This window comes from Petromyzon marinus, chromosome 39 (genome assembly GCF_048934315.1).
Source record: "Petromyzon marinus isolate PM22_M1 ecotype Great Lakes invasive population chromosome 39, UKy_Petmar_22M1.pri1.0, whole genome shotgun sequence".
Classification (NCBI taxonomy): Eukaryota; Metazoa; Chordata; class Hyperoartia; order Petromyzontiformes; family Petromyzontidae; genus Petromyzon; species Petromyzon marinus.
The window spans coordinates 2,189,918-2,334,096 of NC_133705.1; positions in this window are offsets into that span (position 1 = coordinate 2,189,918).

The following is a 144,179-nucleotide window of genomic DNA, read 5'->3' on the forward strand; positions in this document are numbered from 1 at the left end:
TTGGATGTCCTTGCATTGGGTGACCACCACGTGCAATAAATGGTGTAATAGCCATTGTGAGCATTGGAGGGCAGTGCAGAAATATATTTTCTTTTGCAGTCTCCCCAACCTTCACCAACCCACACTGACCAGCATTTTTAAGTATGGTTACATAACTCTCATCATCCATGAGGCATTTGGGAGGCCTTTATCAACCAGTGGAATTATACAAATGGGCTCTACATGAACAGGGTTAAGTCTGACGATTATGTTCAATGGAATAGTGGATTGAAATAAACATGTGTGAGTGGGTGAGTGAATGAGTGAGTGAGCAGATGCACAAGTGAGTGAGTTGGCAATCAGCGAGTAAATGAAGGGGTTTGCAAATCAACATGCACAAGAGTGAGTGAACTGGTACTGTGAGTGGGAAATGGTAATAATTTAGAGGATTAGTGATTAGTTGAGTTGATACATTTGATCCTTGTTCTAACCCCTCCAGGCCACCACCATCAAACAGACACAACAGCGACACCATGGACAAACAACTTAAGTGGGCTGAGATCTTGGAGCACTATGAGAGTAAGTTACATATACCTACATAAAATGGTTTGTTAGAATGATAATATTTATTTTTTATGGAGGATTCTGATGAGCTATAAACTTACTTTTCACAAATTACTAGGAAATGCAGAGGAGAACTCCCTAATAATGACATTCAGTAGAACTGGCTTGGTGGGTAAGGGATTAGACACTGATCCAACATGGCAGAGAACGTTGGTTAAGCTCTGGGTTTCAGCAACCTATAATTAAACTAGGGTCTCAAGTTTATGGAATGAATGATCTCAACATGCTCACAAAAATATGGCATGTAAAGTGTTACTGCCATGTGATGAATATTTCTCAATAGCAGGGCCTGTAGTGTGATAAGAGGTAACTAGAGGGATCTCAGAATGAGTTATGTGAAATATCCATGTGCTTCGTTCTCTAATCCATTACTCATCCTTTGAATTAAACGTCTGTGCTCCGTAGCCCGGAAGATGCAGCTCCAGTCGACCACGTGCGGGGACATTATTAACAGAGTTCACCCTTTCCCGAACCAAAGTGACAACAATAGCGACCAAAAGGTGTGTATGTGGTCGGTGAGGGTCAAACACACCTTCTCTACACAATAGCACACTATGCCACCACACGATCAAACTACAACATGACTACATATCACATCACCAAACCATCTCTCCACACCACCTTTCCCATCATACCACCCCACCACCCAGTCAATAAACCATCATAGAACCTCACCATGTGTCTACACCATCACATGACACGATCTCTCCACAACATTCCAACACATCTCATCTAAATACCACTACAGCATTTCCCGACATCACCCCATCTTTCCACCATGTCATGCCATATCCCACTCATGCATGCACATAAATTGGCCTTTTTCAGGCAGTGACACGACCTCTGTCTGTGAGCTCATTGGAAGGTGCTATTCCAGTTGCCCACGTTGAGCGCTGCAGTTTGATTTTTCCAGATTATGGGCAGCTAGATCCTTACAATGGAACATTCTGTTGGCACCTGTTGCCCGTGATGAATGTTGATAACAATCGCCATGAAATTATCGCAGTTGATCAAGGCCTTAATTGGGTTCATGAGGTCTGTGGGGTCGATAGGGGTCTGTGGGAATATATGAGGGTGTAACATGTATCATGAATTTGTAGGGTTTAGGTGAATTAGGGGTTAGGGCTACATTAATGCTGTGTTCAAAAGTACCGATTGGTAAAAGTTTGTTTAACATCAGGTGATTGTGTATATGTATGTGTGTGCTCAGCATATTTGGATGAGTCAAAATGTAGTGGTTGAACTTTACACGAACAACTTTTGTCTTTCTTCAACCACTTCTTTATTTTTATCGTGTAACACGTTCTTCACACTCCACCGTATCCCAGACACCGTGGCTCGCTCGCCGTGCTTCGCCCGTCTCGCTCACCACCTTGGTTCACAGTATCACGTCGCTTTGCTCCGCACACACGTCTTCAACTCTATTCCTACGCTCTCTCCACTGCTGGCTATCCTCCTCAGCTCCTCCGCTATACAGCGTCGTTGCACACAGCGAAACCCAATCTCACTTCTCTGTCTCCACACGCCTCGTCTCCAGCTCCTCTATTACTAAGCTCTCTCCACTGCTAACTGCTCCGTCTTCTTCAGCTTCGCTATCACTATGCTCACTCCACTGCTAACTGCTTCGTCTTGCTTCAGCTTCGCTATCACTATGCTCCAACTCTCTTCTAAACTCTGTTTCCGAACTCCACGTCTTCACCGCACAGCTCCCAACTCCAATCTCCCTCTCTCTCTGTCTCCCCCCAATTTATACCCATTCTCATTATCGCTAATTAATTGGTCCGCGTGCCTCCGCACGCCTCGCGTCTTTAACCACCTGCCTTTTTCCAGACACCTCGACGCCTCCTCGGCCCCAGCAACAGCACCAACCAATCACAGCCCTTCTGGCTTAATTGGCCCGACCGTTACCTCATCACCCCGGCCTCTTCACCTGGCTGTCCTAACACGACCCCACTGTTTCCGCCGTCTCCTCAAGCTGACCCCAGATAAACACCACACTGTCCGTGTGATCAATACAATCGCGCAGTTTCCCCAGCACACCTTCCTACTCCACTACATCACCCCCCCCCCGTGATAAAAAAATCTAGCCATCTCGGCTACGACGATATTTTGAACCTGGAGTAGTGGAGTACCACGGATATAACAACGAACAACACAACAACTTTGTACAAGAACCACAACATGCAAACCAACACAACAACTTTGTACAAGAACTGCGACACGCAAAGTCAATGGAAGGTCCGTCCTCGGGAGCGAGTTCCAGCTGCCGGCCCATTTCCCCAACACGGGAAACCGTGGGGCAAGGGCGGGCCTCGCTCCTCCGTTAAGCGAGGGCGCTCCTGGTCCTCGACACACACCCATCCCTGTCCCAGCGACCATCCGCTGGCGGGATTGTCCGTCGTTCATGCTCGGGCTGGACAGCATTTCGAAGTTGCGGCCACTCAACCGGCGTCCAGCCAGCAAACCTGCTCAAACCCCCTCGTCGAGTCAATAGGGATGGTCCTGCAGGCACACGGGGAGCAGATTTCTGAGGCGCGTACACATGCGACCTCCTCACAGGCTCGTCGGACACATCCAATACAGGCCGCTCTGGGATGGGAGATGACGCATCATATGGCAATACAAACTTCTTAAGGCGCGACGGGTGAACATACCATGTCCGATGACCGAATCGAATCCGTACACTTTGATCTCGGAGAACCTCAACAATCTCAACGGGCCCTTGCCAGGGCCAATGGAACTTTGGGGACATTCCCACCAGTACCATGGGGCAATGTAACCACGTTTTATCCCCAACACACCACGGCTCTCGAGGCCGCTGCGTACCATGCAACCGTTCATTGGTGGCTTGTCGTCGCGCCATGTTACTCAACGCGGCCTCCCGAGCCTCTCTCCGCGCACATTCATGGCATGCTTTTACATATCGCTGAATATCGTTATACATTCCTGGCCAATAGAAATATTTTCCCAAAGTCAATGCGGTCTTCTTCTCCCCCAAATGCATCAACTTGTCATGCGTATCACTAATGAGTTTCCCGCGAAACACAATCGGAACAACAATGCAAAACTTCTGTGCTTCAGCATCCCAGCGAACGAGGAGAACATCGATAAGTCTTAGAAAGGGACGATCTTCCGATTCCCTTGAGCGAGAGGCACGCAGCCTCATCCTGGTCAGGGAGGAGTCATCCACCTGCAATCGTTTCCACTGACCCAACGTCGACCCCAGCAAACCCGATTCCACCGCAGGAATCGCTTCTGGCCTAATTGAATCCGCTGCAGCGACCATTGACGGAACGTCCTGCAGCGGCAGACCGCAACGCAGCGAGCCCTCCGGACACCGACAGGAGTCAGTCGGTCGCGGCAATCTCGATAATGCAACAGCGTTAACATGACGCGTCCCCAAAAATTTCATACATTTCCCCGATGGCAATTCCAAACACCCCGTCTCTATCGAAATTTTAAGCGGCATCCTTTGCAAAAAATCCGTGCCCAGCAAACACGGTACCGCCAAGGCCGTAGAAACCAAGACATTCCTCGTAATGCTCACTTCCCCAATTTGAATCGTCGCGACCATACAACCCATAATACCAAGGCTGCCACCGTTTGCCGCTATGCACGGCCCATCTACCGGTTCCAGGGTCCGGGGCAAAGTCGGCAGCGATCAAAAAGTTTGTAACGAAATAAGGGTCGCAGAAGCCCCTGTATCAACAATAACCCTGACCATTACTCCTTGAATACGTGCCATCACATCCGACGACCCCGGCGCGGCGCCCAACACACGATGCACCAACGCGCCCCACATGTCTCGACCTTGCTCATACGAATTTGATGGGAACGGGTGAGATGACGCGGATGGGTGACGTGGAAAGAGCGGCCGTGTATTGAATGTATCGCGACTCACCTGGAATCCTCGGTCCTGGGGAAATCTCCGGTCGTGGCTGGTCGGCGCCCTTGGAGGGCCGCCCCTGCGCCGCCAGCAGTCGCGGGCGAGATGTCCTCTCTGTCCGCACTCATAGCACGTTCGCGCGTGCCACCTACATACACCTCAGGACGACGCAGCACGCTCGCGGGTGGCACCCCGGCCGCAGCTGCAATCGGCGGCGCCTCGTTCACCGCCACCATGCTCTCGGCCACGGCAGCGCTCATCAGCAGCGGCTGCACACCCACCACCGCTGGCTCGTCCCGGAGGTCGACGTTGACTTGGATGTTCTTGGCGATCTGCAGAGACGACATGTCGCCGTCATCGTTGCTGTCCGGGAGCGAAAGGACGATCCTTAGCTCCTTTGCCAACTGCAAAAGTTTATCTTGCAGTAAGGAATCTAGGGCCTCTTGGTCCATCGCCGGGTATGCCACTTGAGCGAGGGCCAACAAGGCGCTTCGGAATGCAAGAGGGGATTCCGTGACCTCCCGCTTCCTTTGCTGAAATCTACGTTTGGCGACCGACCGCGGCTCGTAGACCTTTCTCATTGCCGCGAGTGCCCCGTCCAGTGTTGACCTGATGGCGGCAGGGAGCCCATTAAATGTCGCCAAAGAGTCACCATCGAGGGCCATAGGCAGGCCTACAGCGCGGCACTCTCAGTCCACTCCAGAGATTCATAAGCCGCACGGAATCGTCGTGTAAACGCCGTCCAATCCCCAACTTTGGCCTCGAACCGCTGCACATGAAGTCGCCGGGCCGTTCCCGACAGCTACACTTCCTCGTCGTCGGATTCCTCCAATCGCTCCGATGCCGCGCAACCTCTGCTGGTCGACTTGACACCGTTGGTTGTATGCGGTTTGATGTCATAAAGTGGTGGAACTCCTCCGCCAGCGTCGCCATCCTGGCCTCCCACTGGGCCATGAGGAATCTCCAATCCCCCGATGGTCCCGGGCCTTCAGCCCCACTCGAACCGCCGTCTCGTTCTGTTGTTTCCCGATCGACCAGACTCGCTGGGGGAGTATCGGCCACTTGGCCGGACACGGGCAGCACGTCCTCATCGTTGCTGTCGTCGCACGAGTCCACCGGCACGTTCTTCCTCTTTGCCGCCTTCTTTGACATCTCGGCGTGGTTCGTAGCTACTCTGACACCAAATGTAGTGGTTGAACTTTACACGAACAACTTTTGTCTTTCTTCAACCACTTCTTTATTTTCATCATTTAACACTTTCTCCACACTCCACCGTATCCCAGACACCGTGGCTCGCTCGCCGTGCTTCGCCCATCTTGCTCACCACCTTGGTTCCCAGTATCACGTCGCTTTGCTCCGCACACACGTCTTCAACTCTATTCCTACGCTCTCTCCACTGCTGGCTATCCTCCTCAGCTCCTCCGCTATACAGCATCGTCGCACACAGCGAAACCCAATCTCACTTCTCTGTCTCCACACGCCTCGTCTCCAGTTCCTCTATTACTAAGCTCTCTCCACCGCTAACTGCTCCGTCTTCTTCAGCTTCGCTATCACTATGCTCACTCCACTGCTAACTGCTTCGTCTTGCTTCAGCTTCGCTATCACTATGCTCACTCCACTGCTAACTGCTTCGTCTTGCTTCAGCTTCGCTATCACTATGCTCACTCCACTGCTAACTGCTTCGTCTTGCTTCAGCTTCGCTATCACTATGCTCCAACTCTCTTCTAAACTCTGTTTCCGAACTCCACGTCTTCACCGCACAGCTCCCAACTCCAATCTCCCCCTCTCTCTCTCTCTGTCTCCCCCCAATTTATCCCCATTCTCATTATCGCTAATTAATTGGTCCGCGTGCCTCCGCACGCCTCGCGTCTTCAACCACCTCCCTTTTTCCAGACACCTCGACGCCTCCTCGGCCCCAGCAACAGCACCAACCAATCACAGCCCTTCTGGCTTAATTTGCCTGACCGTTACCTCATCACCCCAGCCTCTTCACCTGGCTGTCCTAACACGACCCCACTGTTTCCGCCGTCTCCTCAAGCTGACCCCAGATAAACCCCACACTGTCCGTGTGATCAATACAATCGCGCAGTTTCCCCAGCACACCTTCCTTCTCCACTACAAATATGAATTTGTTTGCGTCCATGCATAGGTGTGTGAGTATGCAGTTGTGTATGGGTTTATATGCATGTTTGCGTGCGTGTGGGTATGATTTTGTGCATGTCTGAATGTTCCTGTGCTCATCGTTGCGCATATGTATGAATAGAAGCAGCTCAAGTGTAGGCGCCCCAAGAACCAGAGGAGCATTCGGGAGGTGAAGAACCTCGGCGAGGTGAAGCGTCTCGAGGAAGAGAAGCACCTTGCAGAGGAGAAGCACCTTGCAGAGGAGAAGCACCTTGCAGAGGAGAAGCGGCTTGCAGAGGAGAAGCAGCTTGCAGAGGAGAAGCGGCTTGCAGAGGAGAAGCACCTTGCAGAGGAGAAGCACCTTGCAGAGGAGAAGCACCTTGCAGAGGAGAAGCGGCTTGCAGAGGAGAAGCAGCTTGCAGAGGAGAAGCGGCTTGCAGAGGAGAAGCACCTTGCAGAGGAGAAGCACCTTGCAGAGGAGAAGCGGCTTGCAGAGGACAAGACAAAGGAAGAAGAAACAGTGGTGGGGGAAAAGATGGAGGAGACAGACGAAGGGGAAAAGATAGTGCTGCAGGAGGGTGAGGAGAAGATGGGAGAGGAAGAGATGATGCTAATGGGACAGGAGAAGTTAGAGGAGAAGATAGAGATGGAAGGAGAGAAGATTGAGGTATAGGAGAAGCACCTCGCAGAGTAGCGTCTCATGGAAGTGAAGCGTCTCGAGGAGGAGAAGCGCATCACCAAATTGAAGCACCACTGCCTCCGGACCACGGCCACCAGCACCACCACCAGCACCACCACCAGCACCACCACCAGCACCACCGCCAGCACCACCACCAGCCCTGCCACCAGCACCACCGCCAGCACCACCACCAGCACCACCACCAGCACCACCACCAGCACCACCACCAGCACCGCCGCCAGCACCACCGCCAGCACCACCACCAGCACCACCACCAGCACCACCGCCAGCACCACCACCAGCACCACCACCAGCACCACCGCCAGCACCACCGCCAGCACCGCCACCAGCACCACCACCAGCACCGCCACCAGCACCACCACCAGCACCACCGCCAGCACCACTGCCAGCACCGCCACCAGCACCACCGCCAGCACCACCACCAGCACCGCCACCAGCACCACCACCAGCACCGCCACCAGCACCACCACCAGCACCGCCACCAGCACCACCACCACCACCACCGCCAGCACCACCACCAGCACCGCCGCCAGCACCGCCGCCACCTCCTCCGCTACCGCTACCACCACCACTACCACTCCTGTGCAGGGCCCAATCACACTGCACATTGGAGAAGAGGTCTTTAGAGAAGGAGCCGCTGAGCCAGGATAAGCAACTCTGCGTGTGTCCTGTGTGTATTTATTATGATTGTTTACGCAGGATAAGCATCACTGATTCTCAAGACCTTTTTTCAGCAGGGTTCTGCCAAGTTAGTTTGTAATCGGGAACAAAATTGCTGTTGTTTGTGATCCCAATTGAGTGATTTGCATTGCTTATGTGGTTTCAGTTATGGGGAGAAAGCTGCAGAACCCACCCAAAACAAGGGGAGAACACACTCCACACAGAGAAATTGGCCCAAGTTGGGAATCGAACCCAGATCCCTCTAGCTATGAGGCACAGGTGTTCCAGCTATGCCACCCGCACAAACACAGACAATGCAAACCTCACATGTACATTCGGCGATAGAAATGTTCTCCATAATTGGTTTCTGGGTGGGACCATGTAACAATGCGGCCATACATTCACCATGTAACCCTACATCCACTATATTGTTGCCAGACTAATGCCCGTTTCCTGGCCAACTACCAAGTTTATTTGTACTGCACAAGGATAGCTGCCATTGGGAGGAGGGGTGCCCCCTTTCAAATGCATTGAGACGAGAAATGCAAGATGTGAGTGGCTCATCACGTGTAAAGCGCTCTCAGGTACCATCCAAGTCAAAGGGGGCGACTCAGTCGACCACGAATCACCATAGATATTTTTCCACAATCGTGCATGGGTGAAGCGGGCCAGCGATAGCGGGTTCATCACTCACTGCTCACAGTTCCGCTCTGGCGTCCTGCCCTGGGTATTAGTGCTGCTGCGTTAACCACAAAGACACGCACACCCTCTCCTTCGTAGCAGACGTTAAAAATCTCCCCTGATGTCATTGGAAATGAGTAGGCCATTGTGTGCCAGGGATCAATTATAATACACATATACAAATGTCACTGCAAGTGATTCGATTGTATTTACACAGCAATGCCAGCCACTGCTGTGAAACTACAGCAGTCTGTGTTAGATTCAGCAGCATCTTTCTTCGTGCTAGCCTTGCATTGAGAGAATGACAGCTGCAATGCCAAGCGTACTCACTGATCGTGTTGTTTTGTGTGGTTATTAAATTCGAATTAATCCGCCACATGGTCCACCCACAGATTATAAGGAGACGACTGCGATGTCTGCCGTAGCAGGAAGGTTGAACGGTGTCATGCATCTCTCTTCACAGAGCGGAGCCAGCGCAGCAATCCTCGCAGGCCGTTGAAGAGAAGAGAGAGGTTGTGGAGAAGAAGATGAAAGAGGAAGTGAAGGAGGAGGTGAAAGAGGAAATGGAGAAGGTGGAGAAGGAGTTGGAGAAGACAAATGAGGAGATAGCGGTGGAGGACGAAGAGAACGACAATGAGTTGGAGGAGAAGGTGGCTGTGGAGGAGGAAAAGGAGAAGATGGTGGTGGTGGTGGAAGAGATGGTGATGCAGGAGGTCGAAAAGACGGAGAAAGAGAAGACGGAGGAGACAGAGGAGGCGACGGGGAAGGAGACAGAGGAGGAGACAGAGGAGGAGACAGAGGAGGAGACAGAGTGGCAGGAGGCGGTGGTAGTGCAGGAACGAAAGGGCCTGGCTCGTGTGGCGAACGCGATCCGTGCGCTCCTCCGCGGCATGATGCTGTTTGGTTGCGGCCGTTCGACCGCACAGTTGGGGTGATGGATGTGGTTCGGTGCCTACCATGACTGCTATCACCACATGCACCGCACCATCTACCCACCCACCCCGTGATACACACCACTCACACCACACACACCACACACACCACTCACACCACACACACACCACTCACACACCACACACACACCACACACACACCACTCACACACCACACACACACCACACACACGACACATACCACACACACCACACACACCACACGGTTCTCCGGAGAGACGGTGCCACTGGGACCGCAGCCGGGGAAGTAAACTGAGCAGCAAATGCCAGGACTGGACTGGACAACGACTGCTGCCAACAGACATACTCTGTTAAGAGTTAGGATCAATCCAATGCATTATGTAATCATTATCATTGTTGTTTTTATTATAAACTTCATGACATGAACCTATGAGGAAACAATGTAACGTTGCATTGCTTGTGAGTGCTGCCTGGGTTGGTTCAATGTGCCTTGGCTCGTGTCATGAGAGAAGTTTCAGGCAATGGCCCTTCTTCAGAACGTGTACAGGCAGTGGTGGGAAAAGATAATCAGGCGATTCGTCTGACACATCCGCCCCTTCACTGCCTCACTGCCCCACTGCCCCTCTGCCAAGCTGCTTCCGCTGTCCCGCTGCCCCAATGCCCACGGCCCCACTGCCCCACTGCCCCACTGCCCCTCTACCCACTGCCCCATTGCCCCATTGCTTCACTGCCCACTGCCCCACTGCCCACTGCCCCACTGCCCCATTGCCTCACTGCCCACTGCCCCATTGCCGTATTGCCTCACTGCCCACTGCCCCACTGCCCACTGCCCCAGTGCCCCATTGCCTCACTGCCCCACGGCCCACTGCCCCATTGCCTCACTGCCCCACTGCTCTGGTGCCACTCTGCCCTAATGCCCCGCTGTTCCATTGCTCCACTTTCCCACTGCCATCACATCCATCACGAAGCAGCGAGACGTCCACACCACCTCATTCAATATTACCCTGATGTGCACGCAGAGAGAGAGACCCTCGTTTAGCATTGCATACTTGAGGAGGCTGCTGTGATGCAATGGCTCGTAAACTTCACTGGTAATAGAGAGATTGCTGGTTCCACCTTCTGGCACAGCAGTGTGAGTGAGTAGGTGGGTGAGTTGGTGGGTGAGTAGGTGAGTGAGAGTGGGCGGGTGGGTGAGTGGGTAAATTAGTGGGTGAATAAGTGGGTGGATATGGGTGGGTGTGGGTGGGTGTGGGTGGGTGTGTGTGGGTGGGTGTGGGTGGGTGGGTGAGTAGGTGGGTGTGGGTGGGTGAGTGGGTGGGTGAGTAGGTGGGTGAGTGGGTGAGAGTGGGTTGGTGGGTGGGTGAGAGTGGGTGGGTGAGTGGCTGGGTGGGAGATTGAGTGGGTGGATGAGTGGGTGGGTGAGTGAGCGTATCGATATGTGGTGAGTCTGTCCCTGGTGAGTGTCTCTGGTATGTCTGAGGACCAGACACGGTTCTGACCATTCCGTCCCCTTCGAGCGCCTTGCTGGCCTTCATCGGGGCTCACTACCAGCACGAGCTACCCCAGATATGTATAAATAATCAAATCTGAATATGTAATCATACTGGAGGAATCCGATGAGCTATAAAGCTTTTTTCAGAGCTGTCCAGTAGGGACGGGTTTGAACGTTACAGCAACAAACAATAAAAAAAATACGATCGGAGTGCAAGGTATAGGAAAAGTAAACGAATCAATAAAAAATAAACTAAGCAATTTTTTTTATCTCATCAGGTAAAGTCCAATGAGGTATTAGCTTATTTTTCAGAAGCCACTTGACCACAAATGATAACTCATGTCTGGGGGCAGCTATTGAAGGCGGCCTGAGATGAACATGATGTATGCTGAACTTCGTTCGCACCGTACTTAGCCAACCGCGCTAATCCGAGGTGCCGGGGAAGGACAACAAAACTATTAGGTTAGGGGTTAGGGTCAGGGCTATAGGATGTAGGGGCACTGCAGGTTCTCCACAAGTCAAGTGATGCCCTCTAGTGAACAAACGCATAACTACAGCTGCTGCTGCAACGCAAGGAACAAGAAAACCGAGCTGTACAGCCTCCACATCGCCACTTCTCCACGCACACAATGGGAGTGGTGCTACTCAGCCGCACAAGCTTCTGAGAGTGCAACTCATCATCAACATTAACTCAACACAAGCAGCACCCTGAAACAGGCTTCGTCTCTCAGTGTCTCATCAGCAGTCAGGCTCGCTTGAACTGGTGAACTGCCAGATGTTGCTGACAGGGAACCATTGTTAGACTCGCCTTTTGACCGTCCAAGGACGGGTGTATTGCAGTAAATCTGAAACTTGCCAGCGAGAAAGCAGACCACGACGTGATATTCATGCTCTGTACTTTTGAGGCATAAGCAATTGGAAAATAACACTTACTACCCAGGAGCCATTTTTTTGTTGTTACACAGTGTTATTAATGAGGGGAGCTGTTTGATGTGGAGTTACGTCACCTGCTCATGATTATTAATGAGGGTGGAGGGCGCTCCATGTGGAGTGACGTCACACGCTCATGATTATTAATGAGGGGGGGGGGGTCCATGTGGAGGATGTAACCTGTTCGTTATTCTTAATGAGAGGAGCTGGTCGACGTGGAGTGACGTCACGGGCGTTACACACATACATTATTGGCTCATTATAGTAGGTCATAATGGGGGGGGGGGGGGGGGTCCATTTGGAGGACGTCACCTGCTCATGATTGTTAATAAGGGGAGCTGTTCGATGTGGAGTGACGTCACTTGTTCATGATTACTTGTGAGGGGGAGAGTACTCCTTCTTGGGTGATGTCACCCGCTCATGATTATGAATGAGGGGGTGGGGGGGGGGTCCATTTGGAGGACGTCACCTGCTCATTAATATTAATGATGGGGGCTGGTCGATGTGGAGTGACGTCACGTTAAGGACAGACATTCCTGGGTGATTAGAGTAGCTATATGGGCCCTGCTTCAGCACAGGACTGTGTAGGGCAGTGGCAGGAGCCTGGCCCTGCTGCTGCTGCCACTGCAGTGCACGGACACGCGGGTGCCCTCTCGTGGGCGAGTCTCTCTGGCTGCAGATTATTGGGTGAAGCTGCGTTGGCGGCTGCGCATGAACGCAATTCAAGACAACAAACTCAACACATTGTTCAATAACCCTGTGGCCTGAAGAGAACCTCGACAGGCGGACATGTCTCACCCGCTAAACTTTAACCGATTGTCCACTTCGTGAGGTATCCGAACTCTCTGGTAACTGCAATAGAATAAAAATCAACGGACATTCTGCACGCGTGACGTCATTTGTCCGCCCTCGCTGCTTACTCTTGGAAACCGCATTGCTTACGATCTATGAGTTTAGAAAGGTCTTTTACATAGTTCTAAGTGATCATATGGATTAAACATTTGTCGTGGTTATTTTATATGAGTAGAGTATAATTTCACAGATTTATAAATCACCTCCCGCTAAATAACCTAACCAAGATGGACGCGCAGACAAACGAGTGACCTTGTAACGAGTGCGTGGTCTCGGTGCGTGCGTGGCGAAGTCGGCCCGGTAGGTCGGGGCAAAGGGACGCGGCGGGCACAGACGCCTCCGCGTGTCTGGAGAGTCCCTCTCGCGTCTGTGGCCACAGCGAGACAGCCAAGTGAGACCTCGGGTCGGCGCTGTAGCGCCACCGTCTCGCCACGCGGTGATGCTACAGCGCGGCAGTGGCAGCAGTGGCACCGGAGTGATTTTTTTTGGGTCGTAGCACCGAAATAAACTTACTAAAGTAGCTACACGCTGTGTGGGCTCAGTGCGTGGGTGTAGAGGCGTTTGTGTAAACGTGGACCCCCCCCCCCTAATGGAACATCTGCGCCGGTTAGAAACGTTTAGGTTGTACCGCCTACGATCCATCCTGGGTTTAACCAGGCGGGATCGTGTGAGGAGCTCACAAATCCTTGAAAGATCTGGACAAAGTCCCATCGGTGAGCTCCTCCTGCAGGCAAGACTGCGTTGGCTGGGTCATGTAGCCCGCATGCCCAGCCACCGCATGCCCAAGCAGCTTCTGTTTGGCCAGATAGACGGGACTAAATGGGCACGACATGTTCTTTGGGTCTTTCGGTAAAGTCACGTAGATAGGTTCAAAGAAAGAAGCAGTCACGAAAGCTTTAAGTCAAGATTTTGGCACGACATGGGCGAGAGTAGAGATGGATTGATGCTGTACGGGAGAATGTGGAGCTGAGTGGACTTGTCAATGACTGGTACCAGCAGTGTCAAGATCCCGCCTCTATGGAGGAGGCTCGTGAAGGACGCTACTTGGCAGTTGGAGGCAGTCGCCCTTCAACAACAGAGGGCAGAGGAGTGATGCTCACAACAACGAATGGAGCTACGGGGGGATAAAATACAGCAAATTGGCACAATAGGGCATACAGTTGGTGCATCTGCCAGTCATCTCAGTGAGTCAACCCATGGCACCTAAGTCTGTTCCATGACCTCCTTTCAGCGAGCCTTCGACACTTCACATGGCCTCAAAGTGCACCTAGCATGGCACCAGCGCTGTGGTAACGTCACCGATATTTAGTGGCGAATAGCGGGTATTGTTGTTATTGCTAGTTTGTTGAAGTGCGTGTGTGTAGATGTATGGAGGAGTAGGTGTGTATGAGTATATAGTGGGGAGCGGGAGTGTCGCGGCTAGCGTGCTGCCCGACGAACCTGGCGAATCAGGTTTGATTCCCACTCACGGCCACACAAGTGACGATTATTTGAATCGGTCCAGGGCCTCCCCTAGGTCGACTCAGCCTCAAATGAGTAGCTGGTGCGATGTGTATACATTGCCATGAGGGAGACAAAGACGGCCGGGGGTGGTGTTGGCCACCCATCCCCTCGTGTGCCGTGCCGGCCTTTAAAGGTGTTCGCTAACAGCACTTGCCCCAACAATCTGTTAAGGCTATGCGGGGGATCTTTGTCTTTTATGAGTAAGTAGAGGTGTGTGTAGGTGTATAGAGGTGTAGGTGTGTGTAGGTGTGTGTATGTGTAGATGCATAGAGGTGTAGGTGTGTGTTTAAGTAGAGGTGTGTGTGTAGGTGTGTGTGTAGGTGTGTGTAATGGAACATCTTCGCCGGTTAGAAACATTTAGGCTGGCCTGCCTACGATCCATCCTGGGTTTAACCAGACTGGATTGTGTGAGGAGCTCACAAATCCTTGAAAGATCTGGGCAGGGTCCCATCGGTGAGCTCCTCCGGCAGGCAAGGCTGCGATGGCTGGGTCATGTAGCCCGCATGCCCAGCCACCGCATGCCGAAACAGCTTTTGTTTGGCCGGATTGAGGGGGCTAAGCGGGCGCGGCACGGGCCAGAGAAGAGATGGAGTGATGTGGTACAGGAGGACGTGGAGCTGAGTGGACTTGCCGATGACTGGTACCAGCGGTGTCAAGATCGGCCTCTGTGGAGGAGGCTCGTGAAGGATGCTACTGGGCAGTTGGAGGCAGTCGCCCTCCAACAACAACGGAGGGCAGAGGAGCGACGCTCACAACAGCGAGCGGAGCGCCGGGTGGCTAAAGCACAGCAGGTTGGCACAGTAGGGGGCACAGGTGGTGCATCAGCCAGTCATCTCAGTCAGTCGACCCGTGGCACCTGGGTCTGCCCTGTGACCTCCTGCCAGCGGGCGTTCGACACTTCACGTGGCCTCAGGGTGCACATAGCCTGGCACAAGCGTCGTGGTGACGTCACCTCCACTTAGTGGCGAATGGCGGTTGTTGTTGTTGTTGTGTGTATATGAGTAAGTAGTGCTGTGTGTGTAGATGTATAGAGGTGTGTGTAGGTGTATAGAGGTGTAGGTGTGTGTGTGTATGTAGAGGTGTGTGTGTAGGTGTATAGAGGTGTAGGTATGTGTGTGTGTATGAGTAAGTAGAGCTGTGTGTGTGTGTAGAAGTATATAAGTGTAGAGGTGTGTGTGTGTGTATGTAGAGGTGTGTGTGCGTAGGTGTATAGAGGTGTAGGTGTGTGTGTGTGTATGTAGAGGTGTGTGTGTGTAGGTGTATAGAGGTGTAGGTGTGTGTGTGTATGAGTAAGTAGAGGTGTGTGTATGTAGAGGTGTAGGTGTGTGTGTAAGTAGAGGTATGTGTGTGTAGGTGTGTGTGTATGAGTAAGTAGAAGTGTGTGTGTGTGTGTAGATGTATAGAGGTGTAGGTGTGTGTGTGTGTATAAGTGGGGAGCGATAGTGTAGCGGTTAGCGCGCTGCGCTATGAACCTGGCGACCCGGGTTCGATTCCCACTCACGGCCAACACCAGTGACGATTATCTGAACCGGTCCCTGGCCTCCCCGAGGTCGACTCAGCCTCAAATGAGTACCTGGTGCAGTGTGTAAACATTGCCACTAGGGAGACAAAGGCGGTCGAGCGTGGTGCTGGCCACCCACCCCCTCGTGTACCGATCCGGCCTTCATAGGTGCTCGCTAACAGCACTTGCCCCAACAATCTGTTAAGGCTATGCGGGGGATCTTTGTCTTTTATGAGTAAGTAGAGGTGTGTGTGTAGGTGTATAGAGGTGTAGGGGTGTGTGTGTAGGTGTATAGAGGTGTAGGTATGTGTGTGTGTATGAGTAAGTAGAGCTGTGTGTGTGTGTAGAAGTATATAAGTATATAAGTGTAGAGGTGTGTGTGTGTATGTAGAGGTGTGTGTGTGTGTGTATGTAGAGGTGTGTGCGTAGGTGTATAGAGGTGTAGGTGTGTGTGTGTGTGTATGTAGAGGTGTAGGTGTGTGTGTAAGTAGAGGTATGTGTGTGTAGGTGTGTGTGTGTGTATGAGTAAGTAGAAGTGTGTGTGTGTGTAGATGTATAGAGGTGTAGGTGTGTGTGTGTATAAGTGGGGAGCGATAGTGTAGCGGTTAGCGCGCTGCGCTATGAACCTGGCGACCCGGGTTCGATTCCCACTCACGGCCAACACCAGTGACGATTATCTGAACCGGTCCCGGGCCTCCCCGAGGTCGACTCAGCCTCAAATGAGTACCTGGTGCAGTGTGTAAACATTGCCACTAGGGAGACAAAGGCGGTCGAGCGTGGTGCTGGCCACCCACCCTCTCGTGTACCGATCCGGCCTTCATAGGTGCTCGCTAACAGCACTTGGCCCTACAGTCTGTTAAGGCTATATGGGGGATCTTTGTCTAAGTAGAGGTGTCCAGAGGTGTCCGGGTGAGTAACCTGGCAGTGCAACGCTGCTGGCGTCTCGTGCTGCCGCCTTTACCGCGCCTTGTCCACCAGAGGGCATCGCAAACCCACGGGTTGTGTGGCGTCAGGGTGAGAAGGGGGGGGAGGGGGGGGCTGCTGCAGCGGCTCCGCTTCATCCTCCTCCTCGCGGCACTCGCAGAGCGCGGGGGCCGCCAAACTCGGCTTGGTGCTTTCTGTGTGCACGAGGCACAATGCGCTTAGCAAGGGATCGTGTTTGGTGCAAGGGATCGTGTTTGGTGCACCACTGCCAATGCGGCATCACCAAATACTGTCCTGTGCCACCTTTGTTTTGTTCAGTCGCACTCTGCACCCTTTTGTTCCGCGTCATTCTTTATTGCATCGATCTATCTCATTCTTTGTCTCTGCTTCTATCTCCTTGCGCCCGAGTATGGACCGCTACTTGTGGTACCCTCTCTGTATTCATTGGAGCCACGTCCAAACCACTGTCTTCTCGTTTCTTGTGTGAGGCCCTCTAGAATATTTGATTTGATTATTTCTGCAAAAGGGCTGCTGCCATGACTGTGGAACAGTTAGCACGATTGACTTCAAATGTCGCGGTTCGATCTCCCAGCCTGGCTTTGAAAACATTGACCAGGATTCTTACAATTCTCTGTTTTTGTCCACCCACAGTCCATCGGTGGGTCGCGTGCAGTGGGCTCAATGGTGAGTACTCCCACCTCTTTCAAGACATAGGGTCAGTGTGGAAAAAGTTGGCCAAAAAATACCCACCGGATCAGCACTCTAGACCTCCCTCTAGTGGAGGTTCTTTCACCAGCAGTTGCATGAGCAAGTAATTGTAGGGCTGCACCATTATTAACCTTACGTGTACAATAGTAATATGGTTTACGTGCATTTCAGAACTCCTTGATCCAGACCCCAGCATCCCATTGGTGCAGGCTCAGTGCATCAGTGTCACCATTGCGCCGTTGCTTCTCTGCAACCCTGTGCCACCCGTTGCCGCTGCTCCGCCGGGACACCGGCTTGATGCTGACAATGTCTCAGGAGCAGGCCGTCTGCCTCCTAGCCAACGCCTTCTTCTGCACTTTCCCCCGGAGCAACGCCACCGGGGCCCGGAGCGAGTACTCTGCCTGCCCCGACATCAACTTCAACTGGTGCAGCAGCAGCAGCAGCCCATCACTGTGCATCACACACTGTACACACCGTGTGTCATGCAGTACACACACATATGCCATGCTCTCTCTATGTAGAGTATTTCTTGCTGTATATGTAGCGTCGGAAATACATAGCACACACCGCACGCGTCTATAGGGGGTGCCACTCTGAATTAGAGAGAGAGCCGGACCGTTGAGAGGCCGAATTCACCCCCCCCCGCCCCCCGGTGAGGGGTTGGGGGGTTATTTCAGAGCCCCCTAGAAGGTTCCAGAAAGGGGGCGGTACCGGGGGTGGAGAGTCCCCGAGTTGTGTATAAAAGACGGACCCCAGGACGGCTCGAGGCAGTGCTCTGAAGACGAAAACAGAAGACCAGCTTTGCTGGGACCCTGGAACCCGACGTTCTTTAAAGGGCCGGGGCCGAGCACGGAATAGTGGTCGAGACCCGCACCTTGGCTGGGTCGGGTCAGCATAGCCTCTCCTAGGCCACCCTTAGCCGGAGGACTCAGAGCCCGTAGCCCCACGTTAGCCCGGAGGCCATACCTCCCCAGGTAGTGGTAGTAAAAGGGGCTTCTGTTATGAGATTTAATAAAGCCGTGTTGCCTCTAAGCTACGTCTCCAGTCTCCGTGGGAACCCACTACATATACACAAGAAATGCTGTTCTACACATAACGGCCATGCTCCAGTGTTTCACACAGGCCACGTTTCAGTTCAAAGTAACGCTGCAGTACGTGCACAGGCTTTGCTCCTTTACACATACTCTGTATTATGCTGCACACACTTTCATGGAGCTGTGTACACGGTATATGATGCGTTACACATAGGCCATGCTGTATTATAAACTCCATGCAATGTATCCGTTTATACGTAGCCAATGCCACTACACATACAAAGATCCCCCTCATAGCCTTAACAGATTTTTTTAGGCGAGTGGTGTTAGTGAGCACTTAATGAGGACTGGCACAGTACACAGGGGAGTGGGTGGCCAACACCACGCCCAGCCGCATTTGTCTCCCTCGTGGTGATGTGTACACACTGCACCAGGTACTCATTTGAGGCTGAGTCGACCAAGGGGAGGCCCAGCACCGGTTCACATATTTTCCAGTTATTGGTCATGAGCGGGACTTGAAGTCAGGTAACTAGGTTAACAGTGCAGCGTGTAAACTGCTGGACCACCACTCCCCACATGCCGCTGTACACACTCACACCCCGGTAACGCTGAAGCTCAGGTTGGAAAAATAAGCAATGAGAGTAAACCTGAAACCTTTCTTACTACTGCACGCCCGCAATTGTTAAAAGGGGAGAAATTGCGCTGATGGTCCATACTCGCGACAAAACCACTTTTAATTTCCTGTGTCACATCGTGACGAAACCACTTTACATTTGCTATGTCACATATAGCTTGGTATATTAAACTTAACGCAACCTCACTGTCAGTTGCTGATTTACCTTATTGTGTAGGTCAGATTGATGGCATATACAAATCTGTTTCAGTTGGGAAAGTCAAATGCCAAAGGTCAATCGATCGGTTTAATTGCCCTGTGACCTACCACTGGTCCTTCCGATTCAAACAAGATTTCATTTGTCAATATTTGCTTGTGTCTGCGAATAATCTGCCGAAGCTTTTGCTTTTTTTTTATAAGTCGTATATTTTATTGATTTTATGGACATGCAAAGGCACATTTGTGAGATTTTCAAAAACATTGCTGCTATCACATTGCCTTGGAACTGGAACAAACGCCCACAACAGTTCGCCACAAAAAAAACAATGGGCAATGCTCCTGAGCCTCAACTGCCAGCCTCACTTTGAATGTGTAGCAGGTGGGGGGAGGGTGGAATGAGGCAGTTGTCGGTGGTGAACGGATGGCTGATAAACGCTACTGCCTTACAAAATTAAATGTTTAATTTCGTGCAGACGTACAAAATTACCCTGACACATCTGTATCTCCAAATAAAAGTCTTATCACAACCCATCAGCTGCACAGCCTTCTGGGAAGTACATACTTTTGTTGCCAGAAAAAAAAGGGGGAAACCCCTATTATTACATTTTGGTACTGGCAAAGGAGGTCTAATGATGTAGATGCTCACCCCGAGCCCTCATTACTTTTTATAGTGCATTGTCTTTGAGCTGTACGCCTTTTGGCGTCATCTGGTCGAGCACCAATTGGGTCGAGGCTCAAAAGAAAGCCGTCCCTTGGTGTGGACCAATCAGTTTCAAGGACAATGCATATATTATCATAGTATGTTTTTTTTGTTTGCATTTTGACTGCAGGTATTGTGGTTAATGCAGACATTAATCCTTGTAAAAAGGTTTTAGTTTTGTTGCTAGAAAAAAAGGGGGAAAACCCCTATTATTACATTCAGTGTCTCATCAGCTGTTGCACTTGCTTGAATCACCCCTCTTTACGTTATGGGGTCTAGTTTGATGCAAAGTTACATAATACATAACTTTTTAGATTGGGGCGAATTCTGTTGACGAATGCCTGTTTAGGTTCGAGCGACATACGAGGGAGTTATGTGGTCAGCATAACATCCAAACGCATTTGTCTCTCCAGTGTTCCCACACTGAAAATACTCAAGAAATTTCCGACACCAGATGACACAAATATAAAAAAAAGCCTCAACACATTTGTCAATAACACTGCCTTAAATAGAAAAAGGATGTAATTGGCAACGTTTCGGGCAATGGTCCATTTCCAGAGAGGCAGAGTGCAACTAATGTCACCTCTGGCCGAGAATCAAACTCGGGTCTCTAGGTTTGTAGCGCAGCACGGTAACCACTACACTACCGCCCTCCATATACAGACACACACCAGGGGTGGGTCGCCATTGCCCACCGTGCCCGGATGAATATTTAAAAGCTCACACGCATGCTATAATGATGCCACTCTAAGAAGCAGGGCGCTGACATTTGCAAAAAGACGCCAGTTAGGGCCCAAGTCACCAATTTGCCAAATGGAGGAATTTGCTGTTTTATTTGTTGCAATGTGCCGGCCCTTTTTAAAATATGGTATTAAAATGTGAGTGTTTGTATTCAAGCACTGCTGAGAGGCACTGTGGGCAGAACGCTGGACTCGCATGCAGAAACGTGTGAGTTCAACTCCTGGTTAGACAACGACCCATCCCATCGTAATCATCGAGGAACGGTTTCCTTCGGAATTAAACATTTCCCAACGGCGATGGGATTGTACTCGTTTCCATCAGCGTCTGAGAACATCGATGGACATTGCACATTCCTGCGCCGGGTACCAGTCCCTCCATAGGGCTTTCGCTCTTGACGTCTGATAAATCTTTTGAATCGAGATTGGAAACTCAATCTAGATGCGATTAGTTCGTTGTCCTTCCCCCGCACCTCCGACTACCATGGTCGGATATATACAGTGCGAAAGAAGTTCAGCAAACACACATAAAGCGGTGCGTATTTTATGAACCTCGAAACGATAATGGCCGAGTCGACCCCCCCAGAGCGCCATATTAATTTGGGACTCTTCACTCTGCTCGTCGATCTCTTTGCCGCAACGCCGCGCGAAACGATGCTTAATATATATCTCGAGTGTTATTATGCTATCCAGTTTGTTTACTTTAACGCAAAAGTTCTGAATTAAAACAATAACTTTGCTTGCATAACAAATGACCAAGTGTGAATGTAATTACTTTTCTAACTAAAATGCAGGCAAGCATACTGATATTAACGTCTAAAAAAAACATGTTTAATTTAATTGTATTATCATAGCTTAAACTTATTGTTTTCTGCAATTTCTTTCACCTTAATTAAAATGTATACTGACATTTTAGTGCATTAATAGTCTGCTTTGTCAATATATCGGTTGTTCCACGGATAGCCTTGCCCCTTTCATTGCAGCGTGGACTCGTCACTACGAGTGCAGCGCCACCATTGGTGATGAGCTCTGCCCTATGCTCGATAAAAGTGAGCATAAAAACACTGACGTTATTTATAGAAATCATTGTTTTTTCAGACATTTAAAAAAACATATTTTTAACATTTAAGGGAGCCGATTTAACTAAAATGTTAAATTTGTATTATACCAGGTAAGGCCTACTGAGCTATATGGCTCTTATTTAGAAGTGACCTGGCCACAAATTATAGCCCAATGAAGTAGCTTATCGAGTGGAAATTTATAGGAGACAAATACTCAAAATGCATGTTTTTAAATGTGGAGGGGAAAACCGGAGGACCTGCAGTAAAATCCATGCGACCATGGCGAGAGAGTCATGCAAACTCCAATATACAGGCATCAGGGTCTGGATCGAACCCACAGTGGGGTCGTCTGGTCGGGCAGCAGAGACACGAGAGGCCAAGCAACGACATTACAGTCGTGGGCTGAGCTCAAGGAGGGCTGGCTCGAGCACCATCCTGCGGCGGGGAAAGGAGGCGGTGCAAGCGGTTCAGCCGAGCCCACAACAGCCAAGAATCTGCTGTCTCTGTCTGGTGGGCGGGCTGTTCAACCCAAGCACATGGGCGAGAAGCCGTGCATGTGTGACGAGTGCAGCAAGACGTTTTCTCGCGCTCGGCCTACAAGTATATATATTTTTTTCTTTTCCGCTTGTGTGTTAATCTGTGTGTACCCCGGATATTTTAAAGATGGCAATTCTCCTGCTGTGTATCCTACTGCTGTCCCTCCTGGCCATATCTAGTGCCACACTCAACTCTACAAACGGCTACCCTCGTTACTTTGTGTCCATACTTGTTGCTCGATTTGCCACTGCACCTGCAAATAAAACAGCTTATAGACACTTCTACACTCCATCATTGTATCATTTTAAACCCTTTCTTTGTCCCATTACTTCACCAGCACTCCTTCCAAACTTCATTCTGCTCTTACAAATAACACCATCTGCGAGCTGCTGCTATTCGTCCAAGGTTCGCCGCTCTTCATCCTTTCACATAAAATACTTGTGCAAACTATTCATTCTACTTTTCTTATTTCTGGGTGGTATTGAGCTTCATCCTGGCCCAAATGTAAAGAACTCGTATAATTCTGTAGATTTTTCTGGCAGAAAAGGTGTTGGTGTTCTACATGTCAACATCAGAGGGCTTGTGATTAAATTGTCAACTAAAACTGGAAGTGGCAAACCTTGACCCGGACATTTCTTGCCTAACAGAAACATTTCTCACTCCTGCCATCAATGACTTGCAGATTACGATTGACTACAACCTTTTTCGGCTTGACAGAGGATCTAAAGGAGGTGGAATTGCCATCTATGTTCGTAATACTATTACATGTTTACCAGCTCACTCTTTGTTTAAACAATGTTGCTTTGAAGGTCTGGCTCTCAGAATAACTCTCCCAAATAATGAACAGATATTGGTAGTGTGCTGTTATAGACCGCCTAGTGGGAAGGATGTTGAAGCTGCATCTGCACTGAGAGAGCGTTTTGGGGGCCTCCCTAAAGGTGAAATAGTTTTAGTGGGTGATCTAAATTGGAATTGGCTAAACCCGCCGGCTGTGGCCACAAATTTTGCAGATGAATAAAACTTGTTTCAATTAATAAATGTACCCACAAGACCCAACCTAAAAAATCCGGGACAGTCATCTCTGCTTGACATCCTATTGACAAATGCCCCTCGCAATTTCACACTGACTGGTGTTCTGGGTAATAACCTTAGTGATCACTAATAATAGGGTTTTTCCCCTTTTTTCTGGCAACAAAACTGAAACCTGTTTACTAGGATTCATGTCTGTATTGTATTAACCACAATACCTGCAGTCAAAATGCAAACAAAAAACATACTATCATAATATATGCATTGTCCTTGAAACTGATTGGTCCACACCAAGGGATGGCTTTCTTTTGAGCCTCGACCGAATTGGTGCTCGACCAGATGACGCCAAAAGGCGTACAGCTCAAAGACAATGCACTATCAAAGAAATGAGGGCTCGGAGTGAGCATCTACATCATTAGACCTCCTTTACAAGTACCAAAATATAATAATAGGGTTTTTCTCCATTTTTCTGGCAACAAAACTGAAACCTTATGAGACCTCCTTTGCCAGAAACAAGATATAGGAATAGGTTTTACCCTTTTAACTGGCACAAAAACTGACACCTTTATTCAAGGCATCATGTTTGCAATAACCACAACACAAGCAGTCAAAATGCAAACAAAAAAGACAACTCTGATAATAATATGCACTGTCCTTGAATTTGATTGGTCCACACCCGAGACAGCTTTTCTTAGAGCCTAGTCTCCATTGGTGTTGGACCAGAAGACGCCAAAAGGCGTACAACTCAAAAACAGCGCACTATCAGAGTATTGAGGGCTCGGGGTGAGCATCACCCCGAGCCCTCAATACTCTGATAATATATGCATTGTCCTTGAAACTGATTGGTCCACACCAAGGGACGGCTTTCTTTTGAGCCTCGACCCAATTGGTGCTCGACCAGATTACGCCAAAAGGTGTACAGCTCAAAGACAATGCACTATCAGAAATGAGGGCTCGGGGTGAGCATCTACATCATTAGACCTCCTTTGCCAGTACCAAAATACAATAATAGGGTTTTTCCCATTTTTTTTCTGGCAACAAAACTGAAACCTTTTTACAAGGATTCATGTCTGCATTAACCACAATACCTGCAGTCAAAATACAAACAAAAAAATACTATGATAATATATGCATTGTCCTTGAAACTGATTGGTCCACACCAAGGGACGGCTTTCTTTTGAGCCTCAACTCAATTAGTGCTCGACCAGATGACACCAAAAGGCGTACAGCTCAAACACAATGCACTATCAAAGGAATGAGGGCTCGGGGTGAGCATCTACATCATTAGACGTCCTTTGCCAGTACAAAAATATAATAATAGGGTTTTCCCCTTTTTTCTGGCAACAAAACTGAAACCTTTTAACAAGGATTCATGTCTGCATTAACCACAATACCTGCAGTCAAAATGGGGTGAGATCATCAGCCAGAATCAAAGCACCCCCTAAATTGGTTGAGAAGCACTCTATTAGGCACTTCAGCACTCAGGCAGTTACTAATGATGTGCTTCACTCGGGTATTGACAAGATCTGTGATATCCCCAACCTGACTACAGCTTGGGAGACCTTCAGGTAAACGTTTCTCCAAATTCTTAACAAACATGATCCGTTGGTTAGATTTAAAACTAAAGGCAACCGCCCACCATGGTTTGACCCTTTGATTACAAAGCTCATGAAAACTAGGGACAAGGCTTGGGCATATGCTCAGAAAAGATATTTGGTCAATGACTGGCTAGAATACAAGATTTTAAGGAATGGATGCGTCAAAAAATGCCTACTTTTCCTCCATGCTCCTGGAATCACGTAGAAATGCCAGGATTTCTGGAAAACAATCAAATATATCGAAAAGGGATCCAAAACAGATCATCTGCCCGTTAAGCTTAACCGAAATGGGGAATCATTTTCAGATCCCAAAAATATAGTTGACAATTTTAACCTTAATTTTTCTGAAGCTGGTAATATTTTTGATAATGTATTGGAAGTCACCCCTGCTCATGCAAATTCCTACACCCCTGTCGAAACATTAAACTAATTTAGTTTCCAGCCAATCCACGAAAGTAATGTTCTGAAACTGTCCTACCTCAAAGGGTCCTCCTCTACCGGAGCAGATAGTATTCCCGTCTTTGTTCTACCAACTGTTGGTCACCTAATATACGTACAAACCTATAGCCCATATTTTCAACCTGTCCATCAAAGAAGCATCAGTTCCTCTAGAATGGAAACATTCCTATGTCCGTCTACTTCACATAGGGGGCCCTAAAGATGATCCAACTAACTACTGACCTATCTCAATTTTGTCCCCGTTGATGAAAATTTTGGAAAAATTATTGAACTATCAAATTAGCCTTTTGATTTAAAGCTATCGTGATTGCAGGGATTCATATTCTTGGTTCTTTCGGTAAAGTCACATAGAAGGGAAACAATAAAATAATAAAAATATAAAACAAAAAAATTCTCACGATGTTTCGAATACCAAATTAGCAGTTTCCTTTTTAAGGTGGCTTTCAGACCGCATCCATTATTTTTCGTCTCCCCCCTCCTCTTTTCCGAACATAGATGGACTCGTCCATCTGAATAAACTGTCAAATCGCTATCCGTGGTGCTAACGTTAAAAAAACCGCCACTTTTTTCAAATGTTGTTGTTGTGGTTTTCACACCTGATGATGATTGCTTGTGTTGCAGTCGAAACGCCGTGAGAATTTTATTGTTTTATATTTTTTATTATTTTATTGTTTCCCTTCTACGTGACTTTACCGAAAGAACCAATAATATATAGCAGTTTCCTGTCCACCAACAATCTACTACATCTAAACAATCTGGGTTCCGAAAAAAATACAGCACTACATCTGCTGCATTAAACTCTCTGAATCACATTTACAGTATTCTTGATAATAAGCAGTACTGTGCCTGTCTTTTTCTTGACCTGTCCAAAGCTTTTGATACAGTAGACCACAACACCCTGCTTAGTAAACTAAGTTGCCTCGGTTTTTCCGAAAACGCAGTAAAATGGTTAAAAAATTACCTCTTTTCTCGCACCCAAACTGTATTCACAGATGGTTGGAGGTCAAACAGTGTTAAGATAACAAAAGGGGTTCCATAGGGTTCCATCCTCGGCCCCCTCTTGTTCTCTCTATATGTCAATGACTTGGGCACCGACCTGGATCATTCCAGGGTAAATCTTTTTGCAGATGCCACGATACTGATTACTGCTGGCCGCTCTCCAGATGACGTGATTGCTAAGCTCCAGGGTGATTTCAACAAACTACAACATCAGCTAGTTGCTCTTAAACTAGTCCTGAATACCTCCAAAACCTAGGTGCTATGCTTCTCACCGGGACTAAAGCAGGAAGTTATTTTTCCCCAATTACATTCCTTAAATAATTTTCAAATAGAGCAAGTCAAGATCTATAAGTATCATGGGGTCATCCTGGATTCAAAACTGAATTTTGAAGATCACATTGATTATATTTGTAAAAAGACAAAAATAAAAATTGGTTTTCTGTATCGACACAAGCACTGCTTCCTCCCAATGTACCGTTTGGAATATTATAAGCTACCATACTGCCTCTAATTGATTACTGTGACATCGTGTATAAATCAGCCCCAAGTACTGTACTGAAGAAGCTTGATTCCATCTATCACTCGGCCTTAAGATTTGCATTGAACTGCCCATATAGGACTCACCACTGTGATCTCTACATTGGGTCAAACTTAACATCTCTTAATGTTCGACGGCTTGTGCACCAGATCTTATTTATTCACGATGTACTTACAAAAAAATCCGCAGACCACCTGCTGGATCTCCTCTCTGTTTCAAAGAACAAATTTGACCTCAGGTCTTCGCTCATTTACCAGCTTCACATTCCCTATTGGCGTACAAAAACTGGAGGAAGGGCCTTTGCTATTGATGCCCCCAGGGTCTGGAATGCTATTGCCAATAAACTGCAACTTGAATCACTACCTATGAGATCTTCACTCAAAACTGCTCTAGAGGAGTTGTACACCCCTAGCTGCCACTGCTATTCAGTGGCCTACAATAAAATAAAATGTTTCGCTCCGGATGACCGCTGCAAAGTATTATCTGTATTTTGATTTAGTGTTCTGATCTTAAAGGTGCATTGAAAAATTTGCTACTCCGACTGATGCTCCTGTTGTTGTGGAGTGACTCATGCAGCCAGCTATGGCTCTATGGTTTGGTGTTACATTTTATTTATGTAGTTTATTGTAAAAAAATAAGTCACAGTCCCTATGATCACTGTATTGCATTTATGGTTTTATTTTGGTGATTTCGAAAAGTTTTTTGGTTTGCCATGTTTGTTTGTTGTAGTACGGAGTTAAACTGATGGCCTTAATCTAAGTTGTCTTGTGGTTGTTGTTGTTGTTGTTTGACTTGCATCCCACTGGGATTTTTGCACACAGTGTTGGTGTACGGTGCTTTTTCAGGAATATTTTGCTGTTTGTTCCTGGATTTTCTGTTTGCACAGTCACATAGTCACTTTAATATGTTTTCTTGTTCATGTTTTTGTTTTTTGTGTTTGCACCCGAATCAAGAGCCGAATGGCTCACAGGGCTATACCAAATAAATGAAACTGAAAACTGAAACAGCCTCCTGTATACCGGGCAAAGTATCTAACATCTTGTCACCCTCCTGATTATCATAACCATTATCATACTCTTTGGTTCTTTCGGTAAAGTCACGTAGGTATAAAATATAAGAAATCACAACGTTTTGGGCGCAACACAAGCGTCCGTCATCAGGTGGGAAAGCCTTGGTGTGCTACTGAGGCACACTGTTTCAAAAGGTTAGAAATGCGTGTAGCCCAAGGGTCATAAAGAAGTGGCCAGGGCTAGTGATGTTAATGTGAGAAATTAGCATGTAACTGTAAGATAGGAGAGAATGTAGATATACCTGTACACACAATGTACAATGCACACATGCAAGAGACACATTCACACACGTTGTTGCACGTGCACACACGCATACAGTTACAGAGATCTTGTATGTCGCCTTTCAGAGACTGTTAGTGCAAGTACTGTTGGCGAGCACCAAATGGCAGATGCACCATCTGCATTTGCCATTGTGCCAACTCGCTGTGCTTTAGCCACCTGGTGCTCTGCTTCGCTCCCCTGCCCTCTGTCGTTTTTGGGAACAAACGCCTCCAATGCCCAATAGCATCTTTCATGAGTCTCTTCCACAGGAACCGTCTTGGACAGGTCTACAGAGCTCCCAAGTTCTCCCGCATAACATCAGCCCATCTGTCATCTAGCCCGCGCTGTGCCTGCTTTTCCCACGCTATTCGGCCAAACAGAACTTTCTGGGACATGCGGTGGCCATCCTTAGACCACACACGAACATTGATCAACCCCCCCTATTGGATCTTACTGCCAGATGAAAATTCCAGTGAAACGGAAGGCTTTTCAAACGACGTTAAAAAAAGCATACTTCCATAGGCTAATACAGCCACATGGACATATACAGACATATGAACTCATACAAAGATATATTCCCCATTCTACATTATTACGCTTGCCCATTATTTACATGGTCAGACATTATGCTTTGGGCAGCCAATCATTCTCCGGTTTTGACAACTTTTGCAAGTTATTTTGGCTTATGTTTGCTTAGGTGTGGTGCGTTGCTGTCTTCAGGATGAATCTGGATCACAGTGAAAAAGCAAACCACTGATAGCCAATTCTAGATTTGAAGCTTTCGTGACTGCAAGGATCCATACTCTTTGGTTCTATTCGGTAAAGTTACGTAGGTAAAAATAAAATAAAAAATCACGACGTTTCGGCCACAACACAAGTGGCCTTCATCAGGTGAAGGGACTGGACTGTCCAGAGGACAGCGCTGGAGTGAAGACAGCAAGCCCAGGTCGCGTCCTTTAAGCTGTGTGGGAGGAAACAAAAAACGCCTTGACAAAGGAATTAGCATAAAATGATGTACTGGACCGGCACAGTGGGGGGGGGGGGGGGGGGGGGGGGGGAGTTTACATAATGTTGGTGTGAAGGGAAATAAGCTCCTGTGAAAGTTTGGAATACCACTACTTGAAAAAATATACTGTACCATTGAAAATTAGTTTAATGTTTGGTTTGATTTAGAACATCTTTCCAATGATTGCTTAATTTGAAACCATCCTCTCGGTTGAAATTGTGTCTGTGTTTGTAAATCTGAATTGCCTCGTGGACAAATCTCTGATAAAAACCCGTGGGTTGCAGAGAACTTGGCATCACTGTTACAACGCTGTGGGTGATCACGATATAGTTTTCTCTGATACCAAGGTTCTCTGTATATTTGATGTTTGCATGTCTCTCCCCAGGGTCGCGTCGTTTTTCTTCTCCGGGTTCTCCCCTTCACATTTATAAACATGCGTTTAGAGTATTTGGTTGCTATAAATGTCCACATAATAAGCCATTTCGTTGAGCTATCAACTATGGCCAGGTCGCTTCTGAAAAAGAGCTATGTTACTCAGCGGGCCTTACCTGGCAACGTAAAAACAATAGTCTAGTTTTAGTTTCATTCTGATAATGATTCAGCAGGTGCAGTGAAATTAACCAATGTGGCCACTGGAGGGCGGAGGTTTACGCATCACAGCGAGTCGCGTCCACTCAGCCTGGGGTCAAACGAGATACAAGACACAGACTTCCCGTATTACCTTAACAGACTGTTGAGGGCAATTGCTGTTAACGAGCACCTTTGAAGGCCAGTCGCCTTTGTCTTCCCAGTGGCGATGTTTACACACCGCACCAGGTGCTCATTTGAGGCTGAGTCAACCTTGGGGAGGCCCGGGAACGGTTCAGTTAATCGTCACCTGGTGTTGGTGGCCGTGATCGGGACTCGAACTCGGGTCACCGGGTTCGTAGCGCAGCGTTAACCGCTGCACCATCGCTCCCAACACACGACAGACGCCTCCTCTCTCTCTGCCTGGCCCCCACGAGTGTGAAGCAAAAGTCGGGGGTGCAACTTACAATCCTGTATGTGTGTGTGGGGATACAAAGGCGGCCGGGCGTTGTGCTGACCAACCCAACGCCTCGTGTGCAGTTTCCGGTCTTCATAGGTGCAACTCGCTAACAGCACTTTCCCCAACAGTCTGTTACAGGCTACACGGGGGAGCTTTGTCTTTGTAGAGCGCTGGAGCAGTGGTTAGCGCACTCTACGAACCCGGCGAACCGAGTTCGATTCCCGCTCACGACCACCAACAGCAGGTGACGATTATTTAAACCGGTTGTGGGCCTCCCCTCGGTCAACTCAGCCTCAAGTTAGTTCCCGGTGCGGTGTGCAGTAAACATCGCCGCTGCGGAGACAAAGGCGGCCGGGCGTGGTTGTTGACCACCCGCCCCCTCGTGTGCCCTGCTGGCTTTCATCTTTCATAGGTGCTGCTTACTCGCTCTAACAGCACTTGCCCCAACAGTCTGTTACAGGCTACACGGGGGATCTTTTACTTGTCACCAGATTTGTGCGTCTTACTTTCTGACGCGTCTCATGGGTTTCGGGGAATGTGGCTGTAGGCAACCGTCTCTGTGATTTCTGTGCCTCTGTAGATTCACAAAACTCAAGAGGGAGAGTGCCACCGCGCGTTGCAGTCGGCTCCTGCCATTGTCTCTCCACTGCTGGATGAAGGCATCTTCCACCAGTCGCCCTCACTCACGGTCCATCGCTCCCACCGTCCGTCCATCTCTTGCACGTGAACTCATTCATCGCTTCGTCTCCACAGGGGTCGTCCTTTATGGTATTGTTTTCGGTTTATATTTTGTGTCTGGGTTGTAATGTACTGGAGAGTGGTGTAAAGTGAGTATTGTGTGTGGAGTGTGTCGTGCAGTGTGGTATACAGTGTTGTGTATAGTGTAGTGTCTGTAGTTTGTGGTTTATCGTGTAGTGTCTGTAATTTGTGCTGTATAGTGTGCAATAACGTGGATAGTACAGTCTGTGTCATATATAGTGTTGTGTGAAGTGTCAAGTATAGTATGAATACTGTACTCTTTGGTTATATTCGGTAAAGTCACGTAGGTAAAAAATGAAATAACAAAAATCACGACGTTTCGGCCACAACACAAGTGGCCTTCATCAGGTGAAGGGACCGTGCTGTCATGAGAACAGTGTTGGAGTGAAAACAGCCAAGCCCAGGTCGCGTCCTTTATGCTGTGTGGGAGGAAGCAAAACGCTTTGACAAAGCAATTAGCATAAAAATGAGCATGATGTACGTAGGAGGTGCATGGGCCATGATGGACCAGGAGCGGGTGGGGACCATGATGGACCAGCAGCGGGGGGGGGGGGGGGGATGTAGAGTGAGTGAGTGGAGTGAGTGAGTGGAGTGAATGAGTGGAGTGAGTGAGTGGAGTGAGTGAGTGAGTGGAGTGAGTGAGTGGAGTGAGTGGGTGGAGTGAGTGGGTGGAGTGAGTGGGTGGAGTGAGTGGGTGGAGTGAGTGGGTGGAGTGAGTGGGTGGAGTGAGTGGGTGGAGTGAGTGGGTGGAGATAAACAAGCAGCTGTGAAAGTTTGGGATACCACTACTTGAACAAATTTACTGTACCATTGAAAATTAGTTTAATGTTTGGTTTGATATAGAACATCATTCCAATGATTGCTTAATTTTAAACCATCCTCTCGGTTGAAGTTGTGTCCGTGTTTGTAAATCTGAATTGCCTCGTGGACAAATCTCTGATAAAAACCCGTGGGTTTTCAGAGAACCTTGGTATCGGAGAAAACTATATCGTGATCACCCACAGCGTTGTAACAGTGGTCAGCTACGGCAGAAGAATTCGTTCTGCCATGTTTCAAATCTGATTTGTGCTCGCGAATTCGGTCAGAGACATGTTGCTTCGTTTCCCCGATATAGCAATCACCACAAGTGCAGCTCAATTTGTAAACCCCGGGGTACTGTAAGTCAGGAACGACATCATTCACGGATGGGATCAGGTCACGGATTCTGTGTACTGTATTGAACCGGACCAGGATCTTGTGTTTGTTTAGAATTTTGGAAATCTTTTGACTAACGCCTGTTATATATGGTTCTGTGATGGTTTTGACCGGAGTATCAAGTGGTTGTTTCTGTATGGAGGGAGAAACAGCTTGGCGGATGGTAAGGTCAGAGTATCTGTTTCTCTTGAGGGCCAGGTGTACATGTTTTAATTCACTGGTCAGGTGGTGTTGGTCGAAAATGCAATTTGCCCTGTGGTAGAACGTTTTGTTGAGATAATTATTTTGAGCTGGGTGGTGGTGGGAATCAGGTTTCAAGTAGGAATCTGTGTGGGTGGGTTTCCTGTAGACAGAATGCCCCAGTGAGCCATCAGGTCTCCTCTCAAACAGAACATCCATGAATGGTAGCTTGCCATCTTTCTCCACTTCCATGGTGAATTTGATGGCGGGATGTCTAGAATTGATGTGGTATAGGAAAAGGTTGAAAGCTGCGAGGCCATGTGGCCAAATGCCGAAAGTGTCATCCACATATCTCTTCCACAGGGAAGTTCTGAGGGTGGACGTCTGGATGGCGTCTGATTCAAATTTCTCCATGAAAACATTGACTATCACTAGTGATAAGGGAGAACCCATGGGGGTACCCTGATTTTGTTTGTAGAAGGAGCCATTCCAAGTAAAGTAGGTATTGGTGAGGCAGTGTCTAATCAGCACAGGTGTATCGGGGTCTAGTCAATGTTGTACCAAATTTTCAATTATTTCAATGGTATCAGGTACCGGGACCTTGGTGAACAGGGAGACCACATCGAAGCTGACAAGGATATTGTCAGGGGACAGTGCAACGTCTTTGACCATAGAGACTAAATGAGCTGAGTTAAGTACTGCTGAGGAGGTCTTGCCAGTGAAAGGTAGCAAGGTATCTGACAGAAAACGGGCTAGCTTATAGGTAGGGGAGTTGATCGTGGATACGATGGGTCGTAGTGGAGTGCCTTCTTTATGAATCTTGGGGAGACCATAGAATCTAGGGAGTCTTGCAGCAGAAGGTTTTAAGGAGGGACGTTTAGTTGGTTTGATTAGGGAGGTCGAACTTGTGATGATCTTGTTGGTTTTTATAGTTAGCCTATTAGTAGGGTCATTTTTAATTTTATGAGTGACTTCCATCGTTGAGTAGGTTCTGGATTTTCTTGTTGTACGAATCTTTATCCATAATTACAGTAGCGTTGCCTTTGTCGGCTGAGAGGATGACTATATCACTTCTACATTATGAGACCTCCTTTGCCAGTAACAAGATATAGGAATAGGTTTTACCCTTTTAACTGGCACAAAAACTGACACCTTTATTCAAGGCATCATGTTTGCAATAACCAAAATGCAAACATTTGACTGCTTGTGTTGTGGTTATTGCAAACATGATGCCTTGAATAAAGGTGTCAGTTTTTGTGCCAGTTAAAAGGGTAAAACCTATTCCTATATATCACTTCTGTTTTTTTAAATTCGCGAGTTCAGAGCGTTCATTTTTGCTGATGTTGCTAATGGGTTTCTTAGCATTCTTAAGAATAGTGGCTATTTCAGCTCTCGCAACGTCTGCTTGGATGTGTCCTATGCCTTTAAAGGCCACATCGACCTGAGAGATGATATCATCTACGTTGTACTGTCCCCTGACGATATCCTTGTCAGCTTCGATGTGGTCTCCCTGTTACCAAGGTCCCGGTACCTGATACCATTGAAATAATTGAAAATTTGGTACAACATGGACTAGGTCCCGATACACCTGCGCTGATTAGACACTGCCTCACCAATACCTACTTTACTTGGAATGGCACCTTCTACAAACAAAATGAGGGTACCCCCATGGGTTCTCCCTTATCACCAGTGATAGCCAATGTTTTGATGTAGAAATTTGAATCAGACGCCATCCAGACTTCCACCCTCAGACCTTCCCTTTGGAAGAGATATGTGGATGACACTTTCGTCATTTGGCCACATGGCCTCCCAGCTTTGAACCTTTTCCTACACCACATCAATTCTAGACATCCCACCATCAAGTTCACTATGGAAGTGGAGAAAGATGGCAAGCTACATTTCTTGGATGTTCTGTTTGAGAGGAGACCTGATGGCTCACTGGGGCATTCTGTCTACAGGAAACCCACCCACACAGATTCCTACTTGAAACCTGATTCCCACCACCACCCAGCTCAAAATAATTCTATCATCAAAACGTTATACCACAGGGCACATTGCATTTCGGACCAATACCACCTGACCAGTGAAATAAAACATGTACACCTGGCCCTCAAGAGAAACGGATACTCTGACCGTACCATTCGCCAAGCTGTTTCTCCCTCCATACAGAAACAACCACTTGATACTCCGGTCAAAACCATCACAGAACCACTCCACTCACTCACTCCACTCACTCACTCCACTCACTCACTCACTCCACTGACTCCACTCACTCACTCCACTCACTCTACTCCCCCCCCCCCCCCCCGCTGCTGGTCCGTCATGGTCCCCACCCGTTCCTGGTCCATCATGGCCCATGCACCTCCTACGTACATCATGCTCATTTTTATGCTAATTGCTTTGTCAAAGCGTTTTGCTTCCTCCCACACAGCATAAAGGATGCGACCTGGGCTTGGCTGTTTTCACTCCAACGCTGTCCTCATGACAGCACGGTCCCTTCACCTCATGAAGGCCACTTGTGTTGTGGCTGAAACGTCGTGATTTTTGTTATTTTATTTTTTACCTACGTGACTTTTCCGAATAGAACCAAAGAGTATGGATCCTTGCAGTCACGAAAGCTTCAAATCTAGAATATGAATAGTGTGTTGTACAGTGTATATTGTGTATTGTGTGTTGTTTAGGTGGTGTTGCATAAAGCGTGTATAATAAATTAAATGTGATGGAAAGTGTAGTGTGGTGTCAAGTGTAGCGTATGTGGTGTGATGTATAGTGTAGTGTGTGGCGAAAAACACATTTCCTAGGAGTTGAGCCATACTTCATCACGCTGGTGAGTGCAGGGTGGTAGGATCGGTTCAGGTATCACGAGCCAGTGATGCTCCCCATAGCTGGCAATTAAATTGAGATTGTAGGCTTCATTGACTCTATCATGGAGCTCTTGTGGTATTGCAGCCACACACCGTTGGTCATTGTATATTTACGTGCGGAATTAATGCATTCAAATGTAGCGGTTGTAATCGAGCTATTTAGTCCATGGGCCAGAGCAGTAATTGGTACAATGTAAGGTAGCATGTTTAATCACACTTTCGGATAAATACGCCTAATGAGTGTGTTACTTGATACACTCGGCTACATATGGTGCGAAATAAATTCAACATGCATACAACACCTCTCATTTCAAATGTTTATCAAATAATTCACTGTTTTTGCCCCTACATTTGGAATTTGCAACCATTGAAGTGATGCCATCTCGTGGATTAAGTGGGTATCTGAACTGCATGGCAAAACAGCCATCAAAATTCACTACTTTATTAAACAGAAATAATGCAGTAGTCATTTCATAAAGTCACGTAGAATGAGAATAAAATAATAAATTGATAAAATAAAATAACACAATAATATTCTCACGACGTTTCGCCCACAACACAAGCGGCCTTCATCAGGTGAAGGGACGAGACTGTCTGGTAGGACAGCGCTGGAGTGAAAGAGCCACGTTCAGATCACGACCTTTAAGCTGTGTGAGAGGAAACAAAGCACCTTAACAAAGGAATTAGCATATAATTTAGCATTGAAATGGCTGAGTGATTAGCTTGTGACTGGTCACAGAAATAGCTATGTTAAAAGTTAAAGCATACACATCCGCAGAGGCACCCCTTGATAAATGAAATAGCATAGAATTTAGCATTGAAATAGCTAAGTTAAAGCATACACATCCGCAGAGGCACCCCTTGACAAAGGAATTAGCATAGAATTTAGCATTGAAATAGCTGAGTGATTAGCTTGTAACTGGTCCCAGAAATAGCTACGTTAAAGTCAGAGCATACACATTCACCGAGGCACTTAGTACAAATCAAACAGGAGAATTTAGCATTGAAATAACTAGGCGAATTTAGCATTTGAATAACTGAGTGATTAGCTAGTGACTGGTCACAGAAATGACTATGTTGAAGTCAAGGCCTACACATCTGAGCTATTCACAGTACTATATAGTGAACCAATAAAAAACTAAAATATAAATTACCTTAATGTTATCAATAAACTATATATTCACCAATCAGCTAAACTACCAACAATAAGTCGTTATATATCACAATGCTATATGGCGAAAAAATGGGTGGATTCTTACCCTCAACTTTAGTACCACGGATAGCTACGGGCCCCGTTCAGACGGACGAGTTCATCCATGGTCGGAACAGAGGAGGGGGAGAGAGACAGCTGCGGGGCGCTATCATACTCCATGTTGTGAACCATACCATTAACCGTGGTGTGAGAGGTATTAAGAGTCAATGCTGGCGAAAGAGCTGCGGTCTGAAGGTCATCGTAAAATACAATTAATTAAGAACAGAAATGATTTAAAACATCTTTCCAATGGTTACTAAGCCAGAATCCATCTTCTCGGTTGAAATTGCCTCTGTGTTTGTATATGTGAATGGCCTCATGAACGAATCTCTCATGGTAGCCGGTTGGTTTGCAAAGAACCTCCGTCTTGGAGAAGTCAATGTCATGTGAGCCCACTGAATTATAACAGTGATCTGCCACGGCAGAGGAGTTCGTCCTACCGTGTTTCAAGTCTGCTTTATGTTCGCGGATGCGGTCCGAGATATGTCGTTTGGTTTCTCCAATGTAGCTACTACCACAGAGGCACTTTAGTTTGTAAACGCCCGGGTACTGTATGTCTGGAACAGCATCTTTTACAGATGGAACTAAATCACGGATTTTATGTACTGTGTTGAATCGGACCTGGATCTTGTGTTTATTCAGGATCTTGGAGATCTTTTTAGTGACCCCTGCAATGTAGGGTAAGGTGATGGTTTTGAGTGGCTCCACAAGAAGATCCTTCTTCATGACTGGAGTGATGGTTTTGCGGATTGTGTAGTCGGAGTAACCATTAGCCCTGAGAGCCTGGTGTACGTGCTTGAGTTCACTGGTAATGTGTTCCTGGTCGGAAATGCATTGGGCTCTATGGTATAGAGTCTTGATGAGGGAGTTCTTCTGGGATGGATGGTGGTGGGAATCCGGTTTCAAGTAAGCATCTGTATGGGTAGCTTTCCTGTAGACAGAGTGGCTCATTGAACCATCATGTCTCCTTTTAATTAGGACATCCAAAAAGGGTAGTTTGCCATCTTTTTCGACCTCCATGGTAAATCTGATGGCTGGGTGTATGGAATTGATGTGGTCGCGGAATTGGTCTAGAGCAGGCTGGCCATGTGGCCAGATGACAAAGGTGTCATCAACGTACCTCTTCCATAAGGTCGGGCGTAGAGTGGCAGTCTGGATGGCGTCAGTTTCAATTTTTTCCATGAATACGTTGGCTACAACCGGAGATAGGGGGGAGCCCATTGGGTGCCCTCAGTTTGTTTGTAGAAAGTTCCATTCCAGGTGAAGTATGTGTTGGTTAAGCAATGTCTCACCAGGGGGGGTACATCAGTATGCAGTCCTTGATGAACCAGGTCTTCAATGATAGCGATGGTGTCAGGTACCGGGACTTTGGTGAACAAGGACACCACATCAAAACTGACAAGCAGGTCGTCTGGGGACAGGGAAATGCCTTTGATTGTCGATACCAGGTGAGTAGAATTTAGTACCGCAGAGGTGGTTTTTCCAGTGAAAGGTCGCAGTATATCAGCAAGAAAACGTGCCAGTTTGTAGGTGGGGGAGTTGATAGTAGAGACGATGGGACGAAGGGGTGTATCTTCTTTGTGTATCTTTGGAAGGCCATATAATCATGGTGGTCTGGCAGCAGAGGGTTTCAACGAGAACTGTTTGATCTCATCAATTAATGCTGTTGAATCAGAGATGATTTTGTTTGTTTTGGTGACCAGGCTGTTGGTGGGATCTCTTTCCACGTGTTGGTGGTATCTCTTTTTATTTTTGTATAGCTGCCATCGTTGTTGTGGCCGAAACGTCGTGAGAATATTATTGTGTTATTTTATTTTATCAATTTATTATTTTATTCTCATTATATGTGACTTTACCGAAAGAACCAAAGAAGATGAATCATTGCAGTCACGAAAGCTTTAAATCAAAATTTAAGTCATTTCATAGGTTCACGTTGCTGTATGGATGTCCCTTGGCTATTAGATCTGGACATGGCCTTACGAACTACATACAGAATCATTCCCAAGAATAAGAAATTGATTCAAACTTTTTTATTTTAAAGTACGTATTGTATTCACAAAATTATAAAATGTACACATTAACAATGGTAATAATCTTCTTTGTGGATGTGGTGCTGGCGCTGCTGGGCTGTGTTGTATCAGCGGTATTCATCAGGACCCGGTGTGCATCGCCCTTGCAGTGGTGGCAGCGGTGGTGGCAGGGGCAGCAACTTGACCACGTCCCTTGTGATATCATCCATCAGTGATGACGGTTGATCGCCGGGGTCGGGGGTCGTCGCTGCCGCCTCTTTTGATGCCATTTCCCATGTCCGCCGTTGATTTGACTGCACACGGGTATGGCCTTCATCTCTGGAGACCTGCACACAGCACATGGAACGACCGCTACGTGAGTTTCATTGGCCCAAAGGGCAACCTGGTGAACTTCCCGTGAGCTCAACAGAGATCGAGCCTTAACAGCAAAGGTGGAAGGCAACCTGCCCAACTTAGGTTAAAGTTATAATGATAACGGCGTGGCTCTCAAATTTCTTGCTCATGCCACTGCTGGCAGAGGATCCTCGAGTAGACAAACTCTGGATGATATTTGGTCTACTCTTCCACATTGACCACACTTGAGTGCATACCCACAAATACAACTCGTGGGTTACTCACCTGACGTAGAAGAGGATGTATGCCTGTTTCTCCATGACCACCCTGGTGTCGACCGGCGTCACCAAGTCGTCGTCCATCCGGAACCATCTCCCATCGCAGATCTGTATGCAAACAACATCGAAAATTAATTACGACGATTATCCAATTGCACCTAAACTCCCCATATATTCGTAAAATGACACATGCGGAACAGAGGTGATCCACTTATTCCACCTATTATTGTGTTGTTTTATAAGTTGAGTAATCAAACCGATAATCCATAAAATAATTGATTACATTTGCAAGTAAAAATCCTGGTTGGGCCTTCATTGGCCCATCATCTATCCAGGGTCAATAAAGTAACTACACATTTTTGGTGAAGTCATCAGTGGTGGTTCTATGCATACGCTCTCCCTCGGTCACAGGAAAGGGCAATTTTCACCACTGGCTGAGGCCTATAAATGGGAGATGAGCACCACCTCATGGCTCATAGGAGCAGGAATCGTTTTGATTTTATTCACTGAATCGAATTATTTAAAGGACCTACGCGTACGAATGATTGGCGTGTGATTGTGTGATAATGAATGCAGTACATCACCTTGTTGTAACAGTAGTAATGTCCCTCTGTGCTGCATTTCCCGGAGTGCACAAGGACTGAGTATAACCTGTACACTACAGGGTCTGCGTCCTCCTGCTGCGACATGAATGGCCGCACGTCCAGGTGCTCTGGGTACGGGCAATGCTGCAGTGGTGGGGAAGGAGGCAGTGATGCAGAAACAGAGATGGTGTTAGGCAGGGAAGAGGGGAAGAATGATGCAGGGTCGAGTTATTGATTATAATTTTTGTTCTATTTTTTTACTTTACCAGGTAATGCTGACTGAACTATATAGCTCTTTCTCAGAAGCGATCTAGCCACAAATGATAGTTCAACAAAGTGGCTTTTCACTGTGAATAGTTTTAGCAGCCAAATATTCTAGAAGCAACTGGAGGACCCGGAGAAAAACCCACGTGAATACAGGGAGAACATGCAAACTCCAAATATACAGGCATTAGGATCGGGATCAAACCCACGACCTGTATGCTTGGGGAGGGAGTTAAGATTTCACCGCCATAGAGCCCAGTTTAGGTAGATTAACCAGGTGGGCGCTCGAGAGAACATGAAAAGTCACATTTGTACGAGTGATCTCGGTTAAAACCGTGGCAAAAGAAATAACGCGAAATAAATCACAGAAATTACTCAAAAAGGAAGCAGCACAAAAACATGCAATGAGAAATTGGAGAAAATGCAGCCACATTTTAGGAGAAATGTAAAAAAAACTTGTATATTAACCAAACATTACCCGATTGATCTTGTTTCCAAACAGGTCATATCTCTTGATGGAGAGGGCCAAGACGTTCGGGAGATGGTGAAGGCTCATCCTCTTCGTGGCCTTCACCTTGCAACAGCACCTGCGCACCAAAAAGCAGCAGCGTCAGTTTAATGACCGAGATGCCCAGTGCAAAACTGTACAAATATGTTGGCGTGACAAAGTAGACAGACTCGCGTGACATTGACGTCGTGCCATACTCACCTTTGGCAAGTGTATTCGTCCAGTGTCTCTGTCTTGGTGAAATCTGCAAAAGCAGTCAGCAGATCTGGCGAATTCTGTCAAATAGAACGATGTGAAGGCAAATGAGTGCTTGAAAAGAACACTGGAAACATTTTGCAGTCGTTAAAACAGTGAGTCCTTATGTTGTACTGGCTGTTGTGTGACATAAGAGGGCATTATCATCAGTTGACAGTAATTAAGGACGTGCTCCCAATTTTCAGATTCATCCAATGTGCAGCATTCCAGACGATGGGCAAACTTAATGTGTTTGAGTGACGCGACTAGTGTAATGTACACGATCCGAAAAAGATCAAAAGTGTTGCTTGAAAATGAGAAAATATTCATCCCAACGTTTAAATTCGAAACTCGTCACGAGCAAAGATACCATTTAATTAAATCAAGAATTCCTCGATTCTCACGTTGATGTGAAGACTGATGTCCAGGCAGTTTTCGAATCTGTCCGAGGTGCAGGAACACTGCGTGCACTCCACTGTGGAACACAAGTAAACGCACGCGCACACATCCACACGTGCAATTAGAGGAAGTTAGCATTCTGATTAGCAGAATCGAATAAAATGTGTTTGTATCTGATCAAATGGGTTGTTGTGTCTGTGTGCTTTTGCATTTTTCTATTGTGCGGGGAGTGGAAACATAGTGGTTAGCGCACTGGTGAACTGAGTTCGATCCTCGCTCACGGTCGATTCAGCCTCAAATTAGTATCTGGTGCATTGTGTAACTTCAGCACTGGTGCTAGCCACCCGAAGGTGGCCGGGCATGGTGCTAGCCACACCACCTTGTCATGTGCCCTGTTGGCCTACATAGGTACTCGCTAATCGCAATTGCTCCAGCATTCTGTTAAGGCTTCAGGGAGATCTCTGTATTTGTGTGTTTTGCTTATGTCCTGCTGGGTACATGCGTATGAGTGCAGGGTTCATCTGCACTGTGCAGCATGCGTCGTCATACTCGGTGTGATTGCTACTTGCAGCGATGATTTTGCACATGGAGCTGGCACACACCTGTCGATTTTAGCTGCCCTGTGAAGATCTGGTGAATCACCGAGGTCTTCTCCACATGTTCTTCTGGCCTGCACGTGGAAATGAATGACATCACACATTCGGTGGCTTCCAGATGCATCATCTTTACCAAGTGCGCTCATGGGAGAGTTATACTCCTTTTTGTTTCGACCCTACGTTACTTTGCAGCCAAGCGCTTATTTAAATAATATTCTATAAACTTTGTTGTGAATTTTTGGTAACAGGTTGGGAACCAGTGGCCTAGGACGTGCACTACTTACTTGTGGTGGTTGATTGGGCAGGAGAGATGCAGAGCTTCTACGATGTAGCAGAAGAACTCATGCACGTCCTCCTGTTTGCCAAACTGCAGGTGTTTGGCGATCCCTGTGGGTAAATGGATGGAGGTCATAAGCGGTTTGAACACAAGGTTACAAGGGAAACGTTTTACCAATGCGCCACTCTGCCACCCAATGAATATGTTCTAAATTCAATGTGCACAATTGTGTTGTACTGAACAGAACTCACGTTTGAGGTTTTGGACGATTTCCAAGGGCTTGATGACCTTGCCCTTGGAGCTGAATGTTGCAATCGTGTGCCTTTCCATTATGCACATCATGCAAAATCCATTATATGTACCTGTGAAATGAGGCAGAGGTGGCACATGCTATCAGTACAACACCGATCAAACAGCTCAGCTGTAGGTGCAGCACACAGCAAGGACATCTTCACAGAACACAATTATTTTCAGCTTGGTATTTCAAAGTGTTCTGGGAACTCACATCTTCCTGAGTGGTGCCTGGAGATCAGGTAGTTTGCCAGTGGTGCGGTGTAAGTGAGGCACTGCAGGGTGGCATTGAGGAAACAGGTGTTCCCCATGTTGTCAAGGCCAGCACCCTCGCATGCGTTCCACTGCCACGTGAGGCTCAGGTTTTCCCCCGATTCTGGCGCGAGTCGTGGAGCTCCATTATCGTTGTTATCTGCGCACAAAACATACACGAAATTTTATCTTTACACTCGAGGCACTCTGGAGACTGGCTCGAAAGTTGCGTGGTGAAGCCAGAACTTGTGATATTGTTTTAGCGGTGCTCTTTATTAATCCTTTCACAACCATGTATTTTTCAACTCTAGGTGACCTTGCAATGAGCTGTTTTTTCACATAATTTCTGTTAACGTGGTCAGGGTAACAATATTCAACGGATAGGGCATAAACCTGGTCCTTGTCCAATATTTTGACTATGCAAATTTTGCCACGAAATGAACGGTTATCGACGGGCATCGATGGATCCTGGATATCACGTTGATTTTCCTCCATAAATTGTGTCTCATGGCTTCGTGTCACTTTTGCCATCCCGATTATACGTAAGTATATAACACAGTACATTGTGCAAATATCTGACAAACATTTTATCTGGAACTAATCCCTACTGCAGAATTGCTTATGAGATTGCAGTTGCACTACATTGACGTGTTTTTATCCACTGTTTCTGAACGCAGTCCCAAATGCCAAAAACGTCAATTACCCAGCAGGGAAGTTATAGTAGATAAGCGTTAACACCTTTTTGGGATTAAGCAAGGTTATAAGAACTTGGGAGAAGATACCATGAGAGCGAATTCCAAAGTCAAGCTAGTGGTTACAGAGTCACTTTGGTACAAGCTTACCTTCCACGGCAATCTTTTCTGGCACAGGATGGGCAGCTAGCTTCTGGGAGGTGGGCCTGATGATGGCAGACGCTGTCGATGGAATGGCGTCCTTCTGTCTGTCATCCGGCATCCTCCCATGAGCGGTATGCTGGCTGCCCCTCCTTCGGGCAGCTTGGCCACCCCGGCGTCTTGGTCTCCTCACTTGAGCGGCTGCCTGGCCTAACCCGCAATTTGCTGCCTCGCCTTGCCCTTGACCAGCAGACTGAGCACTCCCGCAACCTGGACTGCCCTGGTGGCTTGTAACCTGGCATCCCTTCCATTCAGCAGCCTTGTTGCTAGCAGCACGAATATCTTGGTGGCTTGCCATTGGACTCGCTTTGTCCCCTTCATCTTGGCTCGGCTCCCGATCTACCACAGGGCTTGGCCCATGGTCTGCCACCCGGTTTGAACCGCTGTCCGCTATTGGGTTGGGCCCATAGCTACCCATCTGACTTGCCTCTTGGCTAGGCACCGGGCTCGTCTCAAGGCTAGCCACCAGGTTCATCTCATTGCTAGCCACGAAGCTAATCTCACAATTATCTTCTGGGTCCACCTTGCGGCTTGCTTCTAGGCCCATCTCATGTTTATCTACCAGGCTTGCCTCATGACTTGCCACCTCGGTCTTCTCATGGCTAGCCACCGGGCTCATCTCATAGTTATCCACTGGGTCCAACTTGCAGCTTGCCTCTGGGCCTATCTCATGGCTAGCTACCAGGCTCATCTCACGGTTATCCACTGTGTCCACCTCGCGGCTTGTCTCCAGGCCCATCTCATTGTTAGCCACTGGGCTCGCCTCAAGACTTGCCACCTCGGTCTTCTCATGGCTAGCCACTGGGCTCGTCTCATGGCTTGCTGCAGAGCTCTGAACACAGCTGCTTGGCTCATAAACCTCATCATCTGAAACACTGCAGAAGCAACAGAAGATGTTCTTGAGATGTTTAATGAAGCCCTTTTTCTTGGCCTTCGACATTGTGGCGATGTGGTTGCAAAGTATAAAAATGCATCCAAAAACGTGTCCTCAAGATGATGATGGCTGGATTTGATTTTTTGAAAAATTTGCAACAGAAAACCCAGAACACGTCTGACCCTCACGGTGCCAGATGAGCAACTGAATTTGTGGGCGGATGTGACATCACAGTGATGTCATTGCACTGGAGTCACATGGTTGTCTATGTAATCGTGATATAATGGTGACGTCAGAGTGATGTCATTGCACTGGAGTCACACGGTCTATGTATTCGTGATATAATGGTGACGTCACAGTGATTTCACAGCGCACTGAGGTCACATGGTGCCCCGTGGGAATGTGATTTTCGTTGCCTGTGCAACAAGCACCCTCTATTCATTTTATGTCTGTAATTGAACGAATGTTAATAATGAATTGTTTTTAAAAGTAATTTATCTCAAGATAACATTCGTTGCAGGAAACGTATTTTAGTTTATATTGATCTATGATTGTGCCCTTTTGCATGCTTTGTCTCACGATATATTCAATCGAGATGATTGTTGTACTTTATGTTCTTGTATTTGTAATTTTGGTGACTTAAGTTACTCTTGCAAATGACACCGTCCTTGTCTCTAAGCAAAATAAATTTAAAACTGTCTTCAAATCGCTTCACTTAATGTAATAATCCCCGCAGCACTGGTGTAACGTCTAAGTTTGACTACGCAGCCACTCCCTCTCCTCTCCAGGCTTAACAGAACTCCAACTGCTATTTCTCCCCTATTTGTCTATTATCTCATTCCTGTGTTTAATTGCCCCAACCGGCAGCCTCGTGGCTGCCCGTCGATCACGCCGCACGTCACAGCCACGAGCTGTAGGAGCGTGGCTCCGTCCACTCAGTGGTGCTCTTAACATTCACATTCAGCAGCATGGGTCGGGAGTCTAATCTCTGCAGTTCCCCGTTGTGGTTCCACCTCCCTATGTCATGTAGCCTCTCAATTTCTTTATTCACGAGGATTGTGTTTCATCGTACAAAACGGTACCGGCGACCTTTTTACGAGATTTGGCGGCGACGGCCATCTTGGTAAGGGTAATGCAAAGCGCCAGCTGAACCCGAGACGCCCCAGTGAAGAGGCACTAACGGCCATCTTCGTAATGGAAAACAAGTCCCCTGAGAATTAAAAGGACCTGCCATCTTGGATAGGGCAGTGCAAGGGGCAGCATCACCAAGGGAAACAGGAGCAGGCATCTTCGTAAGGGAAAGTGGCCGTGGCATAGATTGGCGGGAATCGCCATCTTGTCGAGAGCTCGGAGACACGGACATTCTCGGAGATAGGAGCAATCGTGATAATGATTTGTGCCGCGATGAAAGTTACTCAACTTTTGTTCACAGTTATGGTTAACGTTTGCGTGAGTACAAGCGCAGGGAAAGTTGCCACTCGTTGGATTGTTGTCGTTTCTTTGTCACAAATTAATGTTTGCCTCAAATATTTGTTCAGCTGAGGTAAAATAACCACGTGCCCGTGGGCGGCGTGTAGGCACGTGGGAAGGCCTCGCGGCCTCTGTGTCGGTGTCTGCTGAGAGTAGAGATGAGGAACGAGAGACGCCGCGTCGCTCAACAGGGAGAAGAGTGTCGCGCGTCACAGTCGGCTTCTGCCATTGTCTCTCCACTGCTGGATGAAGGCATCTTCCACCGGTCGTCGCTCACGGTCCCTCGCTCCCAGCGTGCGTCCGTCTCTTGCACGTCAAACTCGTTCCGTCTCTCCGTCTCCGCCCCAGTGGAAAGGGCTGAAATCAAAGTGTCGCTTTTTGCGTGCAGGTACGTGAAATAAAGGGTCACTGGGTTGGTTTAATGTATTATACTTGGAGTTAAGTAGCAGTGGGATACGGTCACCACTTGTACGCATAGAGTTATTTGATTAAGGATTTAACGCGTCTGCAAGCGTTCTGAGGTAAATCTTTAATAACATTACAGATTAAAGTTGCTAATGTCAACATTCATAGTAACAGTTATATAGTTGAGGTAATTCTCAAAACGCGGAATTATGACTAGAATCAAAAGTCGATATGATTGGTAAGAATTCTGTATAAAAAATATTTTTGAAATAAATATAGCATTTATAGCTGTTAAAGTCTATAAAAGCATGTTAAATATGTGATATGTATATTTAAACACTCACAATAACATAGTTCCGTAGCTTACACGATAAAAAAAAACTCTTTTGCATGTTTGTATATGATTACAAGAAAATCGATAGGGAAATATGCTGTAATTAAAGTTTTGAGGCAAATCATTAATTATTTGTCTTAAGGCTTAAATCATAATACTGTAATGGTTTAACAATTTTACAATAATTCTATATTTCAGTTTATTTTGGTATAGCCCTGTGAGCCATCCAGCTCTTGAAGCGGGTGCAACCACAACAAACAAAAAAACAAGAAAAACATCTTAAAGTGACTATGTGACTGTGCAAACAGAAAATCCTTGAAAAAAAAAGCACCGTACACCAACGCTGTGTGCAAAAAATCCCAGTGGGATGCAAGTCAAACAACAATAACCACAGAAACTTAGATTAAGGACATCAGTCTAACTCCGTACTGCAACAAAACAAACATGTCCAAGCCAAAAAACGTTTTCCTAATCACCAAAAAATAAAGCTATAATTGCAACGTAACAGTGATCACAAGGGCTGTAACCGAATTTTTACAATAAACTACATAAATAACATGTAACACCAAACCCTAGAAACATAGCTGGCTGCATTAGTTACTCCACAACAACAGAAGCATCGGTCGGAGTATCAAATTTTTCAATGCACCTTTAAGATCAGCACGCTAAATCAAAATACATAATATTTGGCAGCGTCATCCGGAGCGAAACATTTTATTTTATTTTACGCCAATGAATAGCAGTGGCAGCTAGGGGTGTACAACTCCTCTAGAGCAGTTTTGAGAGAAGATCTCATTGGTAGAGATTCAAGTTGCAGTTTATTGGCAATAGCATTCCAGACTCTGGGGGCATCAATAGCAAAGGCCCTTCCTCGAGTTTTTGTACGGCAATAGGGAAGGTGAAGCTGGCAAATGAGCGAAGACCTGAGGTCAAATTTGTTCTTTGAAACAGAGAGGAGATCCAGCAGGTAGTCTGCGGATTTTTTTGTAAGTTCATCGTGAATAAATAAGATCTGATGCACAAGCCGTCGAACATTAAGAGATGTTAAGTTTGACCCAATGTAGAGATCACAGTGGTGAGTCCTATATGGGCAGTTCAATGTAAATCTTAAGGCCGAGTGATAGATGGAATCAAGCTTCTTCAGTACAGTGCTTGGGGCTGATTTATACACGATGTCACAGTAGTCAAGTAGAGGCAGAATGGTAGCTTTTATCAATTCCAAACGGAACATTGGGGGGAAGCAGTGCTTGTGTCGATACAGAAAACCAATTTTTATTTTTGTCTTTTTTCCAATATAATCAATGTGATCTTCAAAATTCAGTTTTGAATCCAGATCAGAAAGTAATTTGTTAAATGTTTATTTTATTAAAAGTGACTGCTGTATTAATTTATATGATTACTCGCGACCAATAACAGTGCGGATATTTGAAGCGGTCCTGGGCATCTCCTAGGTCGACACAGCCTTCGAATGAGTTACCCGGTGCGGTGTGTAAATATCAGCACTGGGGAGACACAGAGGCGGCCAGGTGAAGTTTTGGCCACCCACCCCCTCATATGCCGTATTTGTCTTCATAGGTGCTAGGGAACAGCACTTGCCCCAACAGTCTGTTAAGTTCATGTAGGGGTTTTGTATTGGCCCGCAAAAACTCCTATTCGGTCCTCAGTAAGGAAAATGTTCCCCACCCACTGCTCGCTTCAACGTTGATATATATAAACTTGACTTGAAGAACGACAGACCCATTGGCCTCATCACAAGGATAGAAATTGAAGACAAGCTGGGTTGAAAATGCATTGGCTCAGTTACTATGTAGACAGTCTTTGAGTACTGCAATAATTAAATAAAAATAATGTATAGTTTACAGCGCCTTTGTCAGTCCCCTGCTGGATGAAGACCTCCCCCACGCCATGTTGGCTATGGTTGATTTTACTTCCCCCACGGTGTTCAGTGTTGGTGAAGGTGAGCGGGGTGGGGGGGGGGGAAGGAGAAGTGGGCAGGATCGGTTCTAGTATTACTTTCCACTGTTAACCGTGGCCATAAATCAAACTCCGTTCATAACACAGCACGTTAACCACTGCACCACCGCTCCTCTCGCCAGTGAAGCCAGCCACACAGGACTCGTCACGAGAAGAGACGACGACCAGTGGTCGAGACTAACGACAGAGAGACACCAAAAGGGTGTGAACGCGCCCGCGGGGAGGAAATCCAGCGCGGAGATGGAGCGACGACATCAGCTCACGCGCTGGAGATGACATGGATTGTTGCGGCACCAGTTCGTGACAGGTGACGACGGATTTGGAGGAGTCCACCATCCAGCAGTGGATAGATCATAGCCGATTATTCTGATGGGTGGGTTGCCAGCACCTCGTCCGGCTGTCTTTGTCTGCCAAATGCTGGTGTTTACACAGGGAACCAGGTACTCATTTGAGGCTGAGTCGACCTAGGGGGTGCCTAGAACCGGTTAAAATATTCTGGACCCCCCCATGGACTCTTATATCCGCCTATTTTGGGTGCCGCGGTGGCGAGATATTAACTACCTCGCCTGGTGTGCAGGAGGTCGTGGATTCGATCCCGACGCTAACACCTTCTGTATATTTGATGTTTGCATGTCTCTCTCCCCAGGGTCGCGTCGTTTTTCTTCTCCGGGTTCTCCCCTTCACATTTATAAACATGCGTTTAGAGTATTTGGTTGCTATAAATGTCCACATAATAAGCCATTTCGTTGAGCTATCAACTATGGCCAGGTCGCTTCTGAAAAAGAGCTATGTAGCTCAGCGGGCCTTACCTGGCAACGTAAAAACAATAGTCTAGTTTTAGTTTCATTCTGATAATGATTCAGCAGGTGCAGTGAAATTAACCAATGTGGCCACTGGAGGGCGGAGGTTTACGCATCACAGCGAGTAGCGTCCACTCAGCCTGGGGTCAAACGAGATACAAGACACAGACTTCTCGTATTACCTTAACAGACTGTTGAGGGCAATTGCTGTTAACGAGCACCTTTAAAGGCCAGCCGCCTTTGTCTTCCCAGTGGCGATGTTTACACACCGCACCAGGTGCTCATTTGAGGCTGAGTCAACCTTGGGGAGGCCCGGGAACGGTTCAGTTAATTGTCACCTGGTGTTGGTGGCCGTGATTGGGACTCGAACTCGGGTCACCGGGTTCGTAGCGCAGCGTTAACCGCTGCACCATCGCTCCCAACACACGACAGACGCCTCCTCTCTCTCTGCCCGGCCCCCACGAGTGTGAAGCAAAAGTCGGGGGTGCAACTTACAATCCTGTATGTGTGTGTGGGGATACAAAGGCGGCCGGGCGTTGTGCTGACCAACCCAACGCCTCGTGTGCAGTTTCCGGTCTTCATAGGTGCAACTCGCTAACAGCACTTTCCCCAACAGTCTGTTACAGGCTACACGGGGGAGCTTTGTCTTTGTAGAGCGCTGAAGCAGTGGTTAGCGCACTCTACGAACCCGGTGAACCGAGTTCGATTCCGGCTCACGACCACCAACAGCAGGTGACGATTATTTAAACCGGTTGTGGGCCTCTCCTCGGTCAACTCAGCCTCAAGTTAGTTCCCGGTGCGGTGTGCAGTAAACATCGCCGCTGCGGAGACAAAGGCGGCCGGGCGTGGTTGTTGACCACCCGCCCCCTCGTGTGCCCTGCTGGCTTTCATCTTTCATAGGTGCTGCTTACTCGCTCTAACAGCACTTGCCCCAACAGTCTGTTACAGGCTACACGGGGGATCTTTTACTTGTCACCAGATTTGTGCGTCTTACTTTCTGACGCGTCTCATGGGTTTCGGGGAATGTGGCTGTAGGCAACCGTCTCTGTGATTTCTGTGCCTCTGTAGATTCACAAAACTCAAGAGGGAGAGTGCCGCCGCGCGTTGCAGTCGGCTCCTGCCATTGTCTCTCCACTGCTGGATGAAGGCATCTTCCACCAGTCGCCCTCACTCACGGTCCATCGCTCCCACCGTCCGTCCATCTCTTGCACGTGAACTCATTCATCGCTTCGTCTCCACAGGGGTCGTCCTTTACGGTATTGTTTTCGGCTTATATTTTGTATCTGGGTTGTAATGTACTGGAGAGTGGTGTAAAGTGAGTATTGTGTGTGGAGTGTGTCGTGCAGTGTGGTATACAGTGTTGTGTATAGTGTAGTGTCTGTAGTTTGTGGTTTATCGTGTAGTGTCTGTAATGTGTGCTGTATAGTGTGCAATAACGTGGATAGTACAGTCTGTGTCATATATAGTGTTGAGTGAAGTGTCAAGTATAGTATGAATAGTGTACTCTTTGGTTCTATTCGGTAAAGTCACGTAGGTAAAAAATGAAATAACAAAAATCACGACGTTTCGGCCACAACACAAGTGGCCTTCATCAGGTGAAGGGACCGTGCTGTCATGAGAACAGTGTTGGAGTGAAAACAGCCAAGCCCAGGTCGCGTCCTTTATGCTGTGTGGGAGGAAGCAAAACGCTTTGACAAAGCAATTAGCATAAAAATGAGCATGATGTACATAGGAGGTGCATGGGCCATGATGGACCAGGAACGGGTGGGGACCATGATGGACCAGCAGCGGGGGGGGGGGGGATGTAGAGTGAGTGAGTGGAGTGAGTGAGTGGAGTGAGTGGGTGGAGTGAGTGGGTGGAGTGAGTGGGTGGAGGGAGTGGGTGGAGTGAGTGGGTGGAGTGAGTGGGTGGAGTGAGTGGGTGGAGTGAGTGGGTGGAGTGAGTGAGTGGAGTAAGTGGGTGGAGTGAGTGGGTGGAGTGAGTGGGTGGAGTGAGTGGGTGGAGTGAGTGGGTGGAGTGAGTGGGTGGAGTGAGTGAGTAGAGATAAATAAGCAGCTGTGAAAGTTTGGGATACCACTACTTGAAAAAATTTACTGTACCATTGAAAATTAGTTTAATGTTTGGTTTGATATAGAACATCTTTCCAATGATTGCTTAATTTGAAACCATCCTCTCGGTTGAAGTTGTGTCCGTGTTTGTAAATCTGAATTGCCTCGTGGACAAATCTCTGATAAAAACCCGTGGGTTTTCAGAGAACCTTGGTATCGGAGAAAACTATATCGTGATCACCCACAGCGTTGTAACAGTGGTCAGCTACGGCAGAAGAATTCGTTCTGCCATGTTTCAAATCTGATTTGTGCTCGCGAATTCGGTCAGAGACATGTCGCTTCGTTTCCCCGATATAGCAATCACCACAAGTGCAGCTCAATTTGTAAACCCCGGGGTACTGTAAGTCAGGAACGACATCATTCACGGATGGGATCAGGTCACGGATTCTGTGTACTGTATTGAACCGGACCAGGATCTTGTGTTTGTTTAGAATTTTGGAAATCTTTTGAGTAACGCCTGTTATATATGGTTCTGTGATGGTTTTGACCGGAGTATCAAGTGGTTGTTTCTGTATGGAGGGAGAAACAGCTTGGCGGATGGTAAGGTCAGAGTATCTGTTTCTCTTGAGGGCCAGGTGTACATGTTTTAATTCACTGGTCAGGTGGTGTTGGTCCAAAATGCAATGTGCCCTGTGGTAGAACGTTTTGTTGAGGTAATTATTTTGAGCTGGGTGGTGGTGGGAATCAGGTTTCAAGTAGGAATCTGTGTGGATGGGTTTCCTGTAGACAGAATGCCCCAGTGAGCCATCAGGTCTCCTCTCAAACAGAACATCCAAAGAATGGTAGCTTGCCATCTTTCTCCACTTCCATGGTGAATTTGATGGCGGGATGTCTAGAATTGATGTGGTATAGGAAAAGGTTGAAAGCTGGGAGGCCATGTGGCCAAATGCCGAAAGTGTCATCCACATATCTCTTCCACAGGGAAGTTCTGAGGGTGGACGTCTGGATGGCGTCTGATTCAAATTTCTCCATGAAAACATTGACTATCACTAGTGATAAGGGAGAACCCATGGGGGTACCCTGATTTTGTTTGTAGAAGGAGCCATTCCAAGTAAAGTAGGTATTGGTGAGGCAGTGTCTAATCAGCACAGGTGTATCGGGATCTAGTCCATGTTGTACCAAATTTTCAATTATTTCAATGGTATCAGGTACCGGGACCTTGGTGAACAGGGAGACCACATCGAAGCTGACAAGGATATTGTCAGGGGACAGTACAACGTCTTTGACCATAGAGACTAAATGAGCTGAGTTAAGTACTGCTGAGGAGGTCTTGCCAGTGAAAGGTAGCAAGGTATCTGACAGAAAACGTGCTAGCTTATAGGTAGGGGAGTTGATCGTGGATACGATGGGTCGTAGTGGAGTGCCTTCTTTATGAATCTTGGGGAGACCATAGAATCTAGGGGGTCTTGCAGCAGAAGGTTTTAAGGAGGGACGTTTAGTTGGTTTGATTAGGGAGGTCGAACTTGTGATGATCTTGTTGGTTTTTATAGTTAGCCTATTAGTAGGGTCATTTTTAATTTTTGAGTGACTTCCATCGTTGAGTAGGTTCTGGATTTTGTTGTTGTACGAATCTTTATCCATTATTACAGTAGCGCTGCCTTTGTCGGCTGAGAGGATGACTATATCACTTCTACATTATGAGACCTCCTTTGCCAGTAACAAGATATAGGAATAGGTTTTACCCTTTTAACTGGCACAAAAACTGACACCTTTATTCAAGGCATCATGTTTGCAATAACCAAAATGCAAACATTTGACTGCTTGTGTTGTGGTTATTGCAAACATGATGCCTTGAATAAAGGTGTCAGTTTTTGTGCCAGTTAAAAGGGTAAAACCTATTCCTATATATCACTTCTGTTTTTTAAATTCGCGAGTTCAGAGCGTTCATTTTTGCTGATGTTGCTAATGGGTTTCTTAGCATTCTTAAGAATAGTGGCTATTTCAGCTCTCGCAACGTCTGCTTGGATGTGTCCTATGCCTTTAAGGGCCACATCGACCTGAGAGATGATATCATCTACGTTGTACTCTCCCCTGACGATATCCTTGTCAGCTTCGATGTGGTCTCCCTGTTACCAAGGACCCGGTACCTGATACCATTGAAATAATTGAAAATTTGGTACAACATGGACTAGGCCCCGATACACCTGCACTGATTAGACACTGCCTCACCAATACCTACTTTACTTGGAATGGCACCTTCTACAAACAAAATGAGGGTACCCCCATGGGTTCTCCCTTATCACCAGTGATAGCCAATGTTTTGATGTAGAAATTAGAATCAGACGCCATCCAGACTTCCACCCTCAGACCTTCCCTGTGGAAGAGATATGTGGATGACACTTTCGTCATTTGGCCACATGGCCTCCCAGCTTTGAACCTTTTCCTACACCACATCAAGTCTAGACATCCCACCATCAAGTTCACCATGGAAGTGGAGAAAGATGGCAAGCTACATTTCTTGGATGTTCTGTTTGAGAGGAGACCTGATGGCTCACTGGGGCATTCTGTCTACAGGAAACCCACCCACACAGATTCCTACTTGAAACCTGATTCCCACCACCACCCAGCTCAAAATAATTATCTCATCAAAACGTTATACCACAGGGCACATTGCATTTCGGACCAATACCACCTGACCAGTGAAATAAAACATGTACACCTGGCCCTCAAGAGAAACGGATACTCTGACTGTACCATCCGCCAAGCTGTTTCTCCCTCCATACAGAAACAACCACTTGATACTCCGGTCAAACCCATCACAGAACCATATATAACAGGCGTTACTAAAAAGATCTACAAAATTCTAAACAAACACAAGATCCTGGTCCGGTTCAATACAGACCACAGAATCCGTGACCTGATCCCATCCGTGAAGGATGTCGTTCCTAACTTTCAGTACCCCGGGGTTTACAAATTGAGCTGCACTTGTGGTGATTGCTATATCGGGGAGACGAAGCAACATGTCTCTGACCGAATTCGCGAGCACAAATTAGATTTGAAACACGGCAGAACGAATTCTTCTGTCGTAGCTGACCACTGTTACAACGCTGTGGGTGATCACGATATAGTTTTCTCCGATACCAAGGTTCTCTGCAAACCCACGGGTTTTTATCAGAGATTTGTCCACGAGGCAATTCAGAGAGAGGATGGTTTCAAATTAAGTAATCATTGGAAAGATGTTCTAAATGAAACCAAACATTAAACTAATTTTCAATGGTACAGTAAATTTTTTCAAGTATTGGTATCCCAAACTTTCACAGCTGCTTATTTCTCTCCACTCACTCCACTCACTCACTCACACCACTCACTCACTCCACTCACTCCACTCACTCACTCCACTCACTCACTCACTCCACTCACTCACTCCACTGACTCCACTCACTCACTCCACTCACTCTACTCCCCCCCCCCCCCCGCTGCTGGTCCGTCATGGTCCCCACCCGTTCCTGGTCCATCATGGCCCATGCACCTCCTACGTACATCATGCTCATTTTTATGCTAATTGCTTTGTCAAAGCGTTTTGCTTCCTCCCACACAGCATAAAGGATGCGACCTGGGCTTGGCTGTTTTCACTCCAACGCTGTCCTCATGACAGCACGGTCCCTTCACCTGATGAAGGCCACTTGTGTTGTGGCTGAAACATCGTGATTTTTGTTATTTTATTTTTTACCTACGTGACTTTACCGAATAGAACCAAAGAGTATGGATCCTTGCAGTCACGAAAGCTTCAAATCTAGAATATGAATAGTGTGTTGTACAGTGTATATTGTGTACTGTGTGTTGTTTAGGTGGTGTTGCATAAAGCGTGTATAATAAATTAAATGTGATGGAAAGTGTAGTGTGGTGTCAAGTGTAGCGTATGTGGTGTGATGTATAGTGTAGTGTGTGGCGAAAAACACATTTCCTAGGAGTTGAGCCATACTTCATCACGCTGGTGAGTGCAGGGTGGTAGGATCGCTTCAGGTATCACGAGCCAGTGATGCTCCCCATAGCTGGCAATTAAATTGAGATTGTAGGCTTCATTGACTCTATCATGGAGCTCTTGTGGTATTGCAGCCACACACCGTTGGTCATTGTATATTTACGTGCGGAATTAATGCATTCAAATGTAGCGGTTGTAATCGAGCTATTTAGTCCATGGGCCAGAGCAGTAATTGGTACAATGTAAGGTAGCATGTTTAATCACACTTTCGGATAAATACACCTAATGAGTGTGTTACTTGATACACTCGGCTACATATGGTGTGAAATAAATTCAACATGCATACAACACCTCTCATTTCAAATGTTTATCAAATAATTCACTGTTTTTGCCCCTACATTTGGAATTTGCAACCACTGAAGTGATGCCATCTCGTGGATTAAGTGGGTATCTGAACTGCATGGCAAAACAGCCATCAAAATTCACTACTTTATTAAACAGAAATAATGCAGTAGTCATTTCATGAAGTCACGTAGAATGAGAATAAAATAATAAATTGATAAAATAAAATAACACAATAATATTCTCACGATGTTTCGCCCACAACACAAGCGGCCTTCATCAGGTGAAGGGACGAGACTGTCTGGTAGGACAGCGCTGGAGTGAAAGAGCCACGTTCAGATCACGACCTTTAAGCTGTGTGAGAGGAAACAAAGCACCTTGACAAAGGAATTAGCATATAATTTAGCATTGAAATGGCTGAGTGATTAGCTTGTGACTGGTCACAGAAATAGCTATGTTAAAAGTTAAAGCATACACATCCGCAGAGGCACCCCTTGATAAAGGAATTAGCATAGAATTTAGCATTGAAATAGCTAAGTTAAAGCATACACATCCGCAGAGGCACCCCTTGACAAAGGAATTAGCACAGAATTTAGCATTGAAATAGCTGAGTGATTAGCTTGTAACTGGTCACAGAAATAGCTACGTTAAAGTCAGAGCATACACATTCACCGAGGCACTTAGTACAAATCAAACAGGAGAATTTAGCATTGAAATATCTAGGCGAATTTAGCATTGAAACAACTGAGTGATTAGCTAGTGACTGGTCACAGAAATGACTATGTTGAAGTCAAGGCCTACACATCTGAGCTATTCACAGTACTATATAGTCAACCAATAAAAAACACTAAAATATAAATTACCTTAATGTTATCAATAAACTCTATATTCTCCAATCAGCTAAGCTACCAACAATAAGTCGTTATATATCACAATGCTATATGGCGAAAAAATGGGTGGATTCTTACCCTCAACTTTAGCACCCCGTATAGCTACGGACCCCGTTCAGACGGACGAGTTCATCCATGGTCGGAACAGAGGAGGGGGAGAGAGACAGCTGCGAGGCGCCATCATACTCCATGTTGTAAACCATACCATTAACCGTGGTGTGAGAGGTATTAAGAGTCAATGCTGGCGAAAGAGCTGCGGTCTGAAGGTCATCGTAAAATACAATTAATTAAGAACAGAAATGATTTAAAACATCTTTCCAATGGTTACTAAGCCAGAATCCATCTTCTCGGTTGAAATTGCCTCTGTGTTTGTATATGTGAATGGCCTCATGAACGAATCTCTCATGGTAGCTGGTTGGTTTGCAAAGAACCTCCGTCTTGGAGAAGTCAATGTCATGTGAGCCCACTGAATTATAACAGTGATCTGCCACGGCAGAGGAGTTCGTCCTACCGTGTTTCAAGTCTGCTTTATGTTCGCGGATGCGGTCCGAGATATGTCGTTTGGTTTCTCCAATGTAGCTACTACCACAGAGGCACTTTAGTTTGTAAACGCCCGGGTACTGTATGTCTGGAACAGCATCTTTTACAGATGGAACTAAATCACGGATTTTATGTACTGTGTTGAATCGGACCTGGATCTTGTGTTTATTCAGGATTTTGGAGATCTTTTTAGTGACCCCTGCAATGTAGGGTAAGGTGATGGTTTTGAGTGGCTCCACAAGAGGATCCTTCTTCATGACTGGAGTGATGGCTTTGCGGATTGTGAAGTCGGAGTAACCATTAGCCTTGAGAGCCTGGTGTACGTGCTTGAGTTCACTGGTAATGTGTTCCTGGTCGGAAATGCATTGGGCTCTATGGTATAGAGTCTTGATGAGGGAATTCTTCTGGGATAGATGGTGGTGGGAATCCGGTTTCAAGTAACCATCTGTATGGGTAGCTTTCCTGTAGACAGAGTGGCTCATTGAACCATCATGTCTCCTTTTAATTAAGACATCCAAAAAGGGTAGTTTGCCATCTTTTTCGACCTCCATGGTAAATCTGATGGCTGGGTGTATGGAATTGATGTGGTCGCGGAATTGGTCTAGAGCAGGCTGGCCATGTGGCCAGATGACAAAGGTGTCATCAACGTACCTCTTCCATAAGGTCGGGCGTAGAGTGGCAGTCTGGATGGCGTCAGTTTCAAATTTTTCCATGAATACGTTGGCTACAACCGGAGATAGGGGGGAGCCCATTGGGGTGCCCTCAGTTTGTTTGTAGAAAGTTCCATTCCAGGTGAAGTATGTGTTGGTTAAGCAATGTCTCACCAGGGGGGGTACATCAGTATGCAGTCCTTGATGAACCAGGTCTTCAATGATAGTGATGGTGTCAGGTACCGGGACTTTGGTGAACAAGGACACCACATCAAAACTGACAAGCAGGTCGTCTGGGGACAGGGAAATGCCTTTGATTGTCGATACCAGGTGAGTAGAATTTAGTACCGCAGAGGTGGTTTTTCCAGTGAAAGGTCGCAGTATATCAGCAAGAAAACGTGCCAGTTTGTAGGTGGGGGAGTTGATAGTAGAGACGATGGGACGAAGGGGTGTATCTTCTTTGTGTATCTTTGGAAGGCCATATAATCATGGTGGTCTGGCAGCAGAGGGTTTCAACGAGAACTGTTTGATCTCATCAATTAATGCTGTTGAATCAGAGATGATTTTGTTCGATTTGGTGACCAGGCTGTTGGTGGGATCTCTTTTTATTTTTGTATAGCTGCCATCGTTGTTGTGGCCGAAACGTCGTGAGAATATTATTGTGTTATTTTATTTTATCAATTTATTATTTTATTCTCATTTTACGTGACTTTACCGAAAGAACCAAAGAAGATGAATCATTGCAGTCACGAAAGCTTTAAATCGAAATTTAAGTCATTTCATAGGTTCACGTTGCTGTATGGATGTCTCTTGGCTATTAGATCTGGACATGGCCTTACGAACTACATACAGAATCATTCCCAAGAATAAGAAATTGATTCAAACTTTTTTATTTTAAAGTACGTATTGTATTTACAAAATTATAAAATGTACACATTTACAATGGTAATAATCTTCTTTGTGGATGTGGTGCTGGCGCTGCTGGGCTGTGTTGTATCAGCGGTATTCATCAGGACCCGGTGTGCATCGCCCTTGCAGTGGTGGCAGCGGTGGTGGCAGGGGCAGCAACTTGACCACGTCCCTTGTGATATCATCCATCAGTGATGACGGTTGATCGCCGGGGTCGGGGGTCGTCGCTGCCGCCTCTTTTGATGCCATTTCCCATGTCCGCCATTGATTTGACTGCACATGGGTATGGCCTTCATCTCTGGAGACCTGCACACAGCACATGGAACGACCGCTACGTGAGTTTCATTGGCCCAAAGGGCAACCTGGTGAACTTCCCGTGAGCTCAACAGAGATCGAGCCTTAACAGCAAAGGTGGAAGGAAACCTGCCCAACTTAGGTTAAAGTTAAAATGATAACGGCGTTGCTCAAATTTCTTGCTCATGCCACTGCTGGCAGAGGATCCTCGAGTAGACAAACTCTGGATGATATTTGGTCTACTCTTCCACATTGACCACACTTGTGTGCATACCCACAAATACAACTCGTGGGTTACTCACCTGACGTAGAAGAGGATGTATGCCTGTTTCTCCATGACCACCCTGGTGTCGACCGGCGTCACCAAGTCGTCGTCCATCCGGAACCATCTCCCATCGCAGATCTGTATGCAAACAACATCGAAGATTAATTACGACGATTATCCAATTGCACCTAAACTCCCCATATATTCGTAAAATGACACATGAGGAACAGAGGTGACCCTCTTATTCCACCTATTATTGTGTTGTCCTATAAGTTGAGTAATCGAACCGATAATCCATAAAAATAATTAATTACATTTGAAAGTTCAAATCCTGGTTGGGACTTCACTTGGTTCCATCATCTATCCAGGGTCAATAAAGTAACTACACATTTTTGGTGAAGTCACCAGTGGTTGTTCTATGCATACGCTCTCCCTCAGTCACAGCAAAGGACAATTTTCACCACTGGCTGAGGCCTATAAATGGGAGATGAGCACCACCTCATGGCTCATAGGAGCAGGAATCGTTTTGATTTTATTCACTGAATCGAATTATTTAAAGGATCTACGCGTACGAATGATTGGCGTGTGATTGTGTGATAATGAATGCAGTACATCACCTTGTTGTAACAGTAGTAATGTCCCTCTGTGCTGCATTTCCCGGAGTGCACAAGGACTGAGTATAACCTGTACACTACAGGGTCTGCGTCCTCCTGCTGCGACATGAATGGCCGCACGTCCAGGTGCTCTGGGTACGGGCAATGCTGCAGTGGTGGGGAAGGAGGCAGTGATGCAGAAACAGAGATGGTGTTAGGCAGGGAAGAGGGGAAGAATGATGCAGGGTCGAGTTATTGATTATAATTTTTGATCTATTTTTTTACTTTACCAGGTAATGCTGACTGAACTATATAGCTCTTTCTCAGAAGCGATCTAGCCACAAATGATAGCTCAACAAAGTGGCTTTTCACTGTGAATAGTTTTAGCAGCCAAATATTCTAGAAGCAACTGGAGGACCCGGAGAAAAACCCACGTGAATACAGGGAGAACATGCAAACTCCAAATATACAGGCATTAGGATCGGGATCAAACCCACGACCTGTATGCTTGGGGAGGGAGTTAAGATTTCACCGCCATAGAGCCCAGTTTAGGTAGATTAACCAGGTGGGCGCTTGAGAGAACATGAAAAGTCACATTTGTACGAGTGATCTCGGTTAAAACCGTGGCAAAAGAAATAACGCGAAATAAATCACAGAAATTACTCAAAAAGGAAGCAGCACAAAAACATGCAATGAGAAATTGGAGAAAATGCAGCCACATTTTAGGAGAAATGTAAAAAAACTTGTATATTAACCAAACATTACCCGATTGATCTTGTTTCCAAACAGGTCATATCTCTTGATGGAGAGGGCCAAGACGTTCGGGAGATGGTGAAGGCTCATCCTCTTCGTGGCCTTCACCTTGCAACAGCACCTGCGCACCAAAAAGCAGCAGCGTCAGTTTAATGACCGAGATGCTCAGTGCAAAACTGTACAAATATGTTGGCGTGACAAAGTAGACAGACTCGCGTGACATTGACGTCGTGCCATACTCACCTTTGGCAAGTGTATTCGTCCAGTGTCTCTGTCTTGGTGAAATCTGCAAAAGCAGTCAGCAGATCTGGCGAATTCTGTCAAATAGAACGATGTGAAGGCAAATGAGTGCTTGAAAAGAACACTGGAAACATTTTGCAGCCGTTAAAACAGTGAGTCCTTATGTTGTACTGGCTGTTGTGTGACATAAGAGGGCATTATCATTAGTTGACAGTAATTAAGGACGTGCTCCCAATTTTCAGATTCATCCAATGTGCAGCATTCCAGACGATGGGCAAACTTAATGTGTTTGAGTGACGCGACTAGTGTAATGTACACGATCCGAAAAAGATCAAAAGTGTTGCTTGAAAATGAGAAAATATTCATCCCAACGTTTAAATTCGAAACTCGTCACGAGCAAAGATACCATTTAATTAAATCAAGAATTCCTCGATTCTCACGTTGATGTGAAGACTGATGTCCAGGCAGTTTTCGAATCTGTCCGAGGTGCAGGAACACTGCGTGCACTCCACTGTGGAACACAAGTAAACACACGCGCACACATCCACACGTGCAATTAGAGGAAGTTAGCATTCTGATTAACAGAATCGAATAAAATGTGTTTGTATCTGATCAAATGGGTTGTTGTGTCTGTGTGCTTGTGCATTTTTCTATTGTGCGGGGAGTGGAAATATAGCGGTTAGCAAACTGGTGAACTGAGTTCGATCCTCGCTCACGGTCGATTCAGCCTCAAATTAGTATCTGGTACATTGTGTAACTTCAGCACTGGTGCTAGCCACCCGAAGGTGGCCGGGCATGGTGCTAGCCACACCACCTTGTCATGTGCCCTGTTGGCCTACATAGGTACTCGCTAATCGCAATTGCTCCAGCATTCTGTTAAGGCTTCAGGGAGATCTCTGTATTTGTGTGTTTTGCTTATGTCCTGCTGGGTACATGCGTATGAGTGCAGGGTTCATCTGCACTGTGCAGCATGCGTCGTCATACTCGGTGTGATTGCTACTTGCAGCGATGATTTTGCACATGGAGCTGGCACACACCTGTCGATTTTAGCTGCCCTGTGAAGATCTGGTGAATCACCGAGGTCTTCTCCACATGTTCTTCTGGCCTGCACGTGGAAATGAATGACATCACACATTCGGTGGCTTCCAGATGCATCATCTTTACCAAGTGCGCTCATGGGAGAGTTATACTCCTTTTTGTTTCGACCCTACGTTACTTTGCAGCCAAGCGCTTATTTAAATAATATTCTATAAACTTTGTTGTGAATTTTTGGTAACAGGTTGGGAACCAGTGGCCTAGGACGTGCACTACTTACTTGTGGTTGATTGGGCAGGAGAGATGCAGAGCTTCTACGATGTAGCAGAAGAACTCATGCACGTCCTCCTGTTTGCCAAACTGCAGGTGTTTGGCGATCCCTGTGGGTAAATGGATGGAGGTCATAAGCGGTTTGAACACAAGGTTACAAGGGAAACGTTTTACCAATGCGCCACTCTGCCACCCAATGAATATGTTCTAAATTCAATGTGCACAATTGTGTTGTACTGAACAGAACTCACGTTTGAGGTTTTGGACGATTTCCAAGGGCTTGATGACCTTGCCCTTGGAGCTGAATGTTGCAATCGTGTGCCTTTCCATTATGCACATCATGCAAAATCCATTATATGTACCTGTGAAATGAGGCAGAGGTGGCACATGCTATCAGTACAACACCGATCAAACAGCTCAGCTGTAGGTGCAGCACACAGCAAGGACATCTTCACAGAACACAATTATTTTCAGCTTGGTATTTCAAAGTGTTCTGGGAACTCACATCTTCCTGAGTGGTGCCTGGAGATCAGGTAGTTTGCCAGTGGTGCGGTGTAAGTGAGGCACTGCAGGGTGGCATTGAGGAAACAGGTGTTCCCCATGTTGTCAAGGCCAGCACCCTCGCATGCGTTCCACTGCCACGTGAGGCTCAGGTTTTCCCCCGATTCTGGCGCGAGTCGTGGAGCTCCATTATCGTTATCTGCGCACAAAACATACAGGAAATTTTCTCTTTACACTCGAGGCACTCTGGAGACTGGCTCGAAAGTTGCGTGGTGAAGCCAGAACTTGTGATATTGTTTTAGCGGTGCTCTTTATTAATCCTTTCACAACCATGTATTTTTCAACTCTAGGTGACCTTGCAATGAGCTGTTTTTTCACATAATTTCTGTTAACGTGGTCAGGGTAACAATATTCAACGGATAGGGCATAAACCTGGTCCTTGTCCAATATTTTGACTATGCAAATTTTGCCACGAAATGAACGGTTATCGACGGGCATCGATGGATCCTGGATATCACGTTGATTTTCCTCCATAAATTGTGTCTCATGGCTTCGTGTCACTTTTGCCATCCCGATTATACGTAAGTATATAACACAGTACATTGTGCAAATATCTGACAAACATTTTATCTGGAACTAATCCCTACTGCAGAATTGCTTATGAGATTGCAGTTGCACTACATTGACGTGTTTTTATCCACTGTTTCTGAACGCAGTCCCAAATGCCAAAAACGTCAATTACCCAGCAGGGAAGTTATAGTAGATAAGCGTTAACACCTTTTTGGGATTAAGCAAGGTTATAAGAACTTGGGAGAAGATACGATGAGAGCGAATTCCAAAGTCAAGCTAGTGGTTACAGAGTCACTTTGGTACAAGCTTACCTTCCACGGCAATCTTTTCTGGCACAGGATGGGCAGCTAGCTTCTGGGAGGTGGGCCTGATGATGGCAGACGCTGTCGATGGAATGGCGTCCTTCTGTCTGTCATCCGGCATCCTCCCATGAGCGGTATGCTGGCTGCCCCTCCTTCGGGCAGCTTGGCCACCCCGGCGTCTTGGTCTCCTCACTTGAGCGGCTGCCTGGCCTAACCCGCAATTTGCTGCCTCGCCTTGCCCTTGACCAGCAGACTGAGCACTCCCGCAACCTGGACTGCCCTGGTGGCTTGTAACCTGGCATCCCTTCCATTCAGCAGCCTTGTTGCTAGCAGCACGAATATCTTGATGGCTTGCAATTGGACTCGCTTTGTCCCCTTCATCTTGGCTCGGCTCCCGATCTACCACCGGGCTTGGCCCATGGTCTGCCACCCGGTTTGAACCGCTGTCCGCTATTGGGTTGGGCCCATAGCTACCCATCTGACTTGCCTCTTGGCTAGGCACCGGGCTCGTCTCAAGGCTAGCAACCAGGCTCATCTCATTGCTAGCCACGAAGCTAATCTCACAATTATCTTCTGGGTCCACCTTGTGGCTTGCTTCTAGGCCCATCTCATGTTTATCTACCAGGCTTGCCTCATGACTTGCCACCTCAGTCTTCTCATGGCTAGCCACCGGGCTCATCTCATAGTTATCCACTGGGTCCAACTTGCAGCTTGCCTCTGGGCCTATCTCATGGCTAGCTACCAGGCTCATCCCACGGTTATCCACTGTGTCCACCTCACGGCTTGTCTCCAGGCCCATCTCATTGTTAGCCACTGGCCTCGCCTCAAGACTTGCCACCTCGGTCTTCTCATGACTAGCCACTGGGCTCGTCTCATGGCTTGCTGCAGAGCTCTGAACACAGCTGCTTGGCTCATAAACCTCATCATCTGAAACACTGCAGAAGTAACAGAAGATGTTCTTGAGATGTTTAATGAAGCCCTTTTTCTTGGCCTTCGACATTGTGGCGATGTGGTTGCAAAGTATAAAAATGCATCCAAAAACGTGTCCTCAAGATGATGATGGCTGGATTTGATTTTTTGAAAAATTTGCAACAGAAAACCCAGAACACGTCTGACCCTCACGGTGCCAGATGAGCAACTGAATTTGTGGGCGGATGTGACATCACAGTGATGTCATTGCACTGTTGTCACATGGTTGTGTATGTAATCGTGATATAATGGTGACGTCACAGTGATGTCATTGCACTGGAGTCACACGGTCTATGTATTCGTGATATAATGGTGACGTCACACCGATGTCACAGCGCACTGAGGTCACATGGTGCCCCGTGGGAATGTGATTCTCGTTGCCTGTGCAACAAGCACCCTCTATTCATTTTATGTCTGTAATTGAACGAATGTTAATAATGAATTGTTTTTAAAAGTAATTTATCTCAAGATAACATTCGTTGCAGGAAATTATTTTAGTTTATATTGATCTATGATTGTGCCCTTTTGCATGCTTTGTCTCACGATATATTCAATCGAGATGATTGTTGTACTTTATGTTCTTGTATTTGTAATTTTGGTGACTTAAGTTACTCTTGCAAATGACACCGTCCTTGTCTCTAAGCAAAATACATTTAAAACTGTCTTCAAATCGCTTCACTTAATGTAGTAATCCCCGCAGCACTGGTGTAACGTCTAAGTTTGACTACGCAGCCACTCCGTCTCCTCTCCAGGCTTAACAGAACTCCAACTGCTATTTCTCCCCTATTTGTCTATTATCTCATTCCTGTGTTTAATTGCCCCAACCGACAGCCTCGTGGCTGCCCGTCGATCACGCCGCACGTCACAGCCACGAGCTGTAGGGGCGGGGCTCCGTCCACTCAGTGGTGCTCTTAACGTTCACATTCAGCAGCATGGGTCGGGAGTCTAATCTCTGCAGTTCCCCGTTGTGGTTCCACCTCCTTATGTCATGTAGCCTCTCAATTTCTTTATTCACGAGGATTGTGTTTCATCGTACAAAACGGTACCGGCGACCTTTTTACGAGATTTGGCGGCGACGGCCATCTTGGTAAGGGTAATGCAAAGCGCCAGCTGAACCCGAGACGCCCCAGTGAAGAGGCACTAACGGCCATCTTCGTAATGGAAAACAAGTCCCCTGAGAATTAAAAGGACCTGCCATCTTGGATAGGGCAGTGCAAGGGGCAGCATCACCAAGGGAAACAGGAGCAGGCATCTTCGTAAGGGAAAGTGGCCGCGGCATAGATTGGCGGGAATCGCCATCTTGTCGAGAGCTCGGAGACACGGACATTCTCGGAGATAGGAGCAATCGTGATAATGATTTGTGCCGCGATGAAAGTTACTCAACTTTTGTTCACAGTTATGGTTAACGTTTGCGTGAGTACAAGCGCAGGGAGAGTTGCCACTCGTCGGATTGTTGTCGTTTCTTCGTCACAAATTAATGTTTGCCTCAAATATTTGTTCAGCTGAGGTAAAATAACCACGTGCCCGTGGGCGGCGTGTAGGCACGCGGGAAGGCCTCGCGGCCTCTGTGTCGGTGTCTGCTGAGAGTAGAGACGAGGAACGAGAGACGCCGCGTCGCTCAACAGGGAGAAGAGTGTCACGCGTCACAGTCGGCTTCTGCCATTGTCTCTCCACTGCTGGATGAAGGCATCTTCCACCGGTCGTCGCTCACGGTCCCTCGCTCCCAGCGTGCGTCCGTCTCTTGCACGTCAAACTCGTTCCGTCTCTCCGTCTCCGCTCCAGTGGAAAGGGCTGAAATCAAAGTGTCGCTTTTTGCGTGCAGGTACGTGAAATAAAGGGTCACTGGATTGGTTTAATGTATTATACTTGGAGTTAAGTAGCAGTGGGATACGGTCACCACTTGTACGCATAAGAGTTATTTGATTAAGGGTTTAACGCGTCTGCAAGCGTTCTGAGGTAAATCTTTAATAACATTACAGATTAAAGTTGCTAATGTCAACATTCATAGTAACAGTTATATAGTTGAGGTAATTCTCAAAACGCGGAATTATGACTAGAATCAAAAGTCGATATGATTGGTAAGAATTCTGTATAAAAAATATTTTTGAAATAAATATAGCATTTATAGCTGTTAAAGTCTATAAAAGCATGTTAAATATGTGATATGTATATTTAAACACTCACAATAACATAGTTCCGTAGCTTACACGATAAAAAAAAAAACTCTTTTGCATGTTTGTATATGATTACAATAAAATCGATAGGGAAATATGCTGTAATTAAAGTTTTGAGGCAAATCATTAATTATTTGTCTTAAGGCTTAAATCATAATACTGTAATGGTTTAACAATTTTACAATAATTCTATATTTCTGTTTATTTTGGTATAGCCCTGTGAGCCATCCGGCTCTTGAAGCGGGTGCAACCACAACAAAAAAAAACAAAAACACGAACAAGAAAAACATCTTAAAGTGACTATGTGACTGTGCAAACAGAAAATCCTTGAAAAAAAAAGCACCGTACACCAACGCTGTGTGCAAAAAATCCCAGTGGGATGCAAGTCAAACAACAATAACCACAAAAACTTAGATTAAGGCCATCAGTCTAACTCCGTACTGCAACAAAACAAACATGTCCAAGCCAAAAAACGTTTTCCTAATCACCAAAAAATAAAGCTATAATTGCAACGTAACAGTGATCACAAGGGCTGTAACCGAATTTTTACAATAAACTACATAAATAACATGTAACACCAAACCCTAGAAACATAGCTGGCTGCATTAGTTACTCCACAACAATAGAAGCATCGGTCGGAGTATCAAATTTTTCAATGCACCTTTAAGATCAGCACGCTAAATCAAAATACATAATACTTGGCAGCGTCATCCGGAGCAAAACATTTGATTTTATTTTACGCCAATGAATAGCAGTGGCAGCTAGTGGTGTACAACTCCTCTAGAGCAGTTTTGAGAGAAGATCTCATTGGTAGAGATTCAAGTTGCAGTTTATTGGCAATAGCATTCCAGACTCTGGGGGCATCAATAGCAAAGGCCCTTCCTCGAGTTTTTGTACGGCAATAGGGAAGGTGAAGCTGGCAAATGAGCGAAGACCTGAGGTCAAATTTGTTCTTTGAAACAGAGAGGAGATCCAGCAGGTAGTCTGCGGATTTTTTTGTAAGTTCATCGTGAATAAATAAGATCTGGTGCACAAGCCGTCGAACATTAAGAGATGTTAAGTTTGACCCAATGTAGAGATCACAGTGGTGAGTCCTATATGGGCAGTTCAATGTAAATCTTAAGGCCGAGTGATAGATGGAATCAAGCTTCTTCAGTACAGTGCTTGGGGCTGATTTATACACGATGTCACAGTAGTCAAGTAGAGGCAGAATGGTAGCTTTTATCAATTCCAAACGGAACATTGGGGGGAAGCAGTGCTTGTGTCGATACAGAAAACCAATTTTTATTTTTGTCTTTTTTCCAATATAATCAATGTGATCTTCAAAATTCAGTTTTGAATCCAGATCAGAAAGTAATTTGTTAAATGTTTATTTTATTAAAAGTGACTGCTGTATTAATTTATATGATTACTCGCGACCAATAACAGTGCGGATATTTGAAGCGGTCCTGGGCATCTCCTAGGTCGACTCAGCCTTCGAATGAGTTACCCGGTGCGGTGTGTAAATATCAGCACTGGGGAGACACAGAGGCGGCCGGGTGAAGTTTTGGCCACCCAGCCCCTCATATGCCGTATTTGTCTTCATAGGTGCTAGGGAACAGCACTTGCCCCAACAGTCTGTTAAGTTCATGTAGGGGTTTTGTATTGGCCCGCAAAAACTCCTATTCGGTCCTCAGTAAGGAAAATGTTCCCCACCCACTGCTCGCTTCAACGTTGATATATATATAAACTTGACTTGAAGAACGACAGACCCATTGGCCTCATCACAAGGATAGAAATTGAAGACAAGCTGGGTTGAAAATGCATTGGTTCAGTTACTATGTAGACAGTCTTTGAGTACTGCAATAATTAAATAAAAATAATGTATAGTTTACAGCGCCTTTGTCAGTCCCCTGCTGGATGAAGACCTCCCCCACGCCATGTTGGCGATGGTTGATTTTACTTCCCCCACGGTGTTCAGTGTTGGTGAAGGTGAGCGGGGTGGGGGGGGGAAGGAGAAGTGGGCAGGATCGGTTCTAGTATTACTTTCCACTGTTAACCGTGGCCATAAATTAAACTCCGTTCATAACACAGCACGTTAACCACTGCACCACCGCTCCTCTCGCCAGTGAAGCCAGCCACACAGGACTCGTCACGAGAAGAGACGACGACCAGTGGTCGAGACTAACGACGGAGAGACACCAAAAGGGTGTGAACGCGCCCGCGGGGAGGAAATCCAGCGCGGAGATGGAGCGACGACATCAGCTCACGCGCTGGAGATGACATGGATTGTTGCGGCACCAGTTCGTGACAGGTGACGACGGATTTGGAGGAGTCCACCATCCAGCAGTGGATAGATCATAGCCGATTATTCTGATGGGTGGGTTGCCAGCACCTCGTCCGGCCGTCTTTGTCTGCCAAATGCTGGTGTTTACACAGGGAATCAGGTACTCATTTGAGGCTGAGTCGACCTAGGGGGTGCCCAGAACCGGTTAAAATATTCTGGACCCCCCCATGGACCCTTATATCCGCCTATTTTGGGTGCCCCGGTGGTGAGATATTAACTACCTCGCCTGGTGTGCAGGAGGTCGTGGAGTCGATCCCGACTCTAACACCTGTATATTTGATGTTTGCATGTCTCTCTCCCCAGGGTCGCGTCGTTTTTCTTCTCCGGGTTCTCCCCTTCACATTTATAAGCATGCGTTTAGAGTATTTGGTTGCTATAAATGTCCACATAATAAGCCATTTCGTTGAGCTATCAACTATAGCCAGGTCGCTTCTGAAAAAGAGCTATGTAGCTCAGCGGGCCTTACCTGGCAACGTAAAAACAATAGTCTATATTCTTAGTTTTTTCGGTAAAGTCACGTTGAAGAGAAACAACAAAATAACAAAATATATATAAAACAATAAAAAATTCTCACGACGTTTCGACCATAACTCAAACGGTCATCATCAGGTGTGTCGGTTTGCATAAATGTATTTTGAAAACGGCATATTTATTTATTTATATATATAAAAATAACGTTTGCGTCACGCGCAACGATTGGCTGTTTGCCAGGACTAGTCCATCTATTTTTTGAAAAGAGGAGGGGGGAGACGAAATTTGTTTTTATGTATGCTGTCTGAAAGCCACTGTAAGCGTGAACAATCAATCAAGAACTGAAATGATTTATCAAATCTTTCCAATGATTGCTAAGATAGAATCCATCTTCTCGGTTGAAATTGTCTCTGTGTTTGTATATGTGGATAGCCTCATGAACGAATCTCTCATGGAAGCCAGATGGCTTACAAAGAACCTCCGTCTTGGAAAAGTCAATGGCATGTGAGCCTACTGAATTAGAACAATGATCTGCTACGGCCGAGGTGTTGGTCCTACCGTGTTTAAGGTCTGCTTTATGTTCACGAATGCGGTCCGAGATATGGCGTTTGGTTTCTCCAATGTAACTACTACCACAGAGGCAACTTAGTTTGTAGACACCAGGGTATTGTATGTCCGGAATCACATCTTTTACAGACGGAACCAGATCACGGATTTTATGTAATGTGTTGAAACGGACCTGGATCTTGTGTTTATTCAAGATTTTGGAGATCTTTTTTGTGATCCCAGCAATGTAGGGTAAAGTGATGGTTTTGAAAGGCTCCTCAAGAGGGTTCTTCTTCATGGTTTGAGTGATAGCTTTGCGGATTGTATAGTCGGAGTAACCATTAGCCCTAAGAGCTTGGTGTACGTGCTTGAGTTCACTGCTTATGTGTTCCTGGTCGGATATGCATTGGGCTCTATGATACAGAGTCTTGATGAGAGAATTCTTCTGTGATGGATGGTGGTGGGAATCCGGTTTCAGATAAGCATCCGTATGGGTAGCTTTCCTGTAGACAGAGTGGCTCATTGAACCATCAGGTCTCTTTTTAATTAGGACATCCAAAAAAGGTATCTTGCCATCTATTTCGACTTCCATGGTAAATCTGATGGCTGGGTGTATGGAATTGATGTGGTCGAAGAATTGGTCTAGAGCAGGCCGGCCATGTGGCCAGATGACAAAACTGTCATCCACGTACCTCTTCCATAAGGTTGGGCGCAGAGTGGCAGTCTGGATGGCGTCAGTCTCAAATTTCTCCATGAAAATGTTAGCTATAACTGGAGAAAGGGGGGAGCCCATTGGGGTGCCCTCAGTTTGTTTGTAGAAAGTTCCATTCCAAGTGAAGTATGTATTGGTTAAACAGTGTCTCACCAGGGGGGGTACCTCAGTGTTTAGTCCTTGATGAACCAAGTCTTCAATGATTGCAATGGTGTCAGGTACAGGAACCTTGGTGAATAAGGAAACTACATCAAAACTGACAAGCAGGTCGTCTGGGGACAGGGAAATACCCTTGATTGTTGATACCAGGTGAGTAGAATTTTGTACCGCAGAGGTGGTCTTTCCAGTGAAAGGACGCAGGATTTCAGACAAAAAACGAGCTAGTTTGTAGGTGGGGGAGCTGATAGTAGAGACTATGGGACGAAGAGGTGTATCAACTTTATGTATTTTTGGTAAGCCGTATAATCTTGGTGGCCTGGCAGCAGAAGGTTTCAACGAAAACTGTTTAGATTGATCAATTAATGCGGTTGAATCAGAAATTATTTTGTTGGTTTGTGTGACGAGGCTGTTGGTGGGATCTCTTTTTATTTTTGTATAACTACCATCGTCGAGTAATTCTTTAATTTTGTTGTTGTATTCTATTTTATCCATGATAACAGTAGCATTGCCTTTGTCAGCTGAGAGAACTACAATATCATTCCTCTTTTTTAATTTATATAATTCAAAACGCTCATCTTTGCTGAGGTTGCTAGCTGGCATCTTAGCGTTTTTGAGGGTTGCAGCGATTTCAGATCTTGCTACGTCTGCAGCGATGTGACCCAGGCCCCTGAGAGCAACGTCTACTTGGGCAATTATATCATTAACTGGTATGTGTTTAGGTGTGACTGCAAAGTTTAGACCTTTAGCTAAAACGGATTTCAGACCATCGGAAATAGAACTGTTACTGCGATTAATTACGACTTTATTAACGTCTAACTTTTTGGTGTGTGGGTCCGGTCTTTTGTTGAAGAGGAGGTTAAATTTGGAAATCAGGTTTTCCTTACATTTGGTCGACATAGTAGCAGCTGAAGAGGCAGTCATATTGTCTACATGTTCCCAATCCGATGTGGACATTATTGCCGTCAATGATAAGTGTGATTTGTAGAGTGTCTTGTCTAACTGATCTAGTTCTGTGCGTATAAGTCTGATTTTTTCTGAGATAAGAGCTAAGCTAGTTTGGAAAAGAATTCGTTTCGCATTAGAAGAAGTTACAGTAGCAGAGGTGAGTGTAAATGCGATTGGTATTACCCCAGAGTCGCGGCATCTCTTCAGGAAGGTGAGAGACTCGATCAGCTGAGCTTTCTTATCCCGGAGTTTGTTGAAGGATCTTAAAGTTATGTGAAAACCCTCCCCGTAGAGGCGATTAAATTTTGATTTAAAGCTTTCGTGACTGCAGTAATTCATATTCTTAGTTTTTTCGGTAAAGTCACGTTGAAGAGAAACAACAAAATAACAAAATATATATAAAACAATAAAAAATTCTCACGACGTTTCGACCATAACTCAAACGGTCATCATCAGGTGTGTCGGTTTGCATAAATTTATTTTGAAAACGGCATATTTATTTATTTATATATATAAAAATAACGTTTGCGTCACGCGCAACGATTGGCTGTTTGCCAGGACTAGTCCATCTATTTTTTGAAAAGAGGAGGGGGGAGACGAAATTTGTTTTTATGTATGCTGTCTGAAAGCCACTGTAAGCGTGAACAATCAATCAAGAACTGAAATGATTTATCAAATCTTTCCAATGATTGCTAAGATAGAATCCATCTTCTCGGTTGAAATTGTCTCTGTGTTTGTATATGTGGATAGCCTCATGAACGAATCTCTCATGGAAGCCAGATGGCTTACAAAGAACCTCCGTCTTGGAAAAGTCAATGGCATGTGAGCCTACTGAATTAGAACAATGATCTGCTACGGCCGAGGTGTTGGTCCTACCGTGTTTAAGGTCTGCTTTATGTTCACGAATGCGGTCCGAGATATGGCGTTTGGTTTCTCCAATGTAACTACTACCACAGAGGCAACTTAGTTTGTAGACACCAGGGTATTGTATGTCCGGAATCACATCTTTTACAGACGGAACCAGATCACGGATTTTATGTAATGTGTTGAAACGGACCTGGATCTTGTGTTTATTCAAGATTTTGGAGATCTTTTTTGTGATCCCAGCAATGTAGGGTAAAGTGATGGTTTTGAAAGGCTCCTCAAGAGGGTTCTTCTTCATGGTTTGAGTGATAGCTTTGCGGATTGTATAGTCGGAGTAACCATTAGCCCTAAGAGCTTGGTGTACGTGCTTGAGTTCACTGCTTATGTGTTCCTGGTCGGATATGCATTGGGCTCTATGATACAGAGTCTTGATGAGAGAATTCTTCTGTGATGGATGGTGGTGGGAATCCGGTTTCAGATAAGCATCCAATAGTCTAGTTTTAGTTTCATTCTGATAATGATTCAGCAGGTGCAGTGAAATTAACCAATGTGGCCACTGGAGGGCGGAGGTTTACGCATCACAGCGAGTCGCGTCCACTCAGCCTGGGGTCAAACGAGATACAAGACACAGACTTCCCGTATTACCTTAACAGACTGTTGAGGGCAATTGCTGTTAACGAGCACCTTTGAAGGCCAGCCGCCTTTGTCTTCCCAGTGGCGATGTTTACACACCGCACCAGGTGCTCATTTGAGGCTGAGTCAACCTTGAGGAGGCCCGGGAACGGTTCAGTTAATCGTCACCAGGTGTTGGTGGCCGTGATCGGGACTCGAACTCGGGTCACCGGGTTCGTAGCGCAGCGTTAACCGCTGCACCATCGCTCCCAACACACGACAGACGCCTCCTCTCTCTCTGCCCGGCCCCCACGAGTGTGAAGCAAAAGTCGGGGGTGCAACTTACAATCCTGTATGTGTGTGTGGGGATACAAAGGCGGCCGGGCGTTGTGCTGACCAACCCAACGCCTCGTGTGCAGTTTCCGGTCTTCATAGGTGCAACTCGCTAACAGCACTTTCCCCAACAGTCTGTTACAGGCTACACGGGGGAGCTTTGTCTTTGTAGAGCGCTGGAGCAGTGGTTAGCGCACTCTACGAACCCGGCGAACCGAGTTCGATTCCCGCTCACGACCACCAACAGCAGGTGACGATTATTTAAACCGGTTGTGGGCCTCCCCTCGGTCAACTCAGCCTCAAGTTAGTTCCCGGTGCGGTGTGCAGTAAACATCGCCGCTGCGGAGACAAAGGCGGCCGGGCGTGGTTGTTGACCACCCGCCCCCTCGTGTGCCCTGCTGGCTTTCATCTTTCATAGGTGCTGCTTACTCGCTCTAACAGCACTTGCCCCAACAGTCTGTTACAGGCTACACGGGGGATCTTTTACTTGTCACCAGATTTGTGCGTCTTACTTTCTGACGCGTCTCATGGGTTTCGGGGAATGTGGCTGTAGGCAACCGTCTCTTCGATTTCTGTGCCTCTGTAGATTCACAAAACTCAAGAGGGAGAGTGCCGCCGCGCGTTGCAGTCGGCTCCTGCCATTGTCTCTCCACTGCTGGATGAAGGCATCTTCCACCAGTCGCCCTCACTCACGGTCCATCGCTCCCACCGTCCGTCCATCTCTTGCACGTGAACTAATTCATCGCTTCGTCTCCATAGGGGTCGTCCTTTACAGTATTGTTTTCGGTTTATATTTTGTGTCTGGGTTGTAATGTACTGGAGAGTGGTGTAAAGTGAGTATTGTGTGTGGAGTGTGTCGTGCAGTGTGGTATACAGTGTTGTGTATAGTGTAGTGTCTGTAGTTTGTGGTTTATCGTCTAGTGTCTGTAATTTGTGCTGTATAGTGTGCAATAACGTGGATAGTACAGTCTGTGTCATATATAGTGTTGTGTGAAGTGTCAAGTATAGTATGAATAGTGTACTCTTTGGTTCTATTCGGTAAAGTCACGTAGGTAAAAAATGAAATGACAAAAATCACGGCGTTTCGGCCACAACAAAAGTGGCCTTCATCAGGTGAAGGGACCGTGCTGTCATGAGAACAGTGTTGGAGTGAAAATAGCCAAGCCCAGGTCGCGTCCTTTATGCTGTGTGGGAGGAAGCAAAACGCTTTGACAAAGCAATTAGCATAAAAATGAGCATGATGTACGTAGGAGGTGCATGGGCCATGATGGACCAGGAGCGGGTGGGCACCATGATGGACCAGCAGCGGGGGGGGGGGGATGTAGAGTGAGTGAGTGGAGTGAGTGGAGTGAGTGGAGTGAGTGAGTGGAGCGAATGAGTGGAGTGAGTGAGTGGAGTGAGTGAGTGAGTGGAGTGAGTGAGTGGAGTGAGTGGGTGGAGTGAGTGGGTGGAGTGAGTGGGTGGAGTGAGTGGGTGGAGTGAGTGAGTGGAGTGAGTGGGTGGAGTGAGTGGGTGGAGTGAGTGGGTGGAGTGAGTGGGTGGAGTGAGTGGGTGGAGTGAGTGGGTGGAGTGAGTGGGTGGAGTGAGTGAGTGGAGTGAGTGGAGATAAATAAGCAGCTGTGAAAGTTTGGGATACCACTACTTGAAAAAAATTACTGTACCATTGAAAATTAGTTTAATGTTTGGTTTGATATAGAACATCTTTCCAATGATTGCTTAATTTGAAACCATCCTCTCGGTTGAAGTTGTGTCCGTGTTTGTAAATCTGAATTGCCTCGTGGACAAATCTCTGATAAAAACTCGTGGGTTTGCAGAGAACCTTGGTATCGGAGAAAACTATATCGTGATCACCCACAGCGTTGTAACAGTGGTCAGCTACGGCAGAAGAATTCGTTCTGCCGTGTTTCAAATCTGATTTGTGCTCGCGAATTCGGTCAGAGACATGTCGCTTCGTTTCCCCGATATAGCAATCACCACAAGTGCAGCTCAATTTGTAAACCCCGGGGTACTGAAAGTCAGGAACGACATCATTCACGGATGGGATCAGGTCACGGATTCTGTGTACTGTATTGAACCGGACCAGGATCTTGTGTTTGTTTAGAATTTTCGAAATCTTTTGAGTAACGCCTGTTATATATGGTTCTGTGATGGTTTTGACCGGATTATCAAGTGGTTGTTTCTGTATGGAGGGAGAAACAGCTTGGCGGATGGTAAGGTCAGAGTATCTGTTTCTCTTGAGGGCCAGGTGTACATGTTTTAATTCACTGGTCAGGTGGTGTTGGTCCAAAATGCAATGTGCCCTGTGGTAGAACGTTTTGTTGAGATAATTATTTTGAGCTGGGTGGTGGTGGGTATCAGGTTTCAAGTAGGAGTCTGTGTGGGTGGGTTTCCTGTAGACAGAATGCCCCAGTGAGCCATCAGGTCTCCTCTCAAACAGAACATCTAAGAATGGTAGCTTGCCATCTTTCTCCACTTCCATGGTGAATTTGATGGCGGGATGTCTAGAATTGATGTGGTATAGGAAAAGGTTGAAAGCTGGGAGGCCATGTGGCCAAATGCCTAAAGTGTCATTCACATATCTCTTCCACAGGGAAGTTCTGAGGGTGGACGTCTGGATGGCGTCTGATTCAAATTTCTCCATGAAAACATTGACTATCACTAGTGATAAAGGAGAACCCATGGGGGTACCCTGATTTTGTTTGTAGAAGGAGCCATTCCAAGTAAAGTAGGTATTGGTGAGGCAGTGTCTAATCAGCACAGGTGTATCGGGATCTAGTCCATGTTGTACCAAATTTTCAATTATTTCAATGGTATCAGGTACCGGGACCTTGGTGAACAGGGAGACCACATCGAAGCTGACAAGGATATTGTCAGGGGACAGTACAACGTCTTTGACCATAGAGACTAAATGAGCTGAGTTAAGTACTGCTGAGGAGGTCTTGCCAGTGAAAGGTAGCAAGGTATCTGACAGAAAACGTGCTAGCTTATAGGTAGGGGAGTTGATCGTGGATACGATGGGTCGTAGTGGAGTGCCTTCTTTATGAATCTTGGGGAGACCATAGAATCTAGGGGGTCTTGCAGCAGAAGGTTTTAAGGAGGGACGTTTATTTGGTTTGATTAGGGAGGTCGAACTTGTGATGATCTTGTTGGTTTTTATAGATAGCCTATTAGTAGGGTCATTTTTAATTTTTGAGTGACTTCCATCGTTGAGTAGGTTCTGGATTTTGTTGTTGTACGAATCTTTATCCATTATTACAGTAGCGTTGCCTTTGTCGGCTGAGAGGATGACTATATCACTTCTACATTATGAGACCTCCTTTGCCAGTAACAAGATATAGGAATAGGTTTTACCCTTTTAACTGGCACAAAAACTGACACCTTTATTCAAGGCATCATGTTTGCAATAACCAAAATGCAAACATTTGACTGCTTGTGTTGTGGTTATTGCAAACATGATGCCTTGAATAAAAGTGTCAGTTTTTGTGCCAGTTAAAAGGGTAAAACCTATTCCTATATATCACTTCTGTTTTTTTAAATTCGCGAGTTCAGAGCATTCATTTTTGCTGATGTTGCTAATGGGTTTCTTAGCATTCTTAAGAATAGTGGCTATTTCAGCTCTCGCAACGTCTGCTTGGATGTGTCCTATGCCTTTAAGGGCCACATCGACCTGAAAGATGATATCATCTACGTTGTACTGTCCCCTGACGATATCCTTGTCAGCTTCGATGTGGTCTCCCTGTTACCGGGGACCCGGTACCTGATACCATTGAAATAATTGAAAATTTGGTACAACATGGACTAGGCCCCTATACACCTGCACTGATTAGACACTGCCTCACCAATACCTACTTTACTTGGAATGGCACCTTCTACAAACAAAATGAGGGTACCCCCACGGGTTCTCCCTTATCACCAGTGATAGCCAATGTTTTGATGTAGAAATTTGAATCAGACGCCATCCAGACTTCCACCCTCAGACCTTCCCTGTGGAAGAGATATGTGGATGACACTTTCGTCATTTGACCACATGGCCTCCCAGCTTTGAACCTTTTCCTACACCACATCAATTCTAGACATCCCACCATCAAGTTCACCATGGAAGTGGAGAAAGATGGCAAGCTACATTTCTTGGATGTTCTGTTTGAGAGGAGACCTGATGGCTCACTGGGGCATTCTGTCTACAGGAAACCCACCCACACAGATTCCTACTTGAAACCTGATTCCCACCACCACCCAGCTCAAAATAATTCTCTCATCAAAACGTTATACCACAGGGCACATTGCATTTCGGACCAATACCACCTGACCAGTGAAATAAAACATGTACACCTGGCCCTCAAGAGAAACGGATACTCTGACCGTACCATCCGCCAAGCTGTTTCTCCCTCCATACAGAAACAACCACTTGATACTCCGGTCAAACCCATCACAGTACCATATATAACAGGCGTTACTAAAAAGATCTACAAAATTCTAAACAAACACAAGATCCTGGTCCGGTTCAATACAGTACACAGAATCCGTGACCTGATCCCATCCGTGAAGGATGTCGTTCCTAACTTTCAGTACCCCGGGGTTTACAAATTGAGCTGCACTTGTGGTGATTGCTATATCGGGGAGACGAAGCAACATGTCTCTGACCGAATTCGCGAGCACAAATTAGATTTGAAACACGGCAGAACGAATTCTTCTGCCGTAGCTGACCACTGTTTCAACGCTGTGGGTGATCACGATATAGTTTTCTCCGATACCAAGGTTCTCTGCAAACCCACGGGTTTTTATCAGAGATTTGTCCACGAGGCAATTCAGATTTACAAACACGGACACAATTTCAACCGAGAGGATGGTTTCAAATTAAGTAATCATTGGAAAGATGTTCTAAATGAAACCAAACATTAAACTAATTTTCAATGGTACAGTAAATTTTTTCAAGTATTGGTATCCCAAACTTTCACAGCTGCTTATTTCTCTCCACTCACTCCACTCACTCACTCACACCACTCACTCACTCCACTCACTCCACTCACTCACTCCACTCACTCACTCCACTCACTCACTCCACTCACTCACTCCACTCACTCTACTCCCCCCCCCCCCCCCCCCGCTGCTGGTCCGTCATGGTCCCCACCCGTTCCTGGTCCATCATGGCCCATGCACCTCCTACGTACATCATGCTCATTTTTATGCTAATTGCTTTGTCAAAGCGTTTTGCTTCCTCCCACACAGCATAAAGGATGCGACCTGGGCTTGGCTGTTTTCACTCCAACGCTGTCCTCATGACAGCACGGTCCCTTCACCTGATGAAGGCCACTTGTGTTGTGGCTGAAACGTCGTGATTTTTGTTATTTTATTTTTTACCTACGTGACTTTACCGAATAGAACCAAAGAGTATGGATCCTTGCAGTCACGAAAGCTTCAAATCTAGAATATGAATAGTGTGTTGTCCAGTGTATATTGTGTACTGTGTGTTGTTTAGGTGGTGTTGCATAAAGCGTGTATAATAAATTAAATGTGATGGAAAGTGTAGTGTGGTGTCAAGTGTAGCGTATGTGGTGTGATGTATAGTGTAGTGTGTGGCGAAAAACACATTTCCTAGGAGTTGAGCCATACTTCATCACGCTGGTGAGTGCAGGGTGGTAGGATCGGTTCAGGTATCACGAGCCAGTGATGCTCCCCATAGCTGGCAATTAAATTGAGATTGTAGGTTTCATTGACTCTATCATGGAGCTCTTGTGGTATTGCAGCCACACACCGTTGGTCATTGTATATTTACGTGCGGAATTAATGCATTCAAATGTAGCGGTTGTAATCGAGCTATTTAGTCCATGGGCCAGAGCAGTAATTGGTACAATGTAAGGTAGCATGTTTAATCACACTTTCGGATAAATACGCCTAATGAGTGTGTTACTTGATACACTCGGCTACATATGGTGCGAAATAAATTCAACATGCATACAACACCTCTCATTTCAAATGTTTATCAAATAATTCACTGTTTTTGCCCCTACATTTGGAATTTGCAACCACTGAAGTGATGCCATCTCGTGGATTAAGTGGGTATCTGAACTGCATGGCAAAACAGCCATCAAAATTCACTACTTTATTAAACAGAAATAATGCAGTAGTCATTTCATAAAGTCACGTAGAATGAGAATAAAATAATAAATTGATAAAATAAAATAACACAATAATATTCTCACGACGTTTCGCCCACAACACAAGCGGCCTTCATCAGGTGAAGGGACGAGACTGTTTGGTAGGACAGCGCTGGAGTGAAAGAGCCACGTTCAGATCACGACCTTTAAGCTGTGTGATAGGAAACAAAGCGCCTTGACAAAGGAATTAGCATATAATTTAGCATTTAAATGGCTGAGTGATTAGCTTGTGACTGGTCACAGAAATAGCTATGTTAAAAGTTAAAGCATACACATCCGCAGAGGCACCCCTTGATAAATGAATTAGCATAGAATTTAGCATTGAAATAGCTAAGTTAAAACATACACATCCGCAGAGGCACCCCTTGACAAAGGAATTAGCATAGCATTTAGCATTGAAATAGCTGAGTGATTAGCTTGTAATTGGTCACAGAAATAGCTACGTTAAAGTCAGAGCATACACATTCACCGAGGCACTTAGTACAAATCAAACAGGAGAATTTAGCATTGAAATAACTAGGCGAATTTAGCATTGAAATAACTGAGTGATTAGCTAGTGACTGGTCACAGAAATGACTATGTTGAAGTCAAGGCCTACACATCTGAGCTATTCACAGTACTATATAGTCAACCAATAAAAAAAAACTAAAATATAAATTACCTTAATGTTATCAATAAACTCTATATTCTCCAATCAGCTAAGCTACCAACAATAAGTCGTTATATATCACAATGCTATATGGCGAAAAAATGGGTGGATTCTTACCCTCAACTTTAACACCACGTATAGCTACGGGCCCCGTTCAGACGGACGAGTTCATCCATGGTCGGAACAGAGGAGGGGGAGAGAGACAGCTGCGAGGCGCTATCATACTCCATGTTGTAAACCATACCATTAACCGTGGTGTGAGAGGTATTAAGAGTCAATGCTGGCGAAAGAGCTGCGGTCTGAAGGTCATCGTAAAATACAATTAATTAAGAACAGAAATGATTTAAAACATCTTTCCAATGGTTACTAAGCCAGAATCCATCTTCTCGGTTGAAATTGCCTCTGTGTTTGTATATGTGAATGGCCTCATGAACGAATCTCTCATGGTAGCCGGTTGGTTTGCAAAGAACCTCTGTCTTGGAAAAGTCAATGTCATGTGAGCCCACTGAATTATAACAGTGATCTGCCACGGCAGAGGAGTTCGTCCTACCGTGTTTCAAGTCTGCTTTATGTTCGCGGATGCGGTCCGAGATATGTCGTTTGGTTTCTCCAATGTAGCTACTACCACAGAGGCACTTTAGAACAGCATCTTTTACAGATGGAACTAAATCACGGATTTTATGTACTGTGTTGAATCGGACCTGGATCTTGTGTTTATTCAGGATTTTGGAGATCTTTTTAGTGACCCCTGCAATGTAGGGTAAGGTGATGGTTTTGAGTGGCTCCACAAGAGGATCCTTCTTCATGACTGGAGTGATGGCTTTGCGGATTGTGTAGTCGGAGTAACCATTAGCCCTGAGAGCCTGGTGTACGTGCTTGAGTTCACTGGTAATGTGTTCCTGGTCGGAAATGCATTGGGCTCTATGGTATAGAGTCTTGATGAGGGAGTTCTTCTGGGATAGATGGTGGTGGGAATCCGGTTTCAAGTAAGCATCTGTATGGGTAGCTTTCCTGTAGACAGAGTGGCTCATTGAACCATCATGTCTCCTTTTAATTAAGACATCCAAAAAGGGTAGTTTGCCATCTTTTTCGACCTCCATGGTAAATCTGATGGCTGGGTGTATGGAATTGATGTGGTCGCGGAATTGGTCTAGAGCAGGCTGGCCATGTGGCCAGATGACAAAGGTGTCATCAACGTACCTCTTCCATAAGGTCGGGCGTAGAGTGGCAGTCTGGATGGCGTCAGTTTCAAATTTTTCCATGAATACGTTGGCTACAACCAGAGATAGGGGGGAGCCCATTGGGGTGCCCTCAGTTTGTTTGTAGAAAGTTCCATTCCAGGTGAAGTATGTGTTGGTTAAGCAATGTCTCACCAGGGGGGGTACATCAGTATGCAGTCCTTGATGAACCAGGTCTTCAATGATAGCGATGGTGTCAGGTACCGGGACTTTGGTGAACAAGGACACCACATCAAAACTGACAAGCAGGTCGTCTGGGGACAGGGAAATGCCTTTGATTGTCGATACCAGGTGAGTAGAATTTAGTACCGCAGAGGTGGTTTTTCCAGTGAAAGGTCGCAGTATATCAGCAAGAAAACGTGCCAGTTTGTAGGTGGAGGAGTTGATAGTAGAGACGATGGGATGAAGGGGTGTATCTTCTTTGTGTATCTTTGGAAGGCCATATAATCTTGGTGGTCTGGCAGCAGAGGGTTTCAACGAGAACTGTTTGATCTCATCAATTAATGCTGTTGAATCAGAGATGATTTTGTTCGATTTGGTGACCAGGCTGTTGGTGGGATCTCTTTTTATTTTTGTATAGCTGCCATCGTTGTTGTGGCCGAAACGTCGTGAGAATATGATTGTGTTATTTTATTTTATCAATTTATTATTTTATTCTCATTTTACGTGACTTTACCGAAAGAACCAAAGAAGATGAATCATTGCAGTCACGAAAGCTTTAAATCGAAATTTAAGTCATTTCATAGGTTCACGTTGCTGTATGGATGTCCCTTGGCTATTAGATCTGGACATGGCCTTACGAACTACATACAGAATCATTCCCAAGAATAAGAAATTGATTCAAACTTTTTTATTTTAAAGTACGTATTGTATTTACAAAATTATAAAATGTACACATTTACAATGGTAATAATCTTCTTTGTGGATGTGGTGCTGGCGCTGCTGGGCTGTGTTGTATCAGCGGTATTCATCAGGACCCGGTGTGCATCGCCCTTGCAGTGGTGGCAGCGGTGGTGGCAGGGGCAGCAACTTGACCACGTCCCTTGTGATATCATCCATCAGTGATGACGGTTGATCGCCGGGGTCGGGGGTCGTCGCTGCCGCCTAATTTGATGCCATTTCCCATGTCCGCCGTTGATTTGACTGCACACGGGTATGGCCTTCATCTCTGGAGACCTGCACACAGCACATGGAATGACCGCTACGTGAGTTTCATTGGCCCAAAGGACAACCTGGTGAACTTCCCGTGAGCTCAACAGATATCGAGCCTTAACAGCAAAGGTGGAAGGCAACCTGCCCAACTTAGGTTAAAGTTATAATGATAACGGCGTGGCTCAAATTTCTTGCTCATGCCACTGCTGGCAGAGGATCCTCGAGTAGACAAACTCTGGATGATATTTGGTCTACTCTTCCACATTGACCACACTTGTGTGCATACCCACAAATACAACTCGTGGGTTACTCACCTGACATAGAAGAGGATGTATGCCTGTTTCTCCATGACCACCCTGGTGTCGACCGGCGTCACCAAGTCGTCGTCCATCCGGAACCATCTCCCATCGCAGATCTGTATGCAAACAACATCGAAGATTAATTACGACGATTATCCAATTGCACCTAAACTCCCCATATATTCGTAAAATGACACATGAGGAACAGAGGTGACCCTCTTATTCCACCTATTATTGTGTTGTCCTATAAGTTGAGTAATCGAACCGATAATCCATAAAAATAATTAATTACATTTGAAAGTTCAAATCCTGGTTGGGACTTCACTTGGTCCATCATCTATCCAGGGTCAATAAAGTAACTACACATTTTTGGTGAAGTCACCAGTGGTTGTTCTATGCATACGCTCTCCCTCAGTCACAGCAAAGGACAATTTTCACCACTGGCTGAGGCCTATAAATGGGAGATGAGCACCACCTCATGGCTCATAGGAGCAGGAATCGTTTTGATTTTATTCACTGAATCGAATTATTTAAAGGATCTACGCGTACGAATGATTGGCGTGTGATTGTGTGATAATGAATGCAGTACATCACCTTGTTGTAACAGTAGTAATGTCCCTCTGTGCTGCATTTCCCGGAGTGCACAAGGACTGAGTATAACCTGTACACTACAGGGTCTGCGTCCTGCTGCTGCGACATGAATGGCCGCACGTCCAGGTGCTCTGGGTACGGGCAATGCTGCAGTGGTGCGGAAGGAGGCAGTGATGCAGAAACAGAGATGGTGTTAGGCAGGGAAGAGGGGAAGAATGATGCAGGGTCGAGTTATTGATTATAATTTTTGTTCTATTTTTTTACTTTACCAGGTAATGCTGACTGAACTATATAGCTCTTTCTCAGAAGCGATCTAGCCACAAATGATAGCTCAACAAAGTGGCTTTTCACTGTGAATAGTTTTAGCAGCCAAATATTCTAGAAGCAACTGGAGGACCCGGAGAAAAACCCACGTGAATACAGGGAGAATATGCAAACTCCAAATATACAGGCATTAGGATCGGGATCAAACCCACGACCTGTATGCTTGGGGAGGGAGTTAAGATTTCACCGCCATAGAGCCCAGTTTAGGTAGATTAACCAGTTGAGCGCTCGAGAGAACATGAAAAGTCACATTTGTAAAAAAAACTTGTATATTAACCAAACATTACCCGATTGATCTTGTTTCCAAACAGGTCATATCTCTTGATGGAGAGGGCCAAGACGTTCGGGAGATGGTGAAGGCTCATCCTCTTCGTGGCCTTCACCTTGCAACAGCACCTGCGCACCAAAAAGCAGCAGCGTCAGTTTAATGACCGAGATGCCCAGTGAATAACTGTACAAATATGTTGGCGTGACAAAGTAGACAGACTCGCGTGACATTGACGTCGTGCCATACTCACCTTTGGCAAGTGTATTCGTCCAGTGTCTCTGTCTTGGTGAAATCTGCAAAAGCAGTCAGCAGATCTGGCGAATTCTGTCAAATAGAACGATGTGAAGGCAAATGAGTGCTTGAAAAGAACACTGGAAACATTTTGCAGCCGTTAAAACAGTGAGTCCTTATGTTGTACTGGCTGTTGTGTGACATAAGAGGGCATTATCATTAGTTGACAGTAATTAAGGACGTGCTCCCAATTTTCAGATTCATCCAATGTGCAGCATTCCAGACGATGGGCAAACTTAATGTGTTTGAGTGACGCGACTAGTGTAATGTACACGATCCGAAAAAGATCAAAAGTGTTGCTTGAAAATGAGAAAATATTCATCCCAACGTTTAAATTCGAAACTCGTCACGAGTAAAGATACCATTTAATTAAATCAAGAATTCCTCGATTCTCACGTTGATGTGAAGACTGATGTCCAGGCAGTTTTCGAATCTGTCCGAGGTGCAGGAACACTGCGTGCACTCCACTGTGGAACACAAGTAAACGCACGCGCACACATCCACACGTGCAATTAGAGGAAGTTAGCATTCTGATTAGCAGAATCGAATAAAATGTGTTTGTATCTGATCAAATGGGTTGTTGTGTCTGTGTGCTTGTGCATTTTTCTATTGTGCGGGGAGTGGAAATATAGTGGTTAGCGCACTGGTGAACTGAGTTCAATCCTCGCTCACGGTCGATTCAGCCTCAAATTAGTATCTGGTGCATTGTGTAACATCAGCACTGGTGCTAGCCACCCGAAGGTGGCCGGGCATGGTGCTAGCCACACCACCTTGTCATGTGCCCTGTTGGCCTACATAGGTACTTGCTAATAGCAATTGCTCCAGCATTCTGTTAAGGCTTCAGGGAGATCTCTGTATTTGTGTGTTTTGCTTATGTCCTGCTGGGTACATGCGTATGAGTGCAGGGTTCATCTGCACTGTGCAGCATGCGTCGTCATACTCGGTGTGATTGCTACTTGCAGCGATGATTTTGCACATGGAGCTGGCACACACCTGTCGATTTTAGCTGCCCTGTGAAGATCTGGTGAATCACCGAGGTCTTCTCCACATGTTCTTCTGGCCTGTACGTGGAAATGAATGACATCACACATTCGGTGGCTTCCAGATGCATCACCTTTACCAAGTGCGCTCATGGGAGAGTTATACTCCTTTTTGTTTCGACCCTACGTTACTTTGCAGCCAAGCGCTTATTTAAATAATATTCTATAAACTTTGTTGTGAATTTTTGGTAACAGGTTGGGAACCAGTGGCCTAGGACGTGCACTACTTACTTGTGGTGGTTGATTGGGCAGGAGAGATGCAGAGCTTCTACGATGTAGCAGAAGAACTCATGCACGTCCTCCTGTTTGCCAAACTGCAGGTGTTTGGCGATCCCTGTGGGTAAATGGATGGAGGTCATAAGCGGTTTGAACACAAGGTTACCAGGGAAACGTTTTACCAATGCGCCACTCTGCCACCCAATGAATATGTTCTAAATTCAATGTGCACAATTGTGTTGTACTGAACAGAACTCACGTTTGAGGTTTTGGACGATTTCCAAGGGCTTGATGACCTTGCCCTTGGAGCTGAATGTTGCAATGGTGTGCCTTTCCATTATGCACATCATGCAAAATCCATTATATGTACCTGTGAAATGAGGCAGAGGTGGCACATGCTATCAGTACAACACCGATCAAACAGCTCAGCTGTAGGTGCAGCACACAACAAGGACATCTTCACAGAACACAATTATTTTCAGCTTGGTATTTCAAAGTGTTCTGGGAACTCACATCTTCCTGAGTGGTGCCTGGAGATCAGGTAGTTTGCCAGTGGTGCGGTGTAAGTGAGGCACTGCAGGGTGGCATTGAGGAAACAGGTGTTCCCCATGTTGTCAAGGCCAGCACCCTCGCATGCGTTCCACTGCCACGTGAGGCTCAGGTTTTTTCCCGATTCTGGCGCGAGTCGTGGAGCTCCATTATCGTTGTTATCTGCGCACAAAACATACAGGAAATTTTCTCTTTACACTCGAGGCACTCTGGAGACTGGCTCGAAAGTTGCGTGGTGAAGCCAGAACTTCTGATATTGTTTTAGCGGTGCTCTTTATTAACCCTTTCACAACCATGTATTTTTCAACTCTAGGTGACCTTGCAGTGAGCTGTTTCTTGACGTAATTTCTATTAACGTGGTCAGGGTAACAATATTCAACGGATAGGGCATAAACCTGGTCCTTGTCCAATATTTTGACTATGCAAATTTTGCCACGAAATGAACGGTTATCGACGGGCATCGATGGATCCTGGATATCAGGTTGATTTTCCTCCATAAATTGTGTCTCATGGCTTCGTGTCACTTTTGCCATCCCGATTATACGTAAGTATATAACAGTACATTGTGCAAATATCTGACAAACGTTTTATCTGGAACTAATCCCTACTGCAGAGTTGCTTATGAGATTGCAGTTGCACTACATTGACGTGTTTTTATCCACTGTTTCTGAACGCAGTCCCAAATGCCAAACACCTCAATTACCCAGCAGGGAAGTTATAGTAGATAAGCGTTAACACCTTTTTGGGATTAAGCAAGGTTATAAGAACTTGGGAGAAGATACCATGAGAGCGAATTCCAAAGTCAAGCTAGTGGTTGCAGAGTCATTTTGGTACAAGCTTACCTTCCACGGCAATCTTTTCTGGCACAGGATGGGCAGCTAGCTTCTGGGAGGTGGGCCTGATGATGGCAGACGCTGTCGATGGAATGGCGTCCTTCTGTCTGTCATCCGGCATCCTCTCATGAGCGGTATGCTGGCTGCCCCTCCTTCGGGCAGCTTGGCCACCCCGGCGTCTTGGTCTCCTCACTTGAGCGGCTGCCTGGCCTAACCCGCAATTTGCTGCCTCGCCTTGCCCTTGACCAGCAGACTGAGCACTCCCGCAACCTGGACTGCCCTGGTGGCTTGTAACCTGGCATCCCTTCCATTCAGCAGCCTTGTTGCTAGCAGCACGAATATCTTGGTGGCTTGCAATTGGACTCGCTTTGTCCCCTTCATCTTGGCTCGGCTCCCGATCTACCACCGGGCTTGGCCCATGGTCTGCCACCCGGTATGACCCGCTGTCCGCTATTGGGTTGGGCCCATAGCTACCCATCTGACTTGCCTCTTGGCTAGGCACCGGGCTCGTCTCAAGGATAGCCACCAGGCTCATCTCATTGCTAGCCACGAAGCTAATCTCACAATTATCTTCTGGGTCCACCTTGTGGCTTGCTTCTAGGCCCATCTCATGTTTATCTACCAGGCTTGCCTCATAACTTGCCACCTCAGTCTTCTCATGGCTAGCCACCGGGCTCATCTCATAGTTATCCACTGGGTCCAACTTGCAGCTTGCCTCTGGGCCTATCTCATGGCTAGCTACCAGGCTCATCTCACGGTTATCCACTGTGTCCACCTCGCGGCTTGTCTCCAGGCCCATCTCATTGTTAGCCACTGGCCTCGCCTGAAGACTTGCCACCTCGGTCTTCTCATGACTAGCCACTGGGCTCGTCTCATGGCTTGCTGCAGAGCTCTGAACACAGCTGTTTGGCTCATAAACCTCATCATCTGAAACACTGCAGAAGCAACAGAAGATGTTCTTGAGATGTTTAATGAAGCCCTTTTTCTTGGCCTTCGACATTGTGGCGATGTGGTTGCAGAGTATAAAAATGCATCCAAAAACGTGTCCTCAAGATGATGATGGCTGGATTTGATTTTTTGAAAAATTTGCAACAGAAAACCCAGAACACGTCTGACCCTCACGGTGCCAGATGAGCAACTGAATTTGTGGGCGGATGTGACATCACAGTGATGTCATTGCACTGGAGTCACATGGTTGTGTATGTAATCGTGATATAATGGTGACGTCACAGTGATGTCATTGCACTGGAGTCACACGGTCTATGTATTCGTGATATAATGGTGACGTCACAGCAATGTCACAGCGCACTGAGGTCACATGGTGCCCCGTGGGAATGTGATTCTCGTTGCCTGTGCAACAAGCACCCTCTATTCATTTTATGTCTGTAATTGAACGAATGTTAATAATGAATTGTTTTTAAAAGTAATTTATCTCAAGATAACATTCGTTGCAGGAAATGTATTTTAGTTTATATTGATCTATGATTGTGCCCTTTTGCATGCTTTGTCTCACGATATATTCAATCGAGATGATTGTTGTACTTTATGTTCTTGTATTTGTAATTTTGGTGACTTAGGTTACTCTTGCAAATGACACCGTCCTTGTCTCTAAGCAAAATACATTTAAAACTGTCTTCAAATCGCTTCACTTAATGTAATAATCCCCGCAGCACTGGTGTAACGTCTAAGTTTGACTACGCAGCCACTCCCTCTCCTCTCCAGGCTTAACAGAACTCCAACTGCTATTTCTCCCCTATTTGTCTATTATCTCATCCTGTGTTTAATTGCCCCAACCGACAGCCTCGTGGCTGCCCGTCGATCACGCCGCACGTCACAGCCACGAGCTGTAGGGGCGGGGCTCCGTCCACTCAGTGGTGCTCTTAACGTTCACATTCAGCAGCATGGGTCGGGAGTCTAATCTCTGCAGTTCCCCGTTGTGGTTCCACCTCCCTATGTCATGTAGCCTCTCAATTTCTTTATTCACGAGGATTGTGTTTCATCGTACAAAACGGTACCGGCGACCTTTTTACGAGATTTGGCGGCGACGGCCATCTTGGTAAGGGTAATGCAAAGCGCCAGCTGAACCCGAGACGCCCCAGTGAAGAGGCACTAACGGCCATCTTCGTAATGGAAAACAAGTCCCCTGAGAATTAAAAGGACCTGCCATCTTGGATAGGGCAGTGCAAGGGGCAGCATCACCAAGGGAAACAGGAGCAGGCATCTTCGTAAGGGAAAGTGGCCGCGGCATAGATTGGCGGGAATCGCCATCTTGTCGAGAGCTCGGAGACACGGACATTCTCGGAGATAGGAGCAATCGTGATAATGATTTGTGCCGCGATGAAAGTTACTCAACTTTTGTTCACAGTTATGGTTAACGTTTGCGTGAGTACAAGCGCAGGGAGAGTTGCCACTCGTCGGATTGTTGTCGTTTCTTCGTCACAAATTAATGTTTGCCTCAAATATTTGTTCAGCTGAGGTAAAATAACCACGTGCCCGTGGGCGGCGTGTAGGCACGCGGGAAGGCCTCGCGGCCTCTGTGTCGGTGTCTGCTGAGAGTAGAGACGAGGAACGAGAGACGCCGCGTCGCTCAACAGGGAGAAGAGTGTCGCGCGTCACAGTCGGCTTCTGCCATTGTCTCTCCACTGCTGGATGAAGGCATCTTCCACCGGTCGTCGCTCACGGTCCCTCGCTCCCAGCGTGCGTCCGTCTCTTGCACGTCAAACTCGTTCCGTCTCTCCGTCTCCGCCCCAGTGGAAAGGGCTGAAATCAAAGTGTCGCTTTTTGCGTGCAGGTACGTGAAATAAAGGGTCACTGGGTTGGTTTAATGTATTATACTTGGAGTTAAGTAGCAGTGGGATACGGTCGCCACTTGTACGCATAAGAGTTATTTGATTAAGGGTTTAACGCGTCTGCAAGCGTTCTGAGGTAAATCTTTAATAACATTACAGATTAAAGTTGCTAATGTCAACATTCATAGTAACAGTTATATAGTTGAGGTAATTCTCAAAACGCGGAATTATGACTAGAATTCTATATAAAAAATATTTTTGAAATAAATATAGCATGTATAGCTGTTAAAGTCTATAAAAGCATGTTAAATATGTGATATGTATATTTAAACACTCACAATAACATAGTTCCGTAGCTTACACGATAAAAAAAAAACTCTTTTGCATGTTTGTATATGATGACAATAAAATCGATAGGGAAATATGCTGTAATTAAAGTTTTGAGGCAAATCATTAATTATTTGTCTTAAGGCTTAAATCATAATACTGTAATGGTTTAACAATTTTACAATAATTCTATATTTCAGTTTATTTTGGTATAGCCCTGTGAGCCATCCGGCTCTTGAAGCGGGTGCAACCACAACAAACAAAAAAACAAAAACACGAACAAGAAAAACATCTTAAAGTGACTATGTGACTGTGCAAACAGAAAATCCTTGAAAAAAAAAAGCACCGTACACCAACGCTGTGTGCAAAAAATCCCAGTGGGATGCAAGTCAAACAAGAAAAACCACAAAAACTTAGATTAAGGCCATCAGTCTAACTCCGTACTGCAACAAAACAAACATGTCCAAGCCAAAAAACGTTTTCCTAATCACCAAAAAATAAAGCTATAATTGCAACGTAACAGTGATCACAAGGGCTGTAACCGAATTTTTACAATAAACTACATAAATAACATGTAACACCAAACCCTAGAAACATAGCTGGCTGCATTAGTTACTCCACAACAACAGAAGCATCGGTCGGAGTCTCAAATTTTTCAATGCACCTTTAAGATCAGCACGCTAAATCAAAATACATAATACTTAGCAGCGTCATCCGGAGCGAAACATTTGATTTTATTTTACGCCAATGAATAGCAGTGGCAGCTAGGGGTGTACAACTCCTCTAGAGCAGTTTTGAGAGAAGATCTCATTGGTAGAGATTCAAGTTGCAGTTTATTGGCAATAGCATTCCAGACTCTGGGGGCATCAATAGCAAAGGCCCTTCCTCGAGTTTTTGTACGGCAATAGGGAAGGTGAAGCTGGCAAATGAGCGAAGACCTGAGGTCAAATTTGTTCTTTGAAACAGAGAGGAGATCCAGCAGGTAGTCTGCGGATTTTTTTGTAAGTTCATCGTGAATAAATAAGATCTGGTGCACAAGCCGTCGAACATTAAGAGATGTTAAGTTTGACCCAATGTAGAGATCACAGTGGTGAGTCCTATATGGGCAGTTCAATGTAAATCTTAAGGCCGAGTGATAGATGGAATCAAGCTTCTTCAGTACAGTGCTTGGGGCTGATTTATACACGATGTCACGGTAGTCAAGTAGAGGCAGAATGGTAGCTTTTATCAATTCCAAACGGAACATTGGGGGGAAGCAGTGCTTGTGTCGATACAGAAAACCAATTTTTATTTTTGTCTTTTTTCCAATATAATCAATGTGATCTTCAAAATTCAGTTTTGAATCCAGATCAGAAAGTAATTTGTTAAATGTTTATTTTATTAAAAGTGACTGCTGTATTAATTTATATGATTACCCGCGACCAATAACAGTGCGGATATTTGAAGCGGTCCTGGGCATCTCCTAGGTCGACTCAGCCTTCGAATGAGTTACCCGGTGCGGTGTGTAAATATCAGCACTGGGGAGACACAGAGGCGGCCGGGTGAAGTTTTGGCCACCCACCCCCTCATATGCCGTATTTGTCTTCATAGGTGCTAGGGAACAGCACTTGCCCCAACAGTCTGTTAAGTTCATGTAGGGGTTTTGTATTGGCCCGCAAAAACTCCTATTCGGTCCTCAGTAAGGAAAATGTTCCCCACCCACTGCTCGCTTCAACGTTGATATATATAAACTTGACTTGAAGAACGACAGACCCATTGGCCTCATCACAAGGATAGAAATTGAAGACAAGCTGGGTTGAAAATGCATTGGCTCAGTTACTATGTAGACAGTCTTTGAGTACTGCAATAATTAAATAAAAATAATGTATAGTTTACAGCGCCTTTATCAGTCCCCTGCTGGATGAAGACCTCCCCCACGCCATGTTGGCGATGGTTGATTTTACTTCCCCCACGGTGTTCAGTGTTGGTGAAGGTGAGCGGGGTGGGGGGAGGGGAAGGAGAAGTGGGTAGGATCGGTTCTAGTATTACTTTCCACTGTTAACCGTGGCCATAAATCAAACTCCGTTCATAACACAGCACGTTAACCACTGCACCACCGCTCCTCTCGCCAGTGAAGCCAGCCACACAGGACTCGTCACGAGAAGAGACGACGACCAGTGGTCGAGACTAACGACGGAGAGACACCAAAAGGGTGTGAACGCGCCCGCGGGGAGGAAATCCAGCGCGGAGATGGAGCGACGACATCAGCTCACGCGCTGGAGATGACATGGATTGTTGCGGCACCAGTTCGTGACAGGTGACGACGGATTTGGAGGAGTCCACCATCCAGCAGTGGATAGATCATAGCGGATTATTCTGATGGGTGGGTTGCCAGCACCTCGTCCGGCCGTCTTTGTCTGCCAAATGCTGGTGTTTACACAGGGAACCAGGTACTCATTTGAGGCTGAGTCGACCTAGGGGGTGCCCAGAACCGGTTAAAATATTCTGGACCCCCCCATGGACCCTTATATCCGCCTATTTTGGGTGCCGCGGTGGCGAGATATTAACTACCTCGCCTGGTGTGCAGGAGGTCGTGGATTCGATCCCGACCCTAACACCTTCTGTATATTTGATGTTTGCATGTCTCTCTCCCCAGGTTCGCGTCGTTTTTCTTCTCCGGGTTCTCCCCTTCACATTTATAAACATGCGTTTAGAGTATTTGGTTGCTATAAATGTCCACATAATAAGCCATTTCGTTGAGCTATCAACTATGGCCAGGTCGCTTCTGAAAAAGAGCTATGTAGCTCAGCGGGCCTTACCTGGCAACGTAAAAACAATAGTCTAGTTTTAGTTTCATTCTGATAATGATTCAGCAGGTGCAGTGAAATTAACCAATGTGGCCACTGGAGGGCGGAGGTTTACGCATCACAGCGAGTCGCGTCCACTCAGCCTGGGGTCAAACGAGATACAAGACACAGACTTCCCGTATTACCTTAACAGACTGTTGAGGGCAATTGCTGTTAACGAGCACCTTTGAAGGCCAGTCGCCTTTGTCTTCCCAGTGGCGATGTTTACACACCGCACCAGGTGCTCATTTGAGGCTGAGTCAACCTTGGGGAGGCCCGGGAACGGTTCAGTTAATCGTCACCTGGTGTTGGTGGCCGTGATCGGGACTCGAACTCGGGTCACCGGGTTCGTAGCGCAGCGTTAACCGCTGCACCATCGCTCCCAACACACGACAGACGCCTCCTCTCTCTCTGCCCGGCCCCCACGAGTATGAAGCAAAAGTCGGGGGTGCAACTTACAATCCTGTATGTGTGTGTGGGGATACAAAGGCGGCCGGGCGTTGTGCTGACCAACCCAAAGCCTCGTGTGCAGTTTCCGGTCTTCATAGGTGCAACTCGCTAACAGCACTTTCCCCAACAGTCTGTTACAGGCTACACGGGGGAGCTTTGTCTTTGTAGAGCGCTGGAGCAGTGGTTAGCGCACTCTACGAACCCGGCGAACCGAGTTCGATTCCCGCTCACGACCACCAACAGCAGGTGACGATTATTTAAACCGGTTGTGGGCCTCCCCTCGGTCAACTCAGCCTCAAGTTAGTTCCCGGTGCGGTGTGCAGTAAACATTGCCGCTGCGGAGACAAAGGCGGCCGGGCGTGGTTATTGACCACCCGCCCCCTCGTGTGCCCTGCTGGCTTTCATCTTTCATAGGTGCTGCTTACTCGCTCTAACAGCACTTGCCCCAACAGTCTGTTACAGGCTACACGGGGGATCTTTTACTTGTCACCAGATTTGTGCGTCTTACTTTCTGACGCGTCTCATGGGTTTCGGGGAATGTGGCTGTAGGCAACCGTCTCTGTGATTTCTGTGCCTCTGTAGATTCACAAAACTCAAGAGGGAGAGTGCCGCCGCGCGTTGCAGTCGGCTCCTGCCATTGTCTCTCCACTGCTGGATGAAGGCATCTTCCACCAGTCGCCCTCACTCACGGTCCATCGCTCCCACCGTCCGTCCATCTCTTGCACGTGAACTCATTCATCGCTTCGTCTCCACAGGGGTCGTCCTTTATGGTATTGTTTTCGGTTTATATTTTGTGTCTGGGTTGTAATGTACTGGAGAGTGGTGTAAAGTGAGTATTGTGTGTGGAGTGTGTCGTGCAGTGTGGTATACAGTGTTGTGTATAGTGTAGTGTCTGTAGTTTGTGGTTTATCGTCTAGTGTCTGTAATTTGTGCTGTATAGTGTGCAATAACGTGGATAGTACAGTCTGTGTCATATATAGTGTTGTGTGAAGTATCAAGTATAGTATGAATAGTGTACTCTTTGCTTCTATTCGGTAAAGTCACGTAGGTAAAAAATGAAATGACAAAAATCACGGCGTTTCGGCCACAACACAAGTGGCCTTCATCAGGTGAAGGGACCGTGCTGTCATGAGAACAGTGTTGGAGTGAAAACAGCCAAGCCCAGGTCGCGTCCTTTATGCTGTGTGGGAGGAAGCAAAACGCTTTGACAAAGCAATTAGCATAAAAATGAGCATGATGTAAGTAGGAGGTGCATGGGCCATGATGGACCAGGAGCGGGTGGGGACCATGATGGACCAGCAGCGGGGGGGGGGGGGATGTAGAGTGAGTGAGTGGAGTGAGTGGAGTGAGTGAGTGGAGTGAATGAGTGGAGTGAGTGAGTGGAGTGAGTGAGTGAGTGGAGTGAGTGAGTGGAGTGAGTGGGTGGAGTGAGTGGGTGGAGTGAGTGGGTGGAGTGAGTGGGTGGAGTGAGTGAGTGGAGTGAGTGGGTCGAGTGAGTGGGTGGAGTGAGTGGGTGGAGTGAGTGGGTGAAGTGAGTGGGTGAAGTGAGTGGGTGGAGTGAGTGGGTGGAGTGAGTGGGTGGAGTGAGTGAGTGGAGTGAGTGGAGATAAATAAGCAGCTGTGAAAGTTTGGGATACCACTACTTGAAAAAATTTACTGTACCATTGAAAATTAGTTTAATGTTTGGTTTGATATAGAACATCTTTCCAATGATTGCTTAATTTGAAACCATCCTCTCGGTTGAAGTTGTGTCCGTGTTTGTAAATCTGAATTGCCTCGTGGACAAATCTCTGATAAAAACCCGTGGGTTTTCAGAGAACCTTGGTGTCGGAGAAAACTATATCGTGATCACCCACAGCGTTGTAACAGTGGTCAGCTACGGCAGAAGAATTCGTTCTGCCGTGTTTCAAATCTGATTTGTGCTCGCGAATTCGGTCAGAGACATGTCGCTTCGTTTCCCCGATATAGCAATCACCACAAGTGCAGCTCAATTTGTAAACCCCGGGGTACTGTAAGTCAGGAACGACATCATTCACGGATGGGATCATGTCACGGATTCTGTGTACTGTATTGAACCGGACCAGGATCTTGTGTTTGTTTAGAATTTTGGAAATCTTTTGAGTAACGCCTGTTATATATGGTTCTGTGATGGTTTTGACCGGATTATCAAGTGGTTGTTTCTGTATGGAGGGAGAAACAGCTTGGCGGATGGTAAGGTCAGAGTATCTGTTTCTCTTGAGGGCCAGGTGTACATGTTTTAATTCACTGGTCAGGTGGTGTTGGTCCAAAATGCAATGTGCCCTGTGGTAGAACGTTTTGTTGAGATAATTATTTTGAGCTGGGTGGTGGTGGGTATCAGGTTTCAAGTAGGAGTCTGTGTGGGTGGGTTTCCTGTAGACAGAATACCCCAGTGAGCCATCAGGTCTCCTCTCAAACAGAACATCTAAGAATGGTAGCTTGCCATCTTTCTCCACTTCCATGGTGAATTTGATGGCGGGATGTCTAGAATTGATGTGGTATAGGAAAAGGTTGAAAGCTGGGAGGCCATGTGGCCAAATGCCTAAAGTGTCATCCACATATCTCTTCCACAGCGAAGTTCTGAGGGTGGACGTCTGGATGGCGTCTGATTCAAATTTCTCCATGAAAACATTGACTATCACTAGTGATAAAGGAGAACCCATGGGGGTACCCTGATTTTGTTTGTAGAAGGAGCCATTCCAAGTAAAGTAGGTATTGGTGAGGCAGTGTCTAATCAGCACAGGTGTATCGGGATCTAGTCTATGTTGTACCAAATTTTCAATTATTTCAATGGTATCAGGTACCGGGTTTTGGTGAACAGGGAGACCACATCGAAGCTGACAAGGATATTGTCAGGGGACAGTACAACGTCTTTGACCATAGAGACTAAATGAGCTGAGTTAAGTACTGCTGAGGAGGTCTTGCCAGTGAAAGGTAGCAAGGTATCTGACAGAAAACGTGCTAGCTTATAGGTAGGGGAGTTGATCGTGGATACGATGGGTCGTAGTGGAGTGCCTTCTTTATGAATCTTGGGGAGACCATAGAATCTAGGGGGTCTTGCAGCAGAAGGTTTTAAGGAGGGACGTTTATTTGGTTTGATTAGGGAGGTCGAACTTGTGATGATCTTGTTGGTTTTTATAGTTAGCCTATTAGTAGGGTCATTTTTAATTTTTGAGTGACTTCCATCGTTGAGTAGGTTCTGGATTTTGTTGTTGTACGAATATTTATCCATGATTACAGTAGCGTTGCCTTTGTCGGGTGAGAGGATGACTATATCACTTCTACATTATGAGACCTCCTTTGCCAGTAACAAGATATAGGAATAGGTTTTACCCTTTTAACTGGCACAAAAACTGACACATTTATTCAAGGCATCATGTTTGTAATAACCAAAATGCACACATTTGACTGCTTGTGTTGTGGTTATTGCAAACATGATGCCTTGAATAAAGGTGTCAGTTTTTGTGCCAGTTAAAAGGGTAAAACCTATTCCTATATATCACTTCTGTTTTTTAAATTCGCGAGTTCAGAGCGTTCATTTTTGCTGATGTTGCTAATGGGTTTCTTAGCATTCTTAAGAATAGTGGCTATTTCAGCTCTCGCAACGTCTGCTTGGATGTGTCCTATGCCTTTAAGGGCCACATCGACCTGAGAGATGATATCATCTACGTTGTACTGTCCCCTGACGATATCCTTGTCAGCTTCGATGTGGTCTCCCTGTTACCAAGGACCCGGTACCTGATACCATTGAAATAATTGAAAATTTGGTACAACATGGACTAGGCCCCGATACACCTGCACTGATTAGACACTGCCTCACCAATACCTACTTTACTTGGAATGGCACCTTCTACAAACAAAATGAGGGTACCCCCATGGGTTCTCCCTTATCACCAGTGATAGCCAATGTTTTGATGTAGAAATTTGAATCAGACGCCATCCAGACTTCCACCCTCAGACCTTCCCTGTGGAAGAGATATGTGGATGACACTTTCGTCATTTGGCCACATGGCCTCCCAGCTTTGAACCTTTTCCTACACCACATCAATTCTAGACATCCCACCATCAAGTTCACCATGGAAGTGGAGAAAGATGGCAAGCTACATTTCTTGGATGTTCTGTTTGAGAGGAGACCTGATGGCTCACTGGGGCATTCTGTCTACAGGAAACCCACCCACACAGATTCCTACTTGAAACCTGATTCCCACCACCACCCAGCTCAAAATAATTCTCTCATCAAAACGTTATACCACAGGGCACATTGCATTTCGGACTAATACCACCTGACCAGTGAAATAAAACATGTACACCTGGCCCTCAAGAGAAACGGATACTCTGACCGTACCATCCGCCAAGCTGTTTCTCCCTCCATACAGAAACAACCACTTGATACTCCGGTCAAACCCATCACAGAACCATATATAACAGGCGTTACTAAAAAGATCTACAAAATTCTAAACAATCACAAGATCCTGGTCCGATTCAATACAGTACACAGAATCCGTGACCTGATCCCATCCGTGAAGGATGTCGTTCCTAACTTTCAGTACCCCGGGGTTTACAAATTGAGCTGCACTTGTGGTGATTCCTATATCGGGGAGACGAAGCAACATGTCTCTGACCGAATTCGCGAGCACAAATTAGATTTGAAACACGGCAGAACGAATTCTTCTGCCGTAGCTGACCACTGTTACAACGCTGTGGGTGATCACGATATAGTTTTCTCCGATACCAAGGTTCTCTGCAAACCCACGGGTTTTTATCAGAGATTTGTCCACGAGGCAATTCAGATTTACAAACACGGACACAATTTCAACCGAGAGGATGGTTTCAATTTAAGTAATCATTGGAAATATGTTCTAAATCAAACCAAACATTAAACTAATTTTCAATGGTACAGTAAATTTTTTCAAGTATTGGTATCCCAAACTTTCACAGCTGCTTATTTCTCTCCACTCACTCCACTCACTCACTCACACCACTCACTCACTCCACTCACTCCACTCACTCACTCCACTCACTCACTCCACTCACTCACTCCACTCACTCACTCCACTCACTCCACTCACTCTACTCCCCCCCCCCCCCCGCTGCTGGTCCGTCATGGTCCCCACCCGTTCCTGGTCCATCATGGCCCATGCACCTCCTACTTACATCATGCTCATTTTTATGCTAATTGCTTTGTCAAAGCGTTTTGCTTCCTCCCACACAGCATAAAGGATGCGACCTGGGCTTGGCTGTTTTCACTCCAACGCTGTCCTCATGACAGCACGGTCCCTTCACCTGATGAAGGCCACTTGTGTTGTAGCTAAAACGTCGTGATTTTTGTTATTTTATTTTTTACCTACGTGACTTTACCGAATAGAACCAAAGAGTATGGATCCTTGCAGTCACGAAAGCTTCAAATCTAGAATATGAATAGTGTGTTGTACAGTGTATATTGTGTACTGTGTGTTGTTTAGGTGGTGTTGCATAAAGCGTGTATAATAAATTAAATGTGATGGAAAGTGTAGTGTGGTGTCAAGTGTAGCGTATGTGGTGTGATGTATAGTATAGTGTGTGGCGAAAAACACATTTCCTAGGAGTTGAGCCATACTTCATCACGCTGGTGAGTGCAGGGTGGTAGGATCGGTTCAGGTATCACGAGCCAGTGATGCTCCCCATAGCTGGCAATTAAATTGAGATTGTAGGCTTCATTGACTCTATCATGGAGCTCTTGTGGTATTGCAGCCACACACCGTTGGTCATTGTATATTTACGTGCGGAATTAATGCATTCAAATGTAGCGGTTGTAATCGAGCTATTTAGTCCATGGGCCAGAGCAGTAATTGGTACAATGTAAGGTAGCATGTTTAATCACACTTTCGGATAAATACGCCTAATGAGTGTGTTACTTGATACACTCGGCTACATATGGTGCGAAATAAATTCAACATGCATACAACACCTCTCATTTCAAATGTTTATCAAATAATTCACTGTTTTTGCCCCTACATTTGGAATTTGCAACCACTGAAGTGATGCCATCTCGTGGATTAAGTGGGTATCTGAACTGCATGGCAAAACAGCCATCAAAATTCACTACTTTATTAAACAGAAATAATGCAGTAGTCATTTCATAAAGTCACGTAGAATGAGAATAAAATAATAAATTGATAAAATAAAATAACACAATAATATTCTCACGACGTTTCGCCCACAACACAAGCGGCCTTCATCAGGTGAAGGGACGAGACTGTCTGGTAGGACAGCGCTGGAGTGAAAGAGCCACGTTCAGATCACGACCTTTAAGCTGTGTGAGAGGAAACAAAGCGCCTTGACAAAGGAATTAGCATATAATTTAGCATTGAAATGGCTGAGTGATTAGCTTGTGACTGGTCACAGAAATAGCTATGTTAAAAGTTAAAGCCTACACATCCGCAGAGGCACCCCTTGATAAAGGAATTAGCATAGAATTTAGCATTGAAATAGCTAAGTTAAAGCATACACATCCGCAGAGGCACCCCTTGACAAAGGAATTAGCATAGAATTTAGCATTGAAATAGCTGAGTGATTAGCTTGTAACTGGTCACAGAAATAGCTACGTTAAAGTCAGAGCATACACATTCACCGAGGCACTTAGTACAAATAAAACAGGAGAATTTAGCATTGAAATAACTAGGCGAATTTAGCATTGAAATAACTGAGTGATTAGCTAGTGACTGGTCACAGAAATGACTATGTTGAAGTCAAGGCCTACACATCTGAGCTATTCACAGTACTATTTAGTCAACCAATAAAAAAAACTAAAATATAAATTACCTTAATGTTATCAATAAACTCTATATTCTCCAATCAGCTAAGCTACCAACAATAAGTCGTTATATATCACAATGCTATATGGCGAAAAAATGGGTGGATTCTTACCCTCAACTTTAGCACCACGTATAGCTACGGGCCCCGTTCAGACGGACGAGTTCATCCATGGTCGGAACAGAGGAGGGGGAGAGAGACAGCTGCGAGGCGCTATCATACTCCATGTTGTAAACCATACCATTAACCGTGGTGTGAGAGGTATTAAGAGTCAATGCTGGCGAAAGAGCTGCGGTCTGAAGGTCATCGTAAAATAAAATTAATTAAGAACAGAAATGATTTAAAACATCTTTCCAATGGTTACTAAGCCAGAATCCATCTTCTCGGTTGAAATTGCCTCTGTGTTTGTATATGTGAATGGCCTCATGAACGAATCTCTCATGGTAGCCGGTTGGTTTGCAAAGAACCTCCGTCTTGGAGAAGTCAATGTCATGTGAGCCCACTGAATTATAACAGTGATCTGCCACGGCAGAGGAGTTCGTCCTACCGTGTTTCAAGTCTGCTTTATGTTCGCGGATGCGGTCCGAGATATGTCGTTTGGTTTCTCCAATGTAGATACTACCACAGAGGCACTTTAGTTTGTAAACGCCCGGGTACTGTATGTCTGGAACAGCATCTTTTACAGATGGAACTAAATCACGGATTTTATGTACTGTGTTGAATTGGACCTGGATCTTGTGTTTATTCAGGATTTTGGAGATATTTTTAGTGACCCCTGCAATGTAGGGTAAGGTGATGGTTTTGAGTGGCTCCACAAGAGGATCCTTCTTCATGACTGGAGTGATGGCTTTGCGGATTGTGTAGTCGGAGTAACCATTAGCCCTGAGAGCCTGGTGTACGTGCTTGAGTTCACTGGTAATGTGTTCCTGGTAGGAAATGCATTGGGCTCTATGGTATAGAGTCTTGATCAGGGAGTTCTTCTGGGATAGATGGTGGTGGGAATCCGGTTTCAAGTAAGCATCTGTATGGGTTGCTTTCCTGTAGACAGAGTGGCTCATTGAACCATCATGTCTCCTTTTAATTAAGACATCCAAAAAGGGTAGTTTGCCATCTTTTTCGACCTCCATGGTAAATCTGATGGCTGGGTGTATGGAATTGATGTGGTCGTGGAATTGGTCTAGAGCAGGCTGGCCATGTGGCCAGATGACAAAGGTGTCATCAACGTACCTCTTCCATAAGGTCGGGCGTAGAGTGGCAGTCTGGATGGCGCCAGTTTCAAATTTTTCCATGAATACGTTGGCTACAACCGGAGATAGGGGGGAACCCATTGGGGTGCCCTCAGTTTGTTTGTAGAAAGTTCCATTCCAGGTGAAGTATGTGTTGGTTAAGCAATGTCTCACCAGGGGGGGTACATCAGTATGCAGTCCTTGATGAACCAGGTCTTCAATGATAGCGATGGTGTCAGGTACCGGGACTTTGGTGAACAAGGACACCACATAAAAACTGACAAGCAGGTCGTCTGGGGACAGGGAAATGCCTTTGATTGTCGATACCAGGTGAGTAGAATTTAGTACCGCAGAGGTGGTTTTTCCAGTGAAAGGTCGCAGTATATCAGCAAGAAAACGTGCCAGTTTGTAGGTGGGGGAGTTGATAGTAGAGATGATGGGACGAAGGGGTGTATCTTCTTTGTGTATCTTTGGAAGGCCATATAATCTTGGTGGTCTGGCAGCAGAGGGTTTCAACGAGAACTGTTTGATCTCATCAATTAATGCTGTTGAATCAGAGATGATTTTGTTCGATTTGGTGACCAGGCTGTTGGTGGGATCTCTTTTTATTTTTGTATAGCTGCCATCGTTGTTGTGGCCGAAACGTCGTGAGAATATCATTGTGTTATTTTATTTTATCAATTTATTATTTTATTCTCATTTTACGTGACTTTACCGAAAGAACCAAAGAAGATGAATCATTGCAGTCACGAAAGCTTTAAATCGAAATTTAAGTCATTTCATAGGTTCACGTTGCTGTATGGATGTCCCTTGGCTATTAGATCTGGACATGGCCTTACGAACTACATACAGAATCATTCCCAAGAATAAGAAATTGATTCAAACTTTTTTATTTTAAAGTACGTATTGTATTCACAAAATTATAAAATGTACACATTTACAATGGTAATAATCTTCTTTGTGGATGTGGTGCTGGCGCTGCTGGGCTGTGTTGTATCAGCGGTATTCATCAGGACCCGGTGTGCATCGCCCTTGCAGTGGTGGCAGCGGTGGTGGCAGGGGCAGCAACTTGACCACGTCCCTTGTGATATCATCCATCAGTGATGACGGTTGATCGCCGGGGTCGGGGGTCGTCGCTGCCGCCTCTTTTGATGCCATTTCCCATGTCCGCCGTTGATTTGACTGCACACGGGTATGGCCTTCATCTCTGGAGACCTGCACACAGCACATGGAACGACCGCTACGTGAGTTTCATTGGCCCAAAGGGCAACCTGGTGAACTTCCCGTGAGCTCAACAGAGATCGAGCCTTAACAGCAAAGGTGGAAGGCAACCTGCCCAACTTAGGTTAAAGTTAAAATGATAACGGCGTGGCTCAAATTTCTTGCTCATGCCACTGCTGGCAGAGGATCCTCGAGTAGACAAACTCTGGATGATATTTGGTCTACTCTTCCACATTGACCACACTTGTGTGCATACCCACAAATACAACTCGTGGGTTACTCACCTGACGTAGAAGAGGATGTATGCCTGTTTCTCCATGACCACCCTGGTGTCGACCGGCGTCACCAAGTCGTCGTCCATCCGGAACCATCTCCCATCGCAGATCTGTATGCAAACAACATCGAAGATTAATTACGACGATTATCCAATTGCACCTAAACTCCCCATATATTCGTAAAATGACACATGAGGAACAGAGGTGACCCTCTTATTCCACCTATTATTGTGTTGTCCTATAAGTTGAGTAATCGAACCGATAATCCATAAAAATAATTAATTACATTTGAAAGTTCAAATCCTGGTTGGGACTTCACTTGGTCCATCATCTATCCAGGGTCAATAAAGTAACTACACATTTTTGGTGAAGTCACCAGTGGTTGTTCTATGCATACGCTCTCCCTCAGTCACAGCAAAGGACAATTTTCACCACTGGCTGAGGCCTATAAATGGGAGATGAGCACCACCTCATGGCTCATAGGAGCAGGAATCGTTTTGATTTTATTCACTGAATCGAATTATTTAAAGGATCTACGCGTACGAATGATTGGCGTGTGATTGTGTGATAATGAATGCAGTACATCACCTTGTTGTAACAGTAGTAATGTCCCTCTGTGCTGCATTTCCCGGAGTGCACAAGGACTGAGTATAACCTGTACACTACAGGGTCTGCGTCCTCCTGCTGCGACATGAATGGCCGCACGTCCAGGTGCTCTGGGTACGGGCAATGCTGCAGTGGTGCGGAAGGAGGCAGTGATGCAGAAACAGAGATGGTGTTAGGCAGGGAAGAGGGGAAGAATGATGCAGGGTCGAGTTATTGATTATAATTTTTGTTCTTTTTTTTACTTTACCAGGTAATGCTGACTGAACTATATAGCTCTTTCTCAGAAGCGATCTAGCCACAAATGATAGCTCAACAAAGTGGCTTTTCACTGTGAATAGTTTTAGCAGCCAAATATTCTAGAAGCAACTGGAGGACCCGGAGAAAAACCCACGTGAATACAGGGAGAACATGCAAACTCCAAATATACAGGCATTAGGATCGGGATCAAACCCACGACCTGTATGCTTGGGGAGGGAGTTAAGATTTCACCGCCATAGAGCCCAGTTTAGGTAGATTAACCAGGTGGGCGCTCGAGAGAACATGAAAAGTCACATTTGTACGAGTGATCTCGGTTAAAACCGTGGCAAAAGAAATAACGCGAAATAAATCACAGAAATTACTCAAAAAGGAAGCAGCACAAAAACATGCAATGAGAAATTGGAGAAAATGCAGCCACATTTTAGGAGAAATGTAAAAAAAACTTGTATATTAACCAAACATTACCCGATTGATCTTGTTTCCAAACAGGTCATATCTCTTGATGGAGAGGGCCAAGACGTTCGGGAGATGGTGAAGGCTCATCCTCTTCGTGGCCTTCACCTTGCAACAGCACCTGCGCACCAAAAAGCAGCAGCGTCAGTTTAATGACCGAGATGCCCAGTGAATAACTGTACAAATATGTTGGCGTGACAAAGTAGACAGACTCGCGTGACATTGACGTCGTGCCATACTCACCTTTGGCAAGTGTATTCGTCCAGTGTCTCTGTCTTGGTGAAATCTGCAAAAGCAGTCAGCAGATCTGGCGAATTCTGTCAAATAGAACGATGTGAAGGCAAATGAGTGCTTGAAAAGAACACTGGAAACATTTTGCAGCCGTTAAAACAGTGAGTCCTTATGTTGTACTGGCTGTTGTGTGACATAAGAGGGCATTATCATTAGTTGACAGTAATTAAGGACGTGCTCCCAATTTTCAGATTCATCCAATGTGCAGCATTCCAGACGATGGGCAAACTTAATGTGTTTGAGTGACGCGACTAGTGTAATGTACACGATCCGAAAAAGATCAAAAGTGTTGCTTGAAAATGAGAAAATATTCATCCCAACGTTTAAATTCGAAACTCGTCACGAGCAAAGATACCATTTAATTAAATCAAGAATTCCTCGATTCTCACGTTGATGTGAAGACTGATGTCCAGGCAGTTTTCGAATCTGTCCGAGGTGCAGGAACACTGCGTGCACTCCACTGTGGAACACAAGTAAACGCACGCGCACACATCCACACGTGCAATTAGAGGAAGTTAGCATTCTGATTAGCAGAATCGAATAAAATGTGTTTGTATCTGATCAAATGGGTTGTTGTGTCTGTGTGCTTGTGCATTTTTCTATTGTGCGGGGAGTGGAAACATAGCGGTTAGCGCACTGGTGAACTGAGTTCGATCCTCGCTCACGGTCGATTCAGCCTCAAATTAGTATCTGGTGCATTGTGTAACTTCAGCACTGGTGCTAGCCACCCGAAGGTGGCCGGGCATGGTGCTAGCCACACCACCTTGTCATGTGCCCTGTTGGCCTACATAGGTACTCGCTAATCGCAATTGCTCCAGCATTCTGTTAAGGCTTCAGGGAGATCTCTGTATTTGTGTATTTTGCTTATGTCCTGCTGGGTACATGCGTATGAGTGCAGGGTTCATCTGCACTGTGCAGCATGCGTCGTCATACTCGGTGTGATTGCTACTTGCAGCGATGATTTTGCACATGGAGCTGGCACACACCTGTCGATTTTAGCTGCCCTGTGAAGATCTGGTGAATCACCGAGGTCTTCTCCACATGTTCTTCTGGCCTGCACGTGGAAATGAATGACATCACACATTCGGTGGCTTCCAGATGCATCATCTTTACCAAGTGCGCTCATGGGAGAGTTATACTCCTTTTTGTTTCGACCCTACGTTACTTTGCAGCCAAGCGCTTATTTAAATAATATTCTATAAACTTTGTTGTGAATTTTTGGTAACAGGTTGGGAAGCAGTGGCCTAGGACGTGCACTACTTACTTGTGGTGGTTGATTGGGCAGGAGAGATGCAGAGCTTCTACGATGTAGCAGAAGAACTCATGCACGTCCTCCTGTTTGCCAAACTGCAGGTGTTTGGCGATCCCTGTGGGTAAATGGATGGAGGTCATAAGCGGTTTGAACACAAGGTTACAAGGGAAACGTTTTACCAATGCGCCACTCTGCCACCCAATGAATATGTTCTAAATTCAATGTGCACAATTGTGTTGTACTGAACAGAACTTACGTTTGAGGTTTTGGACGATTTCCAAGGGCTTGATGACCTTGCCCTTGGAGCTGAATGTTGCAATCGTGTGCCTTTCCATTGGCACATGCTATCAGTACAACACCGATCAAACAGCTCAGCTGTAGGTGCAGCACACAGCAAGGACATCTTCACAGAACACAATTATTTTCAGCTTGGTATTTCAAAGTGTTCTGGGAACTCACATCTTCCTGAGTGGTGCCTGTAGATCAGGTAGTTTGCCAGTGGTGCGGTGTAAGTAAGGCACTGCAGGGTGGCATTGAGGAAACAGGTGTTCCCCATGTTGTCAAGGCCAGCACCCTCGCATGCGTTCCACTGCCACGTGAGGCTCAGGTTTTCCCCCGATTCTGGCGCGAGTCGTGGAGCTCCATTATCGTTATCTGCGCACAAAACATACAGGAAATTTTCTCTTTACACTCGAGGCACTCTGGAGACTGGCTCGAAAGTTGCGTGGTGAAGCCAGAACTTGTGATATTGTTTTAGCGGTGCTCTTCATTAATCTTTTCACAACCATGTATTTTTCAACTCTAGGTGACCTTGCAATGAGCTGTTTTTTCACATAATTTCTGTTAACGTGGTCAGGGTAACAATATTCAACGGATAGGGCATAAACCTGGTCCTTGTCCAATATTTTGACTATGCAAATTTTGCCACGAAATGAACGGTTATCAACGGGCATCGATGGATCCTGGATATCATGTTGATTTTCCTCCATAAATTGTGTCTCATGGCTTCGTGTCACTTTTGCCATCCCGATTATACGTAAGTATATAACACAGTACATTGTGCAAATATCTGACAAACATTTTATCTGGAACTAATCCCTACTGCAGAATTGCTTATGAGATTGCAGTTGCACTACATTGACGTGTTTTTTATCCACTGTTTCTGAACGCAGTCCCAAATGCCAAAAACGTCAATTACCCAGCAGGGAAGTTATAGTAGATAAGCGTTAACACCTTTTTGGGATTAAGCAAGGTTATAAGAACTTGGGAGAAGATACCATGAGAGCGAATTCCAAAGTCAAGCTAGTGGTTACAGAGTCACTTTGGTACAAGCTTACCTTCCACGGCAATCTTTTCTGGCACAGGATGGGCAGCTAGCTTCTGGGAGGTGGGCCTGATGATGGCAGACGCTGTCGATGGAATGGCGTCCTTCTGTCTGTCATCCGGCATCCTCCCATGAGCGGTATGCTGGCTGCCCCTCCTTCGGGCAGCTTGGCCACCCCGGCGTCTTGGTCTCCTCACTTGAGCGGCTGCCTGGCCTAACCCGCAATTTGCTGCCTCGCCTTGCCCTTGACCAGCAGACTGAGCACTCCCGCAACCTGGACTGCCCTGGTGGCTTGTAACCTGGCATCCCTTCCATTCAGCAGCCTTGTTGCTAGCAGCACGAATATCTTGGTGGCTTGCCATTGGACTCGCTTTGTCCCCTTCATCTTGGCTCGGCTCCCGATCTACCACAGGGCTTGGCCCATGGTCTGCCACCCGGTTTGAACCGCTGTCCGCTATTGGGTTGGGCCCATAGCTACCCATCTGACTTGCCTCTTGGCTAGGCACCGGGCTCGTCTCAAGGCTAGCCACCAGGCTCATCTCATTGCTAGCCACGAAGCTAATCTCACAATTATCTTCTGGGTCCACCTTGCGGCTTGCTTCTAGGCCCATCTCATGTTTATCTACCAGGCTTGCCTCATGACTTGCCACCTGGGTCTTCTCATGGCTAGCCACCGGGCTCATCTCATAGTTATCCACTGGGTCCAACTTGCAGCTTGGCTCTGGGCTTATCTCATGGCTAGCTACCAGGCTCATCTCACGGTTATCCACTGTGTCCACCTCGCGGCTTGTCTCCAGGCCCATCTCATTGTTAGCCACTGGGCTCGCCTCAAGACTTGCCACCTCGGTCTTCTCATGGCTAGCCACTGGGCTCGTCTCATGGCTTGCTGCAGAGCTCTGAACACAGCTGCTTGGCTCATAAACCTCATCATCTGAAACACTGCAGAAGCAACAGAAGATGTTCTTGAGATGTTTAATGAAGCCCTTTTTCTTGGCCTTCGACATTGTGGCGATGTGGTTGCAAAGTATAAAAATGCATCCAAAAACGTGTCCTCAAGATGATGATGGCTGGATTTGATTTGTTGAAAAATTTGCAACAGAAAACCCAGAACACGTCTGACCCTCACGGTGCCAGATGAGCAACTGAATTTGTGGGCGGATGTGACATCACAGTGATGTCATTGCACTGGAGTCACATGGTTGTCTATGTAATCGTGATATAATGGTGACGTCACAGTGATGTCATTGCACTGGAGTCACACGGTCTATGTATTCGTGATATAATGGTGACGTCACAGTGATGTCACAGCGCACTGAGGTCACATGGTGCCCCGTGGGAATGTGATTTTCGTTGCCTGTGCAACAAGCACCCTCTATTCATTTTATGTCTGTAATTGAACGAATGTTAATAATGAATTGTTTTTAAAAGTAATTTATCTCAAGATAACATTCGTTGCAGGAAACGTATTTTAGTTTATATTGATCTATGATTGTGCCCTTTTGCATGCTTTGTCTCACGATATATTCAATCGAGATGATTGTTGTACTTTATGTTCTTGTATTTGTAATTTTGGTGGCTTAAGTTACTCTTGCAAATGACACCGTCCTTGTCTCTAAGCAAAATAAATTTAAAACTGTCTTCAAATCGCTTCACTTAATGTAATAATCCCCGCAGCACTGGTGTAACGTCTAAGTTTGACTACGCAGCCACTCCCTCTCCTCTCCAGGCTTAACAGAACTCCAACTGCTATTTCTCCCCTATTTGTCTATTAACTCATTCCTGTGTTTAATTGCCCCAACCGGCAGCCTCGTGGCTGCCCGTCGATCACGCCGCACGTCACAGCCACGAGCTGTAGGAGCGGGGCTCCGTCCACTCAGTGGTGCTCTTAACATTCACATTCAGCAGCATGGGTCGGGAGTCTAATCTCTGCAGTTCCCCGTTGTGGTTCCACCTCCCTATGTCATGTAGCCTCTCAATTTCTTTATTCACGAGGATTGTGTTTCATCGTACAAAACGGTACCGGCGACCTTTTTACGAGATTTGGCGGCGACAGCCATCTTGGTAAGGGTAATGCAAAGCGCCAGCTGAACCCGAGACGCCCCAGTGAAGAGGCACTAACGGCCATCTTCGTAATGGAAAACAAGTCCCCTGAGAATTAAAAGGACCTGCCATCTTGGATAGGGCAGTGCAAGGGGCAGCATCACCAAGGGAAACAGGAGCAGACATCTTCGTAAGGGAAAGTGGCCGTGGCATAGATTGGCGGGAATCGCCATCTTGTCGAGAGCTCGGAGACACGGACATTCTCGGAGATAGGAGCAATCGTGATAATGATTTGTGCCGCGATGAAAGTTACTCAACTTTTGTTCACAGTTATGGTTAACGTTTGCGTGAGTACAAGCGCAGGGAGAGTTGCCACTCGTTGGATTGTTGTCGTTTCTTTGTCACAAATTAATGTTTGCCTCAAATATTTGTTCAGCTGAGGTAAAATAACCACGTGCCCGTGGACGGCGTGTAGGCACGCGGGAAGGCCTCGCGGCCTCTGTGTCAGTACTGCTGAGAGTAGAGACGAGGAACGAGAGACGCCGCGTCGCTCAACAGGGAGAAGAGTGTCGCGCGTCACAGTCGGCTTCTGCCATTGTCTCTCCACTGCTGGATGAAGGCATCTTCCACCGGTCGTCGCTCACGGTCCCTCGCTCCCAGCGTGCGTCCGTCTCTTGCACGTCAAACTCGTTCCGTCTCTCCGTCTCCGCCCCAGTGGAAAGGGCTGAAATCAAAGTGTCGCTTTTTGCGTGCAGGTACGTGAAATAAAGGGTCACTGGGTTGGTTTAATGTATTATACTTGGAGTTAAGTAGCAGTGGGATACGGTCACCACTTGTACGCATAGAGTTATTTGATTAAGGATTTAACGCGTCTGCAAGCGTTCTGAGGTAAATCTTTAATAACATTACAGATTAAAGTTGCTAATGTCAACATTCATAGTAACAGTTATATAGTTGAGGTAATTCTCAAAACGCGGAATTATGACTAGAATCAAAAGTCGATATGATTGGTAAGAATTCTGTATTAAAAATATTTTTGAAATAAATATAGCATTTATAGCTGTTAAAGTCTATAAAAGCATGTTAAATATGTGATATGTATATTTAAACACTCACAATAACATAGTTCCGTAGCTTACACGATAAAAAAAAACTCTTTTGCATGTTTGTATATGATTACAAGAAAATCGATAGGGAAATATGCTGTAATTAAAGTTTCGAGGCAAATCATTAATTATTTGTCTTAAGGCTTAAATCATAATATTGTAATGGTTTAACAATTTTACAATAATTCTATATTTCAGTTTATTTTGGTATAGCCCTGTGAGCCATCCGGCTCTTGAAGCGGGTGCAACCACAACAAACAAAAAAACAAGAAAAACATCTTAAAGTGACTATGTGACTGTGCAAACAGAAAATCCTTGAAAAAAAAAGCACCGTACACCAACGCTGTGTGCAAAAAATCCCAGTGGGATGCAAGTCAAACAACAATAACCACAGAAACTTAGATTAAGGCCATCAGTCTAACTCCGTACTGCAACAAAACAAACATGTCCAAGCCAAAAAACGTTTTCCTAATCACCAAAAAATAAAGCTATAATTGCAACGTAACAGTGATCACAAGGGCTGTAACCGAATTTTTACAATAAACTACATAAATAACATGTAACACCAAACCCTAGAAACATAGCTGGCTGCATTAGTTACTCCACAACAACAGAAGCATCGGTCGGAGTATCAAATTTTTCAATGCACCTTTAAGATCAGCACGCTAAATCAAAATACATAATATTTGGCAGCGTCATCCGGAGCGAAACATTTTATTTTATTTTACGCCAATGAATAGCAGTGGCAGCTAGGGGTGTACAACTCCTCTAGAGCAGTTTTGAGAGAAGATCTCATTGGTAGAGATTCAAGTTGCAGTTTATTGGCAATAGCATTCCAGACTCTGGGGGCATCAATAGCAAAGGCCCTTCCTCGAGTTTTTGTACGGCAATAGGGAAGGTGAAGCTGGCAAATGAGCGAAGACCTGAGGTCAAATTTGTTCTTTGAAACAGAGAGGAGATCCAGCAGGTAGTCTGCGGATTTTTTTGTAAGTTCATCGTGAATAAATAAGATCTGATGCACAAGCCGTCGAACATTAAGAGATGTTAAGTTTGACCCAATGTAGAGATCACAGTGGTGAGTCCTATATGGGCAGTTCAATGCAAATCTTAAGGCCGAGTGATAGATGGAATCAAGCTTCTTCAGTACAGTGCTTGGGGCTGATTTATACACGATGTCACAGTAGTCAAGTAGAGGCAGAATGGTAGCTTTTATCAATTCCAAACGGAACATTGGGGGGAAGCAGTGCTTGTGTCGATACAGAAAACCAATTTTTATTTTTGTCTTTTTTCCAATATAATCAATGTGATCTTCAAAATTCAGTTTTGAATCCAGATCAGAAAGTAATTTGTTAAATGCTTATTTTATTAAAAGTGACTGCTGTATTAATTTATATGATTACTCGCGACCAATAACAGTGCGGATATTTGAAGCGGTCCTGGGCATCTCCTAGGTCGACACAGCCTTCGAATGAGTTACCCGGTGCGGTGTGTAAATATCAGCACTGGGGAGACACAGAGGCGGCCAGGTGAAGTTTTGGCCACCCACCCCCTCATATGCCGTATTTGTCTTCATAGGTGCTAGGGAACAGCACTTGCCCCAACAGTCTGTTAAGTTCATGTAGGGGTTTTGTATTGGCCCGCAAAAACTCCTATTCGGTCCTCAGTAAGGAAAATGTTCCCCACCCACTGCTCGCTTCAACGTTGATATATATAAACTTGACTTGAAGAACGACAGACCCATTGGCCTCATCACAAGGATAGAAATTGAAGACAAGCTGGGTTGAAAATGCATTGGCTCAGTTACTATGTAGACAGTCTTTGAGTACTGCAATAATTAAATACAAATAATGTATAGTTTACAGCACCTTTGTCAGTCCCCTGCTGGATGAAGACCTCCCCCACGCCATGTTGGCGATGGTTGATTTTACTTCCCCCTCGGTTTTCAGTGTTGGTGAAGGTGAGCGGGGTGGGGGTGGGGGGAAGGAGAAGTGGGCAGGATCGGTTCTAGTATTACTTTCCACTGTTAACCGTGGCCATAAATCAAACTCCGTTCATAACACAGCACGTTAACCACTGCACCACCGCTCCTCTCGCCAGTGAAGCCAGCCACACAGGACTCGTCACGAGAAGAGACGACGACCAGTGGTCGAGACTAACGACAGAGAGACACCAAAAGGGTGTGAACGCGCCCGCGGGGAGGAAATCCAGCGCGGAGATGGAGCGACGACATCAGCTCACGCGCTGGAGATGACATGGATTGTTGCGGCACCAGTTCGTGACAGGTGACGACGGATTTGGAGGAGTCCACCATCCAGCAGTGGATAGATCATAGCCGATTATTCTGATGGGTGGGTTGCCAGCACCTCGTCCGGCTGTCTTTGTCTGCCAAATGCTGGTGTTTACACAGGGAACCAGGTACTCATTTGAGGCTGAGTCGACCTAGGGGGTGCCTAGAACCGGTTAAAATATTCTGGACCCCCCCATGGACTCTTATATCCGCCTATTTTGGGTGCCGCGGTGGCGAGATATTAACTACCTCGCCTGGTGTGCAGGAGGTCGTGGATTCGATCCCGACGCTAACACCTTCTGTATATTTGATGTTTGCATGTCTCTCTCCCCAGGGTCGCGTCGTTTTTCTTCTCCGGGTTCTCCCCTTCACATTTATAAACATGCGTTTAGAGTATTTGGTTGCTATAAATGTCCACATAATAAGCCATTTCGTTGAGCTATCAACTATGGCCAGGTCGCTTCTGAAAAAGAGCTATGTAGCTCAGCGGGCCTTACCTGGCAACGTAAAAACAATAGTCTAGTTTTAGTTTCATTCTGATAATGATTCAGCAGGTGCAGTGAAATTAACCAATGTGGCCACTGGAGGGCGGAGGTTTACGCATCACAGCGAGTCGCGTCCACTCAGCCTGGGGTCAAACGAGATACAAGACACAGACTTCTCGTATTACCTTAACAGACTGTTGAGGGCAATTGCTGTTAACGAGCACCTTTGAAGGCCAGCCGCCTTTGTCTTCCCAGTGGCGATGTTTACACACCGCACCAGGTGCTCATTTGAGGCTGAGTCAACCTTGGGGAGGCCCGGGAACGGTTCAGTTAATTGTCACCTGGTGTTGGTGGCCGTGATTGGGACTCGAACTCGGGTCACCGGGTTCGTAGCGCAGCGTTAACCGCTGCACCATCGCTCCCAACACACGACAGACGCCTCCTCCCTCTCTGCCCGGCCCCCACGAGTGTGAAGCAAAAGTCGGGGGTGCAACTTACAATCCTGTATGTGTGTGTGGGGATACAAAGGCGGCCGGGCGTTGTGCTGACCAACCCAACGCCTCGTGTGCAGTTTCCGGTCTTCATAGGTGCAACTCGCTAACAGCACTTTCCCCAACAGTCTGTTACAGGCTACACGGGGGAGCTTTGTCTTTGTAGAGCGCTGGAGCAGTGGTTAGCGCACTCTACGAACCCGGCGAACCGAGTTCGATTCCCGCTCACGACCACCAACAGCAGGTGACGATTATTTAAACCGGTTGTGGGCCTCCCCTCGGTCAACTCAGCCTCAAGTTAGTTCCCGGTGCGGTGTGCAGTAAACATCGCCGCTGCGGAGACAAAGGCGGCCGGGCGTGGTTGTTGACCACCCGCCCCCTCGTGTGCCCTGCTGGCTTTCATCTTTCATAGGTGCTGCTTACTCGCTCTAACAGCACTTGCCCCAACAGTCTGTTACAGGCTACACGGGGGATCTTTTACTTGTCACCAGATTTGTGCGTCTTACTTTCTGACGCGTCTCATGGGTTTCGGGGAATGTGGCTGTAGGCAACCGTCTCTGTGATTTCTGTGCCTCTGTAGATTCACAAAACTCAAGAGGGAGAGTGCCGCCGCGCGTTGCAGTTGGCTCCTGCCATTGTCTCTCCACTGCTGGATGAAGGCATCTTCCACCAGTCGCCCTCACTCACGGTCCATCGCTCCCACCGTCCGTCCATCTCTTGCACGTGAACTCATTCATCGCTTCGTCTCCACAGGGGTCGTCCTTTATGGTATTGTTTTCGGTTTATATTTTGTGTCTGGGTTGTAATGTACTGGAGAGTGGTGTAAAGTGAGTATTGTGTGTGGAGTGTGTCGTGCAGTGTGGTATACAGTGTTGTGTATAGTGTAGTGTCTGTAGTTTGTGGTTTATCGTCTAGTGTCTGTAATTTGTGCTGTATAGTGTGCAATAACGTGGATAGTACAGTCTGTGTCATATATAGTGTTGTGTGAAGTGTCAAGTATAGTATGAATAGTGTACTCTTTGCTTCTATTCGGTAAAGTCACGTAGGTAAAAAATGAAATGACAAAAATCACGGCGTTTCGGCCACAACACAAGTGGCCTTCATCAGGTGAAGGGACCGTGCTGTCATGAGAACAGTGTTGGAGTGAAAACAGCCAAGCCCAGGTCGCGTCCTTTATGCTGTGTGGGAGGAAGCAAAACGCTTTGACAAAGCAATTAGCATAAAAATGAGCATGATGTAAGTAGGAGGTGCATGGGCCATGATGGACCAGGAGCGGGTGGGGACCATGATGGACCAGCAGCGGGGGGGGAGGATGTAGAGTGAGTGAGTGGAGTGAGTGGAGTGAGTGAGTGGAGTGAATGAGTGGAGTGAGTGAGTGGAGTGAGTGAGTGAGTGGAGTGAGTGGGTGGAGTGAGTGGGTGGAGTGAGTGAGTGGAGTGAGTGGGTCGAGTGAGTGGGTGGAGTGAGTGGGTGGAGTGAGTGGGTGAAGTGAGTGGGTGAAGTGAGTGGGTGGAGTGAGTGGGTGGAGTGAGTGGGTGGAGTGAGTGAGTGGAGTGAGTGGAGATAAATAAGCAGCTGTGAAAGTTTGGGATACCACTACTTGAAAAAATTTACTGTACCATTGAAAATTAGTTTAATGTTTGGTTTGATATAGAACATCTTTCCAATGATTGCTTAATTTGAAACCATCCTCTCGGTTGAAGTTGTGTCCGTGTTTGTAAATCTGAATTGCCTCGTGGACAAATCTCTGATAAAAACCCGTGGGTTTTCAGAGAACCTTGGTGTCGGAGAAAACTATATCGTGATCACCCACAGCGTTGTAACAGTGGTCAGCTACGGCAGAAGAATTCGTTCTGCCGTGTTTCAAATCTGATTTGTGCTCGCGAATTCGGTCAGAGACATGTCGCTTCGTTTCCCCGATATAGCAATCACCACAAGTGCAGCTCAATTTGTAAACCCCGGGGTACTGTAAGTCAGGAACGACATCATTCACGGATGGGATCAGGTCACGGATTCTGTGTACTGTATTGAACCGGACCAGGATCTTGTGTTTGTTTAGAATTTTGGAAATCTTTTGAGTAACGCCTGTTATATATGGTTCTGTGATGGTTTTGACCGGATTATCAAGTGGTTGTTTCTGTATGGAGGGAGAAACAGCTTGGCGGATGGTAAGGTCAGAGCATCTGTTTCTCTTGAGGGCCAGGTGTACATGTTTTAATTCACTGGTCAGGTGGTGTTGGTCCAAAATGCAATGTGCCCTGTGGTAGAACGTTTTGTTGAGATAATTATTTTGAGCTGGGTGGTGGTGGGTATCAGGTTTCAAGTAGGAGTCTGTGTGGGTGGGTTTCCTGTAGACAGAATACCCCAGTGAGCCATCAGGTCTCCTCTCAAACAGAACATCTAAGAATGGTAGCTTGCCATCTTTCTCCACTTCCATGGTGAATTTGATGGCGGGATGTCTAGAATTGATGTGGTATAGGAAAAGGTTGAAAGCTGGGAGGCCATGTGGCCAAATGCCTAAAGTGTCATCCACATATCTCTTCCACAGCGAAGTTCTGAGGGTGGACGTCTGGATGGCGTCTGATTCAAATTTCTCCATGAAAACATTGACTATCACTAGTGATAAAGGAGAACCCATGGGGGTACCCTGATTTTGTTTGTAGAAGGAGCCATTCCAAGTAAAGTAGGTATTGGTGAGGCAGTGTCTAATCAGCACAGGTGTATCGGGATCTAGTCTATGTTGTACCAAATTTTCAATTATTTCAATGGTATCAGGTACCGGGTTTTGGTGAACAGGGAGACCACATCGAAGCTGACAAGGATATTGTCAGGGGACAGTACAACGTCTTTGACCATAGAGACTAAATGAGCTGAGTTAAGTACTGCTGAGGAGGTCTTGCCAGTGAAAGGTAGCAAGGTATCTGACAGAAAACGTGCTAGCTTATAGGTAGGGGAGTTGATCGTGGATACGATGGGTCGTAGTGGAGTGCCTTCTTTATGAATCTTGGGGAGACCATAGAATCTAGGGGGTCTTGCAGCAGAAGGTTTTAAGGAGGGACGTTTATTTGGTTTGATTAGGGAGGTCGAACTTGTGATGATCTTGTTGGTTTTTATAGTTAGCCTATTAGTAGGGTCATTTTTAATTTTTGAGTGACTTCCATCGTTGAGTAGGTTCTGGATTTTGTTGTTGTACGAATCTTTATCCATGATTACAGTAGCGTTGCCTTTGTCGGCTGAGAGGATGACTATATCACTTCTACATTATGAGACCTCCTTTGCCAGTAACAAGATATAGGAATAGGTTTTACCCTTTTAACTGGCACAAAAACTGACACCTTTATTCAAGGCATCATGTTTGCAATAACCAAAATGCACACATTTGACTGCTTGTGTTGTGGTTATTGCAAACATGATGCCTTGAATAAAGGTGTCAGTTTTTGTGCCAGTTAAAAGGGTAAAACCTATTCCTATATATCACTTCTGTTTTTTAAATTCGCGAGTTCAGAGCGTTCATTTTTGCTGATGTTGCTAATGGGTTTCTTAGCATTCTTAAGAATAGTGGCTATTTCAGCTCTCGCAACGTCTGCTTGGATGTGTCCTATGCCTTTAAGGGCCACATCGACCTGAGAGATGATATCATCTACGTTGTACTGTCCCCTGACGATATCCTTGTCAGCTTCGATGTGGTCTCCCTGTTACCAAGGACCCGGTACCTGATACCATTGAAATAATTGAAAATTTGGTACAACATGGACTAGGCCCCGATACACCTGCACTGATTAGACACTGCCTCACCAATACCTACTTTACTTGGAATGGCACCTTCTACAAACAAAATGAGGGTACCCCCATGGGTTCTCCCTTATCACCAGTGATAGCCAATGTTTTGATGTAGAAATTTGAATCAGACGCCATCCAGACTTCCACCCTCAGACCTTCCCTGTGGAAGAGATATGTGGATGACACTTTTGTCATTTGGCCACATGGCCTCCCAGCTTTGAACCTTTTCCTACACCACATCAATTCTAGACATCCCACCATCAAGTTCACCATGGAAGTGGAGAAAGATGGCAAGCTACATTTCTTGGATGTTCTGTTTGAGAGGAGACCTGATGGCTCACTGGGGCATTCTGTCTACAGGAAACCCACCCACACAGATTCCTACTTGAAACCTGATTCCCACCACCACCCAGCTCAAAATAATTCTCTCATCAAAACGTTATACCACAGGGCACATTGCATTTCGGACCAATACCACCTGACCAGTGAAATAAAACATGTACACCTGGCCCTCAAGAGAAACGGATACTCTGACCGTACCATCCGCCAAGCTGTTTCTCCCTCCATACAGAAACAACCACTTGATACTCCGGTCAAACCCATCACAGAACCATATATAACAGGCGTTACTAAAAAGATCTACAAAATTCTAAACAAACACAAGATCCTGGTCCGGTTCAATACAGTACACAGAATCCGTGACCTGATCCCATCCGTGAAGGATGTCGTTCCTAACTTTCAGTACCCCGGGGTTTACAAATTGAGCTGCACTTGTGGTGATTCCTATATCGGGGAGACGAAGCAACATGTCTCTGACCGAATTCGCGAGCACAAATTAGATTTGAAACACGGCAGAACGAATTCTTCTGCCGTAGCTGACCACTGTTACAACGCTGTGGGTGATCACGATATAGTTTTCTCCGATACCAAGGTTCTCTGCAAACCCACGGGTTTTTATCAGAGATTTGTCCACGAGGCAATTCAGATTTACAAACACGGACACAATTTCAACCGAGAGGATGGTTTCAATTTAAGTAATCATTGGAAAGATGTTCTAAATCAAACCAAACATTAAACTAATTTTCAATGGTACAGTAAATTTTTTCAAGTATTGGTATCCCAAACTTTCACAGCTGCTTATTTCTCTCCACTCACTCCACTCACTCACTCACACCACTCACTCACTCCACTCACTCCACTCACTCACTCCACTCACTCACTCCACTCACTCACTCCACTCACTCACTCCACTCACTCCACTCACTCTACTCCCCCCCCCCCCCCCCCCCGCTGCTGGTCCGTCATGGTCCCCACCCGTTCCTGGTCCATCATGGCCCATGCACCTCCTACGTACATCATGCTCATTTTTATGCTAATTGCTTTGTCAAAGCGTTTTGCTTCCTCCCACACAGCATAAAGGATGCGACCTGGGCTTGGCTGTTTTCACTCCAACGCTGTCCTCATGACAGCACGGTCCCTTCACCTGATGAAGGCCACTTGTGTTGTAGCTGAAACGTCGTGATTTTTGTTATTTTATTTTTTACCTACGTGACTTTACCGAATAGAACCAAAGAGTATGGATCCTTGCAGTCACGAAAGCTTCAAATCTAGAATATGAATAGTGTGTTGTACAGTGTATATTGTGTACTGTGTGTTGTTTAGGTGGTGTTGCATAAAGCGTGTATAATAAATTAAATGTGATGGAAAGTGTAGTGTGGTGTCAAGTGTAGCGTATGTGGTGTGATGTATAGTATAGTGTGTGGCGAAAAACACATTTCCTAGGAGTTGAGCCATACTTCATCACGCTGGTGAGTGCAGGGTGGTAGGATCGGTTCAGGTATCACGAGCCAGTGATGCTCCCCATAGCTGGCAATTAAATTGAGATTGTAGGCTTCATTGACTCTATCATGGAGCTCTTGTGGTATTGCAGCCACACACCGTTGGTCATTGTATATTTACGTGCGGAATTAATGCATTCAAATGTAGCGGTTGTAATCGAGCTATTTAGTCCATGGGCCAGAGCAGTAATTGGTACAATGTAAGGTAGCATGTTTAATCACACTTTCGGATAAATACGCCTAATGAGTGTGTTACTTGATACACTCGGCTACATATGGTGCGAAATAAATTCAACATGCATACAACACCTCTCATTTCAAATGTTTATCAAATAATTCACTGTTTTTGCCCCTACATTTGGAATTTGCAACCACTGAAGTGATGCCATCTCGTGGATTAAGTGGGTATCTGAACTGCATGGCAAAACAGCCATCAAAATTCACTACTTTATTAAACAGAAATAATGCAGTAGTCATTTCATAAAGTCACGTAGAATGAGAATAAAATAATAAATTGATAAAATAAAATAACACAATAATATTCTCACGACGTTTCGCCCACAACACAAGCGGCCTTCATCAGGTGAAGGGACGAGACTGTCTGGTAGGACAGCGCTGGAGTGAAAGAGCCACGTTCAGATCACGACCTTTAAGCTGTGTGAGAGGAAACAAAGCGCCTTGACAAAGGAATTAGCATATAATTTAGCATTGAAATGGCTGAGTGATTAGCTTGTGACTGGTCACAGAAATAGCTATGTTAAAAGTTAAAGCCTACACATCCGCAGAGGCACCCCTTGATAAAAGAATTAGCATAGAATTTAGCATTGAAATAGCTAAGTTAAAGCATACACATCCGCAGAGGCACCCCTTGACAAAGGAATTAGCATAGAATTTAGCATTGAAATAGCTGAGTGATTAGCTTGTAACTGGTCACAGAAATAGCTACGTTAAAGTCAGAGCATACACATTCACCGAGGCACTTAGTACAAATCAAACAGGAGAATTTAGCATTGAAATAACTAGGCGAATTTAGCATTGAAATAACTGAGTGATTAGCTAGTGACTGGTCACAGAAATGACTATGTTGAAGTCAAGGCCTACACATCTGAGCTATTCACAGTACTATTTAGTCAACCAATAAAAAAAACTAAAATATAAATTACCTTAATGTTATCAATAAACTCTATATTCTCCAATCAGCTAAGCTACCAACAATAAGTCGTTATATATCACAATGCTATATGGCGAAAAAATGGGTGGATTCTTACCCTCAACTTTAGCACCACGTATAGCTGCGGGCCCCGTTCAGACGGACGAGTTCATCCATGGTCGGAACAGAGGAGGGGGAGAGAGACAGCTGCGAGGCGCTATCATACTCCATGTTGTAAACCATACCATTAACCGTGGTGTGAGAGGTATTAAGAGTCAATGCTGGCGAAAGAGCTGCGGTCTGAAGGTCATCGTAAAATAAAATTAATTAAGAACAGAAATGATTTAAAACATCTTTCCAATGGTTACTAAGCCAGAATCCATCTTCTCGGTTGAAATTGCCTCTGTGTTTGTATATGTGAATGGCCTCATGAACGAATCTCTCATGGTAGCCGGTTGGTTTGCAAAGAACCTCCGTCTTGGAGAATTCAATGTCATGTGAGCCCACTGAATTATAACAGTGATCTGCCACGGCAGAGGAGTTCGTCCTACCGTGTTTCAAGTCTGCTTTATGTTCGCGGATGCGGTCCGAGATATGTCGTTTGGTTTCTCCAATGTAGATATTACCACAGAGGCACTTTAGTTTGTAAACGCCCGGGTACTGTATGTCTGGAACAGCATCTTTTACAGATGGAACTAAATCACGGATTTTATGTACTGTGTTGAATTGGACCTGGATCTTGTGTTTATTCAGGATTTTGGAGATATTTTTAGTGACCCCTGCAATGTAGGGTAAGGTGATGGTTTTGAGTGGCTCCACAAGAGGATCCTTCTTCATGACTGGAGTGATGGCTTTGCGGATTGTGTAGTCGGAGTAACCATTAGCCCTGAGAGCCTGGTGTACGTGCTTGAGTTCACTGGTAATGTGTTCCTGGTCGGAAATGCATTGGGCTCTATGGTATAGAGTCTTGATCAGGGAGTTCTTCTGGGATAGATGGTGGTGGGAATCCGGTTTCAAGTAAGCATCTGTATGGGTTGCTTTCCTGTAGACAGAGTGGCTCATTGAACCATCATGTCTCCTTTTAATTAAGACATCCAAAAAGGGTAGTTTGCCATCTTTTTCGACCTCCATGGTAAATCTGATGGCTGGGTGTATGGAATTGATGTGGTCGTGGAATTGGTCTAGAGCAGGCTGGCCATGTGGCCAGATGACAAAGGTGTCATCAACGTACCTCTTCCATAAGGTCGGGCGTAGAGTGGCAGTCTGGATGGCGTCAGTTTCAAATTTTTCCATGAATACGTTGGCTACAACCGGAGATAGAGGGGAACCCATTGGGGTGCCCTCAGTTTGTTTGTAGAAAGTTCCATTCCAGGTGAAGTATGTGTTGGTTAAGCAATGTCTCACCAGGGGGGGTACATCAGTATGCAGTCCTTGATGAACCAGGTCTTCAATGATAGCGATGGTGTCAGGTACCGGGACTTTGGTGAACAAGGACACCACATAAAAACTGACAAGCAGGTCGTCTGGGGACAGGGAAATGCCTTTGATTGTCGATACCAGGTGAGTAGAATTTAGTACCGCAGAGGTGATTTTTCCAGTGAAAGGTCGCAGTATATCAGCAAGAAAACGTGCCAGTTTGTAGGTGGGGGAGTTGATAGTAGAGACGATGGGACGAAGGGGTGTATCTTCTTTGTGTATCTTTGGAAGGCCATATAATCTTGGTGGTCTGGCAGCAGAGGGTTTCAACGAGAACTGTTTGATCTCATCAATTAATGCTGTTGAATCAGAGATGATTTTGTTCGATTTGGTGACCAGGCTGTTGGTGGGATCTCTTTTTATTTTTGTATAGCTGCCATCGTTGTTGTGGCCGAAACGTCGTGAGAATATCATTGTGTTATTTTATTTTATCAATTTATAATTTTATTCTCATTTTACGTGACTTTACCGAAAGAACCAAAGAAGATGAATCATTGCAGTCACGAAAGCTTTAAATCGAAATTTAAGTCATTTCATAGGTTCACGTTGCTGTATGGATGTCCCTTGGCTATTAGATCTGGACATGGCCTTACGAACTACATACAGAATCATTCCCAAGAATAAGAAATTGATTCAAACTTTTTTATTTTAAAGTACATATTGTATTCACAAAATTATAAAATGTACACATTTACAATGGTAATAATCTTCTTTGTGGATGTGGTGCTGGCGCTGCTGGGCTGTGTTGTATCAGCGGTATTCATCAGGACCCGGTGTGCATCGCCCTTGCAGTGGTGGCAGCGGTGGTGGCAGGGGCAGCAACTTGACCACGTCCCTTGTGATATCATCCATCAGTGATGACGGTTGATCGCCGGGGTCGGGGGTCGTCGCTGCCGCCTCTTTTGATGCCATTTCCCATGTCCGCCGTTGATTTGACTGCACACGGGTATGGCCTTCATCTCTGGAGACCTGCACACAGCACATGGAACGACCGCTACGTGAGTTTCATTGGCCCAAAGGGCAACCTGGTGAACTTCCCGTGAGCTCAACAGAGATCGAGCCTTAACAGCAAAGGTGGAAGGCAACCTGCCCAACTTAGGTTAAAGTTAAAATGATAACGGCGTGGCTCAAATTTCTTGCTCATGCCACTGCTGGCAGAGGATCCTCGAGTAGACAAACTCTGGATGATATTTGGTCTACTCTTCCACATTGACCACACTTGTGTGCATACCCACAAATACAACTCGTGGGTTACTCACCTGACGTAGAAGAGGATGTATGCCTGTTTCTCCATGACCACCCTGGTGTCGACCGGCGTCACCAAGTCGTCGTCCATCCGGAACCATCTCCCATCGCAGATCTGTATGCAAACAACATCGAAGATTAATTACGACGATTATCCAATTGCACCTAAACTCCCCATATATTCGTAAAATGACACATGAGGAACAGAGGTGACCCTCTTATTCCACCTATTATTGTGTTGTCCTATAAGTTGAGTAATCGAACCGATAATCCATAAAAATAATTAATTACATTTGAAAGTTCAAATCCTGGTTGGGACTTCACTTGGTCCATCATCTATCCAGGGTCAATAAAGTAACTACACATTTTTGGTGAAGTCACCAGTGGTTGTTCTATGCATACGCTCTCCCTCAGTCACAGCAAAGGACAATTGTCACCACTGGCTGAGGCCTATAAATGGGAGATGAGCACCACCTCATGGCTCATAGGAGCAGGAATCGTTTTGATTTTATTCACTGAATCGAATTATTTAAAGGATCTACACGTACGAATGATTGGCGTGTGATTGTGTGATAATGAATGCAGTACATCACCTTGTTGTAACAGTAGTAATGTCCCTCTGTGCTGCATTTCCCGGAGTGCACAAGGACTGAGTATAACCTGTACACTACAGGGTCTGCGTCCTCCTGCTGCGACATGAATGGCCGCACGTCCAGGTGCTCTGGGTACGGGCAATGCTGCAGTGGTGCGGAAGGAGGCAGTGATGCAGAAACAGAGATGGTGTTAGGCAGGGAAGAGGGGAAGAATGATGCAGGGTCGAGTTATTGATTATAATTTTTGTTCTTTTTTTTTACTTTACCAGGTAATGCTGACTGAACTATATAGCTCTTTCTCAGAAGCGATCTAGCCACAAATGATAGCTCAACAAAGTGGCTTTTCACTGTGAATAGTTTTAGCAGCCAAATATTCTAGAAGCAACTGGAGGACCCGGAGAAAAACCCACGTGAATACAGGGAGAACATGCAAACTCCAAATATACAGGCATTAGGATCGGGATCAAACCCACGACCTGTATGCTTGGGGAGGGAGTTAAGATTTCACCGCCATAGAGCCCAGTTTAGGTAGATTAACCAGGTGGGCGCTCGAGAGAACATGAAAAGTCACATTTGTACGAGTGATCTCGGTTAAAACCGTGGCAAAAGAAATAACGCGAAATAAATCACAGAAATTACTCAAAAAGGAAGCAGCACAAAAACATGCAATGAGAAATTGGAGAAAATGCAGCCACATTTTAGGAGAAATGTAAAAAAAACTTGTATATTAACCAAACATTACCCGATTGATCTTGTTTCCAAACAGGTCATATCTCTTGATGGAGAGGGCCAAGACGTTCGGGAGATGGTGAAGGCTCATCCTCTTCGTGGCCTTCACCTTGCAACAGCACCTGCGCACCAAAAAGCAGCAGCGTCAGTTTAATGACCGAGATGCCCAGTGAATAACTGTACAAATATGTTGGCGTGACAAAGTAGACAGACTCGCGTGACATTGACGTCGTGCCATACTCACCTTTGGCAAGTGTATTCGTCCAGTGTCTCTGTCTTGGTGAAATCTGCAAAAGCAGTCAGCAGATCTGGCGAATTCTGTCAAATAGAACGATGTGAAGGCAAATGAGTGCTTGAAAAGAACACTGGAAACATTTTGCAGCCGTTAAAACAGTGAGTCCTTATGTTGTACTGGCTGTTGTGTGACATAAGAGGGCATTATCATTAGTTGACAGTAATTAAGGACGTGCTCCCAATTTTCAGATTCATCCAATGTGCAGCATTCCAGACGATGGGCAAACTTAATGTGTTTGAGTGACGCGACTAGTGTAATGTACACGATCCGAAAAAGATCAAAAGTGTTGCTTGAAAATGAGAAAATATTCATCCCAACGTTTAAATTCGAAACTCGTCACGAGCAAAGATACCATTTAATTAAATCAAGAATTCCTCGATTCTCACGTTGATGTGAAGACTGATGTCCAGGCAGTTTTCGAATCTGTCCGAGGTGCAGGAACACTGCGTGCACTCCACTGTGGAACACAAGTAAACGCACGCGCACACATCCACACGTGCAATTAGAGGAAGTTAGCATTCTGATTAGCAGAATCGAATAAAATGTGTTTGTATCTGATCAAATGGGTTGTTGTGTCTGTGTGCTTGTGCATTTTTCTATTGTGCGGGGAGTGGAAACATAGCGGTTAGCGCACTGGTGAACTGAGTTCGATCCTCGCTCACGGTCGATTCAGCCTCAAATTAGTATCTGGTGCATTGTGTAACTTCAGCACTGGTGCTAGCCACCCGAAGGTGGCCGGGCATGGTGCTAGCCACACCACCTTGTCATGTGCCCTGTTGGCCTACATAGGTACTCGCTAATCGCAATTGCTCCAGCATTCTGTTAAGGCTTCAGGGAGATCTCTGTATTTGTGTGTTTTGCTTATGTCCTGCTGGGTACATGCGTATGAGTGCAGGGTTCATCTGCACTGTGCAGCATGCGTCGTCATACTCGGTGTGATTGCTACTTGCAGCGATGATTTTGCACATGGAGCTGGCACACACCTGTCGATTTTAGCTGCCCTGTGAAGATCTGGTGAATCACCGAGGTCTTCTCCACATGTTCTTCTGGCCTGCACGTGGAAATGAATGACATCACACATTCGGTGGCTTCCAGATGCATCATCTTTACTAAGTGCGCTCATGGGAGAGTTATACTCCTTTTTGTTTCGACCCTACGTTACTTTGCAGCCAAGCGCGTATTTAAATAATATTCTATAAACTTTGTTGTGAATTTTTGGTAACAGGTTGGGAAGCAGTGGCCTAGGACGTGCACTACTTACTTGTGGTGGTTGATTGGGCAGGAGAGATGCAGAGCTTCTACGATGTAGCAGAAGAACTCATGCACGTCCTCCTGTTTGCCAAACTGCAGGTGTTTGGCGATCCCTGTGGGTAAATGGATGGAGGTCATAAGCGGTTTGAACACAAGGTTACAAGGGAAACGTTTTACCAATGCGCCACTCTGCCACCCAATGAATATGTTCTAAATTCAATGTGCACAATTGTGTTGTACTGAACAGAACTTACGTTTGAGGTTTTGGACGATTTCCAAGGGCTTGATGACCTTGCCCTTGGAGCTGAATGTTGCAATCGTGTGCCTTTCCATTATGCACATCATGCAAAATCCATTATATGTACCTGTGAAATGAGGCAGAGGTGGCACATGCTATCAGTACAACACCGATCAAACAGCTCAGCTGTAGGTGCAGCACACAGCAAGGACATCTTCACAGAACACAATTATTTTCAACTTGGTATTTCAAAGTGTTCTGGGAACTCACATCTTCCTGAGTGGTGCCTGTAGATCAGGTAGTTTGCCAGTGGTGCGGTGTAAGTAAGGCACTGCAGGGTGGCATTGAGGAAACAGGTGTTCCCCATGTTGTCAAGGCCAGCACCCTCGCATGCGTTCCACTGCCACGTGAGGCTCAGGTTTTCCCCCGATTCTGGCGCGAGTCGTGGAGCTCCATTATCGTTATCTGCGCACAAAACATACAGGAAATTTTCTCTTTACACTCGAGGCACTCTGGAGACTGGCTCGAAAGTTGCGTGGTGAAGCCAGAACTTGTGATATTGTTTTAGCGGTGCTCTTCATTAATCCTTTCACAACCATGTATTTTTCAACTCTAGGTGACCTTGCAATGAGCTGTTTTTTCACATAATTTCTGTTAACGTGGTCAGGGTAACAATATTCAACGGATAGGGCATAAACCTGGTCCTTGTCCAATATTTTGACTATGCAAATTTTGCCACGAAATGAACGGTTATCAACGGGCATCGATGGATCCTGGATATCACGTTGATTTTCCTCCATAAATTGTGTCTCATGGCTTCGTGTCACTTTTGCCATCCCGATTATACGTAAGTATATAACACAGTACATTGTGCAAATATCTGACAAACATTTTATCTGGAACTAATCCCTACTGCAGAATTGCTTATGAGATTGCAGTTGCACTACATTGACGTGTTTTTATCCACTGTTTCTGAACGCAGTCCCAAATGCCAAAAACGTCAATTACCTAGCAGGGAAGTTATAGTAGATAAGCGTTAACACCTTTTTGGGATTAAGCAAGGTTATAAGAACTTGGGAGAAGATACCATGAGAGCGAATTCCAAAGTCAAGCTAGTGGTTACAGAGTCACTTTGGTACAAGCTTACCTTCCACGGCAATCTTTTCTGGCACAGGATGGGCAGCTAGCTTCTGGGAGGTGGGCCTGATGATGGCAGACGCTGTCGATGGAATGGCGTCCTTCTGTCTGTCATCCGGCATCCTCCCATGAGCGGTATGCTGGCTGCCCCTCCTTCGGGCAGCTTGGCCACCCCGGCGTCTTGGTCTCCTCACTTGAGCGGCTGCCTGGCCTAACCCGCAATTTGCTGCCTCGCCTTGCCCTTGACCAGCAGACTGAGCACTCCCGCAACCTGGACTGCCCTGGTGGCTTGTAACCTGGCATCCCTTCCATTCAGCAGCCTTGTTGCTAGCAGCACGAATATCTTGGTGGCTTGCCATTGGACTCGCTTTGTCCCCTTCATCTTGGCTCGGCTCCCGATCTACCACAGGGCTTGGCCCATGGTCTGCCACCCGGTTTGAACCGCTGTCCGCTATTGGGTTGGGCCCATAGCTACCCATCTGACTTGCCTCTTGGCTAGGCACCGGGCTCGTCTCAAGGCTAGCCACCAGGCTCATCTCATTGCTAGCCACGAAGCTAATCTCACAATTATCTTCTGGGTCCACCTTGCGGCTTGCTTCTAGGCCCATCTCATGTTTATCTACCAGGCTTGCCTCATGACTTGCCACCTCGGTCTTCTCATGGCTAGCCACCGGGCTCATCTCATAGTTATCCACTGGGTCCAACTTGCAGCTTGGCTCTGGGCTTATCTCATGGCTAGCTACCAGGCTCATCTCACGGTTATCCACTGTGTCCACCTCGCGGCTTGTCTCCAGGCCCATCTCATTGTTAGCCACTGGGCTCGCCTCAAGACTTGCCACCTCAGTCTTCTCATGGCTAGCCAATGGGCTCGTCTCATGGCTTGCTGCAGAGCTCTGAACACAGCTGCTTGGCTCATAAACCTCATCATCTGAAACACTGCAGAAGCAACAGAAGATGTTCTTGAGATGTTTAATGAAGCCCTTTTTCTTGGCCTTCGACATTGTGGCGATGTGGTTGCAAAGTATAAAAATGCATCCAAAAACGTGTCCTCAAGATGATGATGGCTGGATTTGATTTGTTGAAAAATTTGCAACAGAAAACCCAGAACACGTCTGACCCTCACGGTGCCAGATGAGCAACTGAATTTGTGGGCGGATGTGACATCACAGTGATGTCATTGCACTGGAGTCACATGGTTGTCTATGTAATCGTGATATAATGGTGACGTCACAGTGATGTCATTGCACTGGAGTCACACGGTCTATGTATTCGTGATATAATGGTGACGTCACAGTGATGTCACAGCGCACTGAGGTCACATGGTGCCCCGTGGGAATGTGATTTTCGTTGCCTGTGCAACAAGCACCCTCTATTCATTTTATGTCTGTAATTGAACGAATGTTAATAATGAATTGTTTTTAAAAGTAATTTATCTCAAGATAACATTCGTTGCAGGAAACGTATTTTAGTTTATATTGATCTATGATTGTGCCCTTTTGCATGCTTTGTCTCACGATATATTCAATCGAGATGATTGTTGTACTTTATGTTCTTGTATTTGTAATTTTGGTGACTTAAGTTACTCTTGCAAATGACACCGTCCTTGTCTCTAAGCAAAATAAATTTAAAACTGTCTTTAAATCGCTTCACTTAATGTAATAATCCCCGCAGCACTGGTGTAACGTCTAAGTTTGACTACGCAGCCACTCCCTCTCCTCTCCAGGCTTAACAGAACTCCAACTGCTATTTCTCCCCTATTTGTCTATTAACTCATTCCTGTGTTTAATTGCCCTAACCGGCAGCCTCGTGGCTGCCCGTCGATCACGCCGCACGTCACAGCCACGAGCTGTAGGAGCGGGCTCCGTCCACTCAGTGGTGCTCTTAACATTCACATTCAGCAGCATGGGTCGGGAGTCTAATCTCTGCAGTTCCCCGTTGTGGTTCCACCTCCCTATGTCATGTAGCCTCTCAATTTCTTTATTCACGAGGATTGTGTTTCATCGTACAAAACGGTACCGGCGACCTTTTTACGAGATTTGGCGGCGACAGCCATCTTGGTAAGGGTAATGCAAAGCGCCAGCTGAACCCGAGACGCCCCAGTGAAGAGGCACTAACGGCCATCTTCGTAATGGAAAACAAGTCCCCTGAGAATTAAAAGGACCTGCCATCTTGGATAGGGCAGTGCAAGGGGCAGCATCACCAAGGGAAACAGGAGCAGGCATCTTCGTAAGGGAAAGTGGCCGTGGCATAGATTGGCGGGAATCGCCATCTTGTCGAGAGCTCGGAGACACGGACATTCTCGGAGATAGGAGCAATCGTGATAATGATTTGTGCCTCGATGAAAGTTACTCAACTTTTGTTCACAGTTATGGTTAACGTTTGCGTGAGTACAAGCGCAGGGAGAGTTGCCACTCGTTGGATTGTTGTCGTTTCTTTGTCACAAATTAATGTTTGCCTCAAATATTTGTTCAGCTGAGGTAAAATAACCACGTGCCCGTGGGCGGCGTGTAGGCACGCGGGAAGGCCTCGCGGCCTCTGTGTCAGTGCTGCTGAGAGTAGAGACGAGGAACAAGAGACGCCGCGTCGCTCAACAGGGAGAAGAGTGTCGCGCGTCACAGTCGGCTTCTGCCATTGTCTCTCCACTGCTGGATGAAGGCATCTTCCACCGGTCGTCGCTCACGGTCCCTCGCTCCCAGCGTGCGTCCGTCTCTTGCACGTCAAACTCGTTCCGTCTCTCCGTCTCCGCCCCAGTGGAAAGGGCTGAAATCAAAGTGTCGCTTTTTGCGTGCAGGTACGTGAAATAAAGGGTCACTGGGTTGGTTTAATGTATTATACTTGGAGTTAAGTAGCAGTGGGATACGGTCACCACTTGTACGCATAGAGTTATTTGATTAAGGATTTAACGCGTCTGCAAGCGTTCTGAGGTAAATCTTTAATAACATTACAGATTAAAGTTGCTAATGTCAACATTCATAGTAACAGTTATATAGTTGAGGTAATTCTCAAAACGCGGAATTATGACTAGAATCAAAAGTCGATATGATTGGTAAGAATTCTGTATAAAAAATATTTTTGAAATAAATATAGCATTTATAGCTGTTAAAGTCTATAAAAGCATGTTAAATATGTGATATGTATATTTAAACACTCACAATAACATAGTTCCGTAGCTTACACGATAAAAAAAACTCTTTTGCATGTTTGTATATGATTACAAGAAAATCGATAGGGAAATATGCTGTAATTAAAGTTTCGAGGCAAATCATTAATTATTTGTCTTAAGGCTTAAATCATAATATTGTAATGGTTTAACAATTTTACAATAATTCTATATTTCAGTTTATTTTGGTATAGCCCTGTGAGCCATCCGGCTCTTGAAGCGGGTGCAACCACAACAAACAAAAAAACAAGAAAAACATCTTAAAGTGACTATGTGACTGTGCAAACAGAAAATCCTTGAAAAAAAAAGCACCGTACACCAACGCTGTGTGCAAAAAATCCCAGTGGGATGCAAGTCAAACAACAATAACCACAGAAACTTAGATTAAGGCCATCAGTCTAACTCCGTACTGCAACAAAACAAACATGTCCAAGCCAAAAAACGTTTTCCTAATCACCAAAAAATAAAGCTATAATTGCAACGTAACAGTGATCACAAGGGCTGTAACCGAATTTTTACAATAAACTACATAAATAACATGTAACACCAAACCCTAGAAACATAGCTGGCTGCATTAGTTACTCCACAACAACAGAAGCATCGGTCGGAGTATCAAATTTTTCAATGCACCTTTAAGATCAGCACGCTAAATCAAAATACATAATATTTGGCAGCGTCATCCGGAGCGAAACATTTTATTTTATTTTACGCCAATGAATAGCAGTGGCAGCTAGGGGTGTACAACTCCTCTAGAGCAGTTTTGAGAGAAGATCTCATTGGTAGAGATTCAAGTTGCAGTTTATTGGCAATAGCATTCCAGACTCTGGGGGCATCAATAGCAAAGGCCCTTCCTCGAGTTTTTGTACGGCAATAGGGAAGGTGAAGCTGGCAAATGAGCGAAGACCTGAGGTCAAATTTGTTCTTTGAAACAGAGAGGAGATCCAGCAGGTAGTCTGCGGATTTTTTTGTAAGTTCATCGTGAATAAATAAGATCTGATGCACAAGCCGTCGAACATTAAGAGATGTTAAGTTTGACCCAATGTAGAGATCACAGTGGTGAGTCCTTTATGGGCAGTTCAATGCAAATCTTAAGGCCGAGTGATAGATGGAATCAAGCTTCTTCAGTACAGTGCTTGGGGCTGATTTATACACGATGTCACAGTAGTCAAGTAGAGGCAGAATGGTAGCTTTTATCAATTCCAAACGGAACATTGGGGGGAAGCAGTGCTTGTGTCGATACAGAAAACCAATTTTTATTTTTGTCTTTTTTCCAATATAATCAATGTGATCTTAAAAATTCAGTTTTGAATCCAGATCAGAAAGTAATTTGTTAAATGTTTATTTTATTAAAAGTGACTGCTGTATTAATTTATATGATTACTCGCGACCAATAACAGTGCGGATATTTGAAGCGGTCCTGGGCATCTCCTAGGTCGACACAGCCTTCGAATGAGTTACCCGGTGCGGTGTGTAAATATCAGCACTGGGGAGACACAGAGGCGGCCAGGTGAAGTTTTGGCCACCCACCCCCTCATATGCCGTATTTGTCTTCATAGGTGCTAGGGAACAGCACTTGCCCCAACAGTCTGTTAAGTTCATGTAGGGGTTTTGTATTGGCCCGCAAAAACTCCTATTCGGTCCTCAGTAAGGAAAATGTTCCCCACCCACTGCTCGCTTCAACGTTGATATATATAAACTTGACTTGAAGAACGACAGACCCATTGGCCTCATCACAAGGATAGAAATTGAAGACAAGCTGGGTTGAAAATGCATTGGCTCAGTTACTATGTAGACAGTCTTTGAGTACTGCAATAATTAAATACAAATAATGTATAGTTTACAGCGCCTTTGTCAGTCCCCTGCTGGATGAAGACCTCCCCCACGCCATGTTGGCGATGGTTGATTTTACTTCCCCCTCGGTTTTCAGTGTTGGTGAAGGTGAGCGGGGTGGGGGTGGGGGGAAGGAGAAGTGGGCAGGATCGGTTCTAGTATTACTTTCCACTGTTAACCGTGGCCATAAATCAAACTCCGTTCATAACACAGCACGTTAACCACTGCACCACCGCTCCTCTCGCCAGTGAAGCCAGCCACACAGGACTCGTCACGAGAAGAGACGACGACCAGTGGTCGAGACTAACGACAGAGAGACACCAAAAGGGTGTGAACGCGCCCGCGGGGAGGAAATCCAGCGCGGAGATGGAGCGACGACATCAGCTCACGCGCTGGAGATGACATGGATTGTTGCGGCACCAGTTCGTGACAGGTGACGACGGATTTGGAGGAGTCCACCATCCAGCAGTGGATAGATCATAGCCGATTATTCTGATGGGTGGGTTGCCAGCACCTCGTCCGGCTGTCTTTGTCTGCCAAATGCTGGTGTTTACACAGGGAACCAGGTACTCATTTGAGGCTGAGTCGACCTAGGGGGTGCCTAGAACCGGTTAAAATATTCTGGACCCCCCCATGGACTCTTATATCCGCCTATTTTGGGTGCCGCGGTGGCGAGATATTAACTACCTCGCCTGGTGTGCAGGAGGTCGTGGATTCGATCCCGACGCTAACACCTTCTGTATATTTGATGTTTGCATGTCTCTCTCCCCAGGGTCGCGTCGTTTTTCTTCTCCGGGTTCTCCCCTTCACATTTATAAACATGCGTTTAGAGTATTTGGTTGCTATAAATGTCCACATAATAAGCCATTTCGTTGAGCTATCAACTATGGCCAGGTCGCTTCTGAAAAAGAGCTATGTAGCTCAGCGGGCCTTACCTGGCAACGTAAAAACAATAGTCTAGTTTTAGTTTCATTCTGATAATGATTCAGCAGGTGCAGTGAAATTAACCAATGTGGCCACTGGAGGGCGGAGGTTTACGCATCACAGCGAGTCGCGTCCACTCAGCCTGGGGTCAAACGAGATACAAGACACAGACTTCTCGTATTACCTTAACAGACTGTTGAGGGCAATTGCTGTTAACGAGCACCTTTGAAGGCCAGCCGCCTTTGTCTTCCCAGTGGCGATGTTTACACACCGCACCAGGTGCTCATTTGAGGCTGAGTCAACCTTGGGGAGGCCCGGGAACGGTTCAGTTAATTGTCACCTGGTGTTGGTGGCCGTGATTGGGACTCGAACTCGGGTCACCGGGTTCGTAGCGCAGCATTAACCGCTGCACCATCGCTCCCAACACACGACAGACGCCTCCTCCCTCTCTGCCCGGCCCCCACGAGTGTGAAGCAAAAGTCGGGGGTGCAACTTACAATCCTGTATGTGTGTGTGGGGATACAAAGGCGGCCGGGCGTTGTGCTGACCAACCCAACGCCTCGTGTGCAGTTTCCGGTCTTCATAGGTGCAACTCGCTAACAGCACTTTCCCCAACAGTCTGTTACAGGCTACACGGGGGAGCTTTGTCTTTGTAGAGCGCTGGAGCAGTGGTTAGCGCACTCTACGAACCCGGCGAACCGAGTTCGATTCCCGCTCACGACCACCAACAGCAGGTGACGATTATTTAAACCGGTTGTGGGCCTCCCCTCGGTCAATTCAGCCTCAAGTTAGTTCCCGGTGCGGTGTGCAGTAAACATCGCCGCTGCGGGGACAAAGGCGGCCGGGCGTGGTTGTTGACCACCCGCCCCCTCGTGTGCCCTGCTGGCTTTCATCTTTCATAGGTGCTGCTTACTCGCTCTAACAGCACTTGCCCCAACAGTCTGTTACAGGCTACACGGGGGATCTTTTACTTGTCACCAGATTTGTGCGTCTTACTTTCTGACGCGTCTCATGGGTTTCGGGGAATGTGGCTGTAGGCAACCGTCTCTGTGATTTCTGTGCCTCTGTAGATTCACAAAACTCAAGAGGGAGAGTGCCGCCGCGCGTTGCAGTCGGCTCCTGCCATTGTCTCTCCACTGCTGGATGAAGGCATCTTCCACCAGTCGCCCTCACTCACGGTCCATCGCTCCCACCGTCCGTCCATCTCTTGCACGTGAACTCATTCATCGCTTCGTCTCCACAGGGGTCGTCCTTTATGGTATTGTTTTCGGTTTATATTTTGTGTCTGGGTTGTAATGTACTGGAGAGTGGTGTAAAGTGAGTATTGTGTGTGGAGTGTGTCGTGCAGTGTGGTATACAGTGTTGTGTATAGTGTAGTGTCTGTAGTTTGTGGTTTATCGTCTAGTGTCTGTAATTTGTGCTGTATAGTGTGCAATAACGTGGATAGTACAGTCTGTGTCATATATAGTGTTGTGTGAAGTGTCAAGTATAGTATGAATAGTGTACTCTTTGCTTCTATTCGGTAAAGTCACGTAGGTAAAAAATGAAATGACAAAAATCACGGCGTTTCGGCCACAACACAAGTGGCCTTCATCAGGTGAAGGGACCGTGCTGTCATGAGAACAGTGTTGGAGTGAAAACAGCCAAGCCCAGGTCGCGTCCTTTATGCTGTGTGGGAGGAAGCAAAACGCTTTGACAAAGCAATTAGCATAAAAATGAGCATGATGTAAGTAGGAGGTGCATGGGCCATGATGGACCAGGAGCGGGTGGGGACCATGATGGACCAGCAGCGGGGGGGGGGGATGTAGAGTGAGTGAGTGGAGTGAGTGGAGTGAGTGAGTGGAGTGAATGAGTGGAGTGAGTGAGTGGAGTGAGTGAGTGAGTGGAGTGAGTGAGTGGAGTGAGTGGGTGGAGTGAGTGGGTGGAGTGAGTGGGTGGAGTGAGTGGGTGGAGTGAGTGAGTGGAGTGAGTGGGTCGAGTGAGTGGGTGGAGTGAGTGGGTGGAGTGAGTGGGTGAAGTGAGTGGGTGAAGTGAGTGGGTGGAGTGAGTGGGTGGAGTGAGTGGGTGGAGTGAGTGAGTGGAGTGAGTGGAGATAAATAAGCAGCTGTGAAAGTTTGGGATACCACTACTTGAAAAAATTTACTGTACCATTGAAAATTAGTTTAATGTTTGGTTTGATATAGAACATCTTTCCAATGATTGCTTAATTTGAAACCATCCTCTCGGTTGAAGTTGTGTCCGTGTTTGTAAATCTGAATTGCCTCGTGGACAAATCTCTGATAAAAACCCGTGGGTTTTCAGAGAACCTTGGTGTCGGAGAAAACTATATCGTGATCACCCACAGCGTTGTAACAGTTGTCAGCTACGGCAGAAGAATTCGTTCTGCCGTGTTTCAAATCTGATTTGTGCTCGCGAATTCGGTCAGAGACATGTCGCTTCGTTTCCCCGATATAGCAATCACCACAAGTGCAGCTCAATTTGTAAACCCCGGGGTACTGTAAGTCAGGAACGACATCATTCACGGATGGGATCAGGTCACGGATTCTGTGTACTGTATTGAACCGGACCAGGATCTTGTGTTTGTTTAGAATTTTGGAAATCTTTTGAGTAACGCCTGTTATATATGGTTCTGTGATGGTTTTGACCGGATTATCAAGTGGTTGTTTCTGTATGGAGGGAGAAACAGCTTGGCGGATGGTAAGGTCAGAGTATCTGTTTCTCTTGAGGGCCAGGTGTACATGTTTTAATTCACTGGTCAGGTGGTGTTGGTCCAAAATGCAATGTGCCCTGTGGTAGAACGTTTTGTTGAGATAATTATTTTGAGCTGGGTGGTGGTGGGTATCAGGTTTCAAGTAGGAGTCTGTGTGGGTGGGTTTCCTGTAGACAGAATACCCCAGTGAGCCATCAGGTCTCCTCTCAAACAGAACATCTAAGAATGGTAGCTTGCCATCTTTCTCCACTTCCATGGTGAATTTGATGGCGGGATGTCTAGAATTGATGTGGTATAGGAAAAGGTTGAAAGCTGGGAGGCCATGTGGCCAAATGCCTAAAGTGTCATCCACATATCTCTTCCACAGCGAAGTTCTGAGGGTGGACGTCTGGATGGCGTCTGATTCAAATTTCTCCATGAAAACATTGACTATCACTAGTGATAAAGGAGAACCCATGGGGGTACCCTGATTTTGTTTGTAGAAGGAGCCATTCCAAGTAAAGTAGGTATTGGTGAGGCAGTGTCTAATCAGCACAGGTGTATCGGGATCTAGTCTATGTTGTACCAAATTTTCAATTATTTCAATGGTATCAGGTACCGGGTTTTGGTGAACAGGGAGACCACATCGAAGCTGACAAGGATATTGTCAGGGGACAGTACAACGTCTTTGACCATAGAGACTAAATGAGCTGAGTTAAGTACTGCTGAGGAGGTCTTGCCAGTGAAAGGTAGCAAGGTATCTGACAGAAAACGTGCTAGCTTATAGGTAGGGGAGTTGATCGTGGATACGATGGGTCGTAGTGGAGTGCCTTCTTTATGAATCTTGGGGAGACCATAGAATCTAGGGGGTCTTGCAGCAGAAGGTTTTAAGGAGGGACGTTTATTTGGTTTGATTAGGGAGGTCGAACTTGTGATGATCTTGTTGGTTTTTATAGTTAGCCTATTAGTAGGGTCATTTTTAATTTTTGAGTGACTTCCATCGTTGAGTAGGTTCTGGATTTTGTTGTTGTACGAATCTTTATCCATGATTACAGTAGCGTTGCCTTTGTCGGCTGAGAGGATGACTATATCACTTCTACATTATGAGACCTCCTTTGCCAGTAACAAGATATAGGAATAGGTTTTACCCTTTTAACTGGCACAAAAACTGACACATTTATTCAAGGCATCATGTTTGTAATAACCAAAATGCACACATTTGACTGCTTGTGTTGTGGTTATTGCAAACATGATGCCTTGAATAAAGGTGTCAGTTTTTGTGCCAGTTAAAAGGGTAAAACCTATTCCTATATATCACTTCTGTTTTTTAAATTCGCGAGTTCAGAGCGTTCATTTTTGCTGATGTTGCTAATGGGTTTCTTAGCATTCTTAAGAATAGTGGCTATTTCAGCTCTCGCAACGTCTGCTTGGATGTGTCCTATGCCTTTAAGGGCCACATCGACCTGAGAGATGATATCATCTACGTTGTACTGTCCCCTGACGATATCCTTGTCAGCTTCGATGTGGTCTCCCTGTTACCAAGGACCCGGTACCTGATACCATTGAAATAATTGAAAATTTGGTACAACATGGACTAGGCCCCGATACACCTGCACTGATTAGACACTGCCTCACCAATACCTACTTTACTTGGAATGGCACCTTCTACAAACAAAATGAGGGTACCCCCATGGGTTCTCCCTTATCACCAGTGATAGCCAATGTTTTGATGTAGAAATTTGAATCAGACGCCATCCAGACTTCCACCCTCAGACCTTCCCTGTGGAAGAGATATGTGGATGACACTTTCGTCATTTGGCCACATGGCCTCCCAGCTTTGAACCTTTTCCTACACCACATCAATTCTAGACATCCCACCATCAAGTTCACCATGGAAGTGGAGAAAGATGGCAAGCTACATTTCTTGGATGTTCTGTTTGAGAGGAGACCTGATGGCTCACTGGGGCATTCTGTCTACAGGAAACCCACCCACACAGATTCCTACTTGAAACCTGATTCCCACCACCACCCAGCTCAAAATAATTCTCTCATCAAAACGTTATACCACAGGGCACATTGCATTTCGGACCAATACCACCTGACCAGTGAAATAAAACATGTACACCTGGCCCTCAAGAGAAACGGATACTCTGACCGTACCATCCGCCAAGCTGTTTCTCCCTCCATACAGAAACAACCACTTGATACTCCGGTCAAACCCATCACAGAACCATATATAACAGGCGTTACTAAAAAGATCTACAAAATTCTAAACAAACACAAGATCCTGGTCCGGTTCAATACAGTACACAGAATCCGTGACCTGATCCCATCCGTGAAGGATGTCGTTCCTAACTTTCAGTACCCCGGGGTTTACAAATTGAGCTGCACTTGTGGTGATTCCTATATCGGGGAGACGAAGCAACATGTCTCTGACCGAATTCGCGAGCACAAATTAGATTTGAAACACGGCAGAACGAATTCTTCTGCCGTAGCTGACCACTGTTACAACGCTGTGGGTGATCACGATATAGTTTTCTCCGATACCAAGGTTCTCTGCAAACCCACGGGTTTTTATCAGAGATTTGTCCACGAGGCAATTCAGATTTACAAACACGGACACAATTTCAACCGAGAGGATGGTTTCAATTTAAGTAATCATTGGAAAGATGTTCTAAATCAAACCAAACATTAAACTAATTTTCAATGGTACAGTCAATTTTTTCAAGTATTGGTATCCCAAACTTTCACAGCTGCTTATTTCTCTCCACTCACTCCACTCACTCACTCACACCACTCACTCACTCCACTCACTCCACTCACTCACTCCACTCACTCACTCCACTCACTCACTCCACTCACTCACTCCACTCACTCCACTCACTCTACTCCCCCCCCCCCCCCCCCCCGCTGCTGGTCCGTCATGGTCCCCACCCGTTCCTGGTCCATCATGGCCCATGCACCTCCTACGTACATCATGCTCATTTTTATGCTAATTGCTTTGTCAAAGCGTTTTGCTTCCTCCCACACAGCATAAAGGATGCGACCTGGGCTTGGCTGTTTTCACTCCAACGCTGTCCTCATGACAGCACGGTCCCTTCACCTGATGAAGGCCACTTGTGTTGTAGCTGAAACGTCGTGATTTTTGTTATTTTATTTTTTACCTACGTGACTTTACCGAATAGAACCAAAGAGTATGGATCCTTGCAGTCACGAAAGCTTCAAATCTAGAATATGAATAGTGTGTTGTACAGTGTATATTGTGTACTGTGTGTTGTTTAGGTGGTGTTGCATAAAGCGTGTATAATAAATTAAATGTGATGGAAAGTGTAGTGTGGTGTCAAGTGTAGCGTATGTGGTGTGATGTATAGTATAGTGTGTGGCGAAAAACACATTTCCTAGGAGTTGAGCCATACTTCATCACGCTGGTGAGTGCAGGGTGGTAGGATCGGTTCAGGTATCACGAGCCAGTGATGCTCCCCATAGCTGGCAATTAAATTGAGATTGTAGGCTTCATTGACTCTATCATGGAGCTCTTGTGGTATTGCAGCCACACACCGTTGGTCATTGTATATTTACGTGCGGAATTAATGCATTCAAATGTAGCGGTTGTAATCGAGCTATTTAGTCCATGGGCCAGAGCAGTAATTGGTACAATGTAAGGTAGCATGTTTAATCACACTTTCGGATAAATACGCCTAATGAGTGTGTTACTTGATACACTCGGCTACATATGGTGCGAAATAAATTCAACATGCATACAACACCTCTCATTTCAAATGTTTATCAAATAATTCACTGTTTTTGCCCCTACATTTGGAATTTGCAACCACTGAAGTGATGCCATCTCGTGGATTAAGTGGGTATCTGAACTGCATGGCAAAACAGCCATCAAAATTCACTACTTTATTAAACAGAAATAATGCAGTAGTCATTTCATAAAGTCACGTAGAATGAGAATAAAATAATAAATTGATAAAATAAAATAACACAATAATATTCTCACGACGTTTCGCCCACAACACAAGCGGCCTTCATCAGGTGAAGGGACGAGACTGTCTGGTAGGACAGCGCTGGAGTGAAAGAGCCACGTTCAGATCACGACCTTTAAGCTGTGTGAGAGGAAACAAAGCGCCTTGACAAAGGAATTAGCATATAATTTAGCATTGAAATGGCTGAGTGATTAGCTTGTGACTGGTCACAGAAATAGCTATGTTAAAAGTTAAAGCCTACACATCCGCAGAGGCACCCCTTGATAAAGGAATTAGCATAGAATTTAGCATTGAAATAGCTAAGTTAAAGCATACACATCCGCAGAGGCACCCCTTGACAAAGGAATTAGCATAGAATTTAGCATTGAAATAGCTGAGTGATTAGCTTGTAACTGGTCACAGAAATAGCTACGTTAAAGTCAGAGCATACACATTCACCGAGGCACTTAGTACAAATCAAACAGGAGAATTTAGCATTGAAATAACTAGGCGAATTTAGCATTGAAATAACTGAGTGATTAGCTAGTGACTGGTCACAGAAATGACTATGTTGAAGTCAAGGCCTACACATCTGAGCTATTCACAGTACTATTTAGTCAACCAATAAAAAAAACTAAAATATAAATTACCTTAATGTTATCAATAAACTCTATATTCTCCAATCAGCTAAGCTACCAACAATAAGTCGTTATATATCACAATGCTATATGGCGAAAAAATGGGTGGATTCTTACCCTCAACTTTAGCACCACGTATAGCTACGGGCCCCGTTCAGACGGACGAGTTCATCCATGGTCGGAACAGAGGAGGGGGAGAGAGACAGCTGCGAGGCGCTATCATACTCCATGTTGTAAACCATACCATTAACCGTGGTGTGAGAGGTATTAAGAGTCAATGCTGGCGAAAGAGCTGCGGTCTGAAGGTCATCGTAAAATAAAATTAATTAAGAACAGAAATGATTTAAAACATCTTTCCAATGGTTACTAAGCCAGAATCCATCTTCTCGGTTGAAATTGCCTCTGTGTTTGTATATGTGAATGGCCTCATGAACGAATCTCTCATGGTAGCCGGTTGGTTTGCAAAGAACCTCCGTCTTGGAGAAGTCAATGTCATGTGAGCCCACTGAATTATAACAGTGATCTGCCACGGCAGAGGAGTTCGTCCTACCGTGTTTCAAGTCTGCTTTATGTTCGCGGATGCGGTCCGAGATATGTCGTTTGGTTTCTCCAATGTAGATACTACCACAGAGGCACTTTAGTTTGTAAACGCCCGGGTACTGTATGTCTGGAACAGCATCTTTTACAGATGGAACTAAATCACGGATTTTATGTACTGTGTTGAATTGGACCTGGATCTTGTGTTTATTCAGGATTTTGGAGATATTTTTAGTGACCCCTGCAATGTAGGGTAAGGTGATGGTTTTGAGTGGCTCCACAAGAGGATCCTTCTTCATGACTGGAGTGATGGCTTTGCGGATTGTGTAGTCGGAGTAACCATTAGCCCTGAGAGCCTGGTGTACGTGCTTGAGTTCACTGGTAATGTGTTCCTGGTCGGAAATGCATTGGGCTCTATGGTATAGAGTCTTGATCAGGGAGTTCTTCTGGGATAGATGGTGGTGGGAATCCGGTTTCAAGTAAGCATCTGTATGGGTTGCTTTCCTGTAGACAGAGTGGCTCATTGAACCATCATGTCTCCTTTTAATTAAGACATCCAAAAAGGGTAGTTTGCCATCTTTTTCGACCTCCATGGTAAATCTGATGGCTGGGTGTATGGAATTGATGTGGTCGTGGAATTGGTCTAGAGCAGGCTGGCCATGTGGCCAGATGACAAAGGTGTCATCAACGTACCTCTTCCATAAGGTCGGGCGTAGAGTGGCAGTCTGGATGGCGTCAGTTTCAAATTTTTCCATGAATACGTTGGCTACAACCGGAGATAGAGGGGAACCCATTGGGGTGCCCTCAGTTTGTTTGTAGAAAGTTCCATTCCAGGTGAAGTATGTGTTGGTTAAGCAATGTCTCACCAGGGGGGGTACATCAGTATGCAGTCCTTGATGAACCAGGTCTTCAATGATAGCGATGGTGTCAGGTACCGGGACTTTGGTGAACAAGGACACCACATCAAAACTGACAAGCAGGTCGTCTGGGGACAGGGAAATGCCTTTGATTGTCGATACCAGGTGAGTAGAATTTAGTACCGCAGAGGTGGTTTTTCCAGTGAAAGGTCGCAGTATATCAGCAAGAAAACGTGCCAGTTTGTAGGTGGGGGAGTTGATAGTAGAGACGATGGGACGAAGGGGTGTATCTTCTTTGTGTATCTTTGGAAGGCCATATAATCTTGGTGGTCTGGCAGCAGAGGGTTTCAACGAGAACTGTTTGATCTCATCAATTAATGCTGTTGAATCAGAGATGATTTTGTTCGATTTGGTGACCAGGCTGTTGGTGGGATCTCTTTTTATTTTTGTATAGCTGCCATCGTTGTTGTGGCCGAAACGTCGTGAGAATATCATTGTGTTATTTTATTTTATCAATTTATTATTTTATTCTCATTTTACGTGACTTTACCGAAAGAACCAAAGAAGATGAATCATTGCAGTCACGAAAGCTTTAAATCGAAATTTAAGTCATTTCATAGGTTCACGTTGCTGTATGGATGTCCCTTGGCTATTAGATCTGGACATGGCCTTACGAACTACATACAGAATCATTCCCAAGAATAAGAAATTGATTCAAACTTTTTTATTTTAAAGTACGTATTGTATTCACAAAATTATAAAATGTACACATTTACAATGGTAATAATCTTGTTTGTGGATGTGGTGCTGGCGCTGCTGGGCTGTGTTGTATCAGCGGTATTCATCAGGACCCGGTGTGCATCGCTCTTGCAGTGGTGGCAGCGGTGGTGGCAGGGGCAGCAACTTGACCACGTCCCTTGTGATATCATCCATCAGTGATGACGGTTGATCGCCGGGGTCGGGGGTCGTCGCTGCCGCCTCTTTTGATGCCATTTCCCATGTCCGCCGTTGATTTGACTGCACACGGGTATGGCCTTCATCTCTGGAGACCTGCACACAGCACATGGAACGACCGCTACGTGAGTTTCATTGGCCCAAAGGGCAACCTGGTGAACTTCCCGTGAGCTCAACAGAGATCGAGCCTTAACAGCAAAGGTGGAAGGCAACCTGCCCAACTTAGGTTAAAGTTAAAATGATAACGGCGTGGCTCAAATTTCTTGCTCATGCCACTGCTGGCAGAGGATCCTCGAGTAGACAAACTCTGGATGATATTTGGTCTACTCTTCCACATTGACCACACTTGTGTGCATACCCACAAATACAACTCGTGGGTTACTCACCTGACGTAGAAGAGGATGTATGCCTGTTTCTCCATGACCACCCTGGTGTCGACCGGCGTCACCAAGTCGTCGTCCATCCGGAACCATCTCCCATCGCAGATCTGTATGCAAACAACATCGAAGATTAATTACGACGATTATCCAATTGCACCTAAACTCCCCATATGTTCCTAAAATGACACATGAGGAACAGAGGTGACCCTCTTATTCCACCTATTATTGTGTTGTCCTATAAGTTGAGTAATCGAACCGATAATCCATAAAAATAATTAATTACATTTGAAAGTTCAAATCCTGGTTGGGACTTCACTTGGTCCATCATCTATCCAGGGTCAATAAAGTAACTACACATTTTTGGTGAAGTCACCAGTGGTTGTTCTATGCATACGCTCTCCCTCAGTCACAGCAAAGGACAATTGTCACCACTGGCTGAGGCCTATAAATGGGAGATGAGCACCACCTCATGGCTCATAGGAGCAGGAATCGTTTTGATTTTATTCACTGAATCGAATTATTTAAAGGATCTACGCGTACGAATGATTGGCGTGTGATTGTGTGATAATGAATGCAGTACATCACCTTGTTGTAACAGTAGTAATGTCCCTCTGTGCTGCATTTCCCGGAGTGCACAAGGACTGAGTATAACCTGTACACTACAGGGTCTGCGTCCTCCTGC